This window comes from Zingiber officinale, chromosome 5A (genome assembly GCF_018446385.1).
Source record: "Zingiber officinale cultivar Zhangliang chromosome 5A, Zo_v1.1, whole genome shotgun sequence".
In the NCBI taxonomy this organism is placed as follows: Eukaryota; Viridiplantae; Streptophyta; class Magnoliopsida; order Zingiberales; family Zingiberaceae; genus Zingiber; species Zingiber officinale.
Window position 1 is genome coordinate 77,759,061 of NC_055994.1, and position 144,179 is coordinate 77,903,239.

At 38.5% G+C, this 144,179-nt stretch overlaps 5 protein-coding genes, 1 long non-coding RNA gene, 1 other non-coding gene and 2 pseudogenes across 10 annotated transcripts; 5 read left to right on the forward strand and 4 right to left on the reverse strand.

The window, feature by feature from the left end:
* The first annotated feature begins 2,923 nt into the window (after positions 1-2,923).
* On the forward strand, positions 2,924-7,304 carry LOC121979675 (annotated as a pseudogene).
* Positions 7,305-8,612: 1,308 nt separating this feature from the next.
* LOC121980656 (dof zinc finger protein DOF4.6-like) lies at positions 8,613-10,408 on the reverse strand. The gene is made up of 2 exons (XM_042532791.1): positions 10,093-10,408; positions 8,613-9,433 (listed from the first exon to the last, which is right to left on the reverse strand). The coding sequence occupies exons 1-2, from the start codon at positions 10,129-10,131 to the stop codon at positions 8,711-8,713; spliced, it is 762 nt and encodes a 253-aa protein (XP_042388725.1). The 5' UTR covers positions 10,132-10,408; the 3' UTR covers positions 8,613-8,710.
* Positions 10,409-11,203: 795 nt separating this feature from the next.
* Positions 11,204-11,284, reverse strand: TRNAL-AAG. Its single transcript has one exon. It is a non-coding gene; the product is annotated as a tRNA-Leu (tRNA).
* Positions 11,285-11,364: 80 nt separating this feature from the next.
* On the forward strand, positions 11,365-13,499 carry LOC121980657 (uncharacterized protein At4g14100-like). The gene is made up of 2 exons (XM_042532792.1): positions 11,365-11,850; positions 13,123-13,499. The coding sequence occupies exons 1-2, from the start codon at positions 11,376-11,378 to the stop codon at positions 13,293-13,295; spliced, it is 648 nt and encodes a 215-aa protein (XP_042388726.1). The 5' UTR covers positions 11,365-11,375; the 3' UTR covers positions 13,296-13,499.
* A 4,591-nt stretch (positions 13,500-18,090) lies between these two features.
* Positions 18,091-20,208, forward strand: LOC121982921 (E3 ubiquitin-protein ligase RNF4-like). Its single transcript, XM_042535925.1, has 4 exons — positions 18,091-18,333; positions 18,554-18,799; positions 18,912-18,994; positions 19,742-20,208. The coding sequence occupies exons 2-4, from the start codon at positions 18,559-18,561 to the stop codon at positions 19,961-19,963; spliced, it is 546 nt and encodes a 181-aa protein (XP_042391859.1). The 5' UTR covers positions 18,091-18,333; positions 18,554-18,558; the 3' UTR covers positions 19,964-20,208.
* A 568-nt stretch (positions 20,209-20,776) lies between these two features.
* On the reverse strand, positions 20,777-23,968 carry LOC121980658 (squamosa promoter-binding-like protein 16). 3 transcript variants are annotated; one of them, XM_042532793.1, is made up of 4 exons: positions 23,630-23,968; positions 22,862-23,455; positions 21,852-21,958; positions 20,777-21,746 (listed from the first exon to the last, which is right to left on the reverse strand). In XM_042532793.1, exons 2-4 carry the CDS (start codon positions 23,281-23,283, stop codon positions 21,082-21,084), a joined length of 1,194 nt encoding a protein of 397 aa, XP_042388727.1. In that variant the 5' UTR covers positions 23,284-23,455; positions 23,630-23,968; the 3' UTR covers positions 20,777-21,081. The 3 variants fall into 3 exon arrangements, with proteins under 3 accessions (XP_042388727.1, XP_042388729.1, XP_042388728.1); XM_042532795.1 differs by having other exon boundaries at positions 20,777-21,722; positions 23,630-23,962; XM_042532794.1 differs by having other exon boundaries at positions 22,862-23,968.
* Positions 23,969-25,674: 1,706 nt separating this feature from the next.
* LOC121980660 lies at positions 25,675-88,060 on the reverse strand (annotated as a pseudogene).
* A 32,248-nt stretch (positions 88,061-120,308) lies between these two features.
* LOC121980661 (transcription factor TCP20-like) lies at positions 120,309-121,848 on the forward strand. Of its 2 annotated transcripts, none has more exons than XM_042532797.1 (2): positions 120,309-121,582; positions 121,661-121,848. In XM_042532797.1, exon 1 carries the CDS (start codon positions 120,441-120,443, stop codon positions 121,395-121,397), a length of 957 nt encoding a protein of 318 aa, XP_042388731.1. In that variant the 5' UTR covers positions 120,309-120,440; the 3' UTR covers positions 121,398-121,582; positions 121,661-121,848. The 2 variants fall into 2 exon arrangements, with proteins under 2 accessions (XP_042388731.1, XP_042388730.1); XM_042532796.1 differs by having other exon boundaries at positions 121,679-121,847.
* A 12,308-nt stretch (positions 121,849-134,156) lies between these two features.
* LOC121980662 lies at positions 134,157-136,008 on the forward strand. Its single transcript, XR_006111633.1, has 2 exons — positions 134,157-134,488; positions 135,694-136,008. It is a non-coding gene; the product is annotated as an uncharacterized LOC121980662 (long non-coding RNA).
* The last annotated feature ends 8,171 nt before the right edge of the window (positions 136,009-144,179 follow it).

Genomic DNA, 144,179 nt, shown 5'->3' on the forward strand with positions numbered 1-144,179 from the left:
CAGCGTCGCAGGAGCACAGAGAAGTAGATCTTTCGTGTTGTTGTGACTCCAGCCTTTACCCTCCTTATATAGGAGGTTCGGGTGCCTGGATCCTTTCGGGAGCCCTGAATATAATGTAGCCGAGCCAACCAGGGCGCTCCACGTGGCGAAATGACGTTGCGGATAGAAATTCACCTCCAGGCGCCCGGATCCCTTCTGGGCACTCGGACCACTCTTTTCCAGAAAATCCTTCTCCTGCAAGAAAAAGTTAGTCCAAGGCAAAATACAAATAATATTATCCTGCAAAACAAAGTGTTAGCATAGTTTAAAGTTAACAAGCAGAGTATTAGCTAGATTCCGTCTCTTTGAGACTAGAATCTAGTCACGATCTCGACTTAGATATCCAAAATGGGTCTAAGTCAGATCGACGCCTAATGTTCCCTTCCCGGGAACGTATCCTCACAGTCACTCCCCTCCAGTGACTTACCTTCTCTTACCTGTCAGACGTCCAGTCAGCCCTTCGACCCGTCTGGGCTTCATGTCAGCTACCTGGTCAACCCGTCGACCTAGCTGAGCTTCCATGTAACACTGAGTTAGTACAATATTAACAGAATTCAAGTATAACCTAGGGTTGTCTAGCTTCACTCACTAGGACTTCCATTGTATGGTTTCACTCACCAGGACTTCCTCCACCTAACTTCACTTACTAGGCCTCAGCTTCACTTACCGGGACTTCCACCACCTAGCTTCACTCACTATGGCCCGACTCCACTCACCGGGACTTCCACCACCTAGCTTCACTCACTAGGGTCCGGCTTCACTCACAGGGACTTCCACCACCTAGCTTCACTCACTAGGGTCCGGCTTCACTTACCGAGACTTCCACTTTGCCTAACCTTTGGTTAGGACTTACCTTTGCTAGTCATCTAGTCATGACTAGACTTCTCTCTCCCAAACATCAAGTCCTATTTGGGTCAACCCTTGGTCATATTGTCAAACATCGAAACCCTAGAGGTCAATTGCACCAACACTAATAGGTCAAGGTTGACCGGATGTTGGGTTTGAGAACCCTAGACTTGAGAAAGACAAGTTAGAGTTGGTCAAGTTGATCAAGAGACCAATTGAACCAGAGCCCAATCGATCAGCCGATCGATTGGGATATATTCTCGCGAGCACAGAGAGGTTCCCAAACGATCAACCGATCAATTGGGCACCGACAATCGATTGATTAGAGTTGGATTTCTCGTGAGATTGCTAGAAAGCCTGAATCAATGGGTCAATCAATCAGGGTATTTCCAGCGAGAGCACAGAGGCGCTCTAAATTGATCGGTCGATTGATTCAAGTCTCCCCAATCGATTAGCCTATCGATTGGGATATAACCGTTGAGCAGGTAGCTAGCTTTGGATGGCTGGGATTGCGCGGATCTGACGTGACAATTGATTGGGAGCAGGCCCAATCGATTGGGAGCTCTAGGAGCGCATAGTATAAATCCGTGGCGAGCTTTCTTCTCCGTAAGTCTTTACACAATCTTCTCCGCTACTATTCGCCAGACCTATAGCTTTGGAAGACAAGTATTGCTACACTTTCCAACTGGTCCAGAGGCATCTACAAGCTACAAGAGATCAAGCAAGAAGGTTTTTCTATTGTATTGTTGTGCATTTACTTCTTATTTTGAATTGTATGCTTATGTGAGTTTGTATGAGATTTCTCCACCTTCGGATTGTTCTGAGAAAGAGTGTTTTTGTTAGTAGAAAGTGTTGTCGTGTATGAATCCTTGGATTAGTCACCTTATCTTGAGGTGAATACCAAGTAAATCCTCTGTGTTAGCATTGTGAGTTTGCTGTGAGGTTTTCTGTTGCATATCATCTTCTTTGACCGAGTAAACAAACGAGAGGAGTTATTCCCCCTCCCCTTTAGCTCCCAAAGTGACCCAACAAGGTCGTCCCCCACCGAAACTTATTGGACGCAAACCTATAATACAGATACCTTGGATGAATAAAAAATCTTTGTAACCCTCTTATTTATAATTAATAATGACTTTTTCATAACTTTCCATATGCCTTGAGAATCACAATCAACTCAAAATTCATAGGGTGAAAGAACATATATCATCAAGAAAGATGGTACAATAAAGCATGTACCTAATAGATAATTATTGGTTCATGATGTATCAGATTTTAGTAGCTGTCTAGGGTGTAAGAATATATACATGTATGTGTACTCTCGTAAATATCATCCTTACAAAATTAATCACTTTGCGTATCCAAGCCTCAGCCATAAGCAGGGAACGTCATCAAGAAATCGGTATATGACCACCCAATATCAATGCTCCACCATTAATATCTAAGCTGACCTCCAATAGAAATATCCTCCAAAACAGTGCATCATAGCCTGAGGTACAAGTTGTGACCCTCCAAAGCTAGTCAGTGAAATCGAATGTGACCATCCAATGGCATTGCACCAACGTCAATCTTCGAGCTGACATCGATATGGACCGTGTTCACCCATCGCAATATCCAAACAATCTAATATTCACTTTGAGCAAGTGACCAGCTATAAATGAATTTGACTTATCTTACCATAACCATTTGTTACAGACTAGATAAATCATTTGTGATGGATATATTCACCCTTATAGACTTTTTGTCAAAGCCTCAGCCATAACAGATTTGATTTGTCATTACTGTGGTCGTTTGTTTTACAGACTATATAAACTATTTGTGGTGGATCTATTCATCCTTATAGAATTTTTGGCAAAGTATCAGCCATAACGAATTTGACTTGTCTTTATCATAGTCGTTTACTATAGACTAGATAGATCATTAGTGATGGATCTATTCTCCATAGTCATTTACAATCCATCCCTAACCTAAATACATGTCTCCCTCTATAAGACATCACCAGCATCCTCCTCTACAACCCAGAACCCCACTCTCTCCTCACATGTATGGAGTCTCCCTCAATACAAAAGCATCCTCTCATCTCTCATATAACGCACTACCAAGTGGTCTCCATCATCAACCAGCCAACCCATCCTTCTCCATCCAAATTGCCAAAAGAAAAGCTGCTCCAGTTGACGCTTTAGGAGAAAGCATATCCATGAAGACCACCAACCAGGGACAGATCCAGAAATTAGAGATAGACTGGGTTGATCCTAAATTGGTTGAGTCTGTCGTAGAAGAGGTTTGAGTTCACTTCATACTAGTTCGTTACCATCTCGCATTTTTTCTATATTTTATGAATTTTTAAATTTTTATTCAATGTTTTTTTGTATTATTTATGAAATTGTTAAGTTAATTTTTACCGATAAGATATATAATTTATAGATATTGAAAATTTGGATGTCTTGATAGAAGACCTGGCAATTGGCGTCGACGTTAGAGAGTGTGCCGCCGATGGTGAGGTAGAGATAGTTGGTTCACGAACACAAAGCGAGGTCGTGCTCAAGTGTCTCATCTAGGACCTCAATCCACAGTTGCTTGTCTCTGACATTGACGACGTAAGGGTATGTCGGTGTGAAGGATATGTCGATCCGGTCGTGACAGCTCGATCGAGGAACTATGTTGATGACTATGTCTCAAGGGGCAAGGGTCTAACCATAGGGGAATACTTGTGGCCATGAGCAAGAAAAGACATGAGGATTGATAAGCAAGATGGAGGTATAGTCAGCTATCTTCAACTTTTCTGACACCAATGGTATCCCTATTTATCCGAAAGGCATCTCTCCAAGCTAGAATCCTATAATACAGAGTAAGGTCTATCTAGTGGTTGCACCCATCCCAATAATGAAAATATTTGATTTGGCTAGGTTTGCTCTCAAGCTTGTCATTTGCATAAGGATGCTAAACCCTAAACCTTAAATCCATAAGGATGCTAACTAAAGCAAGCAGTGTTACCTCTAGATAACAATAGCAGGTCATTTGCATAACCAGGCTCGGCCCAGAGGTTGGGCGGTCCTGGGCGTCTACCCAGGGTCCAATGTTTTGGGGGGGCCCAAATTTTGTAGATAAATATATGCATATATATTTATTTATTTAGGAATTAGGTTAAGTTTTACTTTGTTTTTCATCCGCCGGCTGCTGCTCCACGAAAATCATTATCGGCTGCTGCTCCTTTGGCGAAATCGCCCCATTCTGCACCTCTCTCACCTCTGCCGAGTGCCGACTGCCGCTCTGCGTCTCCTACTCTCCTTCACCTCCGCCGGACGGTAACTGCTGTTCGCCTGCTCCCCTCTGGCAAATCGCTCCGTTAGACTGCACGGCTCACAACTGCACCTCTCTCACCTCCGGCTCTACGTCTCTCACCTCTGCGGCTCTACCAGTGAGTCTCTCAGAAGCATATATATACACTTCATTTTACCTATTGATTTCTCTATCTTAATCTCCTTTTTCTTGCTCATATTCAGGCTGGATGTTGGCGATGGAAGAGAAATAAACCTGGAAAATTGCCCAAGAAGCAAGCTTCAGAACCAGTGCATTAAATATCTTGGATTGGTATGTGCCTTACGCTCACTTAAGTCATAGCCTATGACTTAATTAGTTAATTGTTCATAGAATAGGAGTTTTTTGTTAATTAATTAATTGTAAATTTGGAATTTAATGTTGACTTAATTGTTAAATTAATAAACAGGTATTTTACTACAGTCTACCGTGTCCGAGGCGAGGTGCTTAAGTTGCTAAGTGCTAAGCCTACAATTCTACAAATAATTTCAATCCAGGTGCTATTATTCCTTTTATACTCAGACTAAGTTGATTTAAATTATAGCTTTTTAATTGTAATTTTGTGAATTATAATATGGTGCCTAAAAAACATATTTTTAGACGTGAAAAAAGAAAAAAAAAAAGACTAGAACAATTAACTAAATCACAAAGAGGTGCTCTTAATAAATTCTTTGTTAAAAGTACAAGTTCTAATGAAAATATAGAAATTTTAAATAGGGATAATATAGATGAGTATAAAGAAATACATGATGTTAGCGAGGAGTATAATGAAATTCATGATGTTAATGATGAATTTAATGAAATTCATGATATTAATGATGAATCTAATGAAATTCATGATGTTAATGAAGATAGAGATAATTTAAGAGAGTATGAAAATGTTAGTAATGTAGTAGATAATGAGAATAATAATATTGATAAACAATTTATTCCTTCACTTGATATATATGACCCAAGAAATTGGGATAATCTTGATAACAATGCACATGATATTTTAGTTGAAAAAAGGCCTATAAGAGAAATAAATCTTACATTTCCTTTTGATCACTACTCTAGACATTTTTCAAGTACTTATTATTTTAAAAAGTTAAGTAATGGAGAGGAAAGAGACCGAAAGTGGTTGGTATACAGTAAACATGTAGATAAAGTTTATTGCTTTTGTTGTAAGTTTTTTAAATCTGAAAACAATAGAAGTTCTTTAGCGAATGATGGGCTTAGAGATTGGAAACATATCAGTGAATGACTTAAAGAACATGAAAATTCTATTGAATATATAACTAATATGAACTCTTGGAAGGAATTAAAAATGAGATTAGATAAAAATGAAACAATTGATAAAGATCTACAACGAGAAATCTCTAAAGAAAGAGAGCGTTGAAGATAAGTTCTTATAAGAATATTAGCAATTGTAAAATGTCTTTCTAAACGTTGTTTGGCTTTTCGGGGATCTAATGAGAAACTATATCAAGAAAGAAATGGAAACTTTTTAGGGTTGATTGAAATGATTGCTGAATTTGACGTTGTGATGCAAGATCATATTAGACGCATTCAAAATAATGAAATTCATCATCATTATCTTGGTCATAAAATTCAGAATGAGTTGATTTCTCTTTTAGCCGATAATGTTAGAAGTATTATCATTAAGAAAATTAAGGAGGCAAAATATTTTTTAATAATTCTTTATTGTACTCCGGATATTAGTCATCAAGAACAAATGATTTTCATAGTACGATGTGTTAATATGTCATCTAGCAATGTGAAAATAGAAGAGTATTTTTTAGAGTTTCTAAAAGTTAATGATACATCTGGTTTTGGACTTTTTAATGAATTAAAAAATGTATTAAAATCACTTGATCTTAGTATTGAAAATATTAGAGATCAAGGTTACGATAATGGTTCTAATATGAAAGGAAAACACCAAGGAGTTCAAAAGAGGTTGTTTGAAATAAACCCAAGAGCGTTATACATGTCATGTGTTTGTCATAGTCTTAATTTGACTCTTAGTGATATGACATATTCTTGTGTTAAAGCTGTTTCTTTTTTTGGAGTAGTTCAACGCATATATACATTGTTTTCAAGTTCTCCTAAAAGATAGAAAGTTTTACTTGATAATGTAAAAGGATTAACTGTCGAATCTTTTTCAAACACACGTTGGGAAAGTCGTATTAAAAGTGTTCAAGCTATTAGGTTTCAAGCTTTTGAAGTGTGAAGTGCTTTATTAGAGTTATATGACATTTGTGATGATGCAAAGTCTAAGAGTGAAGCTGAAAGTATAGTTAACTCAATTGAAAGTTTTGAATTTTTACTTGGTATGGTTATTTGGTATGATATTTTATTTGCTATAAACATGATAAGTAAGAAGTTACAATCAAAATCTATGTGCATTGATTCTGCTATGAAATAATTAGATGGTATAATATCATATTTTGAAAAATATAGGAATGATGGTTTTGCAACAAGTTTGACTATTGCTAAAAGTCTTGCATCTGATATGAATATAGAGCCAATATTTTCAATGAAACGTCGTATTTTTAGAAAAAAAAAATAATTTGATGAGAAAGAAGATGATGAAATTTCACTATCACCTGAAGAATCTTTTAGAATTGATTATTTTGTGATTATTGTAGACATGACAATTTCTTATTTGAAAAGTAGATTTGATGAAATGAAAACATTTGAAAATATATTTGATTTTTTGTTTGATTCGAAAACATTAAAATCATTGGATAATGATGAGTTGAGAAAATGTTGTGTTAATCTGACATCCACTTTTACGCATGATAATTCATTAGATGTTGAGTTAGATGATTTGTTTACAGAATTAAAAATACTACAACTAATTTTACCAAATGAGATAATGTCGGCAGTTATATTCTTAATTTTGTAAAAAATATAGATTGTTATCCAAATGTTGCAATTGCTTATAGAATATTATTGACTATGCCTGTTACCGTAGGATCAGCTGAAAGAAGTTTCTCAAAATTAAAATTACTGAAAACATACATGAGATCAACGATATCGCAAGAGAGATTGAATGAATTAACAATTTTATCTATTGAAAAAGAGAATTTCGAAAATCTTGAAATTAATAATATTACAGATGATTTTGCATTTAGAAAAGTTAGAAGAAGTCATTATAAATAAATTTTACTTTATTTAAAAAAACCAGGGCCTATTTTATCGTTTTGCCCGAGGCCTCTTAGGACCGAGGCTGTGCATAACCAAGGTGTGCAATCCTAAGGTCCCCACTTTTTGGGTGAAACACGACTTTGCATGCGATTCGCTTAAACTTCTGGCAGCCCGAATTACTTTCGGGCACCCCCACACACTCAGTCGGGGACAAGAGTTGGGCAACATAATAAAATCATATATATACACACGATCCGGCCGGCATCCGGTCGTGATCCGGCCAGAATCCGGCTGCGATCGGATTCCAGTCAGATCGCGTCCAGAATCGGCAGCGCTGTGTCTGTTAGCGTCGCAGCCGATTCTGGCCACAAAACAGTCGAACTCCGGTCACCATCTGGCCGGAATCCGGCCGCGATTCGACCAGCGATGGCCGGGCGTCCAACAAAAGGTCGACGGTCATGTGACAATTGGTGGTTTGGCGAGGTCGACGAAGAAGACGAGAAGAGAGGATGATGCTACGATTTTTTTTTAAGGCTTTGGCATGGAATGTCAAATCATCTCTACCGCACTAAACCGTAAGAATGCATATCTCTCTCTCTCTCTCTTCTTTTTTTCTCTCTATATATATATATATATTCCTCTTGGATGGGCTTTTATCGAGCTGACTCTTATCTGGTGGACTTGTCGGATCGGGTTGTTATCAAGTCATGTAGTTATCAGACCGACGAGGCGACGATTGCCGAATCTATCGAGTAACACAAGACTTCGATGAAGTTCTCTGTCGTGGACGATTAAAAGGACTCGAAATGGTTAGAAGGGAAGCTAAGACATGAAACCTCGGACACTCGAGTCAAATTTTGAAGCAAATTTGTGAAATGAAATAGTGACCAAATTAAAGTGAATAATATCCCACCGTTACCTTCTACAGGATTGAAAAGTGGTCAGCATTTTTAAAGGATGTATCTCTTCCGTCTGATTAATTGGTATTAATTATTATAACTATCGTGTCGCATCCGAGTGCAGGAGCGATTTGCTCTGATCCTGATCCTGATCCTGAGTTTGGCTAGGGGACTTGAGTTGGACGTGACTCGGGTTTACTCGAGTCGAGCTCGGCTGTGAGTCGGTGGACTTGACCCGAATTTGATGTTGACCACACTGCGATGTGCTTGGAGGAGACCTGATCAGTTGATCAATGGAGAACACTTTTATGAAGCTAAGTCTCTCTCTCTCTTTACACTTTTAATTATATCATGGAAATAACCATCATCATCACTCCCACAAGCTATAGGAAAACATCATTAATTAAGAAGAAAAAAATCCCAAAAATTACAATGAAAAGAAGGACGATAACTGCGCAGATGACAACTTAATCTAAAGTAGCTCAGAAGAAAGCATAGTGATATTCTCCGAGAGCACTCGATGTCATGTCGTTGACCCTTGCTCCTGCCATCAAGGAGCCATTGATGAGCCCATGCCAAGAAGGAGGAGCACTAACCTGCACAGAAGACTCCACTCCCTGCAGCTCATGCCACGGGAGGAGCACTTGCCTCTCGGCTCCCTCCACACCCTCCCCACTCACGTTGGTATTATTGCCGTTGCTGCTGCTGCTGCCAAAGCCGCCGTAGTGATAGAGCTCATTGCTCATTAGGTCAACGAAGCCGTGGTTGGTGCAGCTGGTTGGGAGAGACGGCATCGGATCTAGGAAGCTGTGGGTGAAGGCCAAGGTGAGGTCGCTCGAAAGCAGCGGCAGCGGTGCATGGTGATCTTGTTGCGGTGGCGGCGGCGGTGGCGGCTGTGTCTTCGTCATCTTGGAAGAGAAGGAGCTGGAACCAGAGCATCTCTTATTCTTCCTGCACCCTCCTCCCACCGGGACGTTCCGCAGGGAGCCTCCCTGCGTCCAGTACCTCCGGCAGCCCTTGCAGAAGTAGCGCGGCTGCGAGAGACTGTAATTGTTGTAGTAGCAGAACTTGGTGTTGGTGGAGGCGCAGCGCGGGCACTTCAGGGCCTGCTCCGGCCTCGGCCGGAGCAGCTTCCTCGCCTCCGGCTGCTGTTCTTGGAGTAGATCAAGCATCCCTTCCAACTCATACCCACCCATATTGGCCTCCTGTATATCAACAAGGATCGCACACGTTCATGCAAGAATTTTAACGTGATATACAAAAATTAATTCGAGGTGTTGGTGACCGGTGAGCCATATATATCATAGTGGTCAAGAAGAATGAGAGAGAAAGAGAGAGAGAGAGAGAGAGAGAGGAACAATGAACTGTTTTGAGAGCTTTAGGGCAATGTGGGATGTGTCAGCCTTTGGGAAAAGAAGGAGGGTGATGAGTACGATAAGAACCACAAGGGAATGCCTTTTTCTTTATGATCATGATCGAACCGAGTGGGGGTGGTGGGAGAGAAGATCCAAGAGGGAAGAAACATCCAAACTGCTAAATCCAACAAATAAATTTTTGAAGTTATAGATTTGGATCATAGATCTTTCTATTGCTGTGTGGGATGTGAAATCTAGCTAGCTAGGAGAATAAGAAGGGAACAATTAATGTATTTAATTATAAAGATATATACTTAAAAAGGGAGGAAGAAGAAATGATCATGGCCTAAGAAAGTGGGGGGAGGGAGAAAAACATAAATAAACTCATTAAATACTGTCAGAAACCATGCACGATTCAGAAATTGTAACCCAGATCCAAAACCCTCAAAACGTCGAAATCTAAAGATTAAAGAGGATAGACATATACATGATCATCTGATGTCATGTACCTGGCCGTTGTGTCGAGCATTAGCAGTAGGAATTTCCATGCATGCGAGCTAGAGAGATCACTGCAGCTTCAGTGTGCAGGGCCTCGCGATCGATCTGATGGCCACTTAATTTGCTTTGGCCTCAAGATATGTATCAGACAGGGAATAGGGGAAGAGAGAGAGAGAGAGAGGGGAACTAAAAGGAGAGGTGATGAGGAGGAGCTAACCGAAGCGTTTCTGTGGCTTGCACGCCGAGAAGGCATGGGAAGGAAAACTCCATGGGCATCTCCAACAACTTCATGGAAGGAGCAGAGAGAGAGAGGGGAGGGAGGGGTGCAGGAGGGGGACCCACGGGTGGCGTGTAGTGGAACAGTAACGCTTGGGGCCTTCTTTCACTTTGGCCCACCGCCTCTCATGGCACCACATGAATGCATATGCATAATGCATTATATTGGCATGCCCTAGGCTCAAATATCCTTTCCTTTAGGTTTTCTATCTTCCCTCTTGTCCTTTCCTTCTTATTTGATATGGCGATTATAGGATTAACGTTTTTGATTTAGACTCGAGATCGAATTAACCGTTTGAGCCGATTGAGTTCTACTGGAAGCGGATTAATGGTTCTAGTCAATTCACTTCTTAGTTTGTGTTTCATAAAGACAATTTTAATTTAGAATTTATATTTAAATACTTTAATTTCCTTTGAATTCTAGTGTGAGATATAGGGTTCAGAGTGTCAAGAGGTCTTATTCTTTTCTTCCTTCCACCTCTTGAAAATCTTTTTGAAAATATTTATTTTGAAAATCTTTAATTTATTTCACTGATTCTTCTATATGTTATCAATTGCTAAAATATTACCTTACCACGTTACATGGAAATTGTTGGTTCAAACGTGAAAATGATTAGAGAAGAAATTATTAACATATTAAAAAAGAAATAATGGGGTTTGTTATTCTCTTAATTAGCTTTCTATTTTACCCTAAAATAATTGGTTTTGGAAGGTGGAACTATTTGAGTGGAATTAAAAAAATATTTTTGTAAACATAAGAATATTGTGATCAAATTTGGATTTTTTTTATTTTTATTCTTTTTTTTGCCAAAAATGCCATTAGATGAAATATTTTCAAAAAATTGCTGTTGAGAGTGGGATTTGAACCCACGCCCTTTCGGACCAGAACCTTAATCTGGCGCCTTAGACCAACTCGGCCATCTCAACAACATGAGTATTGTTCCTTTTAAATTTATAAATTATGTAATAATTACTTTTATTTAACTCTCCTTCGTCCATGTCTCAATCGTATCCGGTCATGATTAGATCTCACTCTCTCCTCGTCCTCCTCGTCTCATCCCTCGCCGCTACCGCCTCTACGGCAGCGGAAAATGCCGGCGGCAGCGATCCGACGCCCTCTCCGTGGCCGCTCCAGTTTCACGCTGTCCTCTTCATGAACTACAGCGGCGCCCTGTCGCTGATCGACCTCTGGTACGACTGGCCCCGTGGCCGCAACTTCAACATCATCCGCGACCAGCTCGATGGCCCTCCATTCTACGACCTCGAGTGGAACAACGGCACATCCTTCTTCTACACCCTCGATTCCCCCTGCTCCTGCCGCTCCGTTCAGCTCGAGGTCGGCATCCTCCGCCCTAACTGGCTCGACGGTGCCACCTATCTTGGCCAGAAGACCGTCGATGGATTCCTCTGCAACGTGTGGACCAAGGTCGACTTCATCTGGTACTACGAGGACGTCGTCACCAAGCGCCCCGTCCAATGGGTCTTCTATACTGGTGCTTCCTCAACATAATCCTGATTCGATAAATTGGTGCCTTTCGATCTTTTGTTTAGTAATAAATGTGGAAGAAATTCCGTTTAAATTCTATGATAAAGCCTCAAGCTTGGCACCTTAAAATACCCAATAGTTGATGTAGCAGATCAAAGATCCGCTCGAGTAAACACAACCTTCCATTTCTAAGCCTTTTTGATGTTGTAGATTATGTTTAATGAAGCTGATCTTTAATTTGAATTGAAGTGAACATTGAAGTGAACAAATCTGTGGTTGTAGGTTGAGGCCCCAATAACTAGTTGTCTAATTACTGGTGTTACTTAGAAGCTTATATGATCGAGATCAAAGAAAATGATCTTTAAGTAATTAACTGAGGTCTATCACTATGATCTTACATGAACAAGTGAGTGGATAAGATCCATGTAGAAAACCTCAAACCATTAGGGTCAGGCACGCGACTTGTTATAGGTTTCATTCATCCATACCCAATTTCAAACTAGTGCATGCTATGTAGATCAATGGAAAGATCAAATGCAGGTTGGGAGAAGCTGAAATTGGTTCATTTCATTTATTGACAAAAAGGAATTTTACCTTTTCATTTGTAGATATTTTAATCCTACTATCTCCATGAGCTTAACTCAAATATTTTATTCATGTATTAGCTTTTGGCAATGCATTAATAATGCAGATGTAGGGATCAACTAATGTTGTAATAGAAGATGGTTTATGGAACTATGTTTATGCTTTAAGGCAATCCTCTGAATTACACTTTTGGGCATAGCTTTTTCATCACAATTCCTATGTCTTTTTCCATCTTCATTTATGCTTATTTGTTTCTTTATAAGGGCCCTCATTCTGATTATAGGGTTAATAATTGATACATCCTGAACCTTTAAGATGGTAGCAATTTCACTCATAACTTCACTTGCTACGGATTTATTTACCCATTAGGGTAAGCATACTGATTAGGATGGTAATTCTGGAATTTTGTTTTCTAACCAAATGGTAGAACGATGTTGATGCACATGAACAAATATGCCATGCATGCCATCGGGTCATCTTGCCTACACACAGTTTAGTTGATGATAAGGTTGATTTCTCCAAGAATCTTTGTGATGGGATCATATTGCCCTTAAAATGCAAGATATGTTACCTTGTTCTTAATTATAAGCCCTGCTGAAGTGCTAAATCTCATGCAGTGCAATGGTGAAGAAAAACCAATTCATTGATTTAGTTTTATATTAATTTGGCTGATAATATGCTCAAATAACAACAGGAAGGACAGCTCATGTGATGGTATATGAGGAGGGTGCAGTTCTTGAGGATGCAAATTGGCAGGCGCCGGAATATTGCTTTCAGAAAGGGAAGAAACAGCAACCAGAGTATCGATCTATTGTATCTGAGATAGCGGACCTTAAGAGAACTTCAAGGGTTCTCCGAGGGCTCTAAATTCTCTACAAAGTTCATCTGAAATGAGTTCATATTCCATCCTTTCTTTCCCTTGCATTCCACTGTCATGTGCTGATTGCTGTTCCAAACTTGAATGAGTTGGGTTTCAGTTGCTACTGGTTTCCATCTTCCATGTAGGAAGCCCTCTCGAGGCTTGAACAATAATGTTTCTGTTTCTCAGAGAAGATTGTTTTCTCTTTCTCATGATGATCGGATACACGATGTTAAGGTATGTGTTGTTTCCTTCTAAATACACCAGAAGCAAGTCTTAATAGAATAGAATAGACTTCAATCTTTTGAATATTCCATAGTAAGTAGATTGATGTAGGAAGGATCGATGTTCTAAACATGTTTTGGCACAAATAGGGGGAGCAGATAATAAGTATCCGTTAACCCCAGGTTCCCCACATGATTGCTCTTATAGTCATTTGTAGATGAGGGACAATTGGTCACATGACTCATTCTTTTTAGTCTTTTTAAAAACTTAAGTGTGCATGGAAGCAAAATAATTAAAATTGGAAAAACAAAATTAACACGGTTGGTTTTACTTAGTTCGAAGTTTTGGATGACTCCTACTCTAAGAAACAAGTCATTTGGACCTTTTCGATGGATAATCCGCTAATCAAATGCCTCTTTACAAAAAAAATAGGTTGATAACAAAACTATCAACTTTTAAATATGATGTGTAGAAAGAAAGAAAGAATAAAAAATAACAATTATACGTCACCCAAGTCTAGACTTGTTTGAGAATGTAGCGGCGTCATATCGTTCGTGCATCGTTGAGGCTTAAATGCGGTAGAGTAGTAGAGTACGATCGGAGCAATTATGGATGGTTGAGGAAGCATGTAAACAAGTTGTATATCAATTTATGGCTGAACAAGGCTTTTAAAGGATGTTGAGGGTGCTTCCAACCTCATCTTAGATGCCTCCAACCTCAAATTCGATCTCAAAATTTTCGGCCTCTATCATCTCTGAAACTTGTAGTTTTTATCCGCGCGTGGGCGCCTCCGCTCTCCTTTGAGGTGCCTCGAAAGTTTATCCGCAAACTTTATCACTGTGAGGGCGCCTACGCCCTATCCAAGGCGCCTCTGTGCAGCTCCGAGGCACCTCGAATATTGTTCATCTGATCTGATTTTTGCAATTTAATCTTGCAAGTTTATATTAGTCCAATAACAAGAAATAACTTACAAAACAAAGTTAGTACATTTATGACATAGCATTATTAATTAGATCCTATCTTATCAAGATAAAAATTTAGTCATGGTTTCAGCTTCGACTTTCAAAATGGCTCTAAGTTGAACCAGCACTTATAGTCCTATTAGGACTTGTCCTCATTATATCTCTCTCTTCCAATGCTTACCTCCACTTACCTGCTAAACATCTGGTCCTCCAGACCTGTTTGGATTTTCTCTGGTCCTGCTTAGTATCTGATCAATCTGATCTACTAAAACTTACCTGCAACACTGAGTTAGCACAATACATATAAAATAGTAAAGTAAAATAGTGTTAGCAGTACTAACATTCACTGGTCCAGTCGACTGCACGCGGTCGACTGAAAATCAATCGGTCACACATGCTTGGAGTTTACTCCTCCAAGACTTCTCATTACCTAGGGTTACCTCCCCTAGGGTTGCCTAGTTTCACTTACTACCACTTTTATTGTCTGGTTTCAATCACCAAGACTTCCACCACTTAACTTCACTCAATAGGACTTCCCCTTTCCTAACTTCCAGTTAAGACTAGTCACTTAGTAAACTTCTCACCTGCCTAACATTTGATTAGGACTTACCCTTGCTACTCATCCAATCATGACTAAACTTCACTCTTCTAAACATCAAGTCCTATTTAGATTAACACTTAGTCAATCTGACCCAACACTAGTACATTGTCAAATATCAAAACCCTAGAGGTCGATTGCACCAACAATAAAGAGGTAAATTATGGGTGACTTTGCCTTTGGACAGTGACCATTACATGGAGGAGGCAGGAACACTTGATTGTATCTTTCACTATGAAGAGGTGAGTATGTCACTTGCTAGATTGCATTTATTAATTATTTTATGTTAGGACCGTTAGAGCTAGGGGTTGAATAGTTCGATTTCCTTCTTCAAAGATGATTTACAGTGGGAATTTGAAAAAACAAAACATAATGCTAACATCTTTGATTTACTTGGTATCCGTCTTCTTGAGATGACTAATCTAAGAGTCCACTCCGAACTATAGTTTCACTATCACTTCTCCTTCTCGGGCCAAAACTAAAACTGGAGAAACTTTTTTACATCAAGATTACAAAGCTTCCAAATGGAAATGGCAATAAGAGAGAAGAAATAAAGAGATTACAAGTTTGAAAACATTCTCCTCCTCGTGATTGCTTGAAGAAGATACAGATAAGATCTTGAGATCGAAGTTTAGCATAAGGAGCGCAATGGAACAGTGACTTCTTTTCATAACCTAAGCGTCTTTTTAAACACTTAAAAATTAGGTCATTTTTCTACTTTTTGATAGTCACCAATCGATTGGCAGAAACTTTCAATCGATTACTGATCATTTGACTATCCATTAAACAGTTACTTACTCCAGATCAACGATCGAGATTATTCCATTTTGAATCATAATCGATTAGTCAGAATCTTCAATTGATTAGCCAACTTAATCAATTGACCAATCAATTCAGTAGTCTTTTGTTGCCTCGCGAAACTTATGCCAATCGATTGATTGTCAAGATCTAATCAATTGGTCAATCAATTTGGAAGTTTTCTGCGCTCTCGAAGAAAGTCTTCCAATCATTGCACTGATTGACTAGCAGCTCCCTAATCTATCAGTGAATCTATTTGGAAGCTTTATGTGCTCGCAACTAAGGCTTTATAATCGACTGCACCAATCGATTAGGCAATACTTAATCGATTGATTAATCGATTTGGAAACTCCTATGTGCTCAAATTTGAAAACCAATCAATTGGCAATCCATGTCAATCGATTGGTATATCATTTGGCTAAACTTGGAATTTCGAGTTTACACCAATCGATTGTTGCTCCAATCGATTGGTAATGCAAACCCCAAAATTTGAGGTTCTCGTGTTTTAGGATTTTAGCTCACCTATTGATTGGTGACCCTAAAATATGATATATATTTTCACCTCTAAACCCTTAAACACACACTCCCTTTTAATATCTCAATCAATTCCAATTATCTCATGCCAGATGAATCTCATGTTCCATGGACTTTGTACCTGAAGCTTCCTCATCTTTGGGTTGTCATCTACGCTTGCATTTGATCTCATGATCTGCTCAGGTTTTCACCTTTTATCAAGAATCTAATCATCGTCCTTCTTGATCTTTCTTTGCCTTGCATCAAGTCTTCCGATTTGCATGAATTTCCTCTTGCCAAGAATCTAACACTCAATCTTCTTGAACTTTTCTTATCTTATATATGATCTTTTGACCTATATGAACTTCTTTTTGTTAAGAATTTAGCTCTTGACCTTCTTGGACTTCTTTTATCTTACAAATCCGTAACTCAAGTGAGATTTAACATATCAACTTAAACTTAATAATTATCCATCATAAAATTCTTATCACAATAGTTAAATTCACAAATTTTGATTAAAAAATAATCTCATGTAATGTATGATGAAATTATGTATAATAGATGTAATGAACCTGCTCTTACGTATTTATTTGTTTGGTAAATTTTTCAATGTTTTTTTTCAAAAACAAAACAAGCCTTAGCCTCCAAGGGGAGAGAGAGAAGATCTCCTGGTCCAAAAAAAAAAAAAAAGTGGATCAAGAGACGGTCTACTTTCAATTATGGTTAGATCGTAATTGTGATCCTATCGTAATTAGTTGCAATCCCTTCATGGATTCATCGTCCCCACCAGGTTATAATTTGGGTCAGAGCAGGCGGCCGGAGGTTGCCCAAAGGCCGTCGGAAGTGGGCAAGTGTTTAGGTTGTCGGGCACTGAGCAGGGGCGGCCTCCGGGTGGCCTCGACTGTTCACTCATATCCAAACTATAACCTGTCGAGAACGGTGAACCCATAAAGAAATCACACCCAATTACGACCTGATCACAATTACGATCTGACTGCAATTAGGAGTGGACTATCCCCTGATCTATTTTTCGTGAACCAGGAGATCTGGTCTCCCAAGGGGATAGTGGATATTTGAAGCTAAGATGGAACCATCAAAATCTTTTTTTCTTTTAATACAATTCCAGTTTCTAAAAGAAAAAAAATAAAGTTGGAGGATATTTTAATAGGTGAAATAAGTTTTTTTTAAAAAAATTTTAGATATATACCCATAAAATGATAAACCTAGTTAATTTCATTGACTTATCTTGAGATGATCTGTTCGGTCTCATATAATTTTTCTATCGGCCACCAGAATAAATCAAAAAGCGTGCTCAGCGGACAACACAAGAGACTAGCATCCTTTGGTTGCGCATCCCATTTGGAAGAAAAGTTTTTATAAATACACTATATCTGAGAATCAAATCGTGGATATCTAAGTGACAATTTGAATATTCTATTATGGCACCGTAGCTCTGTAAACTACTTTTATTTATATATTTGCACACTTAGAGGAGGTATTTTAATAGTAAGATAAGTAGAATTTTTAAAAATATATCTTAAATATTGGAGGATATTTTTAAAAATCACTCTTTTTCATTTTGATTTCTAATTAAGGTAGGAATTTAGCTGAAGATTTACTTGTTAAAAAGGAAAATTTTCCTGATATTTCATGTACATAACGTAACTGAGTTCTCTGTAACGGTAAGAATATGGACTATAAATTGCATACTCCGATCTCCGTCACTTCCATGGACGACCACGGCGGTGCGCTGACGGCGAAGCTTTGGCATCGTCAGCCGGACGGAACCCAGCCGTCCACGCCACTTTTTCCTGCCTTACTCTCGCGTTCTCGTTGTCGGATGCCCCTTAACGTTGTCGTTGTTGTCGATCGATAAAAGCCAGGGCGATCGGCTCCTTTCCTTGCCGAATCCCTAAACCCTAAATCGGTCGCGCCGACCGACGATCTCCGGTGAGCGACTTGCTGCTTTTTGTTCTGTCCCCTTCAAAATTATATTCCTTGTTCTTTCTTTATCATGAATCTTCGAGTTTTAGTTCCGCTTGCTTCTCTAAAGCCGATCGATCCTTTTAGGGCAGATATCTAAAGTGAAAAAAGATCGCTTTTTGTTCTTTTAGTTCAACATAATCTTAGTAGTTCCGGGTGTTCTGACTGATAACCTTCGCAAATCTAGAGTGAATGGCCGGGCCGTCGAGACGAGTTACGAGGAGGTGCTCCGACGGGGTTCCTTCGCAGAAAGATAGCCAACCGATAGTTGTTCTGGATCTCGACCTCAACTCAACTCCGTCTGAGAGCAGCGAGTTGGAGGAGTCTTCTTCTACTTCATGCCGGCGAATTACTCCCACCGGAAATCTGCTGGACTCTGCCCCTCCACCTCATGCTTCAGTTATTGATGTAGATCAAATCGAAGATGTTTCAGGTATTATGCATATATATCATCTTTGTTCACCGATGGATACGAGATGTGGAATTATATACTTAAAGAGGATTTAGTGATCACATTTTGTTTGCATGACATCAACGTAACACAGATGAAGGAGGAAGATCAAGGCAGGCAAAGATCATCGACTGCGAATCATATCCAGATTCGGAGGAGGTGCAAAATTTTTCAAAGGTAAAATGCAATCTTATGTGTTAATTAGCTGTTTCTTTTTGATGATCAGCGTTTAACCTCTTGAAGTATGTATACATTATTAAACATTAACCGAGCCCGTCTCACTCATATTAGCTCCAGTTGAGATTGTTTGACTAGTCTAGGAGTTGTTCCTGGTGAAGATGTTCATAGCATCTCCTTCTAGGTTCTAGCTAGAGAGTATGAGCACTGCCAAGGTTAAAATATTCTATTTAAACTGACATTATAAAGTTCATTAAAATTTAAGACTGTTGGTTGCCTTCCAATAATACATCGTAGTCATAAATGTGTGACACTGTATATGAAGTTATTTACGAACAATGTAGGGCTTCTGTTGATGATTGAATTCAAAGTGTTGCTAAAAATATTGTGAACAGCTCATTTACGGATGTTGGCACGATATCTATCTTAGTATCCGATGATTGTTTTTATCAAAGCTAGCATGAATGTAGTTGTATAACGACATTATTGTTTTTATCAATGCTAGTGTGTATATAACTACTTAATGACATTATAGTTCTTTCTATTAGAAATGCTATTCAAAGTGTTGCTAAAAATATTATAAACCTCTCAATTAATGATGTTAGCCCAACATTTATATGAGCATCAATAGAGTCTGGTTAGGTTAATAGTATTAACCATAATTCATTGCTTCCAACTTGTATACTAGATATAGTTTTAGTTTTGATTTCCTTGTTAAATAACACTGATGCTTGGCTTAAAATACAGGGGAAGAAAGTGACTCGAGTGCCTCCGATTCAAAAGGAACCCTCCCTCACATGTTCTATGTGCATGGATCCACTGGGCGAGGCAGCGACTACCGACTGTGGGCACATCTACTGCTACAGCTGCTTAAGGGAATTCATCCAAACCCACAAGGAATGCCCTACTTGTGGGAGGAAGCTGGCCATTAGCAATTTCCACAGGCTCTATTTTCCAGCTATGGAATGAGCCATTGCTTGTGTCTTTTTAATTTGGGATGAGTCTTTTTGCCTTTGCTTGCTTGCTTTTACTCAAGTCCCATATCTTCAAGGTTAACAAACAAGTTATATGCTTAATGTGTCTTCATAATTATTATTCTTTTGTATGCATGTTACTGAACGATCCCACCACTTGTGGGATAAGACATGGTTGTTGTATGTATGTTACTGAAATTTAGTAGTAATTTGGTATATGGTAAGAGAATTAGATTTCAATTTAAATTCATATGATGATACTGTTGAAAGAGGTTTAATCTTTATACTTGATCCCAATTGACTATGAGAACTAATGTTGAGTAGCTAGTTTTATAATTATCTTTGTAACAATATTATAAAGATAGTTATAAAGATTATTATTGTTGTTGATAATTTAGGTGTTTGGATAAATTTGGAACATAATTTATGCATATAGAAGTGGTTTTTTAAAGTTCAAGGGATGACCATTAAATTGTTGAAAATAAGTATAAATTTTTTTTAAAAAAAAATGTCATAGTTAGGTTAAACAAAAGTTTAAGTAATTTATTTTAAAATTAACATGAAATACAAGGATAATTTCTTTACAATTATCTTTTTTATTTTTTATAATAATTACTTATTTCTAATAAGAGATAAAAAGAAATGAAGATTTACTTCACTTGAAGAAAATAGGAAAAAGAGAGCAATTTAATTTCATCTATTTTTCTATTTTAGATATATCATAATATAAATAAATGAGAGCTTGCATTATATTATTTTAGGATTTAGGAAATGAAAAGACCTCACTTTTCCATTTTTTTTTCAGCACTTCTATTGTAACTGAAATAGTTTCCTTTAACAAAACACAACCAGCAAGCACTTCAATGAACACAAAGCCAATACAAAAGCCAAAGCTTTACCACCATATTTTACTGCCATATTAATTATATTTCCTTAGATAAGAATTTTCTTAGATGATTCTAATATATATTTCTGAGATCCATCATGTAGTAAAACATTGATTTCGAAAAGCCAGTTATGGACCCGATGGTATGAATCAAAATGAACATAGCTTGACCATCGAAGAGTCCAAGAACATTGGCTTCAGAAGTGGTTTTTCAAGCCAGTGCCAAGTTACTCCCATGAGAAAGGAAGAGCTTCAGATATCTTATCGGAAGACCCTTCGTTGCCGGTTCGAAATATACCCTGACAATGAACACCAGCAGCATCGGCATTCGAAACCAAGACAGTCCTCACATTTTCAATGCTCGAACACGAGTATCTGACTGGAGAAATGGCTTCCGATGCAGTGGAGTGAGAGCACTGAGTGAGATTACCATACTGCGTACTTGCAATGAGAGGCTGGCCGATGTAGACCTGATCGGATGATAGCATCATGGAGCTTGGGTTGATGCCTGATGTCTGATTTGGTGATGACAGAAGAGAGAGAGCACAATCAGATCGGAAGACTTGGCTTAGACCATTGGCGAACATCTTGCTGCTGCCGCCGCCGCCTACAACCGATGGAACAAAAGATCCGATTGCTGTCATGTTGTTGAGGCTGCTCTCACTCTCTTGAAAGAAAGGGAATTGGAATTGCTTCCTTTCTTTGTTGTAGCTATGAGAAGAATTTGAAAAAGAGAGGTTCCTGTCAAACAGATCCGATGCAGTGTGATGCGTGGATCCCGTATCGTCTTTGAATTTTATAATTCCAGACCAATTTGGTTCTATCGATGCAGTCGTAAAGGCTTGAGAATGTGCTGAAAACCTGATTCCTGCACATCCAAAAGAATTGGTTTCTGCAGTTTTTTCATCAGCAATATTGTTACACTTTGTTCTAAGTTACAAAATATCCAAGTCTATAAAAGATACATCACAGCTAAGATGATCGGAGACTAAACTACCTGAATTCGGCAAATACGGATGGGGTTTCCTTCGACGTCTATTGTGCCCGTCAAGACGCTTACGACAGCTTCGCTTTATGTCATCAAATTCTATTAACCAATGAAACCTGCAGATCAATTGAATGTTCTTCACTTGCAGGATAGCCACAGAGAATCCATGCTCACTTCATGAAAAAAGAACTTCCAAGACAATAGAACTGGCTCACAATCAATTATCACACTACTTACAATAACTTGCATAGAGTTCATCATTTGGATAGACTAGGTCCATAGTGACTCACGATTATGGTCGCAAGTCAAAGAATCAACTACACTACAGGACAATGGAGCAGAAAGAAGGAACAAAAGATCTGTAAGCTCAAGCAATTAGCTTAGGGTCAGCTTTACTGTTACAACTACAGAGCAAGCAATCAAATCAAGTTGGAAGATGAAGGAAGCATATAATCGAAGTATTCACATCATAGTCCAACATAATTTTACACAACAATACCATATTATCACTAAGTTCTACGAACAAAGCCTCCTTTGGCATAAACTCAGGGAAAATTTTCCTAGGGAAAACATCCCCGGGGATGTTATTCGTAACGTTTTACTGCTCATAAACAATTGCTATACTGAATGAAACCTAAGTAAAGATAATTATGCTTAGAGACAAGTTCCTGGTAGTTAGTTCATCTGTAGCTTTCCTCAGCTGTGTTAATCAGGTTGTGGTCCTAATCCAAGGACCCATTAGAATTCAAAAGCACATGCAGATACAGGAATATCTAAATCATTGTCATCCGATCTTCATAATCAGGTTTGCCAATAATGCCAAAAAAATGATATGGAATCTCTTCAACTGTACATAGACTCGATCTTCCAATTGATCTTTCACTAGTTTCTGTTTTTCGTGTAACAAAATTCTTACCTTAGTCTCCTATGAAGTAAATATGATATAGAATTCACTTAAAGAACAAGCATTACCAACATAAGAATTCTTATGTAAGACTTAAAATTACTAGAGCCTTTACCTGCTGCACTGCTGGCAAAATCGTTGTTCTTGGCCTCCGATCAGAACTACCGGAGTCTTCGAATGAACCTCACAGACCTTGTGGCGACGGTGATACTCCCTGCACTTACTAAGATCGGCTTTGCATCCATCAACCATGCACGAGGCAATCTGAGCTACATTGCTTAGTGATCGCTGCCTCTTCGACAGGCCAGACGAAGACACTGTGGTGATCGCCGTCACTGTCGATGTACTTGGTTGTTCTCTGCGGCCGGAGGCACTTGAACCCCCGAGCTTGAGATCAACAGAGCACTCCACACCATTCACCATCAATTGCTGAGGAGAACCGAGTTGTGATCCATCTAACATGGGGACAAGGTTTGCTTCGGTAACACGGTCCAATTCAGGAAAATCCCATTGAGGCATCTTCAGATCCGAGTCCATGTAAAAAACTTCCTATTCTTCCCTCTCTTGTCACTATCCCCTCACAACAAACCTCCAAATCTTTGCTTTTTTCCCCTCTCCACAAAGCCACATGAGAAAGCACTCGAGCTTAGCCAACACACGAAAAAGAGGCCGGATCTCAGTCGGCAAGGAGATGCCAAAGGATGAGAAGCTAGGTCAAAACACAGACAGACAAACAAGAATTGAAGTGTGTCAACCAAGGAAACAGCTCGTAAAACAAGAACTTGGCAAAGGTAACGAGGAAAAGGGCATATGGCAACACCAGGTCGAGCCTAGATCATCGCGAAAAACAAAATTTTGAATCCCCCCAGCACCTGGTTCGTACCTGCGGAGGATGGATAAAGGGAGAAGGAAGAGGAGTCAGGTCGCAGCAGCAAGCAACTCTCTCGGCGCTGCTCGCATTGGCAATCACAATCACGTAAGAAGTTTTGAGTATCGGCAGAGGATTGAGGTGCAATTATTGGCAGGAGAAGAGCAGCAGTAGCAGTAAAGGTGGAGGCTTGCGAGAAGTGAGTTATAATGGGAGTGGTTAATGGTTTGAAGTGGAGCAGAGCAGACCAGAGCAGAGCAGCCAAAGGCTGAGCAGGGCCAGAGGGAGGAAGCAAATGGGCTGATGATGATGACAGCTTGGAGATGTTCTGCCGTGGTTATTTTTAGGGTTTACTGTGTGGGTCATCCTGCAGAGCATCAAGGGAAAATAGGACTAAAAAAACAAGCACAAAAGTCAAGAGTACGGCGTCCCATTTTATTTTTTTATAAAAAAAATCATTCCATTTCATTGTTCAGACCTGTAGAAGTATCTCTAGTTCGACATTATTCATATTATTATCTTATTTAAATTCGATATATTATAGTAGCACTTATGTTATATATTTAAAAATATTTATATCATAATAACTATAATTTTATAGTTATTATAACATGAATTCAATCATGTTCACTAATCATTTACGTTATACAACTATTAAATCGAAACTGACATAAATTTAATTTACACATTTAATATTTATATTATAATAATTATAAAATCATATCTGCTACATAGTTATAACAACTATTATTTCATAATTATTATAACACATACCACCGATTCATATGAAGATAATAATGAAAATAGTACTAAAAGATAATTGGATAATTGTACACGATTAAACAATGAAATGAAACACCATTTAAGAAAAAAAAACATCCCTTATTTTTGCCCAATTCTAAGTTAATAGCAACTCATCTATATTCATTTATTAATTTATTATACTAAATTTGAAAACAAAAAATCAAGTTTGTATAACCATTTCAAAACTTGATTCATTTTATTTGACTAAATTATTATCAAATAAGTTTGAAAATATAAAAGTTTAACTCAATTTGATTGGCTCTGGACTTACAAGTGATCCTCCAAATGGATGAGTTTCACTAGTGTCTTGTAAGGACTAAGAGCTGGTTAAGTCTGCAGGGGTTCAATCAGTGCTCCCTCAAATTGCTTGTGTTTGTTTGGCTGGTTTGAGGGACAGAGGTCAGAGATGGAAGCTGAATCACCAAAGCAAAGCTCTCGAATCAGTAAGCAGCAGCTTGCCTCCAAACTGTGATCTGATCTGATCTGTTGTGTGTCATCAAAAGCAACTCATACCTTTATGCTTTCAGATGCCCATCACACTTTTAACATTTCATGGCCTCACTTTTCTCTCTCTCTCTCTCTTTTTCCTTCTCTCTGGTGTCTGTCTCCACCTGTTGTGGCATATTTGTCTACTTGAGGGGTGAACTAATCTGAATAATCTACTGATTTCTTCAGTGGTCCTTGGCCATTGAAACTGTGAGTATATGAAAATGAGCAGTAGAAATGTTCCCATTAAACAAATCCCGAGTGATTAGACTTTAATCAGCATCTGATCACTAATGATCAGTGACAAGTGTTCTAATTCTTATGGTCCTCTCTTTGTCATTGTTTTTGAATCAATTGAGCGTACTTTGAGGAAAAGAAAGTGAGATTAATGGCATCTGATTCAGTGACTCCAGAAGGGGCGAGAGGACCATCTCAGGAATTATTGTGTTCTTGCGCTTTGGCGGTTTCAATTAATTCGGTGGTCCACACTTGACATGATAAACACATGGGTCGGAGAGAGACTTGGAAGAGAAGTCAGTCAATCATTAATGCTTTGAAAAAGATGAAAAATGAACACGTAGATGGTGTTCTCAAGAAGTAATGATCATCTCCCTCCAATTTGATGCCCTGTTTTGTGTGTGAAAGGAATGCTACGCTTCATACAAAATCATGAACTCATTAATTAAATGCAAATGGATAAACCGGATATAGTCCAACCTCAATCTAGAGAACCCACCATGATACAACCACATAAATATACACAGCTGCTCGACAAAGAGAAGACGCGAATAAGTCTGCCAAATCAATTAAATTTCCAATATTTACCGGTAACTGATACGTACTAGAAAAGTACAACAAATGTTACAAGTATACTATAGAAGCAAAACTATAAGATGAGTGAGTTATTTTAGGATGGCACAATTGCCATCTGAAATGTATTGAAAGACAAGGGAGCAACAGTAGTCACCTTTGCAGATGTATCGAAAAATAAGTGGCAGCTGCGGAAGCTACCTTCCCACTGAGATTGAACTTCTTGGCTATTAGTGGGCGAACATCATCCACGCCAACTAAGCTCTCCAAGAATGGAAGTAACAAAAGTAACTCTCGGTCATCGCAGCTATCAAACCAGCTCTAGATAGGAATGCCATTGTCCAGCTGAAACCACAATGCCTGAGGATAAACAGATTTCATCAAATATCCAAGGTGAGCCTTTCCGTTTTCAGAAATTTTCACAACTAAAGCCAGTGTCAAAAATATTTTAAAATAACGAATACAGTTGTAGGGCCAGATTATAGGTTCATGTAACACATTTTTGCTTGCACTAAGGAAATTGAGCACATATACACCAGACCCACTCATCATCATATCAAATAGTGTTGGTGCCAATTTTTTAGAATTAAGTAGATTTTATCCCTCGATTGAACTTTTGAGCAGTGACTAATAAGATTCTGACTCCATTGAATCATTTCTCATTAAATAACAACAACAACAACAATAACAACAACAACCAAGTCTTTTCTTATTAGTTGGGGTCGACTGTATGAATCCTTTTACGTCATTGAGCTCTATCTCCTATTATATCATCATCTATATTCAAATAAATTTTATCTTGTTTTATTGTTGCTAATCAAGTTTTTTTTTATCTTCCTTTTCCTCGTTTGATATGTATGTTTATCATAGTTTTACATCGTCTAACTGGAGCATTTATTGGTCGTCTAAGTACATGTTCGTATCATCTTTAACATGTCTCTCGGAATTTTTCCTCAATAGATGCAACTCCGATTTTCTTTCTAATGCTCTCATTTCTTATTTTATCCATCTTCGTATGTCCACACATCCACCTTAATATCCTCATCTATGCAACTCTCATCTTCTGCTCATATGCTCAAGTCATAGCCCAACATTCAGCTCCATATAACATAGCAGGTCTAACTGCGGTTTTATAGAACTTACCTTTAAGTTTAAGAGGTATTTTACGGTCACATAAAACACTCGACGCTCCCCTCCATTTCACTCATCCTGCTTGTATTCTATGTAAGACATCCCTCTCAATTCCTCCATCATTTTGCAAAAATAATCCTAAATATTTAAATCTCTCGGTTCCGGACAACTCGTCCTCTCCTATCTTAACAATTGTTTCATTACTTCTAATATTGCTAAACTTAAATTCCATATATTCTGTCTTTAATCTACTAAACTTAAAACCTTTCCCTTCTAGTGTTTCCCTCCAAGATTCTAATTTAGCATTTACTCCTTCACGTGTCTCATCTACCAAATAATATCATCTGCAAACAACATGCACCACGGTACTGTGTCTTGAATGTGCGCAGTGAGTTCGCCCATAATTAGTGTAAAAAGATAGGGACTTAAAGCTGATCCTTGATATAACCCTATCTTTATTGGAAATGTTTCAGTTACTCCGCCTGAAGTCTTTACCTTGGTCATTACATCCTCATACATATCCTTAATTAGTTCAATATATATTACACTAACACCTCTCTTTTCTAAAATTCTCTATATAATTTCTATTGGGACACTATCATAAGCTTTTTCTAAGTCAATGAATATCATGTGTAGATCTTGTTTTTACTTCCGATATTTTTCAATTAATTGTCTAAGAAGATGTATAGCTTCTATTGTCAACCTTCCATGCATGAATCCAAATTGATTTTCTGTCACTGTAGTCTCCTTCCTTAATCTTTTTTCTATTACTTTCTCCCAAAGTTTTATAGTATAACTCATTAGTTTAATATCGCTATAGTTTACACAATTTTGTACGTCTCCCTTATTCTTATATAAGGGAACTAGAGTACTTATTCTCCATTGATCAGACATTTTTTTCATTTTCAATATCATATTAAATAATTTTGTAAGTCATTCAATACCTTGTTTACCTAGATACTTCCATACTTCTATCGGAATATCATCTGGTCCAACGGCTTTTCCATTGTGCATCTCATTTAAAATTTGTTTTACTTCTGAAGTTTGAATTTTACGATAAAAAGTAAAATTTCTATGCTGATTTGACCTACTTAAATTATCTAAGTTAAATTGGTCACCTAAACCTTCATTAAAAAGTTGATGAAAATATCACTTCCATCGCTCTTTTATTTCTTCATCGTTTACTAATACCCTATTACATTCATCTTTAATACATTTTATTTGGCTAAGATCTCTTGTTTCCTTTCTTTCACTTTAGCTATTCTATAAATGTCTCTTTCCCCTTCTTTTATATCCATTTTTTTATATAATCGTTCAAAAGTTTCATTTTTTGCTTCACTCACTACTTTCTTAGCTTCTTTCTTGGCTATTGTATATTTTTTTAAGTTTTCCTCGTTCTTACAAATATATAATTCCTTATAAGCTATTCGCACCAAGATTCTTTACTTAGTGGTGCATGTCCTTTTGACTCACCGAGTACACTCTTAGCTACTATTTTCAACTTTGATATCATCTTATCCCATGCTGGATTAGAGTCATCGTATATTTCACCTAATGCTTGTACTTCTACCTTCTCCTTAAATATATTTTGCTTTCCATCCTTTAACTTCCGCCACTTAGTTCTATAAATTGTATATATTTTATTTCTATTGATACTATGTTTGAGGCGTATATCCAACACTACTACCCTATATTGGGTAGTTAAGTTTTCTCCAGAGATGACTTTGCAATCTTTACAAATCTTTCTATCATTCTTCCTAACCATAAAAAAGTCAATTTGCGATTTATTATTCCCACTTTTGAATGTGACTAAGTGTTCTTCTTTTTTCTTAAAAAACGTATTAGCTAATATAAGGTCATATGCTATCGCAAAATCTAATATAATTTTCTCTTCCTCATTCCTTGTTCCAAACCCATAACTCTCATGTACTCTCTCATGTTCCTCATTTTTCACTTCAACATGCTCATTTAGATCACCTTCTATTAAAATCATTTCATTTGGTGGAATATTTTTATAATATTTCATCTAAGTCCTCCCAAAATCTTGATTTGATAGTTTCATCTAATCTTACTAGTGCATATACGTTAATTATGTTCATAGTTTCTTTCGTCACTATTATCTTAAAGGCTATAATTCTATCCCCTTTTCTAACTACTCCTACAACTTCATCCTTAAACATACTATCTACAATAATACCCACTCCATTTCTTGCTTTACTCTTTCAGTGTACCATAACTTAAACCCGAGTTCTCTATCATCTTTGCCTTCTCTCCTGTTCATTTTGTCTCTTGTACACACAAAATACTAATTCTTCTTCTAATCATCATATCTACTACCTCCATTGATTTACCAGTGAGAGTTCCTATGTTCCATGTTCCATGTTCCAAATCTTAGATTATTAGTTTTCCTATCATATTTGTTCTTATCCAACTTATGGTGTGAGAACTCTTGTCTATTTAACACTACACCCAAGTCCTCATGGAGATGTAGCTGTCCTTGCTGAGACGTTACAGTCGGATCCTATAACGCGAACTCTTGCATATTTATCACTACACCCAAGTTTTGAAGATGTAGCGGTTCTTGCCGAGACATTACAGTCGGACCCTGCAACGCATTCCTTCCGGGAACAACCTAGCATTAGCACAATAATTTAATGGATTCATTCATTGAATAATTGTCATAGTTTTACGCTGACTGGCAACCTAACGCAACCCTCCTCCTTTAATGGATTCTCATTACACTAATAAGAATTTTCATTTTCCTATCTCTGCTTTGCGAACCTTGACACTCTGATCAACTAGATGCCAGAAATCATTGCACAAATTAAAGTCAACGAAAACATGGTGATGAAACTTCAGACAGATCTAAAACCACCAGATATAAATTCACCAAATTATTGTGACCAAAATGTCGCCAGAACCACAATTCATTTTGCATGGGAAATTATAATAACTGAGCGTTGCTTCATAAAACTGTATACCAATCATCACCTAACAAAAATATTGCAAATTTTGCATATTTAATGATAACAGAAACAGACTACCTGGGGAGAATTGTCGACGATTATAACATGCGCCAAATCCCGACCATGTACTGATAGATCCTTCAGATAATTACCTTCTACAAATACACAAGATTCCCGATAAACACGATGGCGAAACAATCTTCTTTGTGGAACAATTACATTCAATAGCTGTTCAGCATATATACTTTGACTTGCTGAAAATATAATCGTCTCGAGCATGCTTGCAACTTTTTCCAAGAAGTCCTTCAGATAAGGTCTGCAGCGCACATAAATTGTGTGCCCTTTAAGATTGAAATTGACTGGAAAACTAAAATCTGCATTTTCACACAGTTCAATTGTAGAGTGCACCAAAGTTTCTGTAAAGATACTGAGCTGTCAACAAGGTGAACTTGAAGAATAAACCAATAGTATGAAAGGATGCAACACAGTGACAAAATGCCATGTATAGTAAGCAGATCTCAAGATATGATGAAAAACAAGTAAACACCAATGTGTGTAATTTTGCCGCTGGTCAATTTAACCAACAGCTAAAGAAGAGGCCATCAGACAATCATCACAACGAATCTAGATTCTGGGACATGGCATCCATGAGAAATTCATATATAGTGCATTCCCCATCCCATGTTTACCATGGTCATCAATATCAGTTTTGGTATCTGACGTCTGAAAGAACTAGGTATCATCAACATCAGATAGAAAAAATAGGAATCAGTAGGGAAAAAAAGTAAAAATTAAGAAAAAGAATTTAAAATTTATCTTAGAAAATAAAAAGAATAGACCTATATGATTATTGATATCAAATACTATTTTAAGGTGACGCAAAAAATGTTTTTCATTCATCACCATCGTTTAAGGACAACGCCAAAGATGTTGATATTGTAAATCATTATTATCGTTATATTATATAATTATCTATCAGTCATGGTCTATCCCAAACCCGAATAAAAGAGAGTTGCGTTAGGTTGCCCACTAGCGTTAAAATTATGACAAATATTCAATAAATAAATTCACAAAACTATTATACTAATACTAGATTATTCCCCGGAAGGAATGCGTTGCAAGGTCCGATTATAACGTCTCAATAAAGACCGCTACATCTCCAGAATTTGAGTGTAGTGTTAAATATGCAAGAGTTCGTGTTGCAAAGTTATAACATATCAGCAAGAATCACTACATCTCCATGAAAACTTGGGTGTAATGTTAAATAGGCAATAATTCTCACATCATAGGTTGGATAAGAATAAATATGATAGGAAAACTAATAATCTAAAATTTGAAACATAGAACATAAAAACCCTTACTAGTAAATCAATGGAGATAATAGATACGATGATTATGAGAAGAATTAGTATTTTGTGTGTACAAGAGATAAAATAAGTAGGCGAGGAAACAAAACTGATAGAGAACACCGGTTTTAAGTTATGGTACACAGAAAAAAAAAATAAAACAAAAAATAAAGTGGGTATTATTGTAGATAATTCGTCAAAGGATGAAATTGTAGGAATAGTTCGAAAAATGGATAGAATTATAACTCTTAAGATAATAGTAGCGAAAGAAACTATGAACACGTATATGCACTGCAAGTAGGATTAGATGAAACTACCAAATCAATATTTTGGAACGACTTAGATGAAATGTTATAAAATATTCTGTAAAATGAAATGATTTTAATAGGAGGTGATCTAAATGGGCATGTCGGAGTGAAAAATTAGGAATATGAGAGGGTACATGAGGATTATGGGTTTGGAACGAGAAATGAGGAAGGGAAAACTATATTAGATTTTGTGATAGCATATGACCGTATATTAGCTAATATGTTTTTTAAGAAAAGAAACGAATACTTAGTCACATTCAAAAGTGGAAATAATAAATCGCAAATTGACTTTCTTATAGTTAAGAAGAAGATAGAAAAATTTGTAATGATTGCAAGATCATCCCTAGAGAAAGCTTAACTACCCAACATAAGTTATTAGTGTTGGATATATGCCTCAAGCATAATATCAATAGAAAATATATACGACTTTGAAATTTAAGTGGTAGAAGTTAAAGAATAGAAAGCAAAATATATTTAAGGAGAAGATAGGAGTACAAGCATTAGGTGGAATATACGATGATTTTAATACGACATGAGATAAGATGGTATCAAAATTAAAAATAGTAGCTCAAAGTGTACTCGGTGAGTCAAAGGGACATGCACTACTAAACAAGGAATCTTGGTGATGGAATGAGAAAATACAAGATAAAATGAAGGGAAAACGAATAGTTTATAAGAAATTATATATTTATAAAAACAAGGAAAACCTAAAAAAATATTCAATAACCAAGAAATAAGCTAAGAAGTAGTGAATAAAGCAAAGAATGAAACTTTTGAACGATTATATAAAAAATTGAATAAAAAAAGAGAAAGAGACATTTATAGAATAACTAAAGTAAAAGAAAAGGAAGACAAGAGATTTTATTTTATTTATTAAAAATGAATGTAATAGGGTATAAAAAAATGATGGAGAAATTAAAAAAAAACGGTGGAAGAGATATTTTTATCAACTTTTTAATGAAGATTTAGCTAACCAACTTAACTTAAATAATTTAAATAGGTCAAATGAGTATAGAAATTTAAATTTTTATCGTAGAATTTAAATTTTAAAAGTATAGCAAACTTTAAATGGAATGTATAATGAAAAAGTCGTTGGACCAAATGATATTCTGATAGAAGTATGAAAGTGTCTAGGAAAATAAAGTATTGAATGACTTATAAAATTATTTAACATGATATTAAAAATGAAAAAAAATGTTTGATTAATAGAGGATAAGTACTCTAGTTCCCTTATATAAAAACAAGAGAAACATACAAAATTATGCAAACTATAGGGATATTAAACTAATGAATCATACCATGAAACTTTGGAAAAAAAGTAAATGAAAAAAGATTAAGGAATGAGACCACGGTGACCGAAAATCAATTTAGGTTCATACCTAGAAAGTCGACAACATAAGTTGTACATCTTTTTAGACAATTAAAAAATATCAGGAACAAAAACAAAATCTACACATAGTATTCATTGACTTAAAAAAAACTTATGATAGAGTCCCAAAAGAAAATTATATAGAGAATTCTACAAAAAAAAAAAAAGGTATTAGCATAACATATATTGAACTAATTAAGGATATATATGAGGATGTAACGACTAAAGTAAAGACTTCAAACGAAGTAACTAAAATATTTCCAATAAAAATAGGGTTACATTAAGGATCAACTCTAAGTTCTTATATTTTTATATTAATTATGGGTGAACTCACTGCACATATTCAAGACACAGTATTGTGGTGCATGTTGTATGTAGATGATATTGATTTAGTAGATGAAACACATGAAGGAGTAAATGTTAAATTAGAATCTCAGTGGGAAACATTAGAAGGAAAAGGTTTTAAGCTTAGTAGAACAAAGACAAAATATATGAAATTTAAGTTTAGTAATATTAGATATAATGAGATAATTGTTAAGATAAGAGATGACATGTTGTCCGGAACCGAGATCTTTTGATATCTAGGTTCATTTTTGCAAAAAGATAAAGAGATTGAGACATATGTCTTGCATAAAATACAAACAGGATAGTTGAAATGGAGAAGAGCATCAGATGCTTTATGTGACCGTAAAATACCTCTAAACGTAAAAGAAAATTCTACAAAATCACAGTTAAACCTGCTATGTTATATAGAGATGAATATTGGGCTATGACTCGAGCACATAAATAGAAGATGAGAGTTGCAGAGATGAGGATGCTAAGGTGGATGTGTGGGCATACGAGAATGGACAGAATAAGAAATGAGAGCATTAGAGAAAAAGTCAGAGTTACATCTATTAAGGAAAAACTCTAAGACGCGTTTAAAATGGCACGGGCATATACTTAGACGACCAATAAATACTCCAATTAGGTAATCTGAAACTATGACAAACACACATATCAAACGAGATAGAGAAAGACTAAAAAAAGACTTGGTTAGCAACAATAAAATAAGATAAAATTTATTCAAGTATAGATGATATAGTTGGAGATAGAGTTCAATGGCATAAAAAGATCCATATAGCCTACCCCACCTAGTGAGATAAGGCTTGATGATTGTTATTCTTAATTATTGTTGTTGTAGTATGTATCTATATGAGCTTTTAATATAAATTAATATATTAGTATATATAACTTACAGTAAACTAACTGTTACTAGATTAATGGTAATAATATTATTACTTGTATCGTTATATTATAATAACAATAATTATGACAAATAACAATTAAATATAATAAAAATTGAATGGATAACCAATTTTATATGAATAAATAAAATCGTTAATACCGGTAATTTAGAAATTATATTAATAACGAATATAATAGTGATCCGGTGATAAGGGTCCACCCCTTAGAGGGTCGTTACCACGGTGAAAGTCAAAGTCTAAGCGGTCAACGCCCCTATATCGTTGGTTGATCGGGCAACTCACTCGCCCAACCGGGGTGAAGGCCAGCCGAGCTGATATCAACCCGATGTCACCACAGCTCGGTCGCATACCGAGCTTCCGACGCTCAAAAAATCATGTGCCGACAGGGCATACGCCGAGCAGCCAGCTCGCTCGGACTTACATCGAACCTCGGAACCGGCGAAGCAGGATCGCCGCCGAGCAGCAACTCAGATATAGCTCGGCACAACAACGGAGCTCTGACAGTGGAATGTTGGCCGAGCGGCCACTCCACTCGACCTAAAGGCCAGACCACTCGAACGGCTGAGGGTTGGCTGAACGGCCAGCCCGCTTAGCCCACCAACAGACAAAAAGAGGATCAGTCGATATCCTTGTGGGAACTCGTGCCACCGACAAACGGCATGGTTGGCGACATGGCCAGACAGAGGATCGTACGACAGAAGCTTCCATTGTCATGTCAGAGATATGCTCGGGTCATTGAGATATGGTATCAGAGACGCTTTCCTGACATATCTTTTCAGGGAAACCTTTGAGAAGCATGCACACCTCGAGAAGTGTGCACACGTGCCTCCGGAGCCCTATATAAAGGGCCCCAAGGTTCAATGGAGGTATGCATAATTTCTACTGTAGCTACACTATTACTCTGCTTCTCCGCTTCCTTACTTACACATCGCCGGAGACTGACTTGAGCGTCGGAGGGCCATCACCGAGGAACCCCTCCCTGGCTAGGCACTGACGCTGCTGTGATTGCAGGATCCTCCAACTCGAAGTCCACCAACGGTCAACAAGAGCGACACGTCCCCTAGCATTCATTGCCTCGACTCTCGGACTGGATCAAATTTGGCGCCGTCTGTGGGAACACACCTGCATCCGAGCCGAGAAGATGGAAGAAGCTGGACAACTTCACACCGTGGCGATCACTAAAGAGGAGCTCGATATGCTCGTGCAAGCTCGAGCATCCAAAATAATCGAATAGCAACAACAGAATGCACTGACTGATCGGTTGGCACAACAGGCCACGTCAGTGTCAGGAGGCCGAGCGATGCAGGAGGACCGGCCGGAGCAGCTCTCCATCTAGGGATAAAATAGAGAGCCGACCGGCACGCAGAGAGAAGCACCCCTCGCGTCGATACCGTTCCATCGGGCTCTGTTCCATATGCCCTCGAAAATCGCGCAAGCAAATCAAAAGCATGGATCTTCTTCGAACGAAGCACCCGTTCGGGATACCCGGAAAGGCAAAGCGTCGCAAGGCGACGCGCCCCTCGAGCGGATCAATCGCCAGTTCTCCGAAGCAATATTACAGGACCCGTTACCGAGGCACTATGCTCCGTTGACGATCGGAGAGTACAACGAATCGGCCGATCGGGACGATCATTTGGGCAAGTTCGACAACGCAGCTGCACTTCACCAATACACAGACAGGGTGAAGTGTCGGGTCTTCCTCACCACACTCTTCGACTCGGCGCAGCGCTGGTTCAGAAGGCTGTCGAACGGATCAATACGGAGCTTCAAGGATTTCCGAACGACCTTCTTACACCACTTCACGAGCAGTAGGCGCTACCAAAAAACGAGCGTCAATTTATTTTCTTTGAAACAAGGACCGAGAGAAGCTCTCCGGACGTACATCCAGTGATTTAACCAGATAGCTATGGATATCCCCTCGGTCTCATCTGAGACCATGATGAATGCCTTCACTCAGGGGCTCGTCGAGGGAGACTTCTTCCGATCGCTCAGCAGGAAGCCGCCCCGCGCCTACGACCACATGCTCAAGAAGGCTAATGAGTATATAAATGTGGAGGAGGCCCAGGCCGCAAGAAGGAATGAGGCACCAGCCGAACCCTCGGTGTCGATCGATCGGCGACCGCCGACCAGCCACCAACCGTCGAAAGGGCCAAGAGCCGAAGGCCGACCTCACCAAGAAACGAGGGCGTATGCCGTGCAGCATGTGGCTTCCAACCGGCCAAAGGCACCAAAGGGCAAGATATGGACACCTATGTTATGTTCCTTCCACCAGTCAACATGACACAACACATGTGATTGACGCGTACTGACGCCAATCACCAGACCGGCCCTAAGGGGCTATCGTCGCCGATCTCCCTCCCCCAACAGACGACATGAACATTAATCTGTCGGACGACGGGAGGATGCAAGAAGATCACCCGGGCGACGACACCATCATCAGCAGAGGAAAAGTGTCGATCATCCCCTAGCCTCTTGCGAGCAGAACAGGTCATCCGCTCGGGAGAAGGAAAACAGAAGCAATACCGCTCGGGGGGAATAAACATCATCGCCAACGGATCCACCAGCGAGGGCTCCAACCGAGCCAGGAAGTCATACGTTCGCCGACTGGAGATACATGCAGTAGACTGCAGCCGAGAAAAGGCAAATGGGTCTGAGATCAACTTTGGACCCTGGGACCTCGAGGGAGTGAAAGTCCCTCACGATGACACCCTCATCATCTGAGCGATAATCGCTAACTATACTATCCACCGAGTTTTTGTTGACACGGTGAACTCGGTGAATATAATCTTCAAAAAGGCTTTCGATCAACTCCAGATCGACCGATGACGATCCCACTATATGGGTTCACTGGCAACGAGGTGCAACCGATCGGCCAAACTAAGTTGACCATATCGCTCGAAGAGGAGCTACTCAGGAGGACCAGAACCACAAACTTCATTGTGGTAGACGCTCCCTCAGCCTACAATATTATCTTAGGTCGGCCGACCCTCAATGAGTTCTGTGCGATAGTTTCAACCTACTACCATAAAATCAAGTTCCCGGTAGACGACCGGGTGGGAGAAGTCAGAGGCGACCAGCTAGCCGCTCGGCGCTGCTATGTTGAGATGGTCAAGACCGAGGCCAGATCCACTCAAAAGGCTCCCAGACTAGAGGTAAGTGTTATCACTGAAAAACCACCTACTCTAGTTTATGAGGAGAGAGAGGAAGTGCAAATCCATCCTTGCCGAACGGAAGCGACAACTTTCATAGCATCCGATCTGGAAGCTGAACAGAAGGCGGAGCTGATCGCCTGTCTCCAACAAAATCACGACGTGTTCGCGTGGTCAACACACGAGCTCCCCAGGATTTCCGTCACGCAACACGAACTTCACGTCCGACCGGATGCTCGACCGGTAAAACAAAGGAAGAGATACTTCAGCGTTGTACAAAATCTGATCATCCGAGCGGAAATAGAGAAGCTGCTGGAGGTCGGCCACATACAGGAAGTTCAATTGTCGAGCTGACTCGCAAATGTAGTGCTGGTCTCGAAGCCGAGCAACAAGTGGCGAGTCTGCATCGACTTCCAGGACCTCAACAAGGCATGCTCAAAGGACTTCTACCTGCTGTCTCGGATTGATCAGATGGTAGACTCCACTGCTAGGTGAGAGCTGATATGCATGCTGAATGCGTATCAGGCGTACCACCAAGTGCCGCTCGCCAAATAAGATCGAGAAAAGGTCAGCTTTATTACAGCTAATGGCACGTATTGTTATAATATCATGTCGTTCGAACTAAAGAACGTCGGACCCACCTATCAGAGGCTGATAAATAAAGTATTCCAACGACAGATCGGCCGCAATGTGAAGGTATATGTCAACGACGTATTAATCTAAATCCCTCTGAGCAGCTGACCTATGTGTAGATATCAAGGAGACCTGACAAACACTTAGGACATACGAAATCAAACTGAATCCTAACAAATGTATGTTCGGTGCAAAAAGCGGGCGATTCCTAGGCTACATCATCACCGAGCGGGGCATTGAGGCAAATCCTAGCAAATTAAAAGCACTACAAGACATGCCGCCGCCGAGAAATTTGAAGAAAGCCTAGCGTCTCACTGGTCGGATAACAACACTGTCTCGGTTCATCTCCAAATCATCCGATCAGAGTTTACCATTTTTCAAGATATTACGCCGACCCACCAAGTTTCAATGGGAACAGGAGTGCGACCGAGCGTTCGAAGAGCTTAAGGAATACTTTAACTCATTGTCTGTACTAGCTAAGCCAATTGTCGGCGAACCACTTCGAATTTATCTATCCTCGACCGAGCACGCGGTCGGCTCGGCGTTGGGGAACAGCCAGTATATTTCCTGAGTCATATATTGAAAGATGCTGAGTCTCGCTACACCAGTCTCGAGAAGTTGGCTTATGCATTGGTACTGGCCGCTCGGAGGCTTCGCCCGTACTTTCTCGCTCACTCTATCATTGTAATGACCAATAGCCCCTTAGGTAGAGTCCTCAATCCAGAGGCGTCCGGCCGGCTTATCAAATGGACGACGGAACTCAGCGAGTTCGACATCCAATATTAGCCCTGGGCGGCCATCAAAGCGCAATCCTTGGCGGTTTTCGTTACTGAGGTGCAAAATCCTGAGCCGGAAGCCGTTTGGAGGATATATGTGGATGGCTCATCCACTCGGCAGGGCAGCAGGGTCGGCATATTACTCATCTCATCCCAAGAGGAGTGAATGCAGTTGTCCATTCGACTGAATTACAAAGCCACGAATAATGAAGCAGAATACGAGGCGCTCATAGCCAGCCTGCAAGCCGCCCGGCACATTGGAGCCATCAAGGTTCTCATCCACTCAAACTCGGCCGCTCAACAGCTGACCGGGACATTCGAGATAAGTAACACGCGACTCAAGCTCTACGCCGAAGCTTTCGAAAAATTAAAGACCAACTTTCAAGAAGTTGTCATACAAAAGATCCCCCGATCGAAGAACCAAGCAGCCGACGAGCTGGCCAAATTAGCCAGCTCGTTATCGCTAATCGTCATATCGTAGCCGATCAAGCAGGTATCCCTAGTGGCTCAAATTGATCGGATGGAGGGGTTTACCTTCCCAAACGATTGGAGGTCGGCATTAACGGAATTTTTACGGTCGGGAACTTCACCGTCCGATCGGGAAGAGGCTCGCTTATTAAGGAAAAGGGTTGGTCGGTTCATCCTGATCGGGGATCAGCTCTACAAGAAGGTCTTCTCTAGGTCTCTACTTAAATGCGTCGGGTCGGAAAACGCCGACTACATACTACAGAAGGTACATCAAGAATCCTACGGAGGACACCCAGGCGACCGCTCACTAGCGAGGAACATCCTGTTGGTCGAATACTTCTGGCCGACCCTCCAGGAGGATGCCGCCCGAACGGTGGCCACCTGTCTGCCCCTGCCATAAGTATCATAGCCTCTCACACCGGCCGACCGAGGAGATGAAGGCATCCACAGTCTCTTGCCCATTCGACCAGTGGGGCATGGACATTGTTGGGTCATTCCCCATGGCAACAGGTCAGCGAAAGTTCCTGCTCGTCGGAGTGGATTATTTCTCTAAATGGATAGAAGGTGAGCCGCTGGCAAGAATAACCGAGCAGATGGTCATGAAGTTCATCTGGCAGCATATCATCTGTAGGGCCGACATCCCCCGTCGACTCGTCTCAAATAACAGAAGGCAGTTTGCCCGTCAGAGACTCAAAGAATGGTGCGGAGGATATGGCATTCAGCAAGCTTTCACCTTAATAGCCTACCCTCAGAGCAACGGGCAAGCAGAGGTCGCCAATTGGGAAATCCTCTGAGTCCAGCGCGCTCGGCTCGATCATATAGGAGGCAGCTGGGTCAATGAGCTCCCAGTGTGCTGTGGGCGCTCCGCACGACTCCTAAGGGAGGGACCGGGGCAACTCCTTTCCACCTGGTGTATGGCAGCAAAATAGTCGTCCTCATCGAAGTCGGAGTTAAGTCCGACCGGCTACGACACTACAATGAAGATAACGTCAAGCGGAGACTGTTGGAACTGGACTTGGTGGATGAATCACGTGCTAAAGCCATCGTCCGGTTAATGGCCTACCGCCAGAGGATGAAGCAGAACTACAATTGGAGGGTGATCCCGAGGTCGTTCCAGGTTGGTGATCTGGTATGGAAGAAACTAAAGCCGGTCGATGAAGTCACCAAGCTGGAGGCTCCCTGGGCCGGACCCTTCAAGGTCGTGGAGAAACTCCGGTCAAGCGCCTACTACTTGGAGGATGAGGACAGACGACGACTAGAGCGGTCGTGGAGCGCGAACCATCTCCAGCCTTACCGAGCCAAGTGAGAGGTGCGCCAATGTAATAATCAATGTATCTTTATATCCCTGTACTCCTTGTATGCAGGGTAGAAAAAAAGAATTCAAATTTTCCGAACTCTATGCTGAATAGCACAACCAATCGTCGAGCGGCGACGTTAAAACCCCTGTCTCCATTGACGGTCGAGCGGCAACCTTAAACCCAGGACTTCGTCAAATCGTCGAGCGGCGACGTTAAAACCCTGTCTCCATCGACGGTCGAGCGGCGATCTTAAACCCAAGTCTTCGTCAAATCGTCGAGCGACAACGTTAAACCCCTGTCTCCATTGACGGTCGAACAGCGACCTTAAATCCACAACTTCGTCAAATCATCGAGCGACGACGTTAAACCCCTGTCTCCATCGACGGTCGAGCGGCAACCTTAAACCCACAATTTTGTTAAATCGTCGAACGACAATGTTAAACCCCTATCTGCATCGACGGTCGAGCGGCGACCTTAAACCCAAGTCTTCGTCAAATCGTCGAGCAACGGCATTAAACCCCGGTCGAGCGACGACCTTAAACCCAAGAGCATGAGTCATAAAGATAGACGATGATTATAGTCGAACGGAAGGATCAGGGCCAGACATGCAAACAAACAAGGAACATTTTAAAGAGAAAGTTCGCCGAGCGAGCAGATAATTCATTGATCAAAAGAAAGAATCGTCGATCGACGAACATACAATGAGACTTCAAAAAAACTTTTACAAGACAGACGCTCGGCCTCACTCTATATAATCGAAAACATCATCAGGCATCGAGTCGTTCAATTTGCTGTGACTGATGATGTTGTCCGTCGTCTCAGAGGGAAGGTGGTCATCCGTCTTGAGCTGCTAAAGCATCCCGTCAATGGCCAGCTCGAAGACGCGGATGATCCGCTGAACAACCTTGTCGGTGAACTGGTCCGAGCGGAGGTCAGCGCTTCAAGCCTAGCCGTCTCAGCTTTCTGGTAGGTCACCAAAGCCGAGTGGGAGACCTCCAAGGCGTCCTCGGCATCCTTAAGCTGCCTCTTCAGAGAGGCTTCTCCAGCCGCGCGACAATCCCGCTCGAGCTGGCCCAGCCGGACTTCCTGATCGGCGGACTTCTTCTGCTGGGCCTCAAGGAACTTCTGGGCCTTCTCTAGATCGGCCTGTAACTCGACGACCGATGGCCCCTGGGAGGAAGAGGCGCCGCCCGAGATCTTGAGCTTCTTCAACTCGTCGTCCACAAAAACGAGTCGCGACAAGGGCCTCTGGTGGCAGCTCGGCCAGAGACGGGGTCTGGTCGGATGAAGTAACCTCCGTTGTTGCAGGGAGGATTACGGGAGAAGAGATGCCGACCCTCTCGTCGACCCCCACCGCCGAGGTGGCAGAGCGGGGTAGATTGTCCGTGCGGCGCCTCTTACGCCTAGTAAGTGGCACTTCATCACCAGAAGACTCGGAGCCTCCGGTCCGAGCGGTGGGCTTTGCCTTAGGGGTTGGGAGTGGGTCACCAGCCACTTCAATACCGGTCGTCTGGTCGGTGGTGCCTTCGCCCACAACGGACGTCTCCCCAATAGGCGTGCCCTCGTGGGAGCCGATCGGTGCTAAATCGAGGCTCGCCAACTCCTTTGCAGCAACCACCTCAACCTCGGCATCTTTCAGCTTGCTATAGCCGGCCACCGATGCTCGCATCATGATTTGGGCTGCAATAGGAAAAAAGGAAATCAGTTAGACTCAAATAAAAGAGCCCAAGAAGTTTCTTACCTAAGTCGCGCGGGAGTCGAGATCGGATCGGACTCAGGTCGAAGATGTGCATGACACCGTCCAACAGCAGCTTATGGATGTCATTTCTGGCCGGCCAGCAAGGTTGCTGCGTGAAGATAGTCCGGCTGGCCCTTATACTTCTTCAGATCGGGCTGATGGGGTAAGTCGACCTGCCAGCGCGTTCGGAAGCAGGTCTGCTCGGGAAGATGCAAAAAGAAACAATACTCCTTCCAATGCTTGTTGGAAGTAGGCATCTTGTCAAAGAAGACCAGCCCGACCCGCGACTGAAAGAAGAAAGTCCCCATCTCAGACTGCTTGGGATAGTAAAAATAATGGAAGGTGTGCGAGATCAGGGGAATGTCTATAGGTCCAACGGAGGCCGGCAAGAGGGGGGGTGAATTGTTGAAATCAAAAGTAAAACTATACCCTCCTCGGATTCCAACTTAGAAAGAAAATAACTAGCAACTATATAAAATTAAAGACAAAAATAAAACGGGAGACCGAGGTTTAACCTGGTTACAACCAAGGAGGTTGTTGATCCAAGACAATCGAAGATCGCACTAGCAGAGTCTCCTTCACTGTAGGCGGAGAAGCCTTTTTACACACTTAATGAACTCGCAAGTTGCTAGGAATTGAAAGCTTGAATCAATGAATGAATTCCTAGGTTCAGGGGTCCTTTTATAGCCCCTGGAAAGTCTATCCCGAAGCTCCAAGGCGCCTCCAACAATGGTCCAAGGCGCCTCCAAGCAAGTGTTCGGATAGAACTCTATCCGAAGCCAAACGGTCGATTTGACCAGGCTGAAGGCGCCTTAAACAAGCCTTGAAGGCGCCTTCAAGCATGATGAAGGCGCCTTGAGCTGCCTTTTCAGCTCCTTTGCTTCGTCTTCCGACGTCTTCCGTAGTTCCGGTCTTTTGGGTGATTCCGGTCAACCGAAATAGGGCTCACCCGAACCCAATTTCCGGCCTTCCTCGAGCAGGCTTCCGTCCGGCTTCTCGTCCCTCGAACGCCGCGCACGTTCTTCTCGCTCCACCGGAGTACTCTTCCGCAGCTCTCTAGTCCTTCGGACGCACCGAGCCCGTCGGCTCCCTTCTCGTGTCGTCCTTCTCGCTAGCTGCGTCTTCCGCTCGACTTCCTGTGCTCCTAAGCTCCTGCACACTCAGATACAGGGATCAAACAAAAAGCAGGACCTAACCAACTTGGTTGATCACATCAAAATACTTACGGGGTCCAACAATGTCGTGCAGCCGAAACAAAACTACAACGCCGCACAACAAACGGAAAGAGTTTGGTATGAGTTGAGGAAGGGGAACATGAAAATAATTACAAACTTCGATGATGAAGGGGTGGATCGGGAATCGAAGACCGACCACAAATTGGTCTCGGAAAAGACAGATAGTGTCGGTCGGCAGGTTATTTGGCCGATCGAACGGGGAGGCTAAGATTATATCATGATCAAAGGGGATATTAAAGACATTCCTAAGGTTCTCAGCGTCGCCTGCATCAAATCTGGTCTCCATGGTACTGTACCAGAGACCAGGAGCGGGGTCAGACGGCCGAGAAGAACTAATCATCGCCGGAAAACAAGAAAACAGGACTTTGACAGAAATAGAGATGGACAGAAAGCACGACGAGCACGGAAAAGAGGCGAGAATCCAAAAGAACTGCAAAAAGATCGAAGAAAGCTTATAGAAAGAGCAGAAAAGGTTGCTGCAGAAGAAGACGGAAGTCGCCGAAGCACTGATCACACAGAAATCGCCGGACACAAGCAGAACGCGAAGGTGAGGGGGAAGGGGGCTCTGCTAGGTTATAAGCTTTCGGTTCGACCAAGCAGATCCGTCGGACCTAGGGTGTAGAACCCCAAGCGCAAATCCGGCTGTGGAATTCAAATCTTCCGACGTCGCGTCAGAGCCTGTCGCTTCGGGCAGGCAGCGACTGCGGCAACGACACACGGCAGTCTCTCACTGGCTCACATTTAATGAGTGCGTGCTCGGCCTTAACGGGGGTGATCTGCATGAATTTCGAAGAGATTCTGGTGATGTCAGCATTGATCGCACACGTCCGAGGACGCTGAAGGAGAAAGCCCAAGTGCAAATACTCGGAGCGCCGATTGGCTACACGGATCGATCTCCGGGTCGGCTGACGCTCTTTGGCAAACCGATCGAAGTCCTACCAATATGATGGTCGATCGATCAACCGATCTCCATGCTTCTTTTTGTCCAGTCAGTCGAACTTGCAACCTCCTTCGACTAGACTTGAGGGGGAGGCATGTGATCCGGTAATAAGGGTCCACCCCTCAGAGGACCATTGCCACGGTGGAAGTCAAAGTCTAGGCGGTCAACACCCTTGTATCGTTGGCCGGTCAGGCACCCACTCACCCAATCGAGGTGAAGGACAGCCGAGCCGATATCAACCCGATGTCACCACAGCTCGGTCGCATATCGAGCTTCCGACGCTCAGAAAACCGTGTGCCGACAAGGCATACGCCGAGCGGCCAGCTCGCTTGGACTTACATCGAACCTTGGAACCGGCGAAGCGAGATTGCCGCCGAGCATCCACTCAGATATAGCTCGGCACAACAACGGAGCTATAACAGTGGAATGTTAGCCGAGCGACCACTCCACTCGGCCTGAAGGCCAAACCACCAGGACGGTTGAGGGTTGGCTGAACAGCTAGCCCGTTCAGCCCACCAACAGACAAAAAGAGGATCAGCCGATATCTTTGTGGGAACTCGTGCCACCGACAAACGGCATGGCCAGGCAGAGGATCGTACGACGGAAGCTTTCACTATCATGTCAAAGATATGCTCGGGTCATTAAGGTATGGTGTCAGAGACGCTTTCCTGACATGTCTTTTCAGGGAAACCTTTGAGAAGCGTACACACCTCGAGAAGTGTGCACACGTGCCCCCGGAGCCCTATATAAAAGGCCCCAAGCTTCAACGGAGGTATGCATAATTTCTGCTGTAGCTACACTATTACTCTACTTCTCCGCTTCCTTACTTACACATCGTCGGAGACTGACTTGAGCGTCGGAGGGTCATCGCCGGGAACCCCTCCCTGGCTCGGCACTGACGCTGCTGTAATTACAGGATCCTCCAACTCGGAGTCCACCAACGATCAACAGGAGCGACACGTCCCCAGCATCCATTGCCTCGACTCTCGGACATGATCAAATTGGATATCATTTTAAATAATTCATATAAATAAAGAATTTGATAATAACACAATACATATTAAGAATATGGGCAATAAATAAATATTAACATTAATAATATGACAAAAGATATTACTATTTCCAATATTAATCAAGTAGATAATTTAATTTTGTTTTTATATCAATAGAAACTATATATCATTTCAAATAATAATTAAGTAAATACTTGTATATCAAAAACAATCAAATATGAATTGGTAAATAATTGTATGATTGATGATATTAATATTTTTATAATAATCAAATAAACATCAACTACTTTTTATTTATACTTCTATAATATTGTGAAATTATTAATTAGCCGAAATCAATTATTTATACTTCAATAATATTGTAAAATTATTAATTAGCCGAAATCAAATATTTATAATCTAAATATTAGTATTTTTCTATATTAATCAAATTTTCTTTCATATAGCATATCAAATTTGCTTGATAGTGATAACTTATTACATATTACTCAATAACCAATATGGTACCAGCACTTTGAACCTCATCCTACTGTTACTATCAGGATCAAGTAAATACTATCAATAACAATAAAATATGAATTGGTAAATAATTATACGATTGATGATGTTATCATTTTTTATTAATCAAGTAAATATTAACTACTTTTTATTTATAATACTCAACTTGATGGTGATATCATTGCTATATTAATCAAGTAAACATTAACGGCATTTTTTTATTTATGATTACTTCAATATTAATATTATTTAAACTAAACCAAATAGTTTAACATAAATATTACTAATTTTAGTATTTCACTATTGCAACTTTTCTTATCTGATACATATCAAATTTAAGAGCTATTAGCAATGATAATAGTAATAAAGTATGGCATGTTATTTAATAGTGATAATTTATCATATATAGCTTAGTAGCCAAAATGGTATCAATTTATCGTATATAGCTTAGTAGCTAGCCAAAATGGTATCGGAACTTACCCTGCTGTTTACCGCCAATTATATACTTACTACTGATAAAATATTATAAGTTTCCTTTCCAGTCTGCCCACATTCTAATCAATCAATATAATAACATTGTTATTGCCAGATATATTAAAAATAACACAATAATAATTACTAGTTCATTACAATATCAAAGCTCCGCTTCTCAAGAGATGCAATTTACGACCAGACCTCATCCATTATCAATTAATATTTAATTGAACAATAATTGTATAATAGTTTACCAATTAATCTTTAGTTAATATTATTTATAATAAAGAAGGATATTATAATTTAAAATTTTAACCAAGCACAAAAACTATTAATAGTTAATGATATATATATATATATATATATAATGTAACCCTCGCTAAATTTGTCCAATTTTAGGTAAATTACATAATTTCCAATTGCATCTTTGGCTCAAGTTGGAATCCGATCAAAATTGCCCAAGTTTGATGGCCATGGTGTGTACTATGAACAAACAATCTATGGAAATTATATATATATATATACACACACTTGTGACTCTGGCTGAATTTGTTTAGGTGGAATTTCCACCTTTAGGCAAACCTCAGATACATGGCCCCAATACATCGATCAAATTTGGATGAGAGCTCGACAACTATGGTGTGTACTAAAAACCAAGCAATCTCAAAGGAAAACCAAATAAAAATTCCACATATGAAGATAAGAGTAAAACATGCTCAAACTATCTCTGGGCTGTAAACTTATTCGTAGTTTGTCCAGATACTTGTACAAATAACCAAGCAGTGTCAAAGGAAAAACAATCAAATCTACGGAGATGAATAAAAAATCGTGTTCAAAGATGAACACTCAAACATCTAGTAGATCATTCTTTCTTAAGTAGCTCAAGTTATAACTTTAAATCGCTCTTTCTCAAGTTTCTTAGTTGATAGAAAACCTTTATAAAAACACACATTCACAAAATCCTGTCAGATATATCCTTTGGGATAATGCAGTAATTCTCAACATTTGACACGTTCTTTATAAATATTGTAATGGTATATGGCCAACAAGACAAATGAGCGTCTTCAAAACTATGTCCAGGATGCACTTTGACAAAAAGAGAAAAATTTGACCCTTTTTTCAAAAATCAATGAATGGTTGCTACCAATCAATAAAGAATTCAAAAAAATAGAAAAGTTTTTTAAATAATAACAAACAGAAAACTATATAATGTTATTGATAATTAGGCACAATTTCAGTATACTGAGTTCATCCCTTATCAGGACATATCATTAAACCTCAATGTCATGTTATTAAACCTCAATGTCAACGAGCTTGTCCATTCTTTAATTCACCTGCCACAATCAGCTTGACCTATTATTGCACTGAGTGACTGAGTCCATTCTTCTCATCTATATGTTTAAAATCACCTCCTACAAGTCAGGATCAAACTGATGTCTGAAATAGTGTTCAAGGGTACTGATGAACTAATGATAATTCTACTGCAATTGATAAATTGATCATTGTATCACGTTAAAATACTATCATTCAGCCACTATCCATTAACAAGATTTAGAATCATGTTCTGATAAAGAAAAAAGAACTCGTTCATATTCAGAAATTAATAAAAAAAGTATGCATCACACCAGCATTTAGCCTAATTTCAGTCATTAGAACATCAATTAATTGGCAAAAGAGAAACACATCAATATTCAATCAAACTTATAAATCTATTCTGGAATTCATCAAAGAATATTGGCCTAATGATATCCAAAGAGTATTGGTAAAAGATGTGCTTATATGTTTGCCAAAAGAGAAAAAAGAAAATCAAGCAATTCAATAAAGGAAAAAAAAAACAGAAAGTTTGCTATTTAAAGTTGATCTATCATACCATCCAGATCCAAAACAAGTGTTGTCGATGGGCAGCTCCGTGTTTGTTTAGGAAGGAGAAAAGGCCGAAATCTAGGAACCACAGCTGACAATGCAGGTAAATCTCTAATGAAAAAATATGGATGAAAATCACCAAATTCATCATTTTCATCGGGCTCAATGGAACCATCAGTTGACATTGTATCTTAGCTTTGCTCATCCACACATTCTAGCTTAGAATTCTGTACGGTAAGATATATAGCTGAAACTTCACAAGAAATATTTCCCAACTCACTATATTCATCATTGCATGACAACTTTGTATGTTTTGATCCTCTATTGTAGAAATCGCTATCAGAGTTCTGAATATCTGAAGCTTCGTGAACCATCAAATTACCATAGTTTTCCATATGTTCATTATCAGTTTGCAATGTAACAGAATCAAAAGAACCATACTTTGAATCTTTGACATCAAATCCATGATGATCTTCATCATTGATCTTTGAGTACTCTACAAAATCAGATGGAAAAAAAAATAAAAAAGAATAAGTAACAAAAGTTTGTATGTACCCACATAACCATATTTTGGTGTTCATGAAATTCACCAAAATCAAACTATCATAGAGTTAAAGAAAGTTTGCTTAGGCAAAAGGCAAGGAGAAGAATAATTAGCTCACAACAAGACAGAAAAGAGGACTACCTTGACAGACGTATAGGGAACAAACATGTAAAACAGGCATGAAATCTCTCTGTTGCTGTCAGCATTAAGTGCAGTAGCAATCATACAAGAATATCTGAAAAACTCATAATTACTTAAGAGGTATTGTTCTAGACATTAAAATACAATTGCCAAAATCAACTACAATAAGATTCTTAAGAGAATAGTTGCCTTAATTTTTGGTGCTTGTGAGGCCTTAAACCATAGCTGTATAAAACAACAGTAACAAAGGATTTCACAAATATATTATTTTAAGTTTGTCATAATAAATTAGTAAAATTAGAAATTACCACACAGATTGTTGATTGAGTAATTTCATTTTCTGATTGATAGAGGGGCAATCTCAAATACAAGAAGCATCACTTAGTGATGTAGTGATGCTATATTCCCAAGTTAATAGATCTAGTTAGTGCATACGCTGATGATGTTATAGTGTACTAGTATTCATTAGTTCATAGGTTAATAGACCACCTGTTTCTTCTCAAGTTGGAGGTAGTTTTTAGAGATGCAATGTCTAACAGTGAGATATTCACCATCATCAAGCCGTGTTAGTGCCAATTATTTGCGGTCAGCTATATGAGTTTTATACTTCCAATGAACCCTATGCAAATGTATGTTAATAGTAATGTTCAACCTGTTAAATCACATTTAACTAGGGCTTTCTTTGTTCTCCCTGTATCCCACAAGCCTTCAATTTTTCTCTATTCTCCTTCTATCAGACATCCCTTTAAACCTAATCAATTCAACTTTCCTAATTACAACATTAATCCATAATTTCTGAACATCTTCTTACCATCTTCAATATAATTTTGCTCAATGAATCCTATATTTACACCTAAATAACTCTCAAGCAGCAATATTTATGATTTTTATTCCTTTTATCTCATGCTCATCTTAGCCTGTTTAATTCTGCAAAGGTAAAATTGGTCCACACTCCCAGCCAACTTTTTTTTTTATCAAAATTCCATTTTTGCTATCGACAATTTTGTTATGGGCGAAGGGCCCAAGTATAAATATATAAAGGAAAAGAACCTAATTGAAATATTAATATTAAAATGAATATATAATGGTAGAGGTAGAGGGGGGTTCCCCATAATCTCAAAATGATATCCAAGTCGCTTGTTTCTTCAAAACCATACCAGCCCATTCTGATGTTGAGATCACTCTGTTATCCGTGTGGCATTGTTTGCATTCGTCATTGTGTATTCTAATCATGTCTGCTTCTAGCTTCTTTACATAACAATGCCAAAGCCATGACACAAACACTCCTCAACTGATCGTTGATTGATAACCATCATTTTGTTACATTTTTGGAGCTCCTATACCCATACTTTTTTATCTCCTCATGTGCTAATTTCACATTTATATCATGTTTCACGAGTTATATCCATTTTTAGCGTTTGATGCGATTTATCATTTATTTGAGGTATTTGATGCTAATATTTAAATATGGTCATATAAGTGATCAAAGGATCAAGGGCTCAAGTTAGATCGAACCAAATTTTAGCTTAATTTTGGGTTTAAATGAGAAGATCAAGTTCTGGAGTAATCTATACCGTCCATCCAAGATCAAGAGAGATTTGAGTCATTCGTTAAATATCTGGTCCATCCAAGTCAAGGGAATGTAGACCCTAACCATAGATCAAGATCTGAAGACTTGAATCAAATTTAGAGCAACTTCCACCGTTGGATTAGATCCGAAGCAATCTTAGACGTTGATTCAGATTTTAAAAGAGAAGTTATAGTACCTTTGGGGGATCGCAATTTTGACAAAAGCAAGGAACGAGCGCAAGGCAAGGAACGAGCGCAAGGCAAGGAACGAGCGCAAGGCAATGGAGATCAACAATCTTTCGTTCGTCGTTGACCACCTGAGCTCCGTCCACTATTAATGGTTAAGGGATTTCCTTCCCTAATCACTTCTTCCAGCTCCGGTGATCCCACATCGTTCATCCATCCCGAAACGTCATCATCCGAGGTTCTACTTCCATCGTCAGCAAATACCGAAGAGTCAAGGGTTTCTCCTTCTCGATCGACCATTCACCTCCCTCGTCATCCACTTTCCTCATCCAAATCCGACCACAACTCCGCCATCTCGACTCCGATCAGCCACATCCGAGATTCAATCCGCATTCTTCTTCTTCATCTGATCCAATCCAATCTGAGCTAGGGGTTCTTAAGTCGAGTTGTAAGCACCTTTAGATCCCTAGGATTGATTTGAAGTTGTTCATTCCTTTGAATTCCTTGTAGTTTGATTTGGTTTATTTCCTCGGTTTTCATGCTTACTGTTCATCCGTATTTTGAATTGTTTAGTTAATGCAATGTTGGTTGTGGTAATTAGAATCCTTATTTGTTTCATGCAATGCAGAAGTTAGCCTTAGGTTAAATTGTTCTTTGCATACCATGAATTCTATTGCAAGCGTTGAAAAGGTTGAGCATATCTCACTTTATGTTCTTGCTTATTTTCTTACATTCTAGGATTAGATTAGGTTAGGTTTATCTACATTGTCAATAGCTCCAGAATCCCAAATCCAACCGCAGAACCAATAATAACTCAATCTTAACATTAGAATTCATTGTCTGCATTCCTTGTGAGAGACGATCCAGGTTATTCCTATACTATATTAGTATAGAGAGGGATTTCAGTACTTTCTTGTTTGATACCTAATTTAACGACAAAATTGGATTTATTAAATTAGCATCATTGCAAGGGAATGTCAGTGGTGTTTAATAATTTTAAGATTGTTTCAATTTTCGCATAAAATTTGAAAAAATAAAATAAAATTGTATCAATTGTCTTCATGTTCATATATCCATGTATTTAATTTTATATATTTCTTGTATCTTTTAATCTTGCTTGTTTAAATGTTTCAGTATAAAAACAAGAAATTTCTTCGATCATGGATCCATTGGATGAAATAACTTTCCATCTCAGACAATACGCTGCAAATCAATTCCAACAACAACAGACTATGCAACCTTAGTGTTACTAGACTGAATCTTAGTGTTATAAGCACATAGCTCAATACTACCAACTTGAACATCAATACTACCACCCTCAAACTCAGCATTATCAACCTGAACGTCAATATTACCCCCTATGGAACAACAAAATAGGTATGAATCATTTCCAAATACCTATAATTCTAATTGGGTGGATAATTCACATTTCAAGTATAAGGGTGTACAAAGTCAATTCACTGAAGTCTATCTAGCATATCAGAACCCACAAAGATTTCAAGATGATCCTATACCTACATGGTCACATCCAATTCAATAGATTAATCCAACTCCATGGGGAACATCTCAAGAATTCAGTGAAGAAGTTTATGCCCTCAGTCAACTAGATTGGCAAGATCTAAAGAGTTTATGCAGCAAATGATGGGACAAGCAAAGCAACAAGCAACTATGTTGCTCAGGCAGAACAAGACGCAGACAAATCAAAAATTACAAATACAATTAGATCAAATTGCACCATCCATTAGCCAACTACAAGCACAAAGCTCTAGTGAACAGATGGATTGCAGAGCTTGTGACAAGTCTAACCCCGAGTCCATTGCTCTACAAGATTTCTCTAGTTTTTTATGCTATGATATTGTAGTTGTAGATAATATAATTCTAACAATATTATTGTTACAAATTCTGGATGTAAAATTTTGGCTGACACTGTTGATGTTACAAGAGTTGAAGTTGTTGATGATAAAAGTGTATGGACTTGCACAGTGGAAGCAATGCCCCAAAAATCACCTCTTTTAGTTGCATCATCACCTGACCAGATGTTGATAAAAGTGTGGGGACTTGTATTGTGGAGATAAGGACCTAAGAATCACTCCTTTAGTTATACCAACACCTGAGCCAGAACCACAAGAGAAAGTCACATCAACTGTTCTAGAACATTCAAATACCTTACAATATTATAAGTTTAGTATTTCTTCTAATTCTTTGAAAAATTCTATAAAGAGAACATCTAGATACCTTACAATACTATAAGTTTAATATTTCTTCTAATTCTTTGAAAAATTCTATGAAGAGAACATCCAGATAGCTTATAATACTATAAGTTTAATATTTCTTCTAATTCTTTGAAAAATTCTATGAAGGTATCTATAATTGATTTTATTGAATGTGATTCTTTTTTCGATATATACTATGTAGAGATTAATTCTATTTCATCTGTTTCTTATCCCACATGCATGCGAGAGGTATTTTTTTTCTTGGCCCTGCAAGTCTAGCAAAAATCAAGTTTTCGGAGTGGATACTTTGACTAAACCACCTCTGACCTCCAAGAAATATTTTTCAAGAGCACATTGTACGAGGAGAGGTGTTCAAATCAACTCCTAGCAGACCACTTTTACAATGGATTTTGCAGTTTAACTAACTCCAACCACCAGGAAGGACTATTCCACTACCAACATGGCTTCTACTTCTAAATCTCCTATAGCCGCCAAGAATAAAGGGAAATCTGTTCCTTTATTTTTCATGCTTTTCTTTACTTTCACACTTTGCTTTCATATATTTGTTTCATACTTTGCATTTTGTTAGGTCTATTTTCCATTTGATTTTGAAAAAACATCTCCTTATGTGTCTTCTAGTAATACTTGAGAATCATAAAAGGTTTTTAAATTTGACTGTGGACATGATTGAATACTTTACTTACAAGCTATTGGTTAGTGTGGTAATGGGTTCTAGCTTAATTAATTGACTTTGATTGCCAAAATTACCTAGTAAGGACTACTACATGCTTATTCTTTTTTCGCTTTTTGTGTGATATGCACTCATAACAATTGACTCTAGAACTTGCTTTGATCTTTTTGAAACCATAATAACATTTGCATGCGTGAATATGATGAAGGATAATACTTTCTTCCCCATTCTTTGATTTCTTTTCCTTCCAAATTCAGGTTGAATAACTCACTCAACAATTTTATCTTCCACCACCTTTGCTTTGTCATTCTTTATTAAGAGTTTTGGATGGATGACTTGATGAGTTTAAACGGACAAAAGTCTAAGCGTGGGGGAAAATTAGCATAAGCTCAGATATTAAAGATGTCGGATGGTTTCATAAGTATTGAATTGTGATTTTTGAGGGTGATGTGAGAGTCTCAAACATGGACTTTGATTATTGTCACTTTATACAATGTGCAGTAATTGAGGTTGAAATTTGAAGTTCTGTTTTAAGTTTCTACTTTTGGCTCAGTTTGGAGGATAATCTGAAGGTGGAAAGTTTTGGTTTTGATTGTTTGTGCGGTTAATTAGTTGAAAAAAAATGGGAATTCCAAAACTGCAATTGTGAAGAGTTGAATTGATGGTACCAAGCTGTTTTGGTTGTAAGTTCTAGTTCTCAACTCTTTGAGATTGGGTTGTTAATTATTTGAGGTATATGAAATAGCCACCCAAAGGAACTAGTGAGCCTCCAAGTGTTGCTGAAACAACATTAACAGGAAGCTGAAACAAGGAAGCTGAAAAAAAAATTCTGTCAAACTCTTAGAATTGGCCAGGACATATCAACAGGTGAATTGGCTGAAATCTTGTGCGGTAACCAATTCAAGAAGTGTTCCCGCTCTTGAGGTAATTTGATGTTCCATTGTCCATGAAATCTATTCTCAGTTCACTCAAAAGCCTTGGAGTGCTCAGGAATTTAGAATTCAGAAACTCTGAAATTCTTAAATCATAAAACCGGAAATGCAGATTGTGCCAATTGTGTGCCAAGATTTTTGGTTGCAACCTCTGATCAGTAAAAGTCCAAGTCCAAGTGGAGTACTTGATTCTCCATTACCATTGAGTGTTCTAAAACTCCTCAAGTTTTCTATGATTTTAAGTTCTGATTGGTAACTGAACTTTCACTTCTGCAGTGCCTGTTTATCAATTTTCAGAGTTGATTCTTGCTGTTTTCTGACGTATTTCTTGGTTGACTGGCATTTAGATGCGCAAAGGAACAAAGAAAAAAATCTGTATACAAGTTGGAAAGTCTATCAAAGGTAGATGGAATGATGCAAGATCTTGTAGCTGGAAAAGGTTTCAAAGAAACAGGAGAGCTGAAGAAGTTGCTAAATTTGAATCCTTAACTTCTGAATTGATGTTGCTGTATTTCCAGAAGTGGTTTTCTGAAACTCAGTCCAGAAACTGAAATTGGCTGCTGTAATTCTGCATTTGTTGGGAGCCACATCATTTTCAGTTGGTGCGGAGGTGCCATGAACCTGAGAGAATTTGAGCTGTTGTGTTGGAATATCTCAAAGTTGCTGATTTCAGATGTTGCTGGAAATAATTGGCCACAGCAAGGTGTAATTCAAGGGTTGCTGATTGGTATAGTTATTAAACCTTGTTCTGGTTCTTTACATAGGCAATATGAATGCAATCCTTAAAGATGTTCAGATAACAAGTGCCAACTGCTGGGAAGGAAAGCTAAAAACTTCAGTTAGCAACAACATGGAATTCAATAGCATCTTTCCAAAGTGCTGTAAATTTCAGAATCTTTCCAAATCTGTATAACAAGTTTGTTGTTGTTTCATAGATTCAGCCCACAGAATGTTTAAAAAAATGAAAAAGAATGAAGAGAAGCTGTAATTTCAGAAACTGGATTTGTTGAGGAGCTGGTTGATGAGAAATAAATAGCTGTTGGTTATTTTAATGAGATTGTTTTAGCAGTTGAGAGAGTTGCATATTTCTAGCTCTAGATGTTACTGCTAGAAATGACCACAGCAGTTGTTTTATTTTAAGGACACTGGAAGCAAAGAGGTTGCCTCATAACTCTTTGAGATTGAGTTGATAACTATCTAAGATACATACGGTGGCCATCTAAAGAAGCTGTTCTGTTGTAAAAAGAAAGGAAAAAAAGAAGTGATACAAGGGATGTAGTATCAAATTGAAAGACTTTTGTGCCAAGCTTTCTTACAAATCTCCTAGTTAGTGACTGAGCCGAGTTGAGTGCCTAACTTGCAATGTCATTTGATTTTTCTTTCTGACCTTCTCCAAATATTTAGAATTCTGATCAGTATGTTCAAAGAAAAAGAATAGAAGCAAGGAAAACCAAGGACTGCAGAATTTAGAGTAGAATGATGAAAAGAGTGGTGTAAATGAATGATATGTGAATGGAGCTTGTTGAGCTGAGTTCTGAATTCTGCTGTTGAACTTGCCAAACAGAAACTTTATAGGACTGATTTCTGATTCTAGTTTTTCAGGTTCCATTTTCAGACTTCAACTCAAAGAATTTGATAGGACTTCAAAGTCTCTGAAATTTTGGTCAAACAAGTCAATGGTTTCTAAAATGTGGATACTAGGAATGAAGTGAATTCCCTTATTCAGAAATTGGAAGAAGCAGCAACTTGATAACCATTGCATAAGGGACAACTGAAATCTGAATATTTTCAGTTATCAGATTTAATTATGAATATCTTCAACTATCAGATTAATTTCTGCAGAGATTAATTCCGTTCCTGCATTACCGAAATTCCCAAGTTGGCTCAATTTATGATGAAGAACAGTGCTACAAAGAATGAGCATCAGGTTGGAACTATAGCGTGCCAAGTTCTTGGTGCATCTGTCCGATCAAGAGAAAAGCTTAAGTGAAACTTTTGTTCCTTTCAATGCTAACCGATTTCTAGAATTGGAAATGCAGGAAGGGCTGCATATGATTGCAATGGCAACGGTTGGATGTTGAGTTACAAACAACAATTTAAATTGAAGCCATATCATTTCATTATTAATTGGGTTCATCTTTGTGGATGACTGAACTTACAATTCTTGTTTGAATCTAGCAGTTGGCTGAACACAAAAACAAGAACAGAAAGCACTAGCTACAATTATGTGCGATGTGAATGAAATGACGTATTGAACCAATTGAGACATACATCAAGCAAAGAAGGCATTGAAGCGGGAATGTCATGTTGATTCTATTATGGAACCTGTAATTTTTAGAGTGGCACCAAGATTGAGTATTCTCTTGCTACTCCATCAATAAAAGATATTCTTCTATATAGGCCATTTGGTTGACTCACCAGGTTTATCAATCTAACGCTCTCAATTTCTATTCATTGATTCTTCTTTTCTTATTTAGTCTTTTGCTTGTTTTCTTATTTTCTTCACATAGTTATAAAATTCTTTTGATTCATAAATGCTATGTATTATGGTGATGGAGAAGTAGAAAATGAGCAAACCTATAGTAGTGAGTTACATTGAGTGAACCTCCACTTTCATACATAATTGTGACAGTTAGAATAAATGAATCTATTATGTGAGATTGCATCTTTCTTAATTTCTCAAATGGACTGAAATCACCGTACTTATTGATTATTGTAGGGATTGTATTTTAAGGATGTTTTAATCTTTAGATGGTCTTACTTCATTATCTTTTATGATCTTCTAAGTATTTCTAGGAAAATTATGTGGGAGATGATTTTTAGTTTGCTTCATAGTTATGTTTACTTGCCCGAGACGTGCAAGAATAAGTGAAGGGAATTAATAATCATCATTTTGTTACATTTTTTAAGCTCCTATATCCATACTTTTTGATCTTCTCATGTGCTAATTTCACATTTATATCATGTTTCATGAGTTATATCCATTTTTAGCCTTTGATGCAATTTATCATTTATTTGAAGTATTTGATACTAATATTTGAATATGGTCATATAGGTGATCAAAGGATCAAGGGCTCAAGTTAGATCAAACAAAATTTAGGCTTAACTCTGGGATTAAATGAGAAGATCAAGCTTTGAGTCATTCGTTAAACATTTGGTCTATACAAGTCAAGGGAGTGTAGATCCTAACCATAGATCAAGATCTGAAGACTTAGATCAAATTTAGAGCAACTTCCACCGTTGAATCAGATCCGGAACAATCTCAACCGTTGATTCAAATCTGGTTTAAAAGAGAAGCTAAAGTACTTTTGGGGGGATCGCGATTTTGACGAAGGCAAGGAACGAGCGCGAAGCAAGGGAGATCAACAATCTTCCTCCACCATACGTCGTTGGCCACCAAAGCTCCGTCCACCGTCGATGGTTAAGGGATTTCCTTCCCTAACCATTCCTTCCAGCTCCAGTGATTCCACATCGTTCATCCATCCCGTAACGCCATCATCCGAGGTTCTTCCATCACCAACCAACGCCAAAGAGTCAAGGGCTTCTCCTTCGATCAACCATTCACCTCCCTCGTCATCCACTTTCCTCATCCAGATCCGGCCACAGCTCAGCCATCTCCACTCAAATCAGCCCCATCCAAGATTCAATCCGCGTTCTTTTTCTTTATCTGATCCAATCCGATCTCAGCTAGGGGTTCATAACTCAGGTTGTAAGCACCTTTAGATCCCTAGGATTGATCTGAAGTTCATTCCTTTGAATTCCTTGAAGTTTGATTTGATTTATTTCCCCGGTTTTCATCCTTATTGTTCATCCGTATTTTGAATTATTTAGTTAATGCAACATTGGTTGTAGTAATTAGAATCCTTATTTGTTTCTTGCAATGCAGAAGTTAGGCTTGGTTAAATTGTTCTATGCATACCATGAATTCTATTGCAAGCATTGAAAAGGTTGAACATATCTCACTTTATGTTCTGGCTTATTTTCTTGCATTTTTAGATTAGATTAAATTAGGTTTATCTACATTGTCAATAGCTTTAGAATCCCAAATGCAACCCCCAAAACCAATAATAACTCAATCCTAAGATTATAATTCATTGTTTACATTCAGAGATGATCTAAGTCATTCCTATGTTATATTAGTGTAGAGAGGGGTTTTGATACTTCATTGTTTGATACCCAATTTAACGACAAAATCACGTTTATCATTGATCATTTGGCACTTCCTTTAGAACACCCACAACCACTTGGTTGTCCCAATCGCATGAAGAAATACAGAGTCATTTGGTTCAACAAATGACAACAGTAATGAAAAGGAAGTAGCATTCTCTGCGCCAACAAAGTCTTTAATTAACAGATTATATAATATGGAAATAATTTTCCATATTCCTGGTATTCCAGCCACAAAAATTCAAGCCATTTTAGATACAGGAGCAACAAAATGTTGTATTTGCAAGGAGGCTCTTCCAAAGGAAGCCTTTGAAGAAATAAATTACAAGATTGTTATCTCATGGATAAATTCTCAACAAGAAACAAGAATGAAAGTCAAGGATGGTATGATGACCATAAGTACCCATAAATTTCGCATTCCTTTTACTTATCAATTACATACGAATTTAAAGGATGGAATTCAAATGCTCTTGGGTTGTAATTTTATTAGAGCAGTAGCAGGGGGACTTCGAATTGAAGGATCAGAAATAACATTTTACAGAAGTATTACAACCATCAATACTACACCGGAAGTCAACATTTCAACACACGCTATACCAGAGCTGGAGATGGATGAAGAAGAATTTATAACCCTGAATGATGAATTAACATCCAAGGTATGTTGAGGTTATACTAATACTAACTTTAAGTTACAATTTGCACCGCTCATACAAAGATTAAAGGATGTTGGATATATTGGAGAAAATCCGATTTTACATTGAGCAAAAAACAAGGTTATATATACTCTGGATATAATCAATTCAAATTTAACTATCCAAGATAAGCCTTTAAAGCATGTTACCCCTGCAATGGAGTCTAGCTTCAAGGTGCATATTGATACTTTATTATCATTAAGGGATATCGGACCAAGCACCCGCAGACATCGGACTATGACTTTCATTGTCCAATCTGGAACTACAATAGACCCAGTTACTGGCCAGGAAAAGAAGGGTAAAGAAAGGTTAGTTTTCAATTATAAGACTCTTAATGATAATACCTACAAAGATCAGTATTCTCTTCCAGCCATTAATCTTATTTTGAAGAAAATAGGCAATAGTCGGATATTTTCTAAGTTTGACTTAAAATCTGGCTTCCATCAAGTAATGATGAACCCTGATTCGATTTCCTGGACAACCTTTTTGGTACCACAAGGCTTATATGAATGGTTAGTAATGTCATTCGGCCTGAAAAATGCTCCAGCCATTTTTCAGCGCAAAATAGACAATTGCTTCAAGGATTGCGAAGAATTTCTAGTAGTCTATATTGATGACATATTAGTATTCTCATCTTCAGAAGAAACTCATGTCCAACACTTAACCAGGATGCTTGATATTTGTGCGAAAGAGGGACTAGTATTATCACCTAATAAAATGAAGATTGCCCAACCAGAAATTGAATTTCTCGGAGCCACTATAGTAAACAGAAAAATTAAGCTCCAACAACATATTGTCAAGAAGATTTTTGATTTTGATGAACAAAAGCTACAAACCCTAAAGGGTCTTAGATCTTGGCTGGGAGTTCTTAACTATGCAAGGCCATACATTAAGAATCTAAGTACTCTGTTGGGACCTCTTTACTCCAAAACATCCCCTAATGGTGATCGAAAATTCAAAACTTCGGATTGGGATATTGTTAAAAAAATCAGAAGAATTGTTCAAGCTCTTCCAGATCTGGAACTTCCCCCTATAGATGCCTATATTATTATTGAGACAGATGACTCCATGGAAGGATGGGGAGGTATTTGTAAGTGGAAAAAATCAAAATTTGATTCAAGAAATACTGAGCGAGTATGCGCTTACGCAAGCGAAAAATTTCCTACAGTCAAAGCAACAATAGATGCAAAGATATATGCATGCATGGAGGCTCTAATTGCAATGAAGATACATTATCGGGATAAAAAGGAGATTATTCTCAGAACTGATTGTCATGCGATTATCAAGTTTTTCAACAAAACAGTACAAAATAAGCCTTCAAGGGTCAGATGGATTTCGTTCATTGATTATATTACAGGAACAAGAGTAGATATTAAATTTGAACATATTGAAGGAAGTAATAATGAATTAGCTGACGCCTTATCTCGCTTAATTCATTATGTAACTGCTGTATCCTATATTCCTGATGACCAAGAAAAAATATTTCAGATGATCGAGGACTCGATTGATGAGACTAAAGATGCTCCTACCCTTATCAAGAACAAGCTGGCGGGCACTATCTGCTCAATTATTCCAACACTCAAGTGGTTAGGACAGCTGTATAAACTTTAGGAACTGAGCCCCGGGGAGTCATTCCTTTAGTAAGCGGTATTGTAAAAACTAGGTGCGACCCTGGTTTTAAATAAAAAAGGAGTGAGGCAGCTGTAAAGAAGAGATATGATAAGATGCGATGGGCCCCCAAATGTGTACCCGATCTTATCTTGTCTCTTCCAATAGCCTCTATAAAAACTCCTTAATGAAACTAAGCAAGGCAGACGGAAAAACCTGAAGTCTTACTTAGTTCTTTAGCCACCCTTGAGTTCACGAGCTACCTCAGCCTATACATAAGTTGATCCTTGCAACACCACCTTGTAAAACCCTGGTATTGTATTATTCCACTGATAAAGAATAAAATCCCTTTGGTGTGTTTATATTTTGGTATCAGAGCGATGGTTGGCTAAAACCTTTAAATAGGTACTCTGGTGAAAGCATCTTGAGGTAATAATCTAAACCATTGTTTCTTGTTTACTCCTAAAGATTCTAGTTATAAGAAATTATAAAACAAATATTTCTTAAGCCTTTGTGTTACTATGGTAGGCTTTAGTAAGGTCGTTAGTAAAAAAAGGAAGGACCTGGAACTTGGTACCATAGGTAACATAAAAATAAAGAGCTATTTTGATTTACAGTTTCTTATTAACTATGTCTGAAAGGATTGAATAAGCAATAAAGGATTGGTATCAAAACTCGAGAACCGTTGATCTAGAGTACCTAAACCTTGCAACTGAAGTAAATCTCAAAAATATCTCCAATAATATATAAGTCATTTATGACCGCCTACTTTTGCACTCTAAAGTTTCAGTAAAGGAATATTATACTTTACTCAACATTATCAAGGAAAATCATTGTGAACTGACAAGATCTTTGACTGAATCTGCTATAATTCAGCAAAAATTACAAAAGGCCGTATTTGAATTGCAAACAAAACTTTAAGCTTATAAACCTCTTACAGCCAGAGATGTGAAGGAGCTAGTACTCGAAATCACAAAGCAACCAAAACTGATTAAAGAACAAGCAGTACTTCTCCTGAAGGAACTACAAAAGCAAATAAAGCAAATCCAGGAAGTAGTACGTGATATAAAGAAGCAGTTTGTATGCGCCTCCCAACTTCCTCTACTTCAAAAGAATATCTTGAAGCACTTGAGAATACTGAAGTCATCAGCAATCCTGCTATTGGTTTTATCTTTGCAAAAGACGTCGGAGTCAAAGATATCAATAGACAGAATAATACGATCATAGAATTATTGCTGTCTATTAATGCAAAACTTGATCTTTTGATTAAAAAACCTGTTGATCCTAACAATCAAGTTGCAGTTCTTGCTAAACAGCTGGAAGGACTAAATCTTGGAAAAACAAGAACAAAGAAGTCAAAACCTTTCTTTGTCTATAAGGATCCTTTAAAAATTCTCAAAGAAGAAACTAATGCCGAGTAACACAAGGCCTACTACCGAAACGGAGGATACACAACCTGCTGTATTATCTTAAGAGGATCAAGTTCGAAGCTACCAAAGAATGGCAAGGTTAAGATATGAAGTACAAAGAAGGCTTTCAGGAAGAAGAAAAAATACTAGAACTCTGGAAAGCTAGCTTAATCCTAAGGCAGAATTAGAATTATCCCAACAAAGAAGAACATCACTGGTACCTGCAGAAAACCTTTATAACACTCATTGGTCAGAATCAAGGCATAGAGTTTAACAGCATTACTCTGAAAAAAAAAAGAATTTTAGTAACTGAAGGGCACCAAAATTTATCTCTAATCAACTCGGACAGTTATGCAATGCATAGACAAGAAGGTATGCAACTAATCAATTTAGGGTTAGTTATGATTCGCATACATGCCCTTCATCGCAGGAATGCAGGAACTAATGCTTTAATAGTCCTACGAGATACAAGAAGGAGTGATGATAGATCAATTATCGACACAATGGAAGCAGACCTCTCTGAAGGTAGTCAATTAATTTATATTGCACCAAACTTATTAATCAGCATAAGATTTCTTTCATCATATTGAGCTTGCCATTCAAACACATGGTTATGAAAATTAGAATTCTGCGGAAAGCAAATTATTAATTACAAGAGGACTAATAGGCAGGCCAAACAATACTAGTCATGTAGGATTTCGTTATAATATCCAAAATGTTACAAACTATTTGGCTAGTACAGGAATTAATGCAGTCCCAGCAACTCCCAGGACTACAATAGAACTACAAGGAATGAGGTGGATATTGCAGGCCCCTCTGGTATCTCAAGTCAGAAATCCACAAGTTGTACGCACAACCATGTTGATGGATGGCTCAATCTCGCTAGCCTTTACAGGATATCAATCCATCGGAAATCCTAGGCTCAGTTAATAAAGAAGACATTGAAAACATAAATGAAGAGGAATTTGCGACACACTGTTTCTCCGAGTATCCTTAAATATGGGATACATTGGGGGAACCTAATGGGAGATATGATTTTATGGTCAAATATACACCAACCCCAACTATTAATGAAGGAATTTTAACAGAAGAACAATTAAAGAATACACATTTCCAAGTATTTGCGATAGTACTCCCTGGGAAGACGACCCTGAATGGGATATTGATGAACTTCCAGAACCACTCCCTGAAATCTAAGAATATAAAGAAGAAGAAGAAGAAGAAGAAGAAGAAGAAGATATCTCCTAGGTCTTCAAAATTTGGAAACAGATTATCCAGCTCAACTACCTAATCCTGCACAATAACCACAGTATTAGGAAAGCTCAGATGCAGAATCAGAAGCATATTGACAACAAGTAGTACAACATGTTGAGCAAATAGAAGTACAACTACAACCACCACTCACTAATGGCTGGTATGATCCTATTCAAGAAAATATGATTATTGAAAAATTTCTTGACAGGATACCACAAGGACTACTAGGAGGAACGTGGTATGAATTCTATGGAACAAGCTCAGAACAAAATGATGGACAACAAAATTCTAATACTGATAACTGGGTAAGTGAAACTTCTCAGCTAACTACTGAAATTTCAAATTTGAATATCCATCAGGACACAGAACCAGAGGAAGAACAGGAAATAGCTCATGTTCAAACCGAACAGACATTTGATCAGTTAGAATACCCAATATTTCGGAAATTAGTTCAAAATTCATCAAAGGAAAAGGCTTTCACCTCCACATCAGATTCAGCAATCTCTCATTATCGGCAACCCAATGAACAATTAATGGGGCAAATTAATTACCCTCCAGCTCAAGGCTCAACTCCCCAATTTACAGATAATGGGCCTTATAAGGGTAAGTTCAAAGGAAAGGCGTTAGAGCACCAACCATGGACGCTCCCTTCAGCTCAACAAAACACTGGACCTATGCTAGTACTTCCAGAAGATATTAATCAATATCATGATGTTATTTCTCGTTGGGAGTCAATAACTAACAATTTAGTTAATGAACGTACCTGGATTGATAATAAGCAAAAGGTGCAGTTTATTGAAAATCTTCTTGGAGAGAATGAAAAAAAGATGTGGATTCAATGGCGAATGATCTATGCACGAGAATATGAAGAGCTTATTCAGATGGCAGGAGAAACTCAAAATGTGTTATCAGCTATTCGAAGATTTATTCTACTAGAAGATCCTTACCAAGGTACAACAGATGAACAAGATCAAGCATATATTGACCTTGAAAGGCTTACTTGCTCTAATATGAAGGATATATTCAATTTTCTGAATGATTACAAAGTCCTAGCAGCAAAATCAGGAAAAATATTTATTAGTCCAGAATTATCGGACAAATTATTCAGAAAGCTTCCACCTTTAATCGCAAATGATGTGGAAGCTGCCTTTAAGGTACATCATGCAGGTAATCAAATTGGTGTAATGCCCAGAATACATTTTATTTATCAATATTTGGCAGAAATATGCAAAAAGGCAGCAATCCAAAGAAGTGTTAAAGATTTGACTTTCTGTAGCAAAATACATATTCCCGGATACTATGAAGGAGAACAAAAGAAATATGGTTTAAGAAAGTCAAAAACATACAAAAGCAAACCGCATGATACACATGTTCGTGTCTTCAAAAAAAAGAAAGTTGAGCAACAACACAAATGCAAGTGCTTTATTTGTGGTGAACCAGGACACTTTACCAGGGAATGTAAAAGAAAAACAGGAAATATTGCTCGAGCGGCTGTCATGGATCAACTCGATTTACCTTTAGATTATGATATATTATCAGTTGATTTAAACGAACTAGATTATGATGCAATATGCAATCTTTCTGAAGGAGAAGCTGGACCTCTAAATTATGCAAAATATGCCTTAGAAGATTTACAATGGGAAGGTGTCTTTATGATGGGAGATGAAGAATGTGGATGGCGCTCCCGAGTTTATGTGGGCAATGTCATGAAGAATTGTCAACATTACTGGGAGGAAAATCAAACCGTTTCTGAAACCAAGTACCTTTACTGTACTTTCTGCAAAATGATTACAACTGGCACTATGCGTATTCATTGTTTGCAATGCAAAATGACCGTCTGCCCATCATGCAGCAAATATTATTTAGGAAAATCCATCCCATACAAAGAAATACAGTTCATATGACCCTATCAAAAACAGGAGGAGATTATACGAGAATTACTAGACTATACGCAACATTTGCAATTTAGTATTATTAAACAGAAAGGGAAGGCTATTATGATTGAAGACAATGATGATGATGATGATGATCAAGCTGATAAGGAATTTGTGCCTTTTCTTCCGGGGAAAGAGGTAGGGGATACTTTTGAATTTCTTAAAATTCGCCAAAATAAAATTGAACACACACAAGAGGTAAAAAGGTTTATAAAACCAGCACAATACAATACAGGGATATTACAAGGATCAGCTCGAGTCTAGGCTAAGATAGCTCGTAAACTCAAGAATGGCTAAAGAAGTAAGTAAGACTTCAGGTTTTTCCTGTCTGCCTTGCTTAGTTTTATTAAGGAGTTTATATAGAGGCTATTGGAAGAGACAAGATAAGACCGGGTACACATTTGGGGGCCCCATCACATCTTATCATATCTCTTCTTTATAGCTGCCTCACTCCTTTTTATTAAAAAAACCAAACTGCACCTAGTTTTTACAATACCACTTACTAAAGGAACGACTCCCCGGGGCTCAGTTCCTAAAGTTTATACAGCTATCCTAGCCACTTATAATTGCTGGAATAATTGAGCAGATAGTGCCTGCCAGGTAATTCTTGATAAGGGAAGGAGCATCTTTAGTCTCATCAATCGAGTCCTCGATCATCTGAAATATTTCTTCTTGGTCATCAGGAATATAGGATACAGCAGTTACATAATGAATTAAGCGAGATAAGGCGTCAGCTAATTCATTATTACTTCCTTCAATATGTTCAAATTTAATATCTACTCCTATTCCTGTAATATAATCAATGAACGAAATTCATCTGACCCTTGAAGGCTTATTTTGTACTATTTTGTTGAAAAACTTGATAATCGCATGACAATCAGTTCTGAGAATAATCTCCTTTTTATCCCGATAATGTATCTTCATTGCAGTTAGAGCCTCCATGCATGCATATATCTCTGCATCTATTGTTGCTTTGACTGTAGGGAATTTTTCACTTGCGTAAGCGCATACTCGCTCAGTATTTCTTGAATCAAATTTTGATTTTTTCCACTTACAAATACCTCCCCATCCTTCCATGGAGTCATCTGTCTCAATAATAATATAGACATCTATAGGGGGAAGTTCCAGATCTAAAAGAGCTTGAACAATTCTTCTGATTTTTTTAACAATATCCCAATCCGAAGTTTTGAATTTTCGATCACCATTAGGGGATGTTTTGGAGTAAAGAGGTCCCAACAGAGTACTTAGATTCTTAATGTATGGTCTTGCATAGTTAAGAACTCCCACCGAAGATCTAAGACCCTTTAGGGTTTGTAGCTTTTGTTCATCAAAATCAATAATCTTCTTGACAATATGTTGTTGGAGCTTAATTTTTCTATTTCCTATAGTGGCTCCGAGAAATTCAATTTCTGGTTGGGCAATCTTCATTTTAGAAGGTGATAATACCAGTCCCTCTTTCGCACAAATATCAAGCATCCTGGTTAAGTGTTGGACATGAGCTTCTTTAGAAGATGAGAATACTAATATGTCATCAATATAGACTACTAGAAATTCTTCGCAATCCTTGAAGCAATTGTCTATTTTGCGCTGAAAAACGGCTGGAGCATTTTTCAGGCCGAATGACATTACTAACCATTCATATAAGCCTTGTGGTACCAAAAAGGTTGTCCAGGAAATCGAATCAAGGTTCATCATTACTTGATGGAAGCCAGATTTTAAGTCAAACTTAGAAAATATCCGACTATTGCCTTTTTTTTTCAAAATAAGATTAATGCCTGGAAGAGAATACTGATCTTTGTAGGTATTATCATTAAGAGTCTTATAATTGAAAACTAACCTTTCTTTACCCTTATTTTCCTAACTAGTAACTGGGTTTATTATAGTTTCAGATTGGACAATGAAAGTCATAGTCCGATGTCTGCTGGTGCTTGGTCCGATATCCCTTAATGATAATAAAGTATCAATATGCACCTTGAAGCTAGACTCCATTGCAGGGGTAACATGCTTTAAAGGCTTATCTTGGATAGTTAAATCTGGATTAATTATATCCAGAGTACATATAAACTTGTTTTTTGCCCAATGTAAAATCGGATTTTCTCCAATATATCCAGCATCCTTTAATCTTTGTATGAGCGGTGCAAATTGTAACTTAAAGTTAGTATTAGTATAACCACAGCATACCTTGGATGCTAATTCATCATTCAGGGTTATAAATTCTTCTTCATCCATCTACAGCTCTGGTATAACGTGTGCTGAAATGTTGACTTCCGGTGTAGTATTGATGGTTGTAATACTTCTGTAAAATGTTATTTCTGATCCTTCAATTCGAAGTCTCCCTGCTACTGCTCTAATAAAATTACAACCCAAGAGCATTTGAATCTCATCCTTTAAATTCATATGTAATTGATAAGTAAAAGGAATGCGGAATTTATGGGTACTTATGGTCATCATACCATCCTTGACTTTTATTCTTATTTCTTGTTGAGAATTTATCCCTGAGAAAACAACCTTGTAATTTATTTCTTCAAAAACTTCCTTTGGAAGAGCATTCTTGCAAATACAACACTTTGTTGCTCCTGTATCCAAAATGGCTTGAACTTTTGTGTCTGGAATACTAGGAATATGGAAAATTATTTCCATATTATATAATCTATTAATTAAAGACTTTGTGGGCGCAGAGAATGCTACTTCCTTTTCATTACTGTTATCATTTGTTAAACCAAATGACCCTGTATTTCTTTGGGTAGGAGTCAAACCCGCAACTTCCTCAATTTGAGGAGTAATAATTTTTTCTAGAATAAATTATGTCATACTATCACTTGTTTTTAGTGAAATTATACTGTCAAAATTATTTATAAGTAAGATTTGAATTTCACCTCGATAATCGACATCAATTACTCCTGCTCCAATGTCCAACTTGAGTCGTGATGATGCTCGAGATATTATTGCTATCCTTGCATAATGTCCTTCAGGGAATTCCAGACATATTCATGTTTTTACTAGCTTTCTATCTCTTGTAGGGATATTTATTGCTTCATCAAGAAAGAGGTCATATCATGTTGCTCCCTTAGTTCATCGTTCAAGAATTTTTGTTGTCTCAGTTATCCTTTGAATTTTAAGAAATTCAAAAGTGACCCCTACCTCTTTCCCTGGAAGAAAGGGCACAAATTCCTTATCATCTTGATCATCATTATTATCATCAACTTCAATCATAATAGCCTTCCCTTTTTGTTTAATAATACTAGACTGCAAATGTTGCGTATAGTCTAGTACTGCTCGTATAATCTCCTCTTGTTTTTGATAAGGTGGTACAAACTGTATTTCTTTGTATGGGATGGATTTCCCTAAATAATATTTGTTGCATGATGGGCAGGCAGTCATTCTGCATTGTAAACAATAAATACGCATAGTATCAGTTGTAATCATTTTGCAGAAAGTACAATAAAGGTACTTGGTTTCGGAAACGGTCTTATTTTCCTCCCAGTAATGTTAACAATTCTTCATGACATCGCCCATATAAACTCGAGAGTGTCATCCACATTCTTCATCTCCCATCATAAAGACATCTTCCCATTGTAAATCTTCTTAGGCATATTTTGCATAATTGAGAGGTCCAGCTTCTCCTTCAGAAAGACTGCATATTGCATCAGAATCTGGTTCATTTAAATCAACTGATAATATATCATAATCTGAAGGTAAATCGAGCTAATCCATGACAATTGCTCGAGCAATATTTCCTGTTTTTCTTGTACATTAACTGGCAAAGTGTCCTGGTTCACCACAAATAAAGCACTTGCATTTGTGTTGTTGCTTAGCTTTCTTTTTTTTGAAGACACGAATATGTGTATCATGCGGTTTGCCTTTGTATGTTTTTGACTTTCTTAAACCATATTTTTCTGTTTTCCTTCATAGTATCCGGGAATAGGTATTTTTCTACAGAAAGTCAAATCTTTAACACTTCTTTGGATTGCTGCCTTTTTGCATATTTCTGCCAAATATTGATAAATAAAATGTATTCTAGGCATTACACCGATTTGATTACCTGCATGACGAACCTTAAAGGCAGCTTCCACATCATTTGCGATTAAAGGTGGAAGCTTTCTGAATAATTTTGGACTAATAAACATTTTTCCTGATTTTGCTGCTAGGACTTTGTAATCATTCAGAAAATTGAATATATCCTTCATATTAGAGCAAGTAAGCCTTTCAAGGTCAATATATGCTTGATCTTGTTCATCTGTTGTACCTTGGTAAGGATCTTCTAGTAGAATAAATCTTCGAATAGCTGATAACACATTTTGAGTTTCTCCTGCCATCTGAATAAGCTCTTCATATTCTCGTACATAGATCATTCGCCATTGAATCCACATCTTTTTTTTCATTCTCTCCAAGAAGATTTTCAATAAACTGCACCTTTTGCTTATTATCAATCCAGGTACGTTCATTAACAAAATTGTTAGTTATTGACTCCCAACGAGAAATAACATCATGATACTGATCAATATCTTCTGGAAGTATTAGCATAGGTCCAATGTTTTGTTGAGCTAAAGGGAGTGTCCATGGCTGGTGCTCTAACGCCTTTCCTTTGAACTTACCCTTATAAGGCCCATTACCTGTAAATTGGGGAGTTGAGCCTTGAGCTAGAGGGTAATTAATTTGCCCCATTAATGGTTCATTGGGTTGCCGATAATGAGAGATTGCTGAATCTGATGTGGAGGTGAAAGTTTTTTCCTTTGATGAATTTTGAACTAATTTCCGAAATATTGGGTATTCTAGCTGATCAAATGTCTGTTCGGTTTGAACATGAGCTATTTCCTGTTCTTCCTCTGGTTCTGCATCCTAATTGATATTCAAATTTGAAATTTCAGTAGTTAGCTGAGAAGTTTCACTTACCCAGTTATCAGTATTAGAATTTTGTTGTCCATCATTTTGTTCTTAGCCTGTCCCATAGAATTCATACCACGTTCCTCCAGGTATCCCTTATGGTATCCTGTCAAGAAACTCTTCAATAATCATATTTTCTTGAATAGGATCATACCAGCCATTAGCGAGCGGTAGTTGTATTTGTGCTTCTATTTGTTCAACATGTTGTACTACTTACTGCCAATATGCTTCTGATTCTACATCCGAGCTTTCCCAATATATTGGTTGTTGCGCAGGATCAGGTATATAAGCTGGATAATTTGTTTCCAAATTCTGAAGCCCTAAGAAATATGTTTCAGGGTCTTCTTCTTCTTCTTCTTCTTCTTCTTCATATTCTTGGATTTCAGGCTCGGGAGGTGGTTCTGGAAGTTCATCAATATCCCATTCAGGGTCGTCTTCCCAAGGAGTGTTATCCCAAATACTTGGAAACGTGTATTCCTTTAATTGTTCTTCTATTAAGACTCCTTCGTTAATAGTTGGGGTTGGTGTATATTTGACCATAAAATCATACCTTCCACTAAGTTCTCCCAATGTATCCCATATTTCAGGATACTCGGAGAAACAGGGTGTCGCAAATTCTTCTTCATTTATGTCTTCAATGTCTTCTTTATTAACTGAGCCTAGGATTTCCGATGGATTGATATCCTGTAAAGGCCGGTGAGATTAAGCCATCCATCAGCGTGGTTGTGCGTACAACTTGTGGATTTCTGACTTGAGATACCAGAGGAGGCTGTAATATCCACCTCATTCCTTATAGTTCTGTTGTAGTCCTGGGAGTCGCTGGGACTGCATTAATTCCTGTACTAGCCAAATAGTCTGCAACATTTTGGATTTTATAACGAAATCCTGCATGACTAGTATTGGTTAGCCTGCTTATTAATCCTCTTGTAATTAATAAATTACTTTCGGTAGAATTCTAGTTTTCATAACCATGTATTTAAATGGCAAGCTCAATATGATGAAAAAAATCTTCAATGTTAATCAATAAGTTTGGTGCAATATAGACTAATTGACTACCTTCAGAGAGATCAGCTTCCATAGTACCAATAATTGATCTGTCATCATTCCATCTTGTATCTCGTAGGACTATTAAAGCATTAGTTCCTGCATTCCTGCGATGAAGAGCATGTATGCGGATCATTACTAACCCTAAATGGATTAGCTGCATACCTTCTTGTCTAAGTACTACATAACTTTCTGGATTGATTAGTAATACGTTCTGTTGCCCTTCGGTTACTAGAATTCTTATTTCAGAATAATGCTGATAAACTCTATGTCTTGGTTCTGACCAATGAGTAGTATAGAGTGTTTCTGCAGGTACCAGTGATGCCCTTCTTTGTTGGGATAATTCTAGTTCTGCCTCGGGATTTAGCTGACTTTCCAAAGTTCTAGTATTATTTCTTCTTCCTGAAAGCCTTCTTTCTACTTCATATCTCAGCCTTGCCATTCTTCGGTAGCTTCGTACTTGATCTTCTTGAGATGATACTACCGGTTGTGTGTTTTCTTCTATTATAGCAATAGCAGGCCTTGTGTTATTCGAGATCAGCTTCTTGTTGAATATCCTTGAGTTCGTCCTTCTTGAGTTTTTCTTTTTCTTCCTTGAGGATTTTTAGGGGATCTTTATAAACGAAGAACGATTCTGGCTTCTTTGTTCTAACTTTTCCAAGGTTTAGTCCTTCAAACTGTTTAGCAAGATCTGCAACCTGATTGTTAGAATCAACAGGTTTTTTAATTAAAAGATCAAGCTTTGCATTAATAGACAGCAATAATTCTATGATAGTATTATTCTGCCTATTGATGTCTTTGACTCCAGCGTCTTTTACAAAGATAAAACCAATTGCAGGATTACTAACAGCTTCAGTACTTCCAAGTGCTTCAAGATATTCCTTTGAAGTAGAGGAGGTTGGGAGGCTCATACAAACTGTTTCTTTATATCACGTACCACTTCCTGAATTTGTTTCATTTGCTTTTGGAGTTCCTTCAAAAGGAGTACTGCTTGCTCTTCAATCAATTTTGGTTGCTTTGTAATTTCAACTATTAGCTCCTTCACATTTCTGGCTGTAAGAGGTTTATATGCTAATAGTTCTGTTTGCAGTTCTGATACAGCCTTTTGTAATTTTTGCTGAATTATAACAGATTCCGTCAAGGATTTTGTCAGTTCACAATGATTCTCCTTGATAGTATTGAGTAAAGTATAGTATTCCTTTACTGAGATTTTAGAGTGCAGAAGTAGACGATCATAAAGGACGTCTATATTATTGAAAATACCTTTAAGATTTACCTCGGTTGCAAGATTCAAGTACTCTAGATCAGCGGTTCTTGAGTTTTGATACCAATCCTTTATTGCTTGTTCAAACCTTTCAGGCATAGTTAGTATGAAACTGTAAATCAAAATAGTTTTTTATTTTTATGTTAACTATGGTAACAAGTTCCAGGTCCTTCCTTTCTTTACTGACGACCTTACTAAAGTCTACCATAGTAACACAAAGCTAAAGAAACTGTTCAGTTTATAATTTCTTATAACTCAAATCTTTAAGGATTAAACAAGAATTTATGGTTTGAGATCAATACCTCTAGATGCTTTCACCAGAGTACCTGCTTGAAGGTTTTAGCCAACCATCGCTCTGATACCAAAATAAAATTGAACACACACAAGAGGTAAAAAGGTTTATAAAATCATCATCATCATCTCTCAGAACACATTTCCATATCAAATCAACCTTCGGACCCAAAAACCAACTTGCATCAGACCTGCACATGCTACCCCATCAAAACATTGTCAATCATGTGATAAATCTTTGTTGTCGCTTGAAGTTTGTCCGCATATCACACTTTTTTTAGCTAGCACTAGATATTCAGCCCTTCTGGACTAATCTTAAGGATGACCAGCTCCAGGGAGATTCCTACCACTGCACTATAGCCCGGAAATATCACATGTCGTTGCACATACCCTTCATTGCAACTTCTCTTTTTTCCCTAAGTTTGACCAAATTTTAGCCACTCTTGAGCTCTTTGTTTCCAAAGCCCAACAACATCAAAATATCAAAATATCAAAATCAAAATCAATATCAATATCAATATCAATATCAAGATCAAGGAACCTCAATCTTCCACTTCCACTGTATATGTAACTCAATTTGATTTCATTGTTGATATTCTAATGAAGTACACAATTCTGTTAGCACTAGGTAGTTGTTAGTGTTTCGTCTCAGTGAATCATCTTAACTGAAAGCTTGATTTGGAAAATTAAATTTAGCTCTTCTACAATATAGCATCACTAAAGTGCATTAAGCTCACCTTAACAAATACTCTTCTTATTGTTTAGATAGATGATATTGTAATCACTAATAACAACTCCATTGGTATTGCAAAATTAAGAGAATGTATCCGTCACCACTTTGAGACTAAATTGTTAGGTGCCAGTACATCTTTAGAATAGAGGTTGTCAGCTCAGAAAAAGTATGTATCAGACATGCTCGCAGAGGCGAACATCCTAGGGACTAAATCTATACATATCAAAATGTTAAATCAATACCAAAACAAAACATTAATTCATCCAGAGAAGTACAAAAAATTAATAGGAAAATAAAATTATCTTACAATTACCGATGTGATATTTGTAAGATTATTAGTCATTTTTAGAGAGTCCATATCATCGCCATTGACTGGAAGCTACATGGATTCTACATTACCATAGAAATGCTTCAAGATATATTTTTATTTTGTGGTCAATATCATTTTTAAATCGTGAGATTTAGCAATAGTGTTCTCTTGGGAAATGGCCTTATTTCTAAAAGGGTAGGAGTATAAAGTGGTGGCAAGGTATAGAGGTAAAATATAGAATTGAAACCTTAGCAACATACCAACTCATTTAAGCATCAAGTTAGCATACGCCTGTGTAGTGCTGATGGAACTTGAATGTAGTAATTAAGTTCTTCTACATATAACCTCGAATGTCATGTTCCATGAAAGGACAAAACAAATACAATTAATTGTACTTAATCTTAGAGTGTGTAATCTAATGAGACCATCACCTCCTTTGTTGGTTTGAATAAAAAGTTGGCAACAATCTAATATAATGAGCCTATCACCAACTTTGTTAATTTTAATGATAAGTTAGCAGATTTGATAACCAAATCATTAAGAGGTCCTAGGAGTTTGATAGATTGGTAACAAGGTTCTATAATAGATTCGAACAAACTTAAAGGGGAATGTTATAGGAAGAGAACCAAAGTGTAAATATGTGGTAAAAAGCCTATTTATAATATATCTTATTCGTCATTATCCTTTAGTAGAAGGGGCTAGCCTATTTATAATAGAAGTGTGTGAACTAATCTGGATCAATGCGAAGAATTGCTTTTCAAATATATTAGCTATTCACTCGACAATTCATGTAATGATGAAGGCACTTATGAATCCTCAAAGAATTTGCCAAGTAGAGAAAAGGAAACAACTACTAATCATGTTAGTTAAATTTTCAGCCATATTGCTAAAATTAAAATTACTCCAAGTAGCAGACATCAAGAGGGGAAGACAACCAGATATGTTCATCAACAAATTTAGCAAGATGATTTATATATTCACGTTATGATTTCCAGATGTTCCAATCTGACGTTAAAAACAAGAGATGTATCCCTTTTATGAAGATAAATTGATGAGAAAATTTATTGTCAAGAACCCAGCAACTGAACATGGTATTATTGACTTCTGGGAAAATTAGCTAAGCGTAGCACACTCAAGACTATTCTTAAGCTGAATCACAAGTCTGATTTGCAGGCATAACTAAAACATCAAAATCATAAAAACAAAACAAAAATGAAAAATAGAAGAACAAAAACGTAAATAGAAGAACAAAATTCATTATATATAAAATTTCATTTTATAATGTTTCTCTTCAAAATATAATTGTAATTAAAAGCACTATCACTAACAACAATAACCACAAGTAATTATGCATGAGTTGCCGCCATTTTATGTTGGTGCTTTAAAATTTTGCGACTCGTAGATATAGTATGATAATTCAATTCATCCCACTTGCCTTAGAGAGCAAGCAAGTATTCTTATATTATGCACCACCTTGTTTTAATTTGAAAATATCTTCAGACACCACTAGATATGGTCATGAGACACTTTGCTCATTCAAGTACATAAAGGGCAGCTGAATGCACAAAGCTCCCGCCAATATAAAATCACGGAAAGGGTCAATTGTAAACAACTTTATCTTGCTTTGCAAGAGACTTTTCAAAGACTCAAACTAATAACTTCTAGGTCACACGACAACAACTTTACCATTACGTCAAAACCCCTTCAAGTACATATGCTAGAAAAATCCTATATACTTCAAAAGTCGAAGGAAAAAAAGCATCACTAGCAAAGCTACTGATTATTCTACATTAGGAAACATATCATAATGGAGGACATGACTCAATTCAGAAAAGGAACATGATTAACCCACTAGAAATACAACTAGGTATGTCTTGGACTCGAGTATGTTTAAAAATTAGAATACAACTCGGCATGTATTCGACTCAAGTATGTTCAAAACTTTATCTGACAAATACATACATTTATAAATAACTCACTAATGATAACCCCATATGCATGCAAATAGTGCAAATGTTATGCATTGAGTCGACTCAATGTTGCCTAAATGAGCGTGTCATGATCTTGGTTGTGTTCTAATGGAATTTCTAGCATTAGCTTATCAAAAAATGTTTTACAAAAAAAAGTATCCACTGGTGTAATGTGTTATTAAGGTTCAGAGTGACCTTTGACCTCTGCAATATGAAATGCTAGAAATACAGAAAAATAGAGCAGGGATAAAACAAAAGATAAAATAAGAAGACAAATTTGTTATGTCCACTACGGCAAGAAGAGCTATTATAGAGTTGTCAAATCAACATATATGAAAAAAGTCACTGTACAAAATTGAAAAAAGAAGAGTCCTGGGAAAATGAAAACCAATTCAGGATATGTACTAAGATGCAAAAATTACCAAAACACATGGTACCCTACAAAATTTAAATAGCAAACAAGGACAAAAACACAGTCAGTAGAAGAAAATTAGATTATGTAACTGTCAAACACATTGATAAAGTGTACAATTAAGAAAGGGTTTATTTGTACCAAATTTTCAATGAAAGTGATAATGGTTGAACAGGAGCACAATAAATATTTACAGAAACAAAATGATGATAATCACCTTAACAGAGAAGGAACAAGAGCTCTGATTATCATTTTGAGATATAAAATGGTCCATGTCTGTATCCCTTTCAATTTTTGCACACGTCTTTTGCCTTGAAGTGACTACAACTGAAACTAAAAAGGGTATTTCAATTAGCAATCATTTACATTCAGAACATGACAAATAAGTATATAACATAAGAACAAATAGAAATGGGAAAAATAAAATAGCACTTTTTTGCATCTAGCAAACAAGTAGAAACTCAAGCAATATACAATATAAATCCAGTCAATCACAAGCATTTTAATATATAAAACAGTGTATCACAATTGATGTTAAATACCATAAATCTGAAGCCAACAATTGAATTAACAATACATTGCCTACACTAATATATTGGTGTATCAGTAGAGGAGAAAACATCACAAAAGAAAATCAAGATCAAATTTGCTTGAGTAAAGAATCCTGACAGTTATATCAGCACATGACTAGGCTTGGCTTACTTGGATGGAAAGACAACAAGCAGAACAATGAGGGGAAGGATAATGTTGACTAATACCAAGGTTCTAAAATTCACTAGGTGTTAGTCAAGCGGCAAACCAATGCCTAGTGTCTAGGCCGCCTAGGCGGGGACTAGGCGTCGCTAGATGGATTCTTCGGTATCAACATAAATTATATAATAAATCACATACTATAACTCCAACACAATAACATCAAATTTAAAATGAATTCAAAATTACACAACCAATAAAATATCACATATTTATTCTTCTTTTTCTTCTTCATAATTTTCAACCTATTATTCATCAGACACAAACTCAATATCATCATTCTGATCCTCCTCTTCTTCGGATGCAAAATTATCCTTGTGAACTTCTTTCACTTTAGAGCTTCTTCGAGGTTTGTAGATTTTCATTTACTCCATTTGCTTCATCAACCATTTGCCATATGAACCGAGAACCTAGTTCAACTTCATCATCTTCCCCACCATCCACAATCCAACATTGTGCATTTGAAGCACTTTTGCAAGGGCATCGACATTTCTTTCTTTTTCTCTTTTTTTGTTTGTTCAATAATCTAACATTAAATTGGACAAATATTAAATTGTTCAACCTATTAATATCCAACCTATTTCTTTTCTTTGTATGAATCTAAAAAAAAGTAAATATTATAGTTAGTGACATGAATATAAACTTTAAAAATTAATACTTTACTTTAATTAAAACTTAAAAAATTTAAAGCTTACTCCTTCAAATGTACTCCAATTTCTTTTACACCTAGATGAACTTGTAGTTAATGAAAATATCCTCAATACCACTCTTAGCAAGTTGGGTGTGTGAGTACTCCACCATACACATGGATCAAATGTATCATCATTTTTCTACATGATTTTGTTGTCAATATTTTTCCAAATAACCTAGTCTTGTCTTTGTATTTTACAAATTCATTGTTAATAATTGTATTTTGTAGATCTAATTGATTGGCATGCAAAATTTCCATGCATTCAAAAATCCCCACCGCGACCTCCTCATAACGAGCAATAAAACTATCTGTATAGTAAAAACAGGGATTCAACAAAAAAAAAGCAGTGGTATGCAACGATGTATCAAGTCTATCTTTCATTTTTGACTCAATAATCACTATAATAGATTGATAATAGGATTCCACGTTGTTCAAGACCACCTTAATATCTTCAACTTAAAGAAGCTCCACATATAGAAACCTCATTGATAGCTTTCTATCTCCATCTACTAATTGAAGAACTCTTACTAATGGAGCAAAATTTCAAACAAAGTGTGACACCATTCCAAAAACTCATGCTCATCACAGTAGAATAAGTCTATTTTCCTTTGTTTTTGACCATTTACATTTCTCCCACATATCGTAAACATGACCCTTAAACTAGATTTTTTCAATCAAACTTTGCAATATGAGAAAATTTGATGCAAACCTAGTAAGTCTTGGTCGGACTATGTCTCTCTTTATCGTGAAACTGCTTATCAATGACAAAGTCTTATGGTGAACATAAATGAAAATAGTAAAAGACTTGGATTGCTTAATAACCTTTTTATATCTTGGAAGTTTGCCTATACTTTCAAGCATAAGATTAACAATGTGAGTTGTATATGAAATTCAAAAGATCCCAAGTCATTTTTCTCTAATTAATTTAGCAATAATCATATTGTTGGTAGCATTGTCTATTACAATTTGAACAATATTAAGCTCTTACTTGTTCAACACACTTAACATACTCAAAAATAAGTTCAGCTATATGTGTCTCATCTGAAGACTCCTTAGACTCTAAAAATGTAGTACTCTCCTTGTAATTAACACACAAATTTAAGACTTCTTTTTCTATCACTCCATACATCTGTCTTGATCGAGCACTCATTCTTTGCCTATTCTTCTTCATGTTTCTTCAGCAGTTACTTTGTTCTTTCAACTTCAACTTTCAACAGTGGATCCCTAAATTGATATTGAGTTGGAGGATTAAATCCTAGTCCAAATTCATCCGCTACCTCCATTAGTTGCTTGAAGTTATCATTATCAACAGCATTGACTGGGATTCCATTTTCATAAATCCATCTCCCAATATATTGTTGAACTTGTTGAGTAAAGAGTCTAATTTATATTTTGTTGGCGAAGCACTTTACTCCCCCTTAAACTTACATTTTCTAAAGCAATTACTGATGCATATCTATCCATGGGGCTAAGTGGAAGAAATTTTTTAATTTCATTTATCCCATCAATATTAGGACCTTCTTCATCTAGAGAAATAGTCACCTTTGCTTTACAACTTTGTTTTTTCATTATTTTATTCTTTTTTCTGTTCCTCCTAAAATAATATGTTTGCCCTTATTTTTATCTTCTTCAAATGCTTTTCAACCACCAAATACATTTCTAGATATATTTTCTATATGCTCTTGGGTCCGATACACTCCCCCACATCGTTTTCCCACGTAACTTGAATTTAATTTTGTCGAGATTCTTAAGATCAATCGACATCCCAAAATCCCATCGTCATTTGACTTTCTACTAAGAATCCCGGATTCGAGTTGAGTGACGGATATCGTCAAAGATGGATTGTTTGCCATTGTGATAACGTGAAAAGTGATTTAAGAATAAATTTAGGAACTTTGGAATCATTAACAAATTTGAGAAAATAATTATATATAAAATAATTAAGATATAATTATATATAAAATATTAAGATATAAAATATTAAAATATAATTATACATTTATACAGCAAAACTAACATTAACAAGTCCGAGAATATATTTTTTACATATCTTAATCTAATTAATAAAATTTATTAGAATTATTAAAATTTCAAATATATTTTTTATATATTTAAATCTTATTTATATAAATTAATAATATTTTAAAATATTTTTAAAATTTTAAATATATTTTATTGAGATAATTTAATTAGATTTTATGAAAGTCTATTATTAGAACTATCCAAGTTGGGAGTTATTTGAATTAATTAAATCAAAATTTTGTTTATGACAGTACGCAATTGCGAAGCCACCGAAGGTTGTGCGGACCAATCACGGGGGTGTCCGACAGTGCCGAAAGCATTCGGCGTTGTCCCCCAAGGCTTCCGATCGGGCAAGAAGGGTCATGGGAGGCGTCCGAAGCATCGAGGGACAACGTCGGAAGAGTCCTACGACACATCCATCCATCGATGCTTTGGGCGGCTCCAAAAGCGTCGCGAGACATTTCTGACACCGCCGGAAGCATCGCGGGACGCATCCAACGACGTCTTTGGCAGCTACGGAAGCCTCCCGCGAAGCTTCCAGCAACTGCAAACGCCTCCCACGATGCGTTCGACGACATCCAAGCTAAAAAAAATTAAAAAAACAAAATAAACATACCAGAATGATCGAAAAGGTCAATCCAGAGTTCTAGACCTTCCGTGAGAAGAAAACGAAGAGGCAGACCTTCTACAGCGATTAAAGATGATTTAGAACTCTAATTGGTTGGACAAACCCGACTTTTTAAAAGCCCAAAACATCACCGCCCATCTACTAGCAACACCTAGCAGCGCCAAGGCCGCCTAGCACCGCATAGGGCCACCAAGGTTGGCCACCTTCCAACTTTCCGGTGCAGTTGGCTGCCGCATAGCGCTTAGGCAGCCGCATAGCACTTAGGCAGCCGCCTAGAGCAAAATTTAGAACACTGACTCATACACATTTTCACTCCCCATCCAAGTAAAGCTAACCTAAACACTAAAACACGCAATATTATATTTTCTTCTTTCAAACAAAATGTTCATATATATTCAAAAATGAACATATGATAATAACTATAGGGATTTGTACCTCTACTTCAGATCATTATCCAAAAAAAAGTTAAACCTTTCTGTATAATCAATAGTAAAATTTAAATGAAACAAAGAACTTACCAGATTTGGGCTTTTTTGCAGAAGAAGCAATCAATTCTGAGACTTTCTTTTCAGACGCCATGTTTATCTTTTTATACACTCTACAAGTTCACAGGTTAGCATTTTCTCTCAAAAATTTTCCAGGAAGAACTTTTTTACGAGTCGGTATTCTACAACCAACAAAAATAACTCAGGCTCTACAAATGTGAAAATATAGTTTCAGCAATTGTCATGCAGATTAAAAAACACACTGGAGAAGAATCTTCAATTTTAATAGTCCAATCAATCTCAACAGACAGTAACATTCGATCAGCCCAGAAACAGTCAAAACTCTCAACAGAGAAATATTTAAGAGCAACCAATGTCAATCCAAGGGCAGACTTCTGAAACCAATACACCTAAGCAACTGAGTATAGGCAAGTTGATCAATGTTGATTAAACCACATACTGAGATAATAGATTATTAAGTTGTTCATGATGTATGAGACAATAACAAAATTACAAGCATTAGAAAGCCAAATCATGTTATCATCAGCAAATGCAATCATATGGGGCAAAAGTATCACATAAGAAATATAGAATTATATTTTAAGATCAAGTCAATTGTGTCAAACGCATTCACAAACTTTGGAAATCAAAACCAAATTATGAGATTCCTTATAGTAGGTTGAATAAGTAGGTATATTCTATTCACTGGTTTTGAAATCAAAATTACAGACCCTTGATGAGAGAATATAGTTGGCACAAGAAAAAAAAGGTGTGCATATCATCAACGATTGTTAGGATAAATTGCAAATCCTCCACAGTTAGAAATCTTATGTAAATCACTACTTCTATTAGTATCATAAGAGGTAAACTCAATTTTCGTAAATTTCTCAGCCTCGACTTCAAAAACCAATCCATTCAGTTTCAACCAGTAACTCTAGACAATCATAGCCAGTTCAAGTCAAATTAATAATAACAGGAGACGATTGAAAGAAAAACAAACAGATTGGACAATAAAAGAAATGAAATAAAAACGACCAGATTTTTTTAAAAAAGAAAAAGAAATTATCTTATTAGCTATCAGATAAAGCTTAAAACAAGAGTTCATCAATTTTGGGGATTGATTTGCTTCATATCTAATGCAAATGAAACAGCAATATCTATCACCAACTATTAGCAAGCAACTATAATATGGATGATTGGTGGAATGATGCAATTCCTATTCTGCCTTGCATCAGAAGTAGAATATAGCAGAAGTCATAGTACATGATACTTTTCCCGTTCCAATCCCATAGAACATGACAAAGTTTCAAAAAGAAAAAGAAAAAAAAACGCCATGATAAAGTATTCAAAATATAGCCAACCAAAAAAAAAACTATTGCATGTAAATAAACTATTACCTTTTACCAGATTCTGTAACATAAAAATATATTAGGGCAAGCAGAGCATAAATCCTCTGTCGATTTCCATTGTGTCGGTAACACGAAGAGAGTTTGAGGCAGAGATTAAGACATCCTGGAGCATGAAGCTCCTGCTAATGTGGGGTCCTGGGGAAGAGTCGGACCACATTAATCTATTGTACACAACCTTACCTTGCATTGTAAGAGACTGTTTCCACAACTCGAACCCGTGACCACAAGGTCACACTGCAACAATTTTACCCTTGAGCCAAGGCTGAGGCAAAGATTAACAAACAATAAAGAAACTATCTAACTACAAAGGCATTGTCTATTAATCTTTTAATAAATATCATGTAAGGTAATATAGGCAAATAGTTATCATCCTCTCACTGATCTTGTACCACTTGTAGTTTTGATTTTATATCTGGTAATCACTTCATCAGTAAGGCATACCTAATGAAGGCAAGTTTTAGGGCCTGAATGGTTAGAGGGAATTGACCATAGGAAAGGATATGGGAATCAATTGATGTGTTTGGTGAGTGGGATTGTTTACTCAACAATAAATTCTATATACTAGTCTATGGATTTCCTTCAATCCGTGGTAAATTGGAGGGAATGGAGGGGAAAAAAATTACTGATCGTTCCCTCCGATTTAGCACGTCTTCTTCTTGCTTTCCCTCCCTTTCTTTTTTCTACACTATAATATCTTCTTCTTCTCCCATCCAAATCAACCATACCCTCATTCTTGATATCCCAAGCCTCCAAATCCTCCACCCCCTCAAGTTTCCTGCCTCAAAAATCCTCCCACCGGCACACACCGCTTTCCCTCTCTTTTCATAAGTAAGAAATTGCTCAAGGTTGTTGAGTACAATATGATGTGGTATTAACTCGTATAACTTTGTGATGTTTCTGTTATTTACTCCATGGAGTTGTGCATTATTTTTTGTAAGAATTTGACTATGCTGATGGTTTTTTGGGGCCTAAAACTGTGATATATATCTATAAAGGGATCATGTTTATTGTGGTTTTATGTGAAAAGGAAAAATTTTCCGGAAAAAAATAGGACAAACATGGCTTCCTTCCATATATGAGAAGATGTACCTTGAGGGATTTGCTTGCAATATATGATGCCCATGGTTTGTTTCTTGTTTTAAAAATAGTAACCAATTTGCTTGTTATCGGTGATGTTTGCACTACCTTCCAATCCTGAAGTTACAATTACTTGCTAGATTTTTTTTATGTAAATTAAATGGCTCACCTTCCTATTACCGAACAACGGCAAAAACTACAGAAACTATTATTGCTTCAACAAACAACAAACAATATGTTGATCTTGTTATTTGCTCTATATTATGTATTCATTTGTTCGTACCTTCGAGATAATATTCGTCATATCAAAACAAAAGAAGAAACAAAAATAGATCAAATGAGATGGATGTAAAGATTGGCAATGATTGGTGATTCTGCTTGCATTAATCAACTTCGCATGGATAGGGCAACCTATAGGATATTGTGTGATATGATAGTAGACATTGGAGAACTAAACCCACTAAGAACACATCCATAGAGGAGGTTGTAGCAATGTTCATATATACCTTGGCTCATCACAAAAAAAGTAGAACAATTAGCCTACCTTTTTACCGTAGTATAGAAAAAGTGAGTCGGCAATTTCATCAAGTTCTTCATGCAATTTTGAAATTATATCATATTTTGCTCAAGAAGCCAGAACCTATTACTCAGGATTGTCAAGATGAGAAGTGGAAATGTTTTCAAGTACTTTTTACATCTAACATCAACTTCAATACATTTTTTTTGTATAAAAAAAGTGTTTACTATGATGAATCCAAATTGTAATGTAATAATAAGTGTTAATCGTATATTTGTTAACTTTATAGGGTTGCTTAAGAGCCTTAGATGGACCGTAAATTAAAGCTACACCTCCTACCAAAGATAAACCTCATTATCACACTAGAAAAAAGTGTATTTCAACAAACATATTAGGCGTTTGTTGCCCAAACATGCAATTCATATATGTATTGCCTGATTGGGATGGTTCAGCACATGATGGTCGAATGCTTCGAGATGTGATCTCAAGACCGCATGATCCAAGGGTCCCTCTAGGCACATTTGGGTTGCAATGTACAGCTTGCTATGAATTTTATTTTTATTTTTTAATGCTACTCAACAATTTCATTTATTATTCAACAATGAAGGTTGTTATTACTTGATTGACTCTAGATATTGCAATACAAATGGGCTTCTTGTCCCATATCAAGGGCAATGATATCACCTAAAATAATTCATGGCCATCGACCACAAACACCAAAGGAATACTTCGACATGAAGCATTCGAAAGCTAGAATGTTATAGAAAGGTGTTTTGGGTTGTTAAAGGGAAGAAGGAAGATTCTTGCATCCCCATCATTTTTCTCCATTCAAACCCAAGTTCACATTATCATGGCATGTTGTCTTATGCATAATTTGAATCGCAAGTTTATGAGCTTTGATCCACAAGAGTCACTTATAGCAAATGAGGAAGAGGAATCTGATGGGGGAAGTGACGATGAAGAAGTAGCGTATATTATGCAAATTAAAGCAATGAGTGGTCATCATTTAGAAATAATATGGCAACTAATATGTATAACACATGGTCCACTAGAAATAGTGGCAATGTCTATGATTGAGTTCTATTTTATAAGTTTGTTATAACAATTGCATGTTCTGATTTTATATATGTATTCGAATGGTACTAATTTTATTGTACTCGACATTATAAGATTCATACATTGGTTTATTTGTGGTGTTCTGTTTTATATATTTTATTGGTTTAAAATTTCATCAATCAATCATTATATACTTGTTCTAATTTTATATTTTTTTTATTAGTTTAAACTTCATCATCATTACATGTGTTCTGATTTTATTAGATTTTCGATTATGAGACTGTACATAAAAAATTCATCCATCAGTCATTACTAATGATTAAAAAAAGTTCCTTTATGCCAATATGATATTCCTTTCATACCTCTTACACTATCATCTTTTTTGTTAGGATGACTACGATTACTCCATCAATTGCACGTGGAAGAGAGAAAAACAAACAATATTGGATGAATGAGGAGGTGGAAGCGTTGGTTGACGCTCGTATAGAACTGGCTTTCGATCCTTTATGGAAGGTAGATGCTAGTTTTAAAAATGGTTATATGGCTCAAATACACAAAATGGTATTGGGTAAGATTCCAAATTTCAATAAAGCAGTTATTCCTCATATTGAATCCAAGATCAATATCTTAAAATCAAGTACAATCCCCTCTTTGAGATGTGTATGCAAAGTGAGCACAAGATCAACTGTGAAAAATAATGGTTTGATGAATGGTGCCCGATAAGAGCTTTGTACGCATGAATCATTTTTTAAGATAGTATTGTAGTGATTATTTCTCTTAATAACAGTACATTTTCTAAAACATTATTTTTTATTTTGTACCTCTATTTGTATTCTTTTGTGTAGACTCACCCCAATGTTGTTGGATTGCTGGATTTTAAATTTCCATATTTACGCAAATTGGACATTGTGTGGGGAAACAATAGAGCCACGGGACTTGGTGTTGAAGATGTAGTTGACGCAAGCAAAGATGCTAATTGGCAAAAGAATTTGAGTGTGAGTTCTTCCTCGAACAATGAAGATGAACCTATTTTGGACATCCTATCACAAGGCTTACCTTCGAATTCGTCATGTAACATGGATCGAAAAAGAGAAGAAAAAAAACTTTCACCGAAAAGGGAAAGTTTTTACAAGAAAAAGAAGGCAGCAACACTCCAATAAAGCATTGACTCGAGATTGGACAACTTTAATAATAAGTTTGAGTCCATTTGCGATCAACTAGAGTATGTTGTTGTTACAAATGCTTTGATTGCGGAGTCCAAGCCAGAATCCCTAGGTGGTGAAAAAATGTAAAAGGCTATTGCTGAACTACTTAATATTGGCATATCTCGAATGGATGTTAGTAGGGCTGCTGAAATTTGTTACAATGACCTTGCCAAAGTTCAAGTTCTGTTTGTGTTGCCAAGCCATTTGCGGCGATCCTTTGAACTTGGATTTATCTATCCATCTTCTATTCCATGAAACATGTGTGGATTCATGTTTTTTGTTGATGTTAAATAACTAAGTTATTTTGAATTGCATTCGGTATTTTTGAAGTTGTAATATTGTAGTTAAGTGATATAAACAGGCAATATTGTGTTTACCTATTTATGTTGTACACCAATAGAAAAATTTTGTAATATTGAGGCATCAGCTGATGCAGGTGTTTGGTGGGTTAATATACATGTGTGTTTCTCCATTAGTGCTCGTAAACCTTTGAGGGCTAATTTTTCGTGTCGTTAAAAATTTTGACCCTAAGTTTGTCGAATTTCCCTTATTTTATAAATTATAACATGATAATTTTTAAATCAATAAATTACAACATAACTTAAAAATAATTTATAGATTATATATTTTTAAAAAAAAACACACAATGTAATAAAAATATAATGTGAGCCAACAATTTTAAATATAATTATTTTATATTTTTCAACAAAATAATGTAGTGTAGTTAAAAATAAAATGCAGAAGATATATTGATATTGATTCCTTCATTAGCAAACCAAACACCATCTATGGCAATGGTAATGATTCCCCAATACTAACCAAACAGCACACTTCTATCAATCATATCCATTCTCATTCCCCACTTCAATCAATCCCATTCCATGGTTCTAACCAAGCAGGCCCTTAGTCATTTCGCCCGTGTGGAAAAGTTCCCCATTCTTATTATCAATCAGATTTTATTTAATTAATTTAATAGACTTGGAAACACATCATGTTCGCTCCCAAAACACTTCTCTACTGTGCAGGTGAAAGAAGACAAAATACATGATGGTGACCTTAGTGATGCACAGCATTCCATGTTCTATCTCTTCTCTAGATATCTAACAAGAGTATGGCAAACAACAAAATTAACTACCTTCCCTCAAGCAAGAAAAAAAAGATTATATTTAGTTTAGTTTAGTCTCAAAAGCTGAAATTGTAACAATTCATGCTCCAACTACATTTAAATGCTAATAGCATCAAATCCAGTCATCCTCTTGCAAAAAAATACGCAAAAAATTTTTAAAAAATCACAAACCAATGGGGCATGATCATTCCACGGTCATTCTTAGCACACCGCGGCGTTATTATCTATCATCGAGTAAATCATAGTTTCTATTATCTACTCGCATCGAGAGGGCAAAAAAATCTCAAACCAAGACACAGTTAACAAGTAGCAGGACAGTACACGAGAAACAGCAGAAAGGTAATCAGATCACCGCATATAGCAACTACAAAACAAAGCAGGAAAACGGAAACCAAAGGCCAAAAAACTTAACAAAACAATCACGACAATTACAGCGAAGAAAAGGACAAAACCCAAACAATCCCGATGCTAAACGGCAAACTATTTCGGAAAACGAGGGCAATTAGAAACGCAGAACTCACCATTCCGTACGATCCGAAGTATGAACCAGCGCGTGCGATCCGTGTCTCGAAACGTCGCAGGGAGCGCAATGGGGATTCGTCTGAATCGCGTCACCGAGGGTTTTCGAGGTTTGAGCAGAGAGAGAGAGATCAAGTGTAAGATAGTAAATATAAGTAAATTGCTTTTCCCCCTCCCACACGCGCACTTCCCCTCCCCTCTCTCTCCCTCCTTTAAATGTCCGTTCTGCCCCTCTATCTTTTTTGATTTTTTTTTTTTAATTTTATTTTTAAATTTAATTTTATTTATTAATTTTTTCATTCATACTTATATATTTTTAAATTTTTATTTAATTTTAATTTTTTAATCAATTTTATTTATTATTTTTCATTAATACTTATATATATTTTTAATTTATTTAGTTTTATTTTTTAATTAATTTTGTTTATTATTTTTCATTAATACTTATATTTTTTAAATTTTATTTAAGTTTTATTTTTAATTAATTTTATTTATTATTTTTTTAATATTTATTTATTTTTATTTCTTTAATCAATTTTATTTATTATTTTTGAAGAATGTTGGATTCAAGTACGATTTGAGTTTATAGAAGAGATTCAACAAAATAAGGATCCATATGATCAATTTTATCCAGATCCAATGCTCTCTGTAAAAATTCTAAGCATCGGACTCCAGCCTCGCCTCGACACGTGGACTTCAGCCTCCGCGTCCGAACTGGATCCACCGCACATCACCAGCGACGCGGATCTTGACGCACACGCGAGCATGGTAGTGTGTCTTGTGCCTTGCGGTAGAAGATACCCATTTATATTTAGGCTATGTTTACTCAAGAGTGTGGATGAGGAAAGGAAAGGAATCAATTATGGAAAGTTATCTTTGGAGGAAGAGAAAAGAAATGGTGAAAAAATCTTTTCCTTTGCACACTTGTTTACCTTGATAGAGGAAGGTGAATACTTATGATGTAATTTTGTAAATCAAAAAGGGTGCATGCGTCATTTTTTTGGTACATAGTGTAATTTTATGAGTTAAAAAGACTACATGCGTCATTTTTTTTTTGTATATGGTGTAATTTTGTGAATGCAAAAGGGGTACATGCGTCATTTTTTTTTCCATCCGCTGCTTTCCGTCCGATTTTGAGGTGATCGATTTTGGCTCAAAAATTATCCACGGATGGATTGCATTACTTTTCCTTCGAAAAATTTTAATGAAATAAACGACGGAAACTTTTCCACTGTGAAAACTTTTCCTTAATTTTGCTTTCCACTCTCCCAAGTAAACATAGCCTTAGAGAGCTGCTTTCCCCCCTCCCGATCTGACACATACCCCTTTCCTTCTCTCCTCTCTCCCTGCCAAAGGACGCATGTAGCCTCCTCTTCTATTTTTTTTTTTATTTCATTTAATTTTTATTTAGTTTTAATTTTTTAATTAATTTTGTTTAAAAATAACTCAGTATATTTTAAATTTTATTTTTTAATTAATTTAATTTTTTATTTTTTATTAATACGTATTTTTTTCAGTTTTATATAAATTTTATTTAGTTTTTATTTTTTAATTAATTTAATTTATTATTTTTTTCATAATACTGCTATTTTTTCAATTGTTTTTTTTTAAATTTTAGTTTTTATTGATTTTTTTTGGTTAATCAATTTTTTTATCATTTTTTATCAGTTTTATTTTTTTATTAATTTTTTATATGTTTAGAATTTGTGTTTATTTTTATTTTATATTTAAAACTAACAAAAATACTAACAATTAATAATGAACACATTCATAACTTAGGAACAAACATAATTTTTTCAAATGAAGAGTACATGTAATAATACAAAAAAAACACGAAAATATATAAAAATAGAAATCTTAATCAAAATTACCTCCAAATTCTGCTCCCGACGCGTTTGATGGTAGTGCACCTATTACTTCGTACCACAAATAAACACGTGTCCTGTAACGAGTGGTCCATCCTTTAGTTTCATACGATGAATGTTGTCACCACCAAGTTGGAATGGGTGGTACAGGATAATGAGCATGTAAGAAAACTTGTACGAAGTGATTGTCAACATGAGCAATAGCTATTTCTCAACGCTCTTGGTTTGAAACTGGAGGAGTTCTTAATGGCAAGTGAGTAAAACAACTCCCAATATTCTCACCAAATGTATGAAGTACAAGATTGTACCTTGATACGATGACAATTCTCAAAAGCATAGCGTCCATCCAATATATTTCTGGTGCCCACGGCTCGAAATAATTCAATGAGAATAATAGATTGGTTACCAAATTTGGATCTAGATAAAGTTGATCATATAGATCCTTATTTTGTTGAATCTCTTCTATAAGCTCAAATCGTACTTGAATCCAACCTTCTTCCCAAATAATAAATAAAATTGATTAAAGAAATAAAATTAAATAAATATTAAAAAAATAATAAATAAAATTAATTAAAAATAAAACTTAAATAAAATTTAAAAAATATAAGTATTAATGAAAAATAATAAACAAAATTAATTAAAAAATAAAACTAAATAAATTAAAAATATATATAAGTATTAATGAAAAATAATAAATACAATTGATTAAAAAAATTAAAATTAAATAAAATTTTAAAAATATATAAGTATAAATGAAAAAATTAATAAATAAAATTAAATTTAAAAATAAAACTAAAAAAATCAAAAAAATAGAGGGGCAGAACGGACATTTAAAGGGGGGGAGAGAGAGGGGAGGGGAGGTGCGCGTGTCAGGGGAGGAGGACAAACAATTTACATACTGAAAGAGGGTCGCTAGGCTCGTTGTCGGTGGGATTCGGAGCCGCGGGATTTTAAATTTTCCCGTGGTGGAAAACTTAAAATCTGAGCGGGAGTCAAGGGACCCGTCTCTGTCTGGTGATCCGAGTTCTGACCGTTGATACACGTTTAGATCGATGATGGCAATTTAATTGTTTTTTTTATTTTAAACGACAAATTAATGTTTGAGTGAAACAATTTTCCTTACATTTGAAAATTTTCCACTTCGAGAAATGTTAAATCTAAATAAAAAAAAGTTTAGCGAAGGTAATTGTGGGTTAAGGTAAAGTTTGGCTGTTTAGAAATAAAATGAAATTATTTGCCTGATCATTTAGTAAAATATTTAATATATTCTAAACAAAAATTAAAAATTATTTCACAATATACCCTTCATGATCTTTTCATTCGGTACGAAGCTAGAGGTGGCAAAACAGGTAAATCAAGTGCTGGCGTGATCAACTCTAGAAGGCCCATTATAGTTGGACTTAGTGAGAATAATCATTTGGGTTCCACATTCTACTACTTGATTAAGTGTGCATGGATCAAGTTGTGCAGGTTTAATTAGATTTTTTAAAATAAAATAATATATATATATAGAATATCTATATAATTTTTAATTATTTTTTAATTGCCCATGATTGAGTTGTCCTTTCGCGGCACATAAAGTCACTTCTGTTCGACTTCGTCTGCCCGCTAAGCTAAAGTATGCTCAACCGGACAAAGCCTAAACTTGACCATAGCACACTTCCAGACTCCAAAACCTTATGGTGTTAGGATTACTATAATCAAATTTGTAAAATAATATAATGTAATTATGATATTCTTTATTTATTTTTTATAAGGAATATAATATTATAAAATGATAAAATATTTTATGACTTCTGTCGGTGATGATCAACGACAATGGTCGACGATAGCCGACGATAGCCAGCGATAGCACTGCAATGGCGGTGGCTAGCAACACCGCTGACGAGCGACCGACGACGGCGACGGCTGACGATGACGATGGTGGGCGGCGACAGCGGGCAATCGTCGGTGACAGCGAGCAGCCACCGCCCGCGACTAGTAGCACTAGCGGCGGGCGAAAGCTGACAGCGACCGACGACGGCGTTTAGCAGCACCTGCTGCGGGTGGCGGCTGACGGTGGGCAGCGACCGACGACAATGGGAGGCGGCAGCGGGCGGCGACCGGCGGCGGCAGTGGGCGGCGACCGGCGACGGGTGACAACCAGCGGCGGGTAGCGACCGGCGACAACGCGGGCAACGAGCGACGGCGTGCGACAGCAAACGGCAACGAGCGACGGGCGACGGGCAGCGACGGGCAGCGGGCGACAACGGGAGGCGGCGGGCGGCGACCGATCGCGGCAGGCGTCGGCTAGCAACACCGGCGACGGGTGACCAACAACGACGGCAGCTAGCAACACCGGCGACGGGTGACCGACGACGACGGCAACTAGCAACACCGGTGACAGGTGATCGATGACGGCAGCAGCCGATGATGGTGGTGGGCGACAACAACGTGCGCCTGGCGACGGTGGCTATTAGCACCGGCAGCCGACGGTGACAGCGAGTGACCGACAGCGGTGGCTAGCAGCACCAGCGGCAGGCGACAACGGACGACAGGGACGTCTAGCAGCACCTGTGGCGGGTGACAACTGAGGGCAGCAGGCAGCAAGCAGCAGGCGGTAAGCGGCGAGCGACGATCGACGGTAGCAGGCGGCGAGCGATAGCAACGAGCAACGACCGACAACCGTGGTCGATGCAACGGTCAAGACCGATTATTGCAGGAAATACGTTATCGGTATATTTGGTATATTAAATTTTTAGGTTAGAATATAATCCAAATTACATGCTATAAGTCTTGTAATCTATAAAAGTTTATTACTTTATGTAATTCAAATTACATTATATTATAAAGTTAAAATTGTACCAAATAAAATAATCAATATTATAATATAATTACATTACAATGTGAATTATCCCTCACCAAACACCTCCTAAAATGCCTTAGCCCACTCAACACAAAGCTTTCTTTCACAGTAAACGATTGTATCTATCAACAAAGTTTAATAATAAGACATATGTGCCTTTATGTTTATTAAAGCATGTTGGAGGCCCCTCCAGTTAATAACAAGGTTCTCAAGTAATTTTTCAAAGATCTACCATATTTGGAATCTTAATTACGATATATTATAGAATATTTTCTTTTAATAAAATAAAAAAAAATCATTCGGATTTATATTTTTGATGTTGGTTGTTAGACGAGAAACCTCTCATGTTTTTAAATTTATCTGATGGTTGATATATTGAATCAGATCGTTCATCTCTAGGACTAATTGGCTTCGACTGAAAGATCATATACCTGAATTTTATATATATATATATATATATATATATATATATATAAATTAAGACATCATGGAGTAGTACGTAGCAAATCTTGAATAGATCTTTATATATAATTTTGGAATTTTGGAGTATGCTATAACAATAACTACCATCATAATTAATTGTGATAAAAAGACGAATACGCTCATGCCCCAGCGTCTTTGTCAACCCGTCCCAAGGTTAACATAGAGGAGATAAATCACGGATGACTACTAGCCTTTGGAATAATGACTACTACCACCATAATCAACCCTTATTTCATGGTTGCCTATATAAATCTTTCTAAATCATTAGATTCTACTTTTTAGGACATCATCATTTATGTTTAAATAATTTTTATATTATTTATTGTTACTAATCAATCTTTTTTTATCTTTCTCTTTTTCATTTGATATAAACATTTATCATAGTTTTATATCATCTAATTAGAGTGTTTATTAGTCATTTAAGTACATGTTCGTGCCATCTTATAGGTGTCTTCCGAAGTTTTCCCTCAATACGTGTAATTTTGACTTTTTCTCTAATATTTTTATTTTTTATATTGTCCATCCTTGTATGTCTAGACATCCACTATAACAATTCATCTACACAACTCTCATCTTTTACTCATATGCTCGTATCATAGTCCAATATCGACTTCATATAATATAGTAGGTCTAACTGTCGTTTTGTAAAAAAAAAAATCTTTAAGTGTTAGAGGTACTTTAAGATGACGAACAACATTCGATGCTCTTCTTCATTTCAACCATTCCACTTATATTTTACGTAACAAATCTCTCTCAATCCCTCCATCATTTACAAAAGTGATCTTAAATACTCAAAACTTTTTATTACAAACAATGCATCATCTCATATCTTAATAATTATCTATTGTGTCTAATATTACTAAATTTAAATTCCATATATCCCATTTTACTTTACTAAGTCTAAAACCTTTCACTTGTAGTGTTTCCTGCTAAGATTCGAATTTAGTGTTTTTTTTTTTTCGTGTTTGTATACCAAACACTACAAAAAAAAGTAAGTATTATGAGATAAATTTTGGGACAAATTTTTAAAAAATTATCTTAAAAACTTTTGCGACGAAAATAAATTTATCGAAATCCACTATTGCTAAATTTTGAGATTAAATTATGAAAATTCGTCAAAAAGTTTACAACAAATTTAATTTTTATCATAGATTTCGTTGCAAATATGTGACAAAAAATAATTTGTTGCAAATTTTATGAGCTCAAATCTACGATGAACATATATTTTCATTTCAGATTGGTGACGTATTATTTTTCATTACAAAAAATGTTGCATATTTACGAAGAAACCGTATAAAAAAAATCCCTTTTTTCATCGTAAATTTGTGACAAAAATATATTTTCATCCTAAATCTGTGATGAATCTAGATTTGCCTCAAATCTATAACGAATCTAAAATGAATCCAAATTCGTCATAAATTTGGGATGAATATAGATTCGTCGTAAATTTGGGACGAATATGGATTCGTTATAAATTTGTGATGAATCCAGAATTACAATAAACTTAAGTTTACTACAAAAATATTTTCATCATAAATTTCATCGTCGCACTATTTGTGCATTTATCATGTTTACTTATCACATATCAAACATACCGCACATCCCAACACATCCTACAATTAAATATATCCAATATATCCTACAATTAACGTATCGAATACATCCTATAATTTTCGTTTTCAACACATCCTATTAACAATCAAATAAGTAATTTGATCCTGTCGGGAAGCTGAGAAGACGGACCTGCCGGAATGACGTGTTTGGAAGGTTGACCGCATCCCCATGACCCGGCTGATGAGCTGTCTCCGGTGTTGACCGAGTCGTCAGAAATCCTCCGATTAACCGTACTTACAGCCAGCGACCAGGTTGCCCCGGTCTCTGGTACCTCGGTGCTCGAGCCGGATCCCACGAATGCATAAGCAGTCGAATAAATAGTAGCACAATGAAATAAGTAACAAATACGAGAACGTACCCTGGCCCCGTGGGGCGCCCTCAGATGGATGGGTAAGCTGATCGGGATACTGATCGAGTCATCGCCGCCCTAAATAGTAGATAAATGTCCGCCTGGTGAGTAGCTAGCTCCAGTGGCTCGGAGCCGGATGCGATATGGATCCGTAGGATGACGCACTATCCGACTACAACCTCGACTCGCTGGCCAGAATACAACAACGACATGAAGGTCGAACACTCCATCGGCTCTCAGGTCGAGATACAAGAACGGTACGAAGGCCGAACACACTCTCAGCTCGCAGGCCGGAATATAGGCATAATACGATACCTGAGCCCTCAGACGGCGGATGCTCGGAGGGTGACGACTGCTGTGGCAGTGGCTGCTAGAGGTGGCGGCGGCTGCGGATAGGAAAGGCGACGGAGGCCACTGTACAATGCCAGAAGCGGGCAGAGGCGACTGTTGGCGGCTGTGATGACTTCTAGATGCAGCGGCGATGGGCGTGGGAGGCTGCGGCGACTACTGGCGGGGCGTCGGCCGCTGGGGGCGGAGCCGATGCTCCTCACTGGCGTCGTCGTAGGAGAAGGGAAGCAAGGAAGGGAATGGCGGCCCGCTGGCGATGAAGGCATAGGCGATGCTGTCGAGCGGCTCGTGGTGGCATGGAGCAAGGGATTGATGGAGGCGAAGCTGCGAGTCGAAGACTACACCCCTCCCCATCCTAGTGGCGGTGCTGGTGTAAAGAGACTGGAGGAGAGGACATGTGTCGAAGGGGAAGGGAGCGCCGGCGGTTTTGTTAGTGCCGGCGGAGGGCTTGAGAGGGAGAAAACCTCTCCCTGGCTAGCGGCAGAACAGAGCATGAACCAGTCCCCCCCCCCCCCCCCCTTCTTGGATGAATCATCTTTAAAACCCAAACCTAATTGTTGTCAACAAAATGCCCCTCCTCTTTCCTCCAAATCCCTTCTCTGCCCCTTAATCGCATCCGCATCACAAGCCTCCCTTTCAAATCTAGTCGAAGAAGGCGTGAGTCCGACTGACTAGACAGTCCATCACAAAGGCTGACTCACTCTCGATAACCATATCAAATCGCAAAATCCCCCGTGTAATGCCATGCGAGTGGTCGCATGAGATGGCAACGATGTCGAGCGGACCAAATAATGGGTCGGGCAGGCTCCGAACTAACGTCAAGCGAGCGGCAGAATGCCAAGCGAGTGGCAGAACGTCAAGCGAGCGGCAAGTGAAATGATAGACAACCGAGCGCCACATGGGATATCGAGCGCACAACCGCGAAGATGCTGACCTGACGACCGAGCGGGTGATGCCGATCGGGTGAACAAGAAAATGTCGATCGGATTGCCTTAAAATGTGACCGGGAGACTGAGCGAGAGGCAAAGCAGCGCTGGGCAGGCGTGGAGCCTGAAAACTGAATGGGAACATAGCCCGTGAAATCGAGTGCTAACGGAGATGGAAGTCGTGAGCCGAACGAGCGCATCACACGTGAACTGAACTGAGGTGTAACCCGTGAGTCAAGGGTGCGTGGAAGCGAAAGTCATGAGCCGCGCTAGTGCATCGCACGCGAAATCGAAACGGAAGTTGTGAGCCGAACGAGCGCAAAGCCTATGAGATATCCTGGTTCGAAACCGGTGGAGATGCTCTTGTTCGTGACCATCGACGATGACTCGACCCCGAATGGGGGAGATAAAATGTTCCAATATGTTCGTGACTAGTAAAGATCATTCAACCTCGAACAGGGAGGATATGAGATCCGATATAACTGCTCGACCCCGAACACGGGAGATAGATGCTCGTGAAGACTGCTTGACTCCTGATTGGGGAGGTAGATGCTCGTGATGACTGCTCGACCCCTGATGGGGGAGGTAGATGCTCGTGAAGACTGCTTGACCTCTGATGGGGGAGGTAGATGCTCGTGAAGACTGCTTGACCCCGGATGGGGGAGATAGAATATCTGATGCTCTGATAAGCTGGTTGGTGATGACGCAGGTTTAAGGTCGCCGCTCGACCGCCGATGACATGAGGGTTTAAGGGTGCCACTCGACTGCCGATGACGCGAGGGTTTAAGGGCGCCGCTCGACTGCCGATAACGCGAGGGTTTAAGGTCGCCGCTCGACCGCCGATGACGAGAGCGTTTAAGGTCGCCGCTCGACCGCTGATGACGCGAGGGTTTAACGTCGCCGCTCGACTGTCGATGATGCGAGGGTTTAATGTCGTCGCTTGACGGTCTTCAAATATAACTCAAACCCGGCCGATCGGCACAGGGTCTTCGACATCCAGCCCGTGGCTCGGATAATATACGCCCGCCCGATCGGCACGGGGTCTTCGATATCGAGCCCATGGCTCGGCTAATATATGCCCGACCGATTGGCACGGGGTCTTCTACATCGAGCCCGTGGCTCGGATAATATACGCCCGGTCGATCGACACGGGGCCTTCTACATCGAGCCCGTGGCTCAGATAATATACGCCCGACCGATCGACACGGGGTCTTCGATATCGAGCTCATGACTCGGCTAATATACGTCCGGCCGATCGACACGGGATCTTCTACATCGAGCCCATGGCTCGGGTAATATATGCCTGGTTGATCGGCACGAGGCCTTCTACATCGAGCTCGTGGCTCGGATAATATACGCCCGGCCGATCGGTACGGGGTCTTCGATATCGAGCCCGTGGCTCGGCTAATATACACCCGGCCGATCGGCACGGGGTCTTCTACATCGAGCCTGTGGCTCGGATAATATACGCTCGGCCGATCAATACAGGATCTTCGATATCGAGCCCGTGGCTCGGCTAATATACGTCCGGTCGATTGGCATAAGGTCTTCTACATCGAACCCGTGGCTCGGATAATATACGCCCGACCGATCGGCACGGGGCCTTCTACATCGAGCCCATGGCTTGGATAATATACGCTTGATCGATCGGCACGGGGTCTTCGATATCGAGCCTGTGGCTCGGCTAATATACGCCCGGTCGATCGGCACGGGGTCTTCGATATCGAGCCCGTGGCTCGGCTAATATACGTCCGGCCGATCGGCACGGGGTCTTCAATATCGAGCTCGTGGCTCAGCTAATATATGCCCGGCCGATCGGCACGGGGTCTTCTACATCGAGACCGTGGCTCGGATAATATACGTTCGACCGATTGGCACGGGGTCTTCTACATCGAGCCCGTGGCTCGGATAATATACGTCCGGTCGATCGGCACAGGGTCTTCGATATCGAGCCCGTGGCTCGGCTAATATATGCTTGGCCGATCGACACGGGGTTTTCTACATCTAGCCCGTGGCTCGGATAATATACATCCGGCCGATCAGCACGGGGTCTTCGATATCGAGCCCGTGGCTCGGCTAATATATGTCTGGTCGATCGGCAGCACGGGCTCTTCTACATCGAGCCCGTGGCTCGGATAATATACGCCCGACCGATTGACATGGGGTCTTCTACATCGAGCCCATGACTCGGATAATATACGCCCGACCGATCGGCACGGGGTCTTCTACATAGAGCCCGTGGCTCGAATAATATACACCTGGCCGATCGGTACGAAGTCTTCGACCTCGACCGAGGAACTAAGGCAAATCATATAACTGAAAGAGAGAAGATAATGCAAAAACTAACCAAGGTCATGAGGATGGTAGAATTTTCCGGTGTCGTCCATATTCATGTTCCAGATCAGGTGTGTTTCCCATAAACAACACCAATTTGATCATGTCGAGAAGCTGAGAAGACGGACCTGCCGGAACGACGTGTCTGGAAGTTTGACCGCATCCCCATGACCCAGCTGATGAGCTATCTCCGGTGTTGACCGAGTCGTTAGAAATCCTCCGGTCAACCGTACTTGTAGCCAGCGATCAGGTTACCTCGGTCTCTAGTACCTCGGTGCTCGAGGTGGATCCCATGAATGCATAAGCAGTCGAATAAATAGTAGCACAATGAAATAAGTAACGAATATAAGAACGTACCCTGGCCCCGTGGGGCGCCCTCGGATGGATGGGTAAGCTGGTCGGGATACTGACCGATGTTGGGACCGAAATATAGCTAGAGGGGGGGTGAATAGCTCGTCGCGTGCTAGGTGCTCTTCGTTGTTGTTTCGTCAAGGATGTGCAGCGGAAATATACGAAACAACTACAACAACGCTAACAAATGGATTTTACTTGGTATTCACCTCACAAGAGGTGACTAGTCCAAGGATCCACGCACACACACACACCTCCACTAATAAGTACTCCTTTTCGGTAACTACCGAAGGTGAAGAAGCCCTGCAAGACTCTCAATACAGAAAGAAATGAAAGGGAACAAAAGTATAAGCAAAGTTTACAATGAATACAAGAAACCCTAACCCTAGCTTTTCTTCTTCTTACTTTTGATCCGCCTCTTGACTTGGAAGAACCTCCAAGAACCTTCAAGAACTGGCGATCTTGAGCTTAGAGAGAGCTATGGAGTTGTTGTCGAGGATCTGAGACGAATAGGTGAATCACTACTGAAGGAATCGAACGCTTGCAGCTAAATATGATGCCAACGGTCGGATCCTGATCGATTGGATTGCTCCCAATCGATCGGGGAGGCTCTGGATCGATCCACTGATCGATCCAGAGCGCCTCTGTGCTCTCAGGAAATGCCTGGATCGATCAACGGATCGATCCAAGGCTTATCGCGACAAATCGCAGCTTCCCAATCGATCCACTAATCGATTAGGGCCTCTGGATCAATCGGCTGATCGATCCAGCAGGCTTCTGTGTGCTCGTGACTGCCTCCCAATCGATCAACTGATCGATTGGGACGAAGGCTTCTCGCAGGGACTCCCCAATGGATCGGCCGATCGATTTGGCTGAAGCCAATCGATCGACTGATCGATCCAGCTGCTGGTTTTTGCCCAAAACCAAGTTCCAAGCCCCTCAAACCAATATTCGGTCAACCTTGACCTGTTGGTACATCATGCCTAGCATCTGATCACCCTTGACCTGCTAGGACTCCCTCACTAAATATCTGGTCAATCCCTTTGACCCACTTGGACTTTTCTCCTCGTGCCAAGTATCCGGTCAATCCCTTTACCTACTTGGACTTTCACCAGATGTCTGGTCAACCTTGACCCATCTGGATTTTCCCCGTGCCTGGCTTCACTCACCAGGACTTCTCATCTGCCTGGCTTCACTCACCAGGACTTCTCATCTGCCTGGCTTCACTCACCAGGACTTCCAGCTTCCTAGCTTCACTCACTAGGACTTTCACTTGGCTTCACTCACCAGGATTTTCTCACTGCCTAGCTTCACTCACTAGGACTTTCCATCTGCCTAGCTTTACTCACTAGGTCTTTCACCTTGCTTCACTCATCAGGATTTTCATACTGCCTAGCTTCACTCACTAGGACTTTCCATCTGCCTAGCTTCACTCACTATGTCTTTCATCTGGCTTCACTCACTAGGATTTTCCTTCTGCCTAACATCTCAGTTAGGACTTCCCAGTCAAGTATCTGGTCAACCTTGACTTACTTGACTTCTTCTTCAACCAACCTGATCAGACCCTGATCAAAGGGGAATTGCACCAAACAATCTCCCCAAATGAACAACTGCACCTGCACTTATCCATATCATTGAAGTCTTGTATTGTCAAACATCGAAACCCAAACCAAGACTCAAGCTTGGTCAACCAGGTCAACCTTGACCTGTGGGATATTGCACCAACAACCGAGTCGTCGCGGCCCTGAATAGTAGATAAATGTCCGTCTGGTGAGTAGCTAGCTCCAGTTGCTCGGAGCCGGATGCGATATGGATCCGTAGGATGACGCACTATCCGACTACAACCTCGGCTCACAGGCCGGAATACAACAGCGGCACAAAGGTTGAACACTCCATCGGCTCGCAGACCGGGATACAAGAGCGGTACGAAAGCCGAACACACTCTCGGCTCGCAGGCCGGAATATAGGCATAATACGATACCTGAGCCCTCAGACGGCGGATGCTCGGAGGGTGACGACTGCTGTGGCAGTGGCTGCCAGAGGTGGCGGCGGCTGCGGCTAGGAAAGGTGGCGATGACCGCTATACAGCACCAGAAGCGGGTAGAGGCGGCTGTGATGACTTCTAGATGCAGCGGCGATGGTCGTGGGAGGCTGCGGCGGCTGCTGGCGAGGCGTCGGTCGCTGGGGGCGGAGCCGATGCTCCTCACTGGCGTCATCGTAGGAGAAGGGAAGCAGGGAAGGGAATGGCGGCCCGCCGGCGACGAAGGCGTAGGCGATGCTGTCGGCCGGCTTGCGGTGGCGTGGAGCAAGAGATTGATGGCGGCGGAGCCGCTAGCCGAGGACTACACCCCTCCCCATCCTAGTGGCGGTGCTGGTGTGAAGAGACTAGAGGAGAGTGTTGGTTGCTACTCGGAAAACCTAGAGGTTCCACTGTACAAAAATTTTGTACAAAGGTCTGAACCTTTTTCCTAGCTACCATGTGTTCTTTTAAATTAAATTTTGGATCGCCTGCGGAACTTAACACGTTTGATCCAAAACTTAATCTATTTGTTCTTTTAGGTTTTGACTTGGATCTCCTGCGGAACTTAACACGTTCGACCCAAGTCTCCTTAAGTTATTAATTCCATTAAATATTAATTTCCATAAAAGGTTCCCAGTACTGACGTGGCGAGGCACATGGCCTTCTTGGATATGGGAGCAACCACCACCGACTAGACAAAACCTTTAATAGAAAGCTAATATTTAATTTCCTAAAATAACTTTAGGTTAACCAAAGAGAACAATCAAATCACAAGAAAGAAAACAAAAGAACACAACATCGAAATACTAGATCATAAGCCTCTTGTATTTGGTATTATTTCCATAAATAACTAGCATGATGCGGAAATAAAAATTACTAATTATACCTTGTAGAAAAACCTCTTGATCTTCTACCGTATTCCTCTTCTAACCTCGGACGTTGTGTGGGCAACGATCTTCCAAGATGAGAAACCACCAACCACCTTCTTCTCCTCCAAGCAAGGTTCGGCCACAAAAGAAAAGCTTTACCAAGGAGAAAAACCAAAATACTAACCAAACTCCAAGAGATGCTAGCTTTCTCTCCTTCTTCTTCTTCTTCTCCGAGTAGTATCTGGCCACCACAAGAACTCCAAGGGAGAGGGAGAGGTTTGGCCACCACAAGAGGAAGAGAAGGAGAGGGTAATGGCCGGCCACAACACCAAGGAAAAAAAGGGAGAGAAAACAATAGAGGTTGTGTCCCATGAAGGCACCCTCACCCCTTCTTTTATATTCCTTGGCCTAGGCAAATTAGGAAATTTAATTACAATAAATTTTCCTTAATTTCCTTGACTTGATTTAATTGAGAGAAATAAAATAAAATTTCCCAAATCAATTTCAAGTGGCCGGCCACATCATTGGAAAACAAAAGAGGACAAGTTTTAATCAACAATTAAAACTTCCTAATTTGTTTCCGGAAATTTAAAAAAATAAAATTTCTCTTTAAAATCTCTTCATGGTTAATAAAAGGAAATATCTATAATTTTAATTTTATTAACATGTGAATAATTTTAAAGAGAAAATAAAACATCTCTCCAATCTACAAATAAGGAAAGAGATCTAATCTCTTTCTTTTAATCTTTTGTAAATCTTTTACAAGAGAGATATTTTAATTTTAATTCTCTTTAATATATCTTCCACATAATAATAAAAATTAAAATTAAATTTCTTTTTAATTTTATTTGGCCGGCCCTACTAGCTTTGGTTCAAGCTAGGGCCGGCCACCCAATAATATACCTAGGCCGGCCCTAGCTTGATCCCAAGCTAGCTTGGCCGGCCCCTATTGGGTGGGTATAGAAGGTGGGTATAGGTGGATATAGAACTCTATAAATAAGAGGCTACGATAGGGACCGAGAGGAGGAATTGGTTTTGGTCTCCCGATAAAATTAAGCATCCCGTGTTCGCCCCGAACACACAACTTAATTTTATCAATGATAATTCATTCCACTAGAGAACTATCATTGAACTACCGCACCAATCCCAAATTACATTTTTGGGCTCCTTCTTATTATGAGTGTGTTAGTCTCCCTGTGTTTAAGATATCGAATGTCCACTAATTAAGTGAGTTACTGACAACTCATTTAATTAATGTCTAAGTCCAAGAGTAGTACCACTCAACCTTATCGTCATGTCGGACTAAGTCCACCTGCAGGTTTAACATGACAATCCTTATGAGCTCCTCTTGGGACATTATCAACCTAGTATCTCTAGGACCCAGCTTCCTTCTATAATCAACAACACACACTATAAGTGATATCATTTCCCAATTTATCGGGCTTATTGATTCATCGAACTAAATCTCACCCATTGATAAATTAAAGAAATAAATATCAAATATATGTGCTTGTTATTATATTAGGATTAAGAGCACACACTTCCATAATAACCGAGGTCTTTGTTCCTTTATAAAGTCAGTATAAAAGAAACGACCTCAAATGGTCCTACTCAATACACTCTGAGTGTACTAGTGTAATTATATAGTCAAGATAAACTAATACCTAATTACACTACTACCTTCTAATGGTTTGTTCCTTTCCATTCTGGTCGTGAGTTACTGTTTATAATTTATAAGGTACTGATAACATCATCTTCTGTATGTGACACCACATACTATGTTATCTACAATATAAATTAAATGAACAACTACAAACAAATGTAGATAATTAGACCAAATGTGATTCTTTATTCATAATGAATGTTTACAAAGCTTAGGCTTTCAGTATACACTCCAACAGAGAGGACATGTGTCAAAGGGGAAGGGAGCGCCAGCGGTTTTGTCGGCGCCGGCGGAGGGCTTGAGAGGGAGAAAACCTCTCCCTGGCTGGCGGCAGAAAGGAGCACGAACCAGTCCCCCCCCCTTTCTCGGATGAATAGTGCCTAGCTTTAAAACCCAAACCTAATTGCTATCAAATGTCCAAAATGCCCTCCTCTTTCCTCCAAATCCCTTGTCTGCCCCCCTTAATCACATCCGCATCATAATTCAAAATGAAACACATCATATTCATACACAATTAAACAATATCCAATACACCATATCCATAACAACTAACATCCTACACACATCATACAATATCAACATTCAACACATCCTACAATTTAACATTTTAGCATTTAAAGAAGTCATCCAAAATGAAGTTCAACTTGAAACTATCTTATCCATAACAACTACAACTACAACTACAAGTCATGTGGCACATCAAAGTTCAACAACTGTAGGATCAGTGCACGTAAGAGAGAGGTGAATCACATGTATTTAAAAACTTTATTTTTCAGTTTTATAAAATCAAGTACGCAGCGGAAAATAAAAGTAAAAGAAAATAGAACATGATTGATTTACTTGGTTCGGAGTCTTCAACGACTCATACTCTAAGACTGAGGTCCTTTGGATCTATCAAAGGATAATCTACTAATATCCTCTACCGGTAAACTCCCAGTAGAGTAATCGAGTACAAATAAAAATCTAGGAATAGTATAACAAGTTACACTTCCTTTAAGCAAGTACATAAAAAATAATAGTAATTTTGTTACCAACACGAAAGATGGAGATCCTAATATGCTCGTGTGTTGGTGTAAGTCTTCTGACTGTGGTCGAGCATAGTAGAGCAGTAGAATAGCTGCAACATGAAAACGAAGTCGCAAAATAGCCGTTAGAGCTCATGTGGAAGTTGATGAACAAGTGCTAGTCGAACAGGGCATTTAAAGAGTGTTGAGGGCACCTCCAACCCCATCTGAGGCACCTCCAACCTCAAATCTGATCTCGAAGTATTTAGCCTCTATAACTCCAATGCCTGCGATTTCTATCTACGCGAGGGCACCTCCAAGCTCTCTGAGGCGCCTCTGTTCAACTCCGAGGTGCCTCCAATGCACTCCAGGGTACCAAAATTAGTTATACTTTTTCTATCTAATTTATAGTCGACATAATCTGAGTAAAAAAATCCTATAAATTCAAAATTAGTTGTTCTAGGGCATCAAATTCCTATATTGGGTGTGCTTTTTAAATATCTAAAGATCCTTTTAACATTAGTTAAGTGAGATTCTTTAGCACGAGTTTGATATCTAGCACGCATACTAACTGCAAATAGGATATCAAGTCGACTTGTAGTTAGATATAACATACTGCCTATGACACTTCTATAATATTTTAGATATACTGATTTTCCATTTGGATCACTGTCTAAGTTTATATTGGTTGTCATTGATGTTTTCATTTCTTTAATATTTTTCATTCCAATTTTTTAATTAATTATTTTGTGTATTTTGTTAATTAACATAATTTTCTTCATTTATTTGTTTAATTTGCAAGCCTAAGAAAAATATTAATTTAAAAATCAAGCTCATTTCAAATTCTTATTCTATTATCGCCATAAATTCTTATAAAAATTTTAAATTTATTGATTTATATCATATACATATATTTGTGTTATAAAGATGTTTAACTTAAGGATTTTCACAAAAAGAGTTAGATCAACTCGGCCTTGGTTGAATCTTTTCGAAATTAGATAAGAGGTTAACCTTTCATACCATGCCCTAAGTGCTTGTTTAAGACCATATAATTATTTCTTTAGTTTGAGCATGTGATCAGGATGTTTTAGACTCTTAAACCTAGGTGGTTGACTTATATAAACTTATTCCTTTATTAGCCCATTCAAAAGGGCAAATTTTACATCCATTTGGTAAATTTTAAATGATTTATGGGTTGTATAACTTAGTAGCATTATAATAAACTCAAATCTAGCTACTGGAACATAGGTTTTATCATAATCAAGTCTCTCTACTTGACAAAATCCTTTGGCTACTAATCTAGCTTTGTTTATAATAATTTTCTCTTTTCCATTTAGTTTATTGCTAAAAACTCATTTTATTTCTATGAATTTTTTACCTTTGGGTAATGGTACTATGTTCCAGACTTCATTTCTTTAAATTGGACCAATTCTTCTTACATGGTTACGATTCAGTCTGGGTCAAGTAAGGACTCTTCTATAATTTTGGGTTCAATCTTAGAAATTAAAGCAATTTGACTTAAGTTCCTAAAGGCTGATTTAGTTTGAACCCTTAAGTATGGGTCACCTATTATTTGATCAACTGTATAGTCTGGGTTATTTCTTGTTATTCTTATGTCAGTTTGTTCTTATTGATTTTCTTGTCGTTGAACTTGCTCATCTTCATATTCTTCTATTTGATTTAGGATTTCATTATCTCCCCCTTGATCAGAGCTAGATTTGACAAAGTCTATTGGTTTAAATTGAGTTTGATTTTGGTTAGATTCTTTAGGGTTAGATTTTTCATTAAATTTTACATTGGTTATTTCTTCAATTTTAGGATACTTTTGTTATACACTATAGAGGCTCTATTATTTAGTGAGTATCCTACAAAGATTTCATTTTTAACTTTTGATGTAAATGTTCTCTTACATTTAAGATATAGGCATTACATTCAAATATTTAAGATAATTAATATTAGGTTTTTTATTATAATAAATTTCATAAGAAGTTTTATTATGTATTTTATGGATTGTTATTCTATTTTGGACATAACAAGTTGTACTTATAGCTTTAGCTCAGAAGTATTTAAGTAGTTGGTATTCATTAAGCATTGTCTTAGTTGTTGGAGCAATCCCAATGGTCCGTGCCACCATGTGTTTTGGTGTTTGGGCAAAAGGTTTAAGTTTGGTTTACCCTTATATTTAATATGTGTAATTGAGTGTGCAGGTTTGCGGGATACACATATGACTCATCTTGATGGCTTCTGGTCCGGTGAAGGATGGAGCATCCGAGGGACCGTGGACAAGGCAGCAAGGACAAGAGCCGAGGGAAGCGACTTCAAGGCATACGCGAAGGATGATATTGGGGACGAGTCGCAGGCTTAGATGCATCCAAGGGACGAGAGCCAAAGGAAGTAAGCTTGAAGGCAAGAGGTCAAGGCTATAAAGAAGAGTTAAGTGAGTTGTGAGGGTACGAGTGCATGAGAGATTGTATCCGGAGAAAAATCCCGAGAGGTACTGTAGCAGTCAACGGGGGTACTGTAGCAGTCAACGACACTGTAGCAGTTACTATAGCAGTCGACTGGTAACTGTAACAGTCGATTGGTAGAGAGTCGTTGGGCTGGCAGCCTGGCACCAGTCGATTGGTATAAGGACCAGTCGACTGGTAACGGTAAAATAGCAGGATTGTTTTCTTCCAAGCTCTATAAGAAGGAACTTGGGATGACCGATCAAGGTAACAAAATTAGACTTGATTAAAGCCTAATTAGTAGTCACTAAGTGCTCAAGGTTGCCCTTGTGTCCAAGTGTTCTTGGTGAGTGTTGTGGTGAGGTTTCTCCACCTACAAGGAGATTTGAGCTAGCCGGAGCTTCCGGGGACTAATCCATCGACGGATTGAGGGATCGTCCACCTTACGGACAACCGTGGAGTAGGAGCAAATTATCTCCGAACCACGTAAACAAATATGTTAGCGGTTTGCATTTCTTTTCTTGTCTTTAGATTAACTTTTGTATTCGTATTTATATTATATTATTCCGCTTGCGCACTAACGAATACGTAGGGAGCAATCGACTCAGGGGCGCCGTCTATCCAACCCCCCTTCAAGTCATCCACCAATCCCCTACATTAGTGACTTCTTGTAGGGTTCTATTTTCCCTTTCAACTACTCTATTTTGTTGAGATATTTTAGGATATGAGAATTCTTGGTGATAGTGATTTTCTAAGCAGAATTTTTTAAACCTATGGTTTTTAAATTCCTCATCATTATCACTTCTAATTCTTTTGATTATTATTTTTTTTTCATTTTCTATTTGTTTACAAAAAATTACTAAGTATTTAGATATTTCATCTTTATTTCATAAGAATTTTACCTAAGTAAATCTTGAATAAAAACATAAAACTTAATATGTAAAGACTTACTTCCTCCAACATGGATATACCATCCCTATTCGAAACAAATTAACAATATTAAAAAAATATAAGAAAACAAACTCAATCAAATAACAAATGTTTATATAAAAGAAATTTATGAAGAATCATCACCACTACCACCATCATCACTGGAACCCGGAGGAGTTTAATTTAGAGCGGAACCTAACTGAAGATGTCACAAAATCAAGTCCTATTATCGCCACATTTCTCTCAGTTCTTAATCCATTTCCAATATAATGTCCTTCAAATGGGTAACCTTTTCAGTTAAATTATGTATCTGGATCCTTAATGCTGATGAGAAGGAAGAAGATGTATGAGCAACTCTATGAGTTATGCTCAAAGAACTCATTCCCAATATCTTTCATTCCCCTTTTGGCTCCCACTCACCTATAGCCATAAATCCAAATCATTATCAACAGACGCCTTAAACCCCTTCAATATTATCACTAGTAGCACCTGAACATCTTTGTGCTACCTCTAGCTCATCATATTTGTCATGTATTGTAATAAAAATAAATAAAATAAATTTATAAGAATAATATTTTAGGAATGTAAGAATATAAAGTTAGAGCGGGTAAATAACTAATAGAATCTAAGTTATAAATTAAGATTCAAAATTTATCCAAACCTTAATTGTTATAGCTCTCTTCCCATTCTAAGTCTTATCTTTTTTTCTGAAAGGTGCGAGTGAAAGTATCTTTCCCATTTCTTTGGTCTAAAAAAGATGATTTGAAATAATGAAATAGTGTGAAATAGATTAAGAAAATAGTGGGAGAGTTAAAAAAATTACCAATTTATTTCTATACTCATCGATATTGATAAAGCCTCTTGCATATGTCATAGACGTGTCTCCATAATTAAAAGATTGATTTGTTTTGTTCGGGTGACTCCTTTGTTTACACTCCTCAGTTGTCCAAAAATTGGAGATCCTAGTCCAATTTTCCTCGATGATGAATGATGATTTTTATTGGTGCGGTTAGCACTAACAGTCTAACTCAGATTTTGACGAATGACAAAGTAGGTTAAGTTAGTTTCATTGTGATCTAATACTTTGAATAAGTGTGCAAGAGAAGTCCAGCTAGGTCGACGTACTGACCTAATAGCTGACACAAAACCCAGCTAGGTCGACGGGCCAACCTGATAGTTGGCACGAAGCCCAGCTAGGTCGACAGGCCGACCTGATAGCTGGCACAAAATCTAGACTGGTCGATAGGCTGACCTGATGTCTGGCATGAAGTCTAGACTGGTTGACGGGCTGACCTGATGTCCGTCATGAAGTCCAGATGGGTTGACGGGTTGACCGGACGTCTGACAAGTAAGTTAAGATAAGTTACTGGAGGGGAGTGACTTGGCGAGGACGCGTTCCCCGTTTGAGGGAACAGTAGGTGCCGATCCAACTTAGAACCATTTCAAAACTCTAAGTTGAGATCATAACTAGATTCCGATCTCGGTGAGACGAAATTTAATTACTAAATGGGTGGATAGATTAATAAAACCATGGATCTAATAACTTATACCATACTCATCCTAATCGATTACTGGCTTTCCATCTATTTTAGTATTCAGTGTGACTAATTACTTGGTTTGTGGTTTGATAGATTTGGGTGAATCGAGGTTTATAGTTGGATTAGGGTTTTATTTCCCTAATTAAGTTGGGCTTGGATTTAGCTAGTCGTTATTTATGAAATTAGCTAAATTGTACATCACGTGATATGCAGGACGTTGATTCTAGACGAGAGTCACGACGTGGGTTTTAGTCTCACATGATCGACAGATAAAGGCGGGTACTTCTTACTTTGTCTCTTTAGTTATTTAAAATTGGTGCATGGGCTATTTTTGGACAAGGACTGTTTTACTTTGACTCCACTCTTATTTTCTTGCGCTTGATACTTCCATACGATCTTCGAGAAACTCGTTTCCATATCTATACAGTCTCTCGTTGTTGTTCATGATATGTAGCAGATACTAGATACCATGGTTGTATGCTTTGACTGTTATTTATTTATGTACCGTATTGAGCATGCTGGCTTCATATAGCATACCTAATTTCTGCTTATATTTGTATGATGACTGTTGCATTTGGTGCATCATATCATGGTAAGCATGTCAACAACAAATTCTCCCTTGCGGTCGAGAGAGCCGTTGACCAGGGCTGCATCCTCGGCCACTCGAGAGAGTGGTAGCTGGAGTTGATGTCGCTTGTCCTGTCGTGCTTCCACTCGGTCACTCATAGGTAGTGATAACTGGAGTTGCGAGCAGCAGGGACCCCGTCGCAGATGTCGCTAGTTAGCTACTATGCAACTGTCCCCTCGGCCACTCGAGAAAGTGGTAGCTGGAGTGGTGTACAGTCGGTCACTAACCCGACATCTCGACTATACAGGGGTCATGGTGCAGAGAGATGTGTAGGAGTGACCATCCGTGCATACGCTGTTTGTTATTATACTTGATTTGGCTGTTGCTGTTCACATATGTTGTTATTACTTACTTACTGTTGTTGTTCACTTATGCTGATATACTTCCTTATGTTGAGATATGCTCTCATTGTAGGTGTTTAAATATTGATTTATTTATTGGAAATGTTTATATACCTTACATGTTACCTCTGTAGCTATGAGTAGTACTGTAGAAGATTAGTACTACTTCTGACTTTCTATTACTAGCCTAGGTTATGGTTTCAGGTATGAGTATTTATTATGATTTTATTTTAGTATCTGCTACTTCCCTTATGAGACTGTAGTCCTTTTGACATTCTCTATTTGTTTATTTTGTTCATGCACTAGCTTACCTTTACCCGCTGAGTTCCAATATTCACCACCTCGCAAACTGATTTTCTTTCGCCAGATAACAAGTAGATGATTGAGAAGTTGCTTGGAGAGTCCTGGCTGCCAGTCCCACGTCACACTCGAGGATAGTCTTCTTTTTTATTTTGTTTCTCTTCACTTGCATTTCGCACTTGTTGGATTTGGTGTTGTGAGAACTAAGTATGTTTTGATACTTTTCTTGTGGATTTTGTATCTACGATGTTTTGTGGACTTTGCATTTGTGAGTTTTCTTTCCATTATTCAATTGTATTTTCAGTATATCCGTATGGGTTGTTAGTGTTTTAAACTGCGTGGGTGTTGTTGTTTTGTTTCAGGCAAGTAGGTTGTATTATATAAATTGCGTGATTATGTTTATATCCAGTCATATGAGTTGTTGAATATGTTATATGTTGTGTGTATGTATATTGGTCCCAATTATCACTGGTACAACGGAGATGCTGTCGGATTTTTGTCTGACAGGGTCTCCTCTGGGGCGTGATAATTTTTCACCAATTTGCGATGAACTAGGTATTCATCGCAGAATTTGTAATTTTAAAAAAATAAAATTAAATACTTCCTAAATGCGATAGATATACCTAGAGAGCTCAAAATGACATGAAACTAATTTCTATGCATTTGTATTGATCTTTTGATGATATAAATGACCTCATACATAAATTTCACCCAATATATTGAGATGAGTGATTATTTAATATCAAAATGACTTTAACATTTTCAAACTCTAACTTTTTTCACTAAGTCATTGGATTTATAAAGTTCATCTAATTGACTTAACTATGAACAAAATATATTGAGTGGAAATTGATATTTAAGGTCATTTATGTCATTGGGAGATTAATACAAATATATAGAAACTGGTTTTCCGAGCTCTCTAGGTGTATCTGGAGCATTTAGGGAGCATTTATTTTATTTTTTAAAGTTTGGAAATTCTATACAAATCTCTATATTCATGGCCAATTGATGATGAATCCAGGGATTAATTGCTAATTGGTGAATAATATAGCGATTCATTGTAGAATTTATAATTTTAAAAAAATAAAAAAGAAATGTGTCATAAATGTGGCCCTATATATCTCATAAAGATAAGAAATGAGTTTCTATGTATTCGTATTTATTTCTAATGATATAAATGACCTTAAATATCAATTCTACCCAATATATGAAGGTCCATAAATTTTTTACACACAAATGAGTATAAAAAATCTAATTCTTATTCCAAAATTCATTGATCTCAATATATTAGATGAAATTCATATTTAAGAGCATGAATATCATCAGGAGATAGATAGAAACATATATGAACTTGTTTAATATTATTCCGAGATCCTTAGAGTCATCTGTCACATTTATGACATATTTCTTTTTTATTTTTAAAAAATTACAAATTTTGCAACAAATCTTTATATTCCTCGCCAATTAGCGAAGAATATAGGGATTCGTCGCAGAATTTTTATTTGTATTTTAATAAAGAAATGCGTCCTAAATGCACTAGATGGACCTAACAACTCAGAATAATATGAAATCTGTTTTCATACGTTCATATCAATCTCTTGATGATATAAATAACCTTAAATATCAATTCCACCTAATATATTTAGGTCCATAATTTTTTTTTAAATGAATGAGTATGAAAAATCTATTTTTTATTCTAAAAATCACCGATCTCAATATATTAAATGAAATTTATGTTTGAGAATATGAATATCATCAGGAGATCGATACGAACACGTAGAAACTTATTTTATATCATTCCGAGATCTCTAAAATCATTTAGCCGCATTTTGGATGCATTTCTTTTTATTTTTTTTAAATAAAATTTTGTGACTAATATATGGATTTGTCGTTAATCTGTGACGAATCTAGGTATTCATCATAAAATTTGTAATTTTTGAAAAATAAGATTAAATGCATTATAAATGTGACATATAGACTTAGAGATTTCAGAATTACATTAAACGAGTTATTATGTATTTGTATCGATCTCTGATGATATAAATGATCTCAAACATTAATTTCACCCAATATATTGAGATAATTAATTTTTTGAATAAAAATTAGATTTTTTACTCATTCATGTTAAAAAAAATATAGTTCTCAATATTTTGGGTTAAATTAATATTTGAGAGCATTAATATCATCATGAGATCGATACGAACATATAAAAACTGATTTCATATCATTCCGAGATCTCTAGATCCACATGTCATATTTCGGACACATTTATTTATTTTTATTTTGTGCCAATCTGCGATGAATCCTTAGAGTTGTCGCTAATTTGCCATGAAACTAGGGGTTCATCACAGCATTGGTTGTATCATGTCGCAAGCTTCTACGACAAACTCTGTTTTAGTTGCAGAGTTTATAAATATTGTAATGAATTTTAAATTTCAATGCTGATAATTGGCAATGAAATTCACGACAGAAATTTATCTGTTACTATTTTGCGACGATTTTATTTTGTTTCCAATTTCATTGTTAATTAACGACTAATCCTATTTTCATCGCTAAATATATAGTAAAATAGGGACGAATATTTTTAGTCCTAAAGTTTCATCCCTAATATAATATTTTTTAGTGAAAATAATATTATTTGTAATTTGTAAATAATACGCATTGCGGTACTATATTTAAGATATATCCAGTAAATTATTAGTAAATATATAAATTTAAAGCTCAAGTATCACTTGAGGTATATGGTCGATGTTTCTTTTGAAAGGGAATTTTGGGGTTTTAAAGATCGTCAATGCATATTAGAAATCTGCTGCCCTTTTCATTCATGAAACTTTAGTCTCAGTGTTTGGAATTGTTTTTTATTTTATTTTTTTTAATTCAAGTGTACGATTCTGAGGCTCAATTATTTCGGATGCTTGGAATTTTTTGTATAAGAGTGTTATAATATTTAAATGATGTTATACAAAATATTCGCTACATTAACAGTCATTTAATGTCGGTCTTATGACAGGGGTGGAGCAGGAATTAACTAGAGGAGTTGCTAGAATTTTTAATTACTACTGTTATAATAATAAGTCTTATCCCAATAAGTAGTGTCAACTTTATAAATTCTTCTATTTTATTAGGCTCTATCCCCTATTATATCATCATCCATATTTAAATAAATTTTATTTTATTTTATTATTATTATTTTTTATTTTCTTCTTCCTCGTTTGGTGTGTATTTGTCATAGTTTTATATCGTCTAACTGAAATATTTATTGGTCATCTAAAACATATTTATATCATCTTAAATGTGTTTCTCGGATTTTCCCGCAATAGATGTAACTCCCTAAATATAAAATATATTAATTAAAATAAAAAATTTAATGTAATTATTTTAAATATATATATAATAAATAATAATTTTTAATATATATATATAATGAGATAATTTTATTAGGCTTTAATTAAACATCTTTAAATTATCTCAATCATTGATAAGAGTTGATTAAATTTATTAACCTAAGTATTTAATTAAACCATAAGTTCTCATTCACGTTCTATGGGCACGTAGGCTCGCACGATGCCTCCTACGCATCGCGATGACACCTTGTACCGATGTCGGAACAAGATGTTTTATCCATATCAGGTGAAATGGCTCTAGATTTTAATCCATAGTTTTACAAAGGAATTCCAACTTGAAGATGATGTATATAAGAACATTAATAGTAGATGTTTATCTACAATTCCAAACATAAAATCAAGAACTGAGTTATCAGCCAGTATTCGCCTGCATGTGTGAGATGATCTAACGACAAAATCATAATAATCAAGAGGTAGATCTTTTCTCAATACTCACCGGCAAGGAATTTTGATAGAGCATCATAATATGACTAATTGAAAACAAGGACATATATCATATCATCTTAAATTACTCTCACAACCTTAATAGTTTTATAAAGGATTAAAAGTAAATTTGAATAATTAGTCAAGTCATGATATAAACCTGTATTGAAAATACATCTTCAATAGGAATGAGGAAGGATTTGTCAAGCTGACGTATTGGATCTAGTATAACAGTTATAGGGAATGATCCAATACCTGCATGAGATACAACAACTATAAGAAATTATCCTTGATCATTATTCATTATATAATGTAGGTAATTTGATATTTATAGGTCTGGGTAGAATTCCTAAAGGTTCCCTTAATAGCCCTATAATGTTTAAATAATTCTTTTGTATAATACTACTCAAATACTGAAATACATACCATCTTATCATTCTTAATACTAAACAAAAAACAAAAAATAAATAAGATATGGAAAACCAAAACCTAGAATTTTATCATAGAACTCTTATCCTAATTATTTGACAAAGAGAGAGAAACAGTAGAGGATTAGGGCGTACACAAACCTAAAAGATGAATCACAGCTTTGTCTCATTGTTGGAAAACATAGCGAATCTTGTGCGAACGACGACCTGTGGCGTTAGAAAGAAATACGGTATCGTGCGAAGAACAGAGAAAGAGCTGCAGCGTAGGGGAAAAAAGGAGATCGAAGGGGGAAAAAGGATATCTTGTGTATAGTCAGTGTACCTCCTCATCCTCGACTTCGCCTGTGTGAAGCCCGGCGTCGCGTGCCAGCATGGGTGGATCACGGATGCAAAGGGTGGCAAGTAGGTTAACGAATCAGGCCTGGATGTAATTTTTTTTTTTTACTATGCTATTTAGAAGATAATGGGCCAAATCAGACCTGGGCTATAGCCCAGGCCTGCCACCTCTTGCATCCGTCCATGCCTATGGATATAGAGAAAGGTACATATAGGTTCATATGCATCAGATGTATGGTGGGATAAATCCAAGATCGTTAGTTTTTAAGAATCGACCCCTGATCATTACCTAGAGATACTATGTGTCCATCATCTATGTTACATCTTGGAAACTTTAAATGATGTTATAAATTAATATGGATGGGTGTTACAATATTCATATATTTTAATTTTTTGAATGTCATTAATGAATGAATTTTATATTTAAAAAATAATAAATTTTAAATATAAAAAAAATTAAATAAATAGATAGCGGGACTAATAAATAATAAATATTAATATAATAAATATGTGACGTGCTATTTTAAAAAGTGACATATATTAATGTCTAAATTAATAGAAATGCTCTAACCTATGATCCTGAGGTTCAATTAATTTCGAAAGTAGAGATCTTCCCCTTAGATTCACGGATTACATAAATCCAAATGCATAAGCGCATCCATGCTCAACACTTAATTTCTTAAATTTTTCATCCAATTAAAAACAGTGCCATAATTGAAATTCGAATCGCCAGTCTTTAAAAGTTTGCTAAATACGAATTGTTTGTTTTATAATCTAGTTATTAAAGTCTTCTGATCTAATTAATACTGGAGATGAACAATCAGACTATATTAATAACTTTTATTTACCATTAGAATAGATTTAAAAACACAAATGACAATCTATATAACGGTCCCGATGATCAAAAGTAAGAGACGAATTTATTACACTCGGAATTTTTGAATCCTATTATATTATATTATTTATTTATTTTTGACAGGATTAAAAGCTCCATTTAATTTAATTTCATTTTCAGTTCCCTTGAATTGAGCGAGAATGCCGCAGATCCTCTGACAAAATAAAACGATAAGAATAATAATAAGAAACCACGTCTTTATAAATGGAGACGAGTCGAATTGATGGTTCAGGAATCGTGTCCTGACACAGGGCATGGATATGTATTATTGTTATTATTATGTGATAAGAGCGAATGGTCGCTGTCTGAGCCCACACACGCAGCGAGGCATCATCTTCTCCATGAGCGGATGAGGTAGAGGATTCATGTCGCTTTCTTCACTCTCGCCCATTCACAATTACAGCCGGACAACAATAATAATAATAATAATTATTATTATTATAAATAATAACAATAATATGAAAATATATTTTTTAAAAACTCTTAACGTGCTCTTTATTTAAAAATAAATAGACGCTTTGTTATATTTATTTCATACTCTTATCCTAACCGCTATAATGTGTAAAATTTTATTATTTATTTAATTCGGTTAAAATATTTTATATATATATATATATATATATATATATATAGCTTTTATGTTTTTTTAATAATTCGAGTGTTTAAATTTCACTGGATTAATTCTAAAAATAGTTGATCTTCGCCTTTTCATCGTCATCCATGTTCATTGACAACCAAATCGGATCCTTCCTTATCTCCGCCACCCACCCAAGGGCTGTTGGTGCAATTGTTTTTTGAATCGGCTGTGTGCCGTTATGACGGCACCAACCTTGCTTGTTTGGTCATCTTCGCATAGAGAATAATTCTCAACTAAATTTGATGCCACGAAATTGTGGAATTGAGATGGTAGCATCTCGTATAGTTTATAGAATCATGATTTACGTAGGACCAATTTGGGATAAGATTGAGTCGATCAAGATCGGATATTGATTTCATTGAATTCGAACACGAATTATGAAAATAATATTCTAAAGATTTATTCATTCAGTTGAATATCATAAGATGGATGTCCAAAATTCATAATTGAAAAAAATATCTATCATGATCAAAGTTATGAAATATAAAATAAATTTTAAAATCCTAACGATTCAAAAGATAAAAGTAATCATAATACCATGGCAAACAAATATTTGGAACCTCTGAAAAGATTTTAACTGATATTTTTTAGCCTAAAATTAGCTGTAAGTTACAGATTACGCTCGATGCTAAATATATATCTCTTAATGAATTTTAATTTGATAAGTTATGTATCTCGTGAATCAATCCAAATCAAAAGTTTGACGTCTTAAAGTATAGAATCGTAAGATCATAGAATTATACCGATCCCACTTATACCATTTTGATTCTGCTATTGATTTAGTGCTTTTGGATCGTACAATACAAATCGTGATTTTGTAAATCATAGTGATTCACAAAATTGCTCTTGGCAAGATAATTAAGATGATGAGAATGACAACTAGGGGATGGTGCAAGTCGAGTAATAGTTATAACCAGTATTCGACATATAAGGTAGAAAAAAAATTCGATCATTACCTGACGAGGTCGGGTATTGGTTCTATTGGAGTAATATCAGTACCTGATGTTGGTACCCAATAAATTTATTTTAAAAAATATAAAATATTAATGGAATAAACGAGAAAAACTTTATACCTCTAATAAAAATAAAATAAAAATAATAATTTTAGATGGTAAAATAAGTAGAAAGAGATCAAATCATAGGATTTATATTTGATTTTAAATAAAAGTGCCAAACGTATGCTTTCCTTTTGATGAAAAAAAAAACATGTGCCTTATCTTTAAAAATCATCCAAATTGCCGGTGATGAACACAGTTTGTTTCTTGTAAAATTAGGAAAATAACATCACTTTAATTCATTTATGATAATAGATGGTTATTGGATTAGGGTTTCGAATAGGAAAAATTCTATCTGAGTCCGATCCAACGATAACAAATTCGGATTTGGATATTTCCTAAATCTGACATTTAAGAATAATTATCCGTTCTGATCCGGTCGGATTGAATTTTGGATATCCGAATACGAATTCCACTCCTAAATTGACAGCTTTCTTCAACTTTGTGTTATATGATAATATGTTTTTGGTTGTGGATTATCCTTGATAATCTTGCTTATTCATCTAAGGTTATTAATGAAAATTCTGTTTAATTTAGGCAATAGACATGTCAACAAAAGGGACATGCAACCCGAAATCGAAAAATATGAAAAAACTGAGGATTTTTTTGATTCCGAGGTTAATGATTTTTTTTTTTATCAAAAATACCCTTCGATAAGAGAAAAATATGAAAAAAAAACGTGAAGAACAAAATACAATACATAAAAAAAATATAATAAAAAAATAAAAAAAACGTAAAAACACATAAAAAATAATAAAAAACAAAAAAATAATAAACGTAAAAATATAAAAAGTGTAAAAATAATAAAAAATTAAACAATTTTTAAAAATAATAAAGCGTAAAAAAATTACAAATTTAAAAAGGGGAAAAAAAGAAAAATATAAACAAATTAAAAAAACAATACAAAAATTTAAAAACCGTAAAAAAATAAAAAACTTAAAAAAAATAAAAAATCAAAAATCAAAAACTAAAAAACGTAAAAAAATAAAAAAAATCTAAAAAAAAGGAAAAATAAAATGCAATAAAATAAAAATAATACATAAAAATAAAGAAAAATGTGAAAAATAAAAAAATAAAAAACCGTAGAGCTTAATAATAATAATAATATGTATAATTAATTTTATAACTTAGGGTAATGTAATAAAATATTAAATTAGATTATTATTAAAATCTTTAAACAAATAAATTTTTATTATATTATATGGGTTGAACTAAACAATATTTAATTATATTTTATTTAACATAATAATCACATAATTAAAATTACACATAATAACTTGAATCAGTATCTGACAACGATGATGGACTTAAATGATCGCCCCCTTATCCTTCATATCCAAATTATCAACGACAATGACCATACTGTAGCTAAATAACAAAAATATTATCAAATAGAAATAATCAAGAGACAAGGATTCAAATCTGAAAAAGAAGGAAAGAAAATAGAAATGAGGAAACAAAGAATTAGATGATTAAAATTAGGATTTAGGAGAGAGTTCAATCTCAATTAAATTGCAATAATAGATGAAAATTTTAATTCTATTAATTCATATTTTAAAAAAATCGCAAGGTTAGCAATTAACTAATTATAACGCAACAGAATAAGTATAATAATCAATTGTCTGTGTATTATTTGACTAATATTGTTTATATTAATTCGACAGAATTAATTATATTATATTGGTTCAATTTTAATGATAAGGTAGATTTGTTTTTAGTTTCTTTCATTTATATTGATTCGATTCAATTTTAACTAGAATTTTATTATTTCAACTAGAATTTTATTTAAATTTTCACTAGAATTTTATTGAAAACTAACATATAATATATAAATTTTATAAAATATATATTTTTCTATCAAATAATTAAATAATATTATTCAATAATAGTATAATTTATTCTCAAATATCACCTTTAAAAATAAAAATCCTAGTAACAAGTTATTATAACATACTTCTTTTATAAAAAAATAATTTAATATTATATTTGATCTTATCGACACAAAGTATTTTTAGAAGATTCTTTACTCACAGTATTAAAAAAAATTATTGATAAAAATAAATCTTAATAATACGTCGTAGTTAGTTTCAAATTATAAATTTATAATTAATTAATGAGAAAAATTCTCAATAATATATTGTAATTAAATTTCAAACTCTACGATCATGTCAAAAGGAAAAAAATATTAATATAATCTAAATTTAAGTTTCATTAAATTAATTATTAAATTATATTATAACTATAATTATAACCTTATATTATAAATATTATTAAATTATATTTTAAATATTATAAGAAAGGAAAAGAATTTTTTTTTTGCCTCCTTTTCCAAAAAGCATTTGCCATTTTCAATTCAGTAGTGATTAATCCCTTTTGTGTTTTCTACCTTCTCCTCCTGAGGTAGTCAGGTGAGGCGAGGAGGACCCATGAGAATCTAGCTTCCTTCTCTTCCCTTGTTTTTTTCCTATCCAAAATTCCTCCTTTTTCCTCTTCCTCATCGCCTGATTCATGGATCCCAAGAGCTCCTCCAAGCTTCCCAAGGATGTCCCCAAGCACCGGCCGCAGTCGGACAAAGAGGAAGTCTCTTCGGCGAACGCACCAGATGCAGAAAGGAGGGACCTTTTGCCGGCGGAGAGTGGGTTGCGAGAGGTGGTGGTCGGGAAGGATGAGAAAAGGAAGCAGCTTGCGCCGAAAAGGAGCTCGAACAAGGACCGGCACACCAAGGTCGAGGGAAGAGGGCGGAGGATAAGGATGCCCGCCCTCTGCGCCGCCAGGATCTTCCAGCTCACACGGGAACTGGGCCATAAATCCGACGGGGAGACCATCCAGTGGCTCCTGCAGCAAGCGGAGCCCTCCATCGTCGCCGCCACGGGCACAGGCACCATCCCCGCGTCAGCCCTAGCTGCCGCCGCCGCTGCGTCCGCGTCGCTCCCGGCCGCCACCGTCCCTGCTGGCCTCCACCAGAAGCAGATCGATGAGCTAGGGCAGGGAGCGGGATCCGGCGCTGCGCGGCCCGCTTGGGCGGTGATGGGGGCCGCTGGCCTCGGCCGCGCGTACCCTAGCTTGTGGCCTCCCTCGGTCGGCGGGTTCAACTCTGGATTCTTGCACGCAGCGCCATCAAGTTCGAACCTTGCGACCGGCGGCGGCGTCGATGCGCCGGTAGGAGGCTTCATGCAGCGAATCGGGGTGCACGGACTCGAATTCGCCGGTGCCAATCTGGGCGGCGCGATGAGCTTTGCCCAGATGTTGAGTGGGCACGGGCAGCATCTGCCAGGGCTGGAGCTGGGGCTCTCCCAGGAAGCGCATATCGGAGTGTTGAATCCTCAGAGCTTGAACCAGTTCTATGCGCAGATAGGGCAGGCAGGAGGAGACCCAGTTGATGGAACTGGACATGAACAACCACATCACGACCATCAAAAACGAATTCCATCGCCGGAGAATGATTCCGAGGGGTCAGAAGAGTAGAAACCAGAGTTTAAAAGGTGAATTCAACGATCAATGGGAAGGAAGCTGCTGTGTCAATCCAATGAGATTAGCAAGATTTCATTTTTGTTTCAGTAGATTACTTATCTTCTGCGTAGCCTTCAGAATTCATATCAGAGGAAGTGAGATCACTGTGGCAGCTTCCTTCCATTATTCTCTGCATTCAGGTATCCTTTTCTCTGTTGTTCATCAGAAATTTCTACATTGCCAATCTTTGGTGATGAATGATATGCTTCAGCCTTCAGGATCTCTGAAACTTGCAGGTGACTGTATATTAGTGGATTTGAATCCATCGGAAGGATTTCCGCGAGGTTAATTAGTTCACGGTTTGTAAATAGTAATCTTGAATCCTCCATATTTTTTTGTTGTTGTGTGTGAGGCATGGTTGGTTTGATTTATATGAAATAATATCTGGATTTCTTTAAGTTCTACAATTTTTTCTTGAGCTATACATGATCATCACTTGACTGCTAGTTCATCTCCAATCATTCTAATGCAAAAGTTCACATTTATTCAAAGTTGCTTAGTTTCAGCTCATGCATAGTTATCGAATCTAAACACCATTTACACCATTCAATCTATAGTGGGGACTTTGTTGAATTCATTCTCTCTTCGATCGACACCATTTTCCTACAATTAATAGGTTAAACTGAATGAGACCTCAATGCTCTCTTTGCCTACAGGTTGAAACACAAAGCTAACTAGAGCTTCATGTTTGATACATTAACCATTTAATCACTTTCTTTTTTCCTGAAAGGTAGTTCGATACATTCGGTACTCAGTTACTACCACAGTTCTTAGAGATTGTCACTTTAGACAGAACCTTTTGATGCTGAACATTCCTCTCTGATCCTTCAAGAGCATGCCCTGAAGCTCCTTGTGTTTCCATTATAATCGTTCTCATTGTAGACGGAGGCGGATCTAGAAATTTTATCAAGGTGACAAAGAGTCAGATATCACAAATACACATATAAAAAAAATCATCATATAACAAAAATTAATTAATTGATGAAGACTGCTGACAAAAAGCATATATAAAGAAAAACAATTCCTTTTAATTCAGGTATTTGGTTGCAGGTCAATTGGAGGGGATTTTGGGGAATATTTTATTAATTATAATTTATGTATAAAATTTTTAAAACATAAGGGTACTATAGTAATAGTAATAAATAATATATTAGTAAAATTTATTTAAAACATAAGGGTACTATTATTATAACTTTATTATTATAGTATTATACTACTCTATTGCCCTTTAGTAGAGCTGCCCCTGATTGTAGGGCTATAAACTTCTTTTCTTTATGTATTGGATACTTCCAATAACACATTTGATCGCTCCAATTCGAGCATTAGATGGACTAAAACAAAGTTAGAGTGATAGGACTCGGTTTCATCTCATCGTGACTTTTTACCTATAGTTATTATTGAAATCCTAGACAACAAGTAAATACTACCTTACATAGTGATTTCCATCCTTTTGTGTAAGTTTGGCTACAACTCAACACTCAATGATATGATCAAGGATCCTTTTTGCAGGCATGTGCACAAAGAGTGAGGGAGATTTCAAATATCAAATAGATAGATAAACTAGAAATTAAAGTAGAGATAAATAAAATATTTCAATATTCTAAATATTCATGTTTGAAGTTTTATCCTTTTTCCCCCCTTCAATCTCTCTTTTGATTATCATATCTTGAATGTTTGTAAACACAGTTCACAGAGCAAACAAAATGGAAAACCACCTTATGCAAGTTGAAAACAACAGATGAAGATCACAAACATAAGAACTAGTCCAATCCGCCAAGGTTGAAATCCAAAAGGATGAAAGAAAGCACAACAAAATAGTTCGTCACGATACGACCACAGGAAGATGCTCACTGATACGATTTGCCGGTATTAGATGTGTATATTTTCATATATAAGTAACCTCTGACGACCACAGGAAGATGCTCACTGATACGATTTGCCGGTATTAGATGTGTATATTTTCATATATAAGTAACCTCTTGTTAACAAGAAGTTGCTTTTGCCAACCCTTGCCTCGTCTAGTTTTGTCTTCCTCTTCTAATCTCGTGTTTGTTAGAGATATAATTAAAATCCTATATTAGAATACGTGAAAAAATCATGGGTTTATAAGATCGAAAATATCTTCATTGGTATAGGGTCTTTTAGGTAGAGTTAAAAAATAAATCCAACTCGCGGTAAAGATGTTTCAAACCGTTATAATTATGACTTTGCCAAAAAACCTAAGAGAATGAATAGACCCACTAGAAAAGTATATTTAATCTACAACAAACAGACCTTAGGCTTGTGGGCGTTGGTCCCAGACTTGGAGACGATACCTCATATTCTATTTCTCATATGGAAGATGTGTAGGCAATCGACATGCTACGCATTGAGAGATTGATGGTATTCGAGTGAGCACGTGTACGAGGAGGAGATGAACCACAACTATAAGAGTGTGTTTGGTTCAAGTTATCATGCAAGTAATCACATACCCAAGGTTATGCAAAATAAAATATAATCCTAATTTTGTTTGGTTCAACCTAAGTAATAGTATAATCTAATTTAACATTTACTATACTACCCCTTGTTCAATTATATGATTATTTTTTTAGATTAAGTTAAATTAAATTATTATTATTATTAATAATAATTATAATATTATTAATTAATAAGTCGATAATATATATAATAAATAAATAAAATTGATTTATAATTTTTAAAATTTAAAATAAATTTATATATATTTTAAATATGATTAGATATGTCATTAACTGATTATATATACTTTAAATTTATATATGTTGAGATATGTGATTAAATTTTTTAATTCTCTTCCCTTTTTACTGTGCTTCTCCCTCATGCACAATTTTTTCATGCCGACATTTTTTTCCTACACAACAAGGCCGCCTCCTCCGTAAGTCGTCGACGCGCCGCGAATCAGTTTTGATTGGTACCCGAAAAGCACGAAATGGTTATGAACCATCTCCACGAAGAGGAAACAAAAGTGATCGATGTCGGAGGGATCAACGACCAGCTTCAACCTCGATCTCTTCCACGATGCAATTCTGCATGCCCTATGTTGACTGCGACGAGCTCACGATGGCTGTTGGAGGCAAAAAGAAAAGTGATTGATGCTGGAGGAATCCACCACATGAAGTGTATGGCGATGTTGACTGCGACGAGCTCGCTACGACGGTTGGAGGCAAAAAGGAAGATGCCCTTGGAGGTAGCGAGGAAGTAGAGGTCCTTGCCGGGGGTGACGGCCGCACTTGCGAAGGGGATCTTGAACCACCAACAGAAGCTGTCATTGAATCCGCGCATTACAAAATCCCTAGGGGGCCTCTTCTTGTAGTTGAACAACCATTTGCCACCGGATCAAAGCGTCCCTCGTCGAGGTAGCGGAAGTCGTGAGTGGACACAACAGAGGCGGGCGCCTTGGAGATGGATCAGACATGGAGAAGCTCCGGGAGGGGGCCAAGCGGAAGAAGATCTCGTGGAGGAGCTCAAAGGGGAGAAGGTAGAGGCCGATGACAGTGACACCGCGATCGACATCCCTCATAATTTACTCTTGCTCATCTCCTCGTCTAAAAGGGTAATTTTGGAAAAAAATATTGATAATCTCGGAATCATAGAAAACCTAAGGTTTTCAAGGTTATCTGATTTCAAGTTATATTCCTTGATTGCTGACGTGGCGGGAATGTTATATTACCGGGAATCACTGATTACTTAAATTAAATAAGGTTGTCGTTGATAACCTACTAAGATTATTAGCCATAACTCCCAACCAAACACGCCCTAATAATTCTATATCATGCCAATTTTGTATTACTTCTTGTCGATTTCTATTGAGTTTATTGCCTTTTATCTTCCTCTTCTAATCTCGTGTTTATTGGAAATACAATTAAAGTCCTATATTAGAAATACATGACAAAGATCATTAATTTATAAGATCGAAAATATCTCCATTGGTATAGGGTCTTTTAGATAGAGTCAAAAAATAAATCCAACTCGCGGTAAAGATGTTTCAAATCATTATGATTACGACTTTGCCAAAAAGCCTAAGAGGATGAATAGACTCACTAGAAAGATATATATAGTTTGCAACAAACAGACCCAGGCTTGTGGACGCTAGTCCTAGACTTGGAGACGATACCTCAGCTTCTATTTCTCATATGGCAGATGTGTAGGCAATCGACATGCAATGCATTGAGAGATTGATGGTATTCGAGTGAGCACGTGTACGAGGAGGAGATGAACCACAACTATAAGGGTGTGTTTAGATCAAATTATCAAATATAACCTTGTTATGTGATTACCAAGTAATCACATAACTAAGGTTATGGAGAATAAAATATAATCCTAATCTTGTTTAGTACAACCTAAGTAATGATGATCCTGTCCGAAGGCTGAATCAACGGACGCTGGGCACGTGACGCTCTCCGGTTGCTGACGTGGATCTTCGCCCGGTCGGACGGCGCTCCGGCGAACCTGCAAAGAAGTCGGGCCGGGAAGGGGTTCCTGACGACGACCTTCCGACGCTCAAGTCAGGCAAAGCTCAACCAAAAAGTGGCTGCAAGAATCGTAGAATGCGTACCTCCGGCGAAGGGTGAGGACCCTTTATATAGAGCTGTGAAGAGGCTCGGACACATATACCGAGGTGCATACGTGTCCTCTGTCCATACCTTGGTATGAGCTTGTCAGAAGAGCTTACCTGACACCATACTGCTACAGTCCGAGTACATCTATGATGGGACAGCGGGATCCTCTGTTGTAAAATCTTGCGTATGGCCTGGTCGTTGAACATACCCGCTGTCAGGAGATGTTCCCCCGATGTTTCCTTTGTCCTTTTGTTTCTTCTGTTCCCGCGCCGAGCGGCCAGCCGCTCGGCAGGCATAGGCCCGACCGAGCGTAGGTATCGGTCCGACCGGGTGCTCGGCTGAGAGTGTTCCACATCAACGATGCTTTATGCTTCGGCTGAGCGGGCTATCCGTTCGGCCAGGTGACCCTTTTCACTATGAGCGTCGGAAACCCGCCCATGGTCGGGTTGTCTTCTGTCCGACCCGGGAAGCTCCTGGCCGAATGTCAGGTCGGCTCGGCATGCTTCCGTTCGGCCCGGCATGCTTCCGTTCGGCCTGGCATGCTTTCGTTCGGCCCGACATGCTTCCGTTCGGCCCGACATGCTTCCGTTCGGCCCGGCATGCTTCCGCAGAACGCATCCTTCCGTTCGGCCCGGCATCCTTCCGTTCTGCCCGGCATGCTTCCGTTCGGTAGGGCATCCTTCCATTCAGCCCGACATCCTTCCGTTCGGAAGGGCATCCTTCCGTTCGGCCCGGCATGCTTCCGTTCGGCAGGGCAACCTTCCATTCAGCCCGGCATCCTTCCGTTCGGCAGGGCATCCTTCCGTTCGGCCCGACATGCTTCCGTTCGGCAGGGCATCCTTCCGTTCGGCCCGGCATGTTTCCGCTCGGCCCGACATCCTTCGTTCGGCTCGAACTTGGGGTTGACCTCCACGTGTCTTTGACCCTCCGCCCATGAGGGTCCCCCGTCCTTAACACCGGATCACATGCCTCCCCTTCAAGTCTAGTTGAAGGAGGCGCATAGTCCGACTAACTGGACGCCCGTAGTGCCGAGCGGCGCATCCAAGAAACCATCCTCCGCTTCTCCTCGTTAATCGCCTCTCATCCCACCTCTCTTGCGTTTTGCAAGGGATTTCTCACGAAGTATTTGGTGTTTCCCTTCCGCTCGGCTAAATATGTAACGTTCCGCTTTGATAGCAGAGGTCGCTCGCTAGATGCCGATGAAGTACCTTTGAGTACTGGGCCGAGCGGAACGTAGAGACGGTCGAACGATATTGACGGCGCGTTCCTTGGGACACTTGCAGTCCTTTTTATTGCTCTCTTCTGCTCGGAGGGTTTATAGACGCCGGCTCGTCTCTCGATTTTTAACGTCGGAGCTCGACGGTCTTCCGCTCGGAGGGTTTATAGACGCCGGCTCGTCTCTCGATATTTAACGTCGGAGCTCGACGGTCTTCCGCTCGGATGATTTATAGACGCCGGCTCGTCTCTCGATATTTAACGTCGGAGCTCGACGGTCTTCCGCTCGGACGTTTGTAGATGCGGCTCGTCTCTCGATATTTAACGTCGGAGCTCGACGGTCTTCCGCTCGGATGATTTATAGACGCCGGCTCGTCTCTCGATATTTAACGTCGGAGCTCGACGGTCTTCCGCTCGGATGATTTATAGACGCCGGCTCGTCTCTCGATATTTAACGTCGGAGCTCGACGGTCTTCCGCTCGGATGATTTATAGACGCCGGCTCGTCTCTCGATATTTAAAGTCGGAGCTCGACGGTCTTCCGCTCGGATGATTTATAGACGCCGGCTCGTCTCTCGATATTTAACGTCGGAGCTCGACGATCTTCCACTCGGGCGTTCATAGACGCCGGCTCGTCTCTCGATATTTAACGTCGGAGCTCGATGACCTTCCGCTCGGATGATTTATAGACGCCGGCTCGTCTCTCGATATTTAATGTCGGAGCTCGACGACCTTTTAAGGCTAACTTTGAAGCGACCGTTCGGCGAAGCTATTTGTCGTTTAATCATTTTTGCTTCCTGCATTACAAGTACATAGGCGACCCAAAATATATACAAAAATGAGTTACATCAGTGCACCTTTCACCCAGCTCGGATAATGTAGTCCCGACCGAACGGCTCGGGGTCTTCTTCATCGAGCGCTGGGCTCGGATAACATACTCCCGGCCGAACGGCTCGGTGTCTTCTTTGTCGAGCGCTTGGCTCGGATACTGTACTATGGCCGAACGGTGCATGGTCTTCCTCGTCAAGCGTTTGGGTCGAATATTATACCTCCGGCCGAACGGCTCGGGGCCTTCGGCATCGAGCGCTTGGCTCGGATACTATACCTCCGGCCGAACGGCTCGGGGCCTTCATTGTCGAGCCTTAGGCTCGGATACTATACCTCTGGCCGAACGGCTCGGGGCCTTCATTGTCGAGCCTTAGGCTAGGATACTATACCTCCGGCCGAACGGCTCGGGGCTTTCATGCTTTTGGCTCGTATAATTATACGCCCGACGGAATGGCACGGGGTCTTCACGCAGTAGGCCGTTCGGCGGATAATGCTCAATGCGTTTTTATCTTTTTGCATTTCAAATATACAACCAAACGGAAAATATACAGCACACATTATATTGGTGCACCTTTCACCCTGCCCCGGAAAGGCTGGAGATAATTTGCGCTTCATGGTTGATCCAAGTCCCAACCCATCTTCATCCGCTCGGCAGCTCGTCCACCCAGCTTCCTCCTATGTGGTCGATCCATCGCCTGACATCAAACTCCCGCTCTTGAGGTTCCAGAAGGAGGGGCTTGCTATAAGTTGAATTCGGGAGATGAAGTATCTGCTTTTGAGGGAAATGGAGCTGTCGAAGGCCGTGCTTCTGCTCGACGTCCTGACGCTGATGTTGCTTGCTGCTCAATCCGCTCGGCCTGCGACTTCTGCCTTTGTTGTTCCACGAGCTTAGCTGCTCGTGTTTCGATCAGAGCGTCGAGTTCTTCTGTGGAAAGCGTCACCAAGTGCGGTCTTCCAGCTTCGTCCATTGCTTTCGATCGGATGCAGGAGCGTTCCCACTGACGACGCCAAATTGATCCTGTCCGAAGGCTGAATCAACGGACGCTGGGCACGTGACGCTCTCCGGTTGCTGACGTGGATCTTCGGCCGGTCGGATGGCGCTCCGGCGAACCTGCATAGAAGTCGGGCCGGAAATGGGTTCCCGGCGACGACCCTCCGACGCTCAAGTCAGGCAAAGCTCAACCAAAAAGTGGCTCCAAGAATCGTAGAATGCGTACCTCCGGCGAAGGGTGAGGACCCTTTATATAGAGCTGTGAAGAGGCTCGGGCACATATACCGAGGTGCATACGTGTCCTCTGTCCATACCTCGGTATGAGCTTGTCAGAAGAGCTTACCTGACACCATACTGCTACAGTCCGAGCACATCTATGATGGGACAGCGGGATCCTCTGTTGTAAGATCTTGCGTATGGCCTGGTCGTTGAACATACGCGCTGTCAGGAGATGTTCCCCCGATGTTTCCTTTGTCCTTTTGTTTCTTCTGTTCCTGTGCCGAGGGGTCAGCCGCTCGGTAGGCATAGGCCCGACCGGGCCTAGGTATCGGTTCGACCGGGTGCTCGGCTGAGAGTGTTCCACAGCAACGATGCTTTATGCTTCGGCCGAAGGGCTATCCGTTCGGCCAGGTGACCCTTTTCACTATGAGCGTCGGAAACCCGCCCATGGTCGGGTTGTCTTCTGTCCGGCCCGGGAAGCTCCTGGCCGAATGTCAGGTCGGCTCGACATGCTCCCGTTCGGCCCGGCATGCTTCCGTTCGGCCCGGCATGCTTCCGTTCGGCCCGGCATGCTTCCGTTCGGCAGGGCATCCTTCCATTCAGCCCGGCATCCTTCCGTTCGGTAGGACATCCTTCCGTTCGGTAGGGCATGCTTCCGTTCGGCAGGGCAGCCTTCCATTCAGCCTGACATCCTTCCGTTCGGCAGGGCATCCTTCCGTTCGGCCCGACATGCTTCCGCTCGGCTCGACATCCTTCGTTCGGCTCGAACTTGGGGTTGACCTCCACGTGTCTTTGACCCTCCGCCCATGAGGGTCTCCCGTCCTTACCACCGGATCACATGCCTCTCCTTCAAGTCTAGTCGAAGGAGGCGCATAGTCCGACTGACTGGACGCCCGTAGTGCCGAGCGGCGCATCCAAGAAACCATCCTCCGCTTCTCCTCGTTAATCGCCTCTCATCCCACCTCTCTTGCGTTTTGCAAGGGATTTCTCACGAAGTATTTGGTGTTTCCCTTCCGCTCGGCTAAATATGTAACGTTCCGCTTTGATAGCAGAGGTCGCTCGCTAGATGCCGATGAAGTACCTTTGAGTACTGGGCCGAGCGGAACGTAGAGACGGTCGAACGATATTGACGGCGCGTTCCTTGGGACACTTGCAGTCCTTTTTATTGCTCTCTTCCGCTCGGAGGGTTTATAGACGCCGGCTCGTCTCTCGATTTTTAACGTCGGAGCTCGACGGTCTTCCGCTCGGAGGGTTTATAGACGCCGGCTCGTCTCTCGATATTTAACGTCGGAACTCGACGGTCTTCCGCTCGGATGATTTATAGATGCCGGCTCGTCTCTCGATATTTAACGTCGGAGCTCGACGGTCTTCTGCTCGGATGATTTATAGACGCCGGCTCGTCTCTCGATATTTAACGTCGGAGCTCGACGGTCTTCCGCTCGGATGATTTATAGACGCCGGCTCGTCTCTCGATATTTAACGTCGGAGCTCGACGGTCTTCCGTTCGGATGATTTATAGACGCCGGCTCGTCTCTCGATATTTAACGTCGGAGCTCGACGGTCTTCCGCTCGGACGTTTATAGACACCGGCTCGTCTCTCGATATTTAACGTCGGAGCTCGACGGCCTTCCGCTCGGATGATTTATAGACGCCGGCTCGTCTCTCGATATTTAACGTCGGAGCTCGACGTCCTTTTAAGGCTAACTTTGAAGCGACCGTTCGACGAAGCTATTTGCCCTTTAATCATTTTTGCTTCCTGCATTACAAGTACATAGGCGTCCCAAAATATATACAAAAATGAGTTACATCAGTGCACCTTTCACCCAGCTCGGATAATGTAATCCCGGCCAAACGGCTCGGGGTCTTCTTCATCGAGCGTTGGGCTCCGATAACATACTCCCGGCCGAATGGCTCGGTGTCTTCTTTGTCGAGCGCTTGGCTCGGATACTGTACTCTGGCCGAACGGCGCGGGGTCTTCCTCGTCAAGCGTTTGGCTCGAATATTATACCTCCGGCCGAACGGCTCGGGGCCTTCATTGTCGAGCCTTAGGCTCGGATACTATACCTCCGGCCGAACGACTAGGATACTATACCTCCGGCCGAACGGCTTGGGGCCTTCATGCTTTTGGCTCGTATAATTATACGCCCGGCCGAATGGCACAGGGTCTTCACGCAGTAGGCCGTTCGGCGGATAATGCTCAATGTGTTTTTATCTTTTTGCATTTCAAATATACAATAAAACGGAAAATATACAGCACACATTATATTGATGCACCTTTCACCCTGCCCCGGAAAGGCTGGAGATAATTTACGCTTCATGGTTGATCCAAGTCCCAACCCATCTTCATCCGCTCGGCAGCTCGTCCACCCAGCTTCCTCCTATGTGGTCGATCCATCGCTTGACATCAAACTTCCGCTCTTGAGGTTCCAGAAGGAGGAGCTTGCTATAAGTTGAATTCGGGAGATGAAGTATCTGCTTTTGAGGGAAATGGAACTGTGGAAGGCTGTGCTTCCGCTCGGCGTCCTGACGCTGATGTTGCTTGCTGCTCAATCCGCTCGGCCTGCGACTTCTGCCTTTGTTGTTCCACGAGCTTAGCTGCTCGTGTTTCGATCAGAGCGTCGAGTTCTTCTGTGGAAAGCGTCACCGAGTGCGGTCTTCCAGCTTCGTCCATTGCTTCCGATCGGATGCAGGAGCGTTCCCACAGACGGCGCCAAATTGATCCTGTCCGAAGGCTGAATCAACGGACGCTGGGCACGTGACGCTCTCCGGTTGCTGACGTGGATCTTCGGCCGGTCGGACGGCGCTCCAGCGAACCTGCAAAGAAGTCGGGCCGGGAAGGGGTTCCCGGCGACGACCCTCCGACGCTCAAGTCAGGCAAAGCTCAACCAAAAGGTGGCTCCAAGAATCGTAGAATGCGTACCTCCGGCGAAGGGTGAGGACCCTTTATATAGAGCTGTGAAGAGGCTCAGACACATATACCGAGGTGCATACGTGTCGTCTGTCCATACCTCGGTATGGGCTTGTCAGAAGAGCTTACCTGACACCATACTGCTACAGTCCGAGCACATCTATGATGGGACAGCGGGATCCTCTGTTGTAAGATCTTGCGTATGGCCTGGTCGTTGAACATACCCGCTGTCAGGAGATGTTCCCCCGATGTTTCCTTTGTCCTTTTGTTTCTTCTGTTCCTGCGCCGAGCGGCCAGCCGCTCGGCAGGCATAGGCCCGACCGGGCGTAGGTATCAGTCCGACCGGGTGCTCGACTGAGAGTGTTCCACAGCAACGATGCTTTATGCTTCGGCCGAGCGGGCTATCCGTTCGGCCAGGTGACCCTTTTCACTATGAGCGTCGGAAACCCGCCCATGGTTGGGTTGTCTTCTGTCCGGCCCGGGATGCTCCTGGCCGAATGTCAGGTCGGCTCGGCATGCTTCCGTTCGGCCCGGCATGCTTCCGTTCGGCCCGACATGCTTCCGCCGAACGCATCCTTCCGTTCGGCCCGACATCCTTCCGTTCGGCCAGGCATGCTTCCGTTCGGCAGGGCATCCTTCCATTCAGCCCAGCATCCTTCCGTTCGGCAGGGCATCCTTCCGTTCGGCCCGGCATGCTTCCGTTCGGCAGGGCAGCCTTCCATTCAGCTCGGCATCCTTCCGTTCGGCAGTGCATCCTTCCGTTCGGCCCGACATGCTTCCGTTCGGCAGGGCATCCTTCCGTTCGGCCCGACATGCTTCCGCTCGGCCCGACATCCTTCGTTCGGCTTGAACTTGGAGTTGACCTCCACGTGTCTTTGACCCTCCGCCCATGAGGGTCCCCTGTCCTTACCACCATATCAAATGATATAATCGAGAACTGACAATTTGAGTTGGGCCCGTCGGGTTGGTCCGCCCCGTCAAACAATTTAAGCGAGTTGGGTTGGAATTTTATTAACTCAAGCCCGCTGCGGGCCGACCCTCCTAGGCCCGTGACCCGTGCGAGTCGACTCATAACGTGCTTGGGTTGACCCGTGGGTTGAGAAACATATGTAAACTAAGTTTTATGTTAATTTATTATTTTTTTATTATAATTTTAAAATAAAAATATTACTTTTCATCCAACATATGTACTCGTTTATGTCTATTTATATTTAAAATATATATTTATGAATACATTTGATTTGATTAATGAAACTTTTCCGAAATAAAACGTTGAAAATATGAAATATTTTTTAATATTTTTTTTAAAATTGATGGGTCCGCGGGTTGGCCCGCCAAACCCGCAACTCACTTTGGATTGGGTTGGGTTGAAAATTTTCCAACCCACTACGAGCTGACCCACCACGTCACGGGCTACCCCATCTGACAGCTCTAATATAACACTATAAGCAAACAGGGCTTCAGAGACGGATTTTTAAAACGGACTTAAAATCTGTTTTAAATTTTAGTAAATCAAAAACGAATTTAATACGGAATTACTAATTAATTATATTTAAATAAAATATAATATATATAAAAATATTTGAGACGGAATTTAAAACGAACCAAAAATGAATTTATAAAAAAAAAATCTAAAAACAAAAATAAATGCAGATTTAAAACGGAATTTGGATACCAAATTTTATTTGTCAATAAATCTGTTTATATATTTTTAAACAGAAATGAATTCCGTTTTAAATTTATATTCAATTATAAAATAAGTATATTAATTTTTTTATTATTATTGTAAAATACGACAACAAAATAATAATTAAAAATAGGGTTATTTGACAAATAATCTTATTGAAATTTTAGAAATTTTTAAAAAATTTTCTGAAATTAATTGGAACTCGTACAACTTATTTAGAGAGATACAATTATGAGCTCGAGAAAAAGTCTATTAGAAATACCCGGGAGTGGGAATTGATTAGAGAATCAACTTAGAGTTTAATCGTACTAAACCTACGTATGAAATAAAAACCCGAACTCTAGTTTTTCCCTAAATCCCCCGCCGCACTCCCTCTTCCCCGAGCCCTCTCCCTCTCTCACGATTTTCTCTCTATTCCATCGACGATCTCCCTTCTCTGTCGAGCCATGGCAGCCGGCTCTCCTCCTCGCGTGAGCACCGCGGCGCCGCCTCCTCTACCCTTACCGAAGCTCTTCTCCCTCACGCGAGCAACCGCCGCCGATCTTCTCCCTTACACGAGCACCAGTCAGAAATCTCTCCCTCACGCGAGTACCAGCCGACGAATAATGAAGGAGTGGCCTTAGTGCGTGGGTGTTGTTTGATTTTAGTTGTAGTTATCCTCTATGAGAATAATGGGTAAAGGTAACATGAGAAGGTAATACTGTTTTAGTTCATGCCATGCTCTGCTCGTGAGAGGGGTTGGGCTAGCAATACTTGCTATAGATGCCATGCTCGAGCTTCTCTAGATTTAGCTTTGAACAACTTTAACCAAATTTGAACTCATGATACCTCAGTAATGGTTTTCTTCCAATATGTACTTGAGTTATTTGAATTGAATATGCATGACTTGCAATTCCAATAGTATCACTTCTTCTTATCGGTCTGGAAATTTTGGTACAGATTTGGAAGTAAGGGGAATTGGTGTGATTTGATAGTTCTTCTTTTGTTTTCTCTAGCTATGCATGATCAGATTGAACAAAATAAATGACAAAAAAAATATAGTTGGGTAAGTATGTGATGATAACTCATTTTCCGCAAAGGTTTAACTAATTATCATACATGTATGTGAGTCCCTTGCCGTTCTTTTATCGTTGAGGTTGCTTTACCATGTTAGTTTGGTATTTCTATGTTAGATTTTGGTGGCATGCAACCTAGTTGTTGCTCCTTCTTGGTTCTCCAGGGCTATGCAGAATTTTAACATTTGAATGAAAAAAAATCTATTAGGTTGCTGTATCAGTTTGTGTTCTTATGGGTTCTTTATGAAGGATAGTATAAGACTATGTATGTTTACGGGTAAACTATGATATGCATTGAGTCATGTGTGATTTATATTTAATCCTTCATGATAATTGGATGCTTAGGGGTATGTGTGTGGTAACAATATGGGATAGGTGTCCCGGGATGAGCTCCGGGGAGGGCTCCTCCATATAGATATGATAATGAAGAATATGATGGCTTAAACTATAAGAATACAGGTCTCCTAAGAGGTACCTCTAGAGTTCGATAATGGACTGACTAAACAGGCTCAAATGACGGTTACCACTAATTTCCCTAAGCACATGTTTAATAAGTTATATCGATAATGTTATTTGCTTCTATATATATTGTTATTATCATGCTCAATACTACCCAGCTTCTCTTCTCTTAAGCTAACTTTATGTTTCATTCATGTATAACATATATTGATTTTATGCTTCATACGTTAAGCTTCAAATTTGTTATTTATGTTATATACCTACTAGTTGATTATACTTGCTGGGTCGGTGGACTCATTATATATGATTGCAGGTGAGGAAGATACCACCCAGAACGGGACGGTAGACTCGGAGGCGGAGTAGCCGAGGAGGTGAGGTCGGATGCATCACACTGTCTAGGGGCTCTAAGTGTCAGTTATTAGTCATTTCATATGATTGTTATGGTAGTATGGGATGAAGACTACTTGTTAGCTTGCTTCGGTAGGAGGTCACAAATGTTTCTTTAAAGATGTGGGCTTTTTTTTCTTTGACGTTTTATATGATTGCAGAAAAAAAAATAATTTGGACAAATGTGTGATGCAATGATGTTTCCTTTAAATGTGAAGTTTATGTTTTAGTTCTTAGCAAATCACATGCCAGAGTATTTTTTTTTTTTTTTTTTTAAATTTTTGGTGGTTGTATGGTTCAGTCATGCCTAAGTAGTAATTTGTGACAGATTTAAAATAAAATTTTAAACGAATTTTATATACGGATTTATAAATAAGATTGTAAACAAATTATAAACAGATTAAAATTATATGTGTTATATAATTTGAAACAGACTAATAACGGATTTAAAACAAAATTAGAGACGAAATTTGTTTTCAAAAATAATTTTATTTGGTCAAATTAAAAACAGATATATAAACAATTTTTCAATTTGTTTATGAAATTAGAGACAGAATAGTTCCGTCTCAAAATTAGCTACGGGACTTTCAATAACGGAATGTTGAGACGGAATATTCTGTTTCAAATATTGTTTAGAGACAGAAAAATAACCTTCAGAAACAAAATTTTTCGTCTATAAAGTCCTGTTTTCTTGTAGTGTAATCTAACTTGATATTTACTATATTACCCTTTGTTCAATTATATGATTATTTTTTTAGATTAAATTAAATTAATAATAATTATATTATTAATTAATAAGTTGATAATATATATAATAAATAAATAAAATTGATTTATAATTTTTAAAAATATATATATATATATATATATATATATATATATATATATATATATATATATATATATATATATATATTAAATATGATTAGATATGTCATTAACTGATTATATATATATATATATATATATATATATATATATATATATATATATATATATATATATATATGAACCATCTCCATGAAGAGGAAGCAAGAGTGATCGATGTCGGAGGGATCAACGACCAGCTTCAACCTCTCTCTCTCTCTCTCTCTCTCTCTCTCTATATATATATATATATATGAACCATCTCCATGAAGAGGAAGCAAGAGTGATCGATGTCGGAGGGATCAACGACCAGCTTCAACCTCTATCTCCTCCACGATGCAGTGCCGCATGGCCCCATGTTGACTGTGACGAGCTCGCGATGACTGTTGGAGGCAAAAAGGAAAGTGATCGACGCCGGAGGGATCCACCGCACGAAGTGTGTGGCGATGTTGATTGCGACGAGTTCGCTACGGCTGTTGGAGGCAAAAAGGAAGATGCCCTTGGAGGAAGTAGAGGTCCTTGTCGGGGGCGCTTGCGAAGGGGATTTGAATCGCCGACCGAAGCTGTCATTGAATCCGCGTATTATGGAATCCCTAGGGGGGCTCTTCTTGCAGTTGAAGAGTCATCTGTCGCCGGATCAAAGCGTCCCTCATCGAGGCGGTGGAAGTTCGTGAGCGAACACAACAGAGGCGGGCGCCTTGGAGACGGATTAGACATGGAGAAGCTCCGAGAGGATGAAGCGGAAGAAGATCTCATGGAGGAGTTTGAAGGGGAGAAGCCAGAGGCCGATGACAGTGACACCGCGATTGACGCCCCTCATAATTTACTCCTGCTCATATTCTCGTCTAAAATGGTAATTTTGGGGAAAAAATATTGATAACTCCGAAATCGTAGAAAACCTAATGTTTCCAAGGTTTTTTGATTCTAGGTTATACTTACTGATTACTGATGTGGCGGGAATGTTGTATTGTCAAGAATCACTCATTACTTAAACCAAATAAGGTTGTCATTGATAACCTACTAAGATTATTAGCCATAACTCCCAACCAAACATGCGCTAGTAATTCTATATCATGCCAATTTTGTATTACTTCTTGTCGATTTCTATTGAATTTATTGCCTTTTATCTTTCACACTCCGTGATCTAATCGTTGACAAGGCCACCTCCTTCTCTTGTTGTGGCGCGACTAATTATGATTTAACTAATATGGTTTCTTGTTCGTTGTTCATCCCTTTGAGCTCATGCCCTCTCTAAAGAATTTAGCTAAACATGTGCACAAATATGCGTATTGCACTAAACAAATCATCCAAGCTGTCCGCCATTAGCTGTCCCAGTCAAAAGCGCCATTAAACCTACTTTGTCTTCAGCAATAAATGCAACAAGAACGGGTCTCGAGCTTTAATCACTAATTGATAAATGTTTTTTTCCCCTATAGACTGGCATTTGATAGAAGAGGAAAGTTATTACCGTGTGATCTGATGACCACGATTTTGAATTGTGAAAATAATCTTTTACAATATATAGGATAAAATTATATTCTTTTTCAAAATCCCGTATTTATGAGAACTTCATATAACGTTCTATCATTGAATTTCTGATGAACACCAAATGAAATGGAAATTGATAAGCTACTAAATCAGTAAATTCAGATGGATAATCTACCGAATCATTTATCTTAATTTTCTAAATACTCAAATCAAGCATCTTACCTTTAAAATTGTTGACTCTTGCACTTTAATTTTCCAAAATATCATTTCTAGCCGCCATTTGTCTGCTGGATTGGTAATCACTAATTTAGGGTTTAATTCCTATGCAAGCCTTATTAATGACAAATGGAATTAATGATGAAGTTGGAGTTATTGTCATATTGGGGTGTCATATTGTGTTTAAAATTTATTTAATGGACGGAATATTAAACTGGAATGTCTACTAATAATTAGTTTTAGATCTAGATATCTGATATAAAAAAACGAATGACAATCGCTAAAACATTTGACATAGGCGACTGTAAACTCGTGACCGGACCCGATTTATAGTTTTGAAGTATAGTTATGATTGTCGATGACTCTTTAATTTAAAAAAAGGCACACAAAGAAGTGTCGACCCACCAGTGCGGCAATGGCGGGTGTTGACCAAAGAGCACTGTAGTCCCTAGATGAGATGTTGACCAAGGACCTTCCAAGATGGGCAAGGAAGTCAACGATCGACAATCATTTGGATGTTAATTGATTTTGTAGAATCCTGTGCATTTCATTATTGTCACGATCTTGGTCGACTTTGTCTGGTTCCATTTTATTTTCTTACGGACAAACCAGGCGCAAGATTTTTTATTATTTTTTTTAAGCTGAGCAAATTAATTCTAAAGATAATTAGTTCGGCCATATAAGTTTTTTTACTCATAATCAGGATAAATTAAAAGATAAATTTATAATGGTCTATTTAGACGGTCTACTATCCATTAGAGAAAAAATATCCTACAAATAATCACAATAGAATTTTAACTCTAACATTTTTGAGATATGCTCTTGAAGGTTTATCTATTATACCATAGTAACATGTGGGAGAGAAAAAATGTTCCATTATGAATGAGACTTTAGTCTCATATTGGGAGTTTCATGGCATGTTAGTTGATTTATATTGATTCACATGTATTGAGAATATGAAAAAAAATATATGGAGAGAGACTCTCTTTCACGCGTGGGTGCGCAAAGGGGTGCAAATCCAGGCACTGAACCATGTTTACTCGTGTGCAGACACAACCTGCGTACGCAAAATGTCAGACCGATCGGGGCAAAATTTGCCCAAGTGGAATAATCAACATTTTGCCATGTAAACCTTTTTGCTGCTTGTGTAATGGATGCATTAAAGGAAGATTAATGTAAAATCAAAATGGGCGAGAGAAACACTGGCGTTTCGTAGTTTGGTGCATAATGATCATTAATTTTGCCGTTCATTTCAACTTCCATAAAAGGAGGCTGCGACTACAGGTAAAAGGGTTACACACGCGAAAAGCTAAAGCTCTCCACCTATGTTTTCCCTCCAACTTTGTCATATAACTCCTGCTCGATGGACTGCCCGTGATAACAGTCGGGTACTTCTCAGTTCGCCATGACCACTAGTGCTTGGTGGAACCACAGTCAACCGTTATATTCTGGGAAACAGACGACCCGAGTAAGCCTCGAAGCATAGTCGGAGGTGGGGCGAATCTGCTTCAAGGAAACTGTGTCAATCGCAGGCCTCGATCAGTTCTCCCAGTCGGTCTCTTCATCAGCCTGGTCGGCCTCTCTACTAGCCCTGCCAGTCTTTGTCCATCCGGCCTATCTGCCCGCCTGGTCTGCCTCTCGCCAGACTTGTCTCCCCGCCCAATCTGCCTCTCGCCAGACCTGTCTACCCGTCCGGTCTGACTCTCGCCAGACCTGTCTGTCTGCCTAGTATGCCTCTCGTTCGGCCGGTCTGCTTCACCCGACCTGCCTGTCTGTCTGCCCGACCAACACCAGCTAGCCTGACATGCCTCTCTGTCCGCCCGACTAGCCTGTTGCTAGGCCTGTCTACTCGCATGGTCGGCTCTCTGTCTCTTTGATCGGACGACTACTGTGCTCGGTCGGCCTCTTTCTGCCTCCCGATCGTGCTGCTCGGTCGGCCTTTCTGATCCGCTACGCCCGCTTGTGCTGCTTTGCTACTCGACCGATCAGCCCGCTCTGTCAACACTGTGTAGACTGCCTTCATCACCTTGCAGAAACCAGCCCCTGCTAGCAGCCTGAGATTATCAGTTCAGGTCATCTCAACTGTAAGTTGAATTTAATTCGAGTATTTAAATTCAACTATTACCCCGTATATCTCCGACAACAGATTGGTTTTCCCAACAATCTTGAAACAGAGTCAATTCTGTTGAGATGGCCACATAACGGAATGTTGAGGTGCAATAGACTCAAACACGTGCAGACCCCCTCCGCCCCGATTGGAACTATGTCAATCAACCACGGGGAAAAGCCAGAGAAGTTCAGTGGACTGAACTTCAAGAGGTGGCAGCAGAAGATGCTCTTCTACCTGATCACGCTCAATTTGGCTCGGTTCTTGACCGAGAACCCTCCTAAGCGTGCTGAGGATGCTGATGCGCAAACCATCAGTACAGTGGAGGCATGGATTCATTCTGAGTTCCTTTACCAAAACTACATCCTCAACTGCACTGCCGACTCGCTGTACGCTGTGTATAGCATGAAAAGAACGATTAAGGAGCTGTGAGAGTTCCTGGACAAGAAGTACAAGATGGAGGATGTAGAGGCCAAGAAGTTCATCGTGGGCCGATTCCTAGACTACAAGATGATTGACTCCAAGACGGTGATCAGCCAAGTCCAGGAGCTTCAGGTGATCTTGCACGAGATCCACTCAGAAGGGATGGTTCTGAGTGAAACCTTCCAGGTGGCTGCTATCATTGAGAAGTTGTCTCCCGGCTGGAAGGACTTCAAGAACTACATGAAGCACAAGCGGAAGGAGATGAATGTGGAGGAACTCATTGTTCGACTTCGCATCGAAGAAGACAACAAGAGTTCAGAGAGAAAACTATTCTCTCAGGCTACTATGAAAGCCAACGTGGTCAAGCACGGTCAAAGCTCGAAACGGAAGAACCCTAAATCTTCCAAGATGGGATCCAGAGGAGACATCAACAAAAAGAAGTTCTCTAGGAAGTGCTTCAACTGTGACCGAGTGGATCACAAATCTTCGGAGTGCAGGAAGACGAAGAAGAAGCAGGAGGCTAACCTAAATGAGGGACCAGAAATGGGCGACCTCTACGCTGTGGTCTCTGAGTTGAAATTGATCGGTTCAAATTCGCGGCAATGGTGGATCGATACTGGATCCACCAGACAGGTCTGCTGCAATAAGGAGTTGCTTCACAACTTTGAAGAAGTCACTGGAGACAAGCTGTTCATGGGGAACTCAGCAACCTCGGACATCATGGGCCAAGAAAAGGTGGTGCTAAAGATGAACTCGGGCAAGGACCTTACTCTGAACAATGTGTTGTATGTTCGGAGATTCGGAAGAATCTAGTATCCGGATCACTGTTAAGCAAGCATGACTTTCTCATTATTTTTAAGTCGGACAGAGTTGCATTATCCAAAATGGAATGTTTGTAGGAAGAGGCTATATATCTGATGAGCTATTCAAGCTCAATGTAATGACCATTAGGCCCAAGATAAATAAAAATGAAAGCTCTTCCACTTATATGCTTGAGTCTTCGTGTTTGTGGAATCGTAGACTAGGACATGTTAATTACGATGTGTTGCGTAGATTAATAAACATGCAAAGCATACCTGCATTCCACCTTGACCCAAAACACAAGTGTGAGATTTGTGTTGAAGCGAAAATGACAAGGTCATCCTTTCAACATATTGAAAAAAGTAACAAATCACTTGACCTAATCCACACTGATGTGTGCGACCTAAAAGGTATGCCAACACGTGGTGGTAATAAATACTTCATCACTTTTGTAGATGATAATACAAAATACAATAATATGTATCTTCTCAAAAGTAAGGATGAAGCTATAGAGAAATTTGCTCTATATAAGACTGAGGTTGAAAACCATTTAATAGAAAGATTAAGGTGATTCGAAGTGACCAAGGCGGTGAATATGTATCACCGTTTGCTAAGTTATGTGCTGAACATTGGATCAGACACGAAACAACATCTCCTTAGCAAAATGGAGTTGCTGAGCGAAAAAATCAAACTCTAAAGGAGATGATAAATGCTCTTCTATTGAGTTCTGGATTGCTAGAGTCCATGTGGGGGGAAGCTGTGTTAACTGCTAATTACCTTTTAAATAAGGTGCCCCGGAAGAAAATAGATAAGAGCTCTTATGAGTTGTGGAATGAAAGACAACCGTCCTACAAATATTTGCGAATGTGGGGGGTGTCTTGCCAAAGTGTTGGTGTCTGATCCAAAAAGGATTAAGATAGGACCAAAGATTGTTGATTGCATATTTATTGGATATGCACAAAACAGTAATGCGTATCGATTTTGTGTGTATAAGTCACATATACCGGACAAGAACTTGATAATCAAATCGAGAAATGCCTCTTTCTTTGAGCATGTGTTTCCGTATAAGACCCATGAGGATGCCAGCTCCTTAAAACGGGCATATGAAACACAAGATGAAGATGATGATGAGGAAGCTGTGGAGGTTGAGCCTAGACGGAGCAAAAGAGTTCGGGTAGAAAAATCCTATGGATAGAATTTTATTACTTTCATGTTGGAGAGTGAGCCCCAAAGTTACTCAGAAGTTATAGGCTCTTTTGATGGACCTCACTGGAGAGAGGCAATTGTATCTGAGATAGAATCTATCTTGTAAAATCACACTTGGGAACTTGTAGATCTTCCTCCGGGAAGTAAACCACTAGGTTACAAGTGGATTTTCAAGAAGAAAATAAAGTCAGATGACATGATTGATAAGTATAAGGCCAGATTTGTAATCAAAGGATACCGACAACGAGAATGCCTCTATTACTTTGATACATATTCTCCGGTATCGAGAATAATTTTCATTAGAGTATTGTTGATTATTTCTGCTCTATGAAATCTCAAAATACATCATATGGATGTAAAGACTATTTTTCTAAACGGGGATTTAGAAGAGGAAATTTACATGGTGCAACTTGAGGGTTTTTCTGTGCCAGGACAGAAAAACAAGATTTATATATTAGTGAAGTCATTATATGGCTTGAAACAAGCACCAAAGTAGTGGCATGAGAAATTTGATAATACCATGAAGGAATGTAGATTCAAAGATTAATGAATGTCATAAATGTGTCTATATGAAAGTCACAGAGAATGACTACGTCATCTTGTGTCTATATGTAGATGACATACTTATCATTGGGAGTAATGATAAGATAATCAAATTCACTAAAGATATGTTAAACTCAAGATTTGACATGAAAGACATGGGCCTACCTGATGTGATTCTAGGAATCAAAATTCTTAGAACGACAGAAGGACTTATTCTTAGTCAGCCCCATTATGCGGACAAGATTCTTGAGAAATTCACCAAAGGTGATACTGCGTTGGCACGAACGATGATAGATATGAGTCAACATCTATCGAAAAATTGAGGTGAAAGTATCTCTTAGATAGAGTACTCTCGAGTGATTGGAAGTCTGATGTACTTGATGGGTTGTACACAATCAGACTTGTCCTACGCAGTAAGTAAACTGAGTAGATACACGAGTAATCCCGGTGTTGAGCACTGGAAAGGGATAACAAGAGTACTAAGATACTTGAGGTATACTCGTGAATATAGACTGCACTATACAAGATATCCTACTGTGATTGAAGGATACAATGATGCAAGTTAGATATCTGATATAAAAGATTCTAAGTCTACGAGTGGATATGTATTCACACTGGGAGGTGCAGCTATTTTCTGAAAATCTTCTAAGCAAACCGTAATAACCAGATCTACGATGGAATCTGAGTTTGTAGCTCTTGACAAATGTGGTGAAGAGGCTGAATGATTACGACAATTCTTAGAAGATATTCCACGATGGCCA

What these genes read in the sequence shown, in the direction of transcription:
- LOC121980661 (XM_042532797.1), top strand. Translation starts at nt 120,441, where the DNA reads ATGGATCCCAAGAGCTCCTCCAAGCTTCCCAAGGATGTCCCCAAGCAC.
- LOC121980656 (XM_042532791.1), bottom strand. Translation starts at nt 10,131, where the DNA reads ATGGAAATTCCTACTGCTAATGCTCGACACAACGGCCAG. An exon ending in ATGCTCGACACAACGGCCAG is followed by an intron (nt 9,434 to 10,092) that starts GTACATGACATC and finishes GTTGATATACAG; the next exon opens with GAGGCCAATATGGGTGGGTA.
- LOC121982921 (XM_042535925.1), top strand. Translation starts at nt 18,559, where the DNA reads ATGGCCGGGCCGTCGAGACGAGTTACGAGGAGGTGCTCCGACGGGGTT. An exon ending in TCAAATCGAAGATGTTTCAG is followed by an intron (nt 18,800 to 18,911) that starts GTATTATGCATA and finishes AACGTAACACAG; the next exon opens with ATGAAGGAGGAAGATCAAGG. An exon ending in AGGTGCAAAATTTTTCAAAG is followed by an intron (nt 18,995 to 19,741) that starts GTAAAATGCAAT and finishes CTTAAAATACAG; the next exon opens with GGGAAGAAAGTGACTCGAGT.
- LOC121980657 (XM_042532792.1), top strand. Translation starts at nt 11,376, where the DNA reads ATGATTAGATCTCACTCTCTCCTCGTCCTCCTCGTCTCATCCCTCGCC. An exon ending in CCAATGGGTCTTCTATACTG is followed by an intron (nt 11,851 to 13,122) that starts GTGCTTCCTCAA and finishes AAATAACAACAG; the next exon opens with GAAGGACAGCTCATGTGATG.
- LOC121980658 (XM_042532793.1), bottom strand. Translation starts at nt 23,283, where the DNA reads ATGGACTCGGATCTGAAGATGCCTCAATGGGATTTTCCTGAATTGGAC. An exon ending in TTTTGCCAGCAGTGCAGCAG is followed by an intron (nt 21,959 to 22,861) that starts GTAAAGGCTCTA and finishes ATTGATCTGCAG; the next exon opens with GTTTCATTGGTTAATAGAAT. An exon ending in TCCGTATTTGCCGAATTCAG is followed by an intron (nt 21,747 to 21,851) that starts GTAGTTTAGTCT and finishes AAAAAACTGCAG; the next exon opens with AAACCAATTCTTTTGGATGT.